The sequence below is a fragment of the Amblyraja radiata genome, chromosome 10 (genome assembly GCF_010909765.2).
Source record: "Amblyraja radiata isolate CabotCenter1 chromosome 10, sAmbRad1.1.pri, whole genome shotgun sequence".
NCBI lineage: Eukaryota > Metazoa > Chordata > Chondrichthyes > Rajiformes > Rajidae > Amblyraja > Amblyraja radiata.
Genome location: NC_045965.1, coordinates 63,134,438 through 63,278,616, shown reverse-complemented (window position 1 = coordinate 63,278,616; position 144,179 = coordinate 63,134,438). Strand labels below are relative to the sequence as shown.

General features: G+C 47.8%; 2 protein-coding genes across 15 annotated transcripts in view; both read left to right on the top strand.

Moving 5' to 3' along the window:
• Positions 1-45,756: 45,756 nt before the first annotated feature.
• On the top strand, positions 45,757-128,636 carry LOC116977414 (vitellogenin-like; the record flags this gene model as incomplete). The annotated part of the gene is made up of 33 exons (XM_033027842.1): positions 45,757-45,915; positions 48,251-48,502; positions 51,782-51,943; positions 52,832-52,980; positions 54,948-55,098; positions 55,928-56,085; positions 58,341-58,506; positions 60,605-60,730; positions 63,124-63,342; positions 67,757-67,974; positions 70,675-70,772; positions 72,396-72,520; positions 74,267-74,368; positions 75,538-75,657; positions 77,250-77,439; positions 79,031-79,121; positions 80,453-80,638; positions 81,305-81,449; positions 85,129-85,348; positions 88,428-88,615; positions 90,700-91,749; positions 92,536-92,583; positions 95,708-95,833; positions 99,059-99,271; positions 102,338-102,480; positions 103,869-104,007; positions 110,310-110,439; positions 113,090-113,267; positions 114,331-114,425; positions 119,437-119,531; positions 122,349-122,508; positions 123,423-123,584; positions 128,337-128,636. Coding segments are annotated over 33 exons (5,886 nt in total), but the record flags the coding sequence as incomplete, so codon positions are not given.
• Positions 128,637-136,914: 8,278 nt separating this feature from the next.
• Positions 136,915-144,179, top strand: part of LOC116978047 — a 91,603-nt gene continuing 84,338 nt past the window's right edge. For all 14 annotated transcript variants that reach the window (XM_033029057.1, XM_033029063.1, XM_033029059.1 and 11 more), the window contains exons 1-3: positions 136,915-137,038; positions 137,504-137,616; positions 137,982-138,092. In XM_033029057.1, coding sequence (XP_032884948.1) covers positions 136,954-137,038; positions 137,504-137,616; positions 137,982-138,092 — 309 coding nt within the window. In that variant the 5' untranslated portion in view covers positions 136,915-136,953. The remainder of the gene's footprint in view (positions 137,039-137,503; positions 137,617-137,981; positions 138,093-144,179) is intronic.

Below are 144,179 nucleotides of genomic sequence, written 5' to 3'. Positions count from 1 at the left end.
TTTCCTCCCACACTCCAAAGACGTACAGGTTTGTAGGCCAATTGGTATCAAGGCAAAATTGGCCCTAGCGTGTGTAGGGGGGTAGGGTTAGTGTGCGGGGGATCGCTGGTCAGTGCGGGCATGATGGGCCAAAGGGGCTGTATCTCTGAACTAAACCAAGCTAATAAAAACTAAACATCTAACCATGGTTAATAATTATTAATGACCATTAAACTATGCACTATTGAACAATAAATAAGGTATTTAAAAGTATTAGTATTTGTTGTCCCATGAAAATATCACAGCACAGCATATAATGATCTTCCTTTGGGCTAACACTTGGAACATCAAGTGCCACAGTCAGTAAACCACCACAGTTTTTTTTAAGTAATTGAGCCTTTTAGCTGGGGAAAAAGCTGTTAGCTGGGTTATCAGTAGAATTGCAGTAACAAGGAACTGCAGATAGAGTCATAGAGTGACACAGCGTGGAAACAGGCTCTTCGGTCCAACTTGCCCACACTGGACAACATGTCCCGTCTACACTAGTCCCACCTGCCCGCGCGCTTGGTCCATATCCCTCTAAACCTGTCCTACCCATGTACCTGTCTAACTGCTTCTTAAACGTTGCGATAGTCCCAGCCTCATCTACCTCCTCCGACAGCTCGCTCCATACACCCACCACCTTTGTGTAAAAAAGTTACCCCTCAGGTTCTTATTTAATCTTTTCCACCTCACTTTAAACCTATGCCCTCTGGTTTCCGATTCCCCTACTCTGGGCAAGAGACTCTGTGCGTTTACCCGATCTATACCTCTCATGGTTTTGTACACCCCTTTTAGGTCACCCCTCATCCTCAAGTGCTCTAAGGAATAGAGTCCTAGCCTGCTCAACCTCTCCCCATAGCTCAGGCCCTCGAGTCCTGACAACACCCTGGTAAATCTTCTCTGCACCCTTTCCAGCTTGACAACATGATGATGCTTGATGGTTTACATGGTTTACACAAAGGGACACAAAACACTGGAGTAACTCAGCGGGTCAAGCAGCATCTCTGTAGAACATGGATAGGTGATGTTCCGGACTGAAGAAGGGTCTCGACCCGAAACGTCACCCATTCCTTCTCTCCAGAGATGCTGCCTGTCCCGCTGAGTTACTCCACCGTTTTGTGTCTATCTGCACTCTGTTACTCATCAGTTCATCTTGCGATTAGTAGTATGAAGCAAGAGAAAACTAGGCCTCAAAGCCTTTAAGCAAAGTTCATATGGTCATAAGTGACAGTAGAATTAGGCCATTCGGCCCATCAAGTCTACTCTGCCATTCAATCATGGCTGATCTGTCTCTCCCTCCTAACCCTATTCCCCAGCCTTCTCCCCATAATCTTGGACCTGTACTAATCAAGAATCTATCTATCTCAGCCTTAAAAATATCCACTGACTTGGCCTCCACAGCCCTCTGTGGCAATGATTTCCACAGATTCACCACTCTCTGACTAAAGAAACTTCTCCTCATCTCCTTCCTAGAAGAGCATCCTTCAATTCTAATGTTATGACCTCTAGTCCTAGACTCTCCCATTAGTGGAAACATCCTCTCCACATCCTCTCTATCCAGGCCTTTCACTATTCTGTAAGTTTCAATGAGGTTCTCCCCCCCCCCCCCCGCCTCATCCTTCTAAACCCCAGCGAGTACAGGCCCAGAGCCGGCAAACGCTCATCATAGGTTAACCCACTTAGTTAGATGCATTGTTTAAGAAAGAACAGCAGCTGCTGGAAAAAATCGAAGGTAGACAAAAAATGCTGGAGTAACTCAGCGGGTGAGGCAGCATGGAGAGAAGGAATAGGCGACGTTTCGGGTCGAGACCCTTCTTCAGACTGATGTTCATGAACATTGACTTCCCTAATTTTAGAGAGCCTTTGCTTTCTCCCTCCTTCCCCTCCCCCTTCCCAGCTCTCCCACAAAGCCTAATGTCCTTTCTTTTTCCAGCCCCCCCCCCATCCCCCCGACATCAGTCTGAGGAAGGGTCGCGACCCGAAACGTCGCCTATTCCTTCTATCCATAGGTGCTGCATGTCCCGCTGTGTTTCTTCAGCATTTTTTGTCTCCCTTAGTTAGATGCATTTTTAGTTTTGTAACTGGATTTGTGCTTTCCCAAAGAAGCTCTCCCCTGAGTTCATCGCTGGCCGGCTTCGCTTGTCACTCCCAGTATGTGTCGGGTTGAAAATCTCATTAGTAGAAATGAAGAAAAGGACCCAATAAAGTCTCAGCCCAGGAGACTTTGCAGTCTGCAGCTTAGTTGCAAAGACGGGAGAAAGGCTCAAACTCTGACATATATTACAGGCAGTTTGCCCGCTGTGGAGAATCCCCTGAATCTTTTCACTTCATAAATCAGCGGTTTGGTTTAGTTTTCGAGATACAGCGCGGAAACAGTCCCTTCGGCCCACCGAGTCCGTGCCGGCCAGCGGTCACCGCGCACCAACACTAGGGACAATTTACATTTAGGCCCAGCCGATGAGCCTGCCAGCCTGCACGTCTTTGGAGTGTGGGAGGAAACCGGAAACCTCAGATAAAACCCGGGGGGAGAACGTACAAACTCCGTACTCGCTAGAATTTAGAAGATCGAGGGGGCATCTTATAGAAACTTACAAAATTCTCAAGGGGTTGGACAGGTTAGATGCAGGAAGATTGTTCCCGATGTTGGGGAAGTCCAGAACAAGGGGTCACAGTTTAAGGATAAGAGGGAAGTCTTTTAGGACGGAGATGAGAAAAACATTTCAGTGGTGAATCTGTGGAATTCTCTGCCACAGAAGGTAGTTGAGGCCAGTTCATTGGCTATATTTAAGAGGGAGTTAGATGTGGCTCTTGTGGCTAAAAGGTATCAGGAGGTATGGAGAGAAGGCAGGTACAGGATACTGAGTTGGATGATCAGCCATGATCATATTGAGTGGCGGTGCAGGCTCGAAGGGCTGAATGGCCTACTCCTGCACCTATTTTCTATGTTTCTATGTTTCTATGTTTCTATGTTTCTATGTACAGGCAGCTCCGTGTAGTCAGGATCAAATCCAGGCCTCTGGCGCAGTGAGGCAGAGATCTCCAGAGATGCTGCCTGTCCCGCTGAGTTACTCCAGCATTTTGTGTCTACCTTCGATTTAAACCAGCATCTGCAGTTCTTTCCCACACAAAAAAATGTTCCTCCTTTTTTTTAAATTTTTTATTAGAAGTACAATACAGTGGTACCTTTTTACAGGTTCCCAAAATTATGTTAACATAATACATTCTCTGTACAACTTCTTTTTTTTTTTTTTTTTTTTTTTTTTTTTTTTTTTTTTAATTTTATTAGAAGTTAATACAGTACAAAACAGTACAGTGGCACCTAATTTTAGGTGCCAACTATGTCATACCGTAATCTTTAATACAATAAGATACAATATGATAGAACATCAAAAAAAAAATTTTAAGAGAGAAATAAGAAAGAAAGTAAAGAATAGAGGAAAGTCTAGTGTGTGTGAATAAAAAGGAGGAAAAAGAGATAATGGGGAAAATAAATAAGCAAGAAAAGAATGCAGGAGGGAGTTTATCAAATCGCCGCAAGGGAGATGATATTTTATATTATTGATCATCTTTCACCCATACCTGAAACTTTTAATTTTTACGATACTGTTGCACCACATGAATCCAAGAAACCAATAAATGGAGACCAACTCGTTAAGAATTGGTCTTGTTTATCTATTAGGAGGAGTCTCATTTCTTCCAGGTGTGTTCCTACCTGTCCTGTCACCTTCAAAGAACAGAGGGATCTGGGAATAACTGTGCACAGTTCCCTGAAGGTGGAATCTCATGTAGATAGGGTGGTAAAGAAAGCTTTTGGTGTGCTGGCCTTTATAAATCAGAGCATTGAGTATAGAAGTTGGGATGTAATGTTAAAATTGTACAAGGCATTGGTGAGGCCAATTCTGGAGTATGGGGTACAATTTTGGTCGCCTGATTATAGGAAGGATGTCAACAAAATAGAGAGAGTACAGAGGAGATTTACTAGAATGTTGCCTGGGTTTCAGCAACTAAGTTACAGAGAAAGGTTGAACAAGTTAGGGCTTTATTCTTTGGAGCGCAGAAGGTTAAGGGGGGACTTGATAGAGGTCTTTAAAATGATGAGAGGGATAGACAGAGTTGACGTGGATAAGCTTTTCCCACTGAGAGTAGGGAAGATTCAAACAAGGGGACATGACTTGAGAATTAAGGGACAGAAGTTTAGGGGTAACATGAGGGGGAACTTCTTTACTCAGAGAGTGGTGGCTGTGTGGAATGAGCTTCCAGGGAAGGTGGTGGAGGCAGGTTCGTTTTTATCATTTAAAAATAAATTGGATAGTTATATGGACGGGAAAGGAATGAAGGGTTATGGTCTGAGCGCAGGTATATGGGACTAGGGGAGAATACGTGTTCGGCACGGACTAGAAGGGTCGAGATGGCCTGTTTCCGTGCTGTAATTGTTATATGTTATATGTTATATGAATGCATAGACTTGTTTCTGTACCTTCCGTAAAGCCATGTCATTTAATTTAGTCTGTCTCTTTATCTTCCCTTTCCTGCCAAAATGTAGCACTGAACATTCTGCCTCATTTCACTTCACCTTTTGTACATACATTTCAACAATCCGACAATTCTTTCCAACAGTTCATTCCTATCCACTTGAAATCTCTTCATGGTTCACCTTATCTCCAGTTTTTGCAGAATTTCCGATCTTTGGTCACAGCCTCAGAATTAAAGGGCGCTCTTTTGGAAAGGAGGCGAGGCGGAACTTCTTTAGTCAGGGGGTAACCAATCTGTGGAACTCATTGCCACAGAGGGCTGTGGAGGCCACGTCAGTGGATGTTTTTAACACAGAGACAGACAAATTCTCGATGGGAACGGTTGTCGAGGATTATGGGGAGAAGGCAGGAAAATGGGATTAGGAGGCAGAGATCTTGGAGGCTATTGAGGGAGTGCAGCGTAGGTTTACATGGTTAATTCCCGGGATGGCGGGACTGTCATATGCTGAGAGAATGGAGCAGCTGGGCTTGTACACTCTGGAGTTTAGAAGGATGAGAGGGAATCTCATTGAAACATATAAGATTATTAAGGGTTTAGACACGCTAGAGGCAGGAAACATGTTCCCGATGTTGGGGGAATCCAGAACCAGGGGCCACAGTTTAAGAATAAGGAGTAAAGCCATTTAGAACGGAGATGAGGAAACACTTTTTCTCGCAGAGAGTGGTGAGTCTGTGGAATTCTCTGCCTCAGAGGGCGGTGGAGGCAGGTTCTCTGGATGCTTTCAAGAGAGAGCTAGATAGGGCTCTTAAAAATAGCGGAGTCAGGGGATATTGGGAGAAGGCAGGAACGGGGTACTGATTGGGGATGATCAGCCTTGATCACATTGAATGGCGGTGCTGGCTCGAAGGGCCGAAGAGCCTACTCCTGCACCTATTGTCTATTGTCTATTGTCTATCAGCCATGATTGAATGGCGGAATAGACTCAATGGAACAAACGGCCTAATACTCCTATAACTTGTGAACTTGTGAACTTTGGAATGGTGCATCATATATACACAAGTCCATGTTACAAACAGAGTCCAGATAGACTTGTAATTCCTGAGCCAAGTATTTTATCCATGCTAACGGCAGCCCCTTTAATACAATACGATAGAACATTATTTATCCCAGGAGGGAAATTGATCTGCCAACAGTCAAACAATTTATTCCTTGTATTTACCAACATGTCCCCCCTGGTACCAGAGATCTGTTTTACTACAGGGCAAAGTTCTGAGCCAAATCCCAAGCTTTAGATGTTAGACTTTAGCGTGGAAACAGGCCCTTCGGCCCACCGAGTCCGTGCCGACCAGCGATCACCCTGTACACTAGCACCATCCTACACACTAGGGGCAATTTACAATTTTACCGAAGCCGATTAACCTACAAACACGTCCTGTACGACTTTGGAGTGTGTGAGGAAACCGGAGCACCCAGAGAAAACCCACGCAGGTCACGGGGAGAACGTGCAAACTCCATGCAGACAGCACCCGCAGCTCTTAAAGTCAATACACTTTTATATTGAATAACGCAGGTACAATAGACTTGCAGTTAAATTACTGTAGAGAGTAGTGTGTTTATTATTTCACAGTCCAAAGCAAAAGCCCTGAAGTTCATCACCTGCCATTGAAGCCACGGTTACGTTGGAGTAACCGCACATTGCGCTCTGCTCCTGAAAATTCTGTTCTCTCTGCAACCAACAGGTTGAATTTCAGTAGCTAATTGGGATGTGGCGCCACGGTGGAGCAGCGGTACAGTTGCTGCCTCACAGCTCCAGAGAACCGGGTTCCATCCTGACCTCGGGTGCTGTCTGTGCGGAGTTTGCACGTTCTCCCCGTGACCGCGTGGGTTTCCTCCGGGTGCTCTGGTTTCCTCCCACACTCCAAAGACGTGCGGGTTCATATGTTCATTGGCTCCGAGTCTGCAGGGAGTTGAGTTGAGTTGAGTTTATTGTCACGTGTACCGAGGTACCGTGGAAGGCTTTTGTTGCGTGCTAACCAGTCAGCGGAAAGACAGCACGCGATTCACATCAAGCGTACAAATTCACGATGAAAGGAATAACGTTTAGTGCAAGATAAAGTCCAGTAAAGTCCAGCTAAAGATATTCCAAAGGACTTCAATGTGGTAGATAGTAGCTCAGGAATGTTCTCTAGTTTGGGGAAGGATGGTTCAGTTGCCTGATTACAGCTGGGAAGAAACTATCTCCAGAGTGGATAGGAAAGTGGGAATGACATAGAACTACAGCGAACCAGTGATGGACGCTTGGCAAGGACACGGTGGGACGAAGGACCTATATCCATGCTGTATCTTTCAATTATATCACTCAATGTCAGGGGTGATGGGGAGAAGGCAGGAGAATGGGCTTAGGAGGGAGAGATAGATCAGCCATGATTGAATGGCGGAGTAGACTTGATGGGCCGAATGGCCCAATTCCTATCACTTATGAATTTATGAATTTCATGATGATTTAGATTATTTTTATTGTTATGGGTAAAATGAAATGTTTTGTTTTTGCTATCTATCCAGTCAGCAGAAAGACTATTCATGATTACAATCAGGCTGCCCGTCGCATACAGACACAGGATAAATATGGGATCCTGCTTGGCGAAGACTGTTTCCAACATTTCTAAAAGCAGAACCAGGGTGGCACGGTGGCGCAGTGGTAGAGTTACTGCCTTACAGCGTCAGAGTCCCAGATTCGATTCTGACTACGGGTGCTGTCTGAACGGAGTTTGTACGTTCCCCCCGTGACCTGCGTGGGTTTTCTCCGAGATCTTCGGTTTCCTCCCACACTCCAAAAACGTACAGGCTTGAAGGTCAATTGGCTTGGTGTAAATGTAAATTGTCACTAGCGTGTCTTCCTCTCCTTCTTGCACAGCCTAAAGTTGTAGAAACATAGAAACATAGAAAATAGGTGCAGGAGTAGGCCATTCGGCCCTTCGAGCCTGCACCGCCATTCAATATGATCATGGCTGATCATCCAACTCAGTATCCTGTACCTGCCTTCTCTCCATACCCCCTAATCCCTTTAGCCACAAGGGCCACATCTAACTCCCTCTTAAATATAGCCAATGAAATGGCCTCAACTACCTTCTGTGGCAGAGAATTCCACAGATTCACCACTCTCTGTGTGAAAAATGTTTTTCTCATCTCGGTCCTAAAGGGTTTCCCCCTTATCCTTAAACTGTGACCCCTTGTCCTGGACTTCCCCAACATTCGGAACAACCTTCCTGCATCTAGCCTGTCCAACCCCTTAAGAATTTTGTAAGTTTCTATAAGTTCCCCCCTCAATCTTCTAAATTCTAGCGAGTACAACGAGTACTTGTTCCATTTGATCTTATTTGTGCACGTCGGGTTGATTACATTAGTCAAAACAGGGTGGACCACGTGAAGGTTGCAATCTCCCACCCCACTAGTGTACGTAGGATAGTATTAACGTGCGAGGATCGTTGGTCGGCGCGGACTCGGTGGGCCGAAGGGCCTGTTTCCACACTGTATCTCTAAACTAAACTAAACTAAAACAGCAGTCACACTTTGCAAAGGACATCATTGACTGGATTACACGTTTGGGACTTTAAAAAGGTCGTAGAAGACGTTATTAAATGCATGTCTCTTTCTTTCGTGAAAGCAAAGCTTCATTTGGGCAGTAGACAATTGAAAATACATCTCTCTTGCTCTCAACATGTCCCAGAGTGACAGGGTAAACAATGAGTGGCTAGGAAGGAACTGCAGATGCTGGTTTATGCCGAAGGCAGACACAAAGTGCCGGAGTAATTCAGCGGGTCAGGAAGCATCTCTGGAGAAAATAGAAGGGGGATGTTTTGGGTCGGAATCAGAATGGAAGTCGAGTGAGGAGGGGGGGGGGGGGGGGGGAAGGAAAAGGCCAGAACAAGGCAGGACCTGCAACAGATGACCAAGGAAGGGTGGAGTCCACAATGGCCCATTGTTGGCTGGGGAAGAGGTGATAACAAAGAGATGCGAACAGTGGAACTAGTAGGATGACTAGTGTGTAGGAAGGAACTGCAGATGCCGGCTTACATCGAAAATGGACACAAAGTTCTGGAGTAACTCAGCGGGTCAGGCAGCATCTCTGGAGAGAAGGAACGGGTGACGTTTCGGGTCGAGACCCTTCTTCACACTTATATCTTTGATGTAAACTAGCATCTGCAGTTCCTTCCTACACACACGCCCTACCAGTTTCCACTGATTGCATCCCCTGTATCTCTTCATTATCACCGATGCCCCGAGATGGAAGCGTTGCAATGATGGTGGCAGCCCGGGGCAAATTGACACGCAGGAAGGACAACGGTCTGGTCGTGGAGCGGGGAGAGAACGAGAAAGTCCGCCCAACACCTCCGCTCAGTTCGCATTAACCAACCTCATCTCCCGGTGTTCCCAGCACTTCAACTCCCCCTCCCATTCCGAATCCGACCTTTCTGTCCTGGGCCTCCTCCATGGCCAGAGTGAGTCCCACCGCATATTGGAGGAGCAGCACCTCATATTTCGCTTGGGTAGTTTACACCCCAGCGGTATGAACATCGACTTCTCCAATTTCAGGTAGTCCCTGCTTTCTCCCTCCTTCCCCTCCCCTTCCCAGCTCTCCCACAGCCCACTGTCTCCGCCTCTTCCCCCCAAGCCCACATCAGTCTGAAGAAGGGTCTCGACCCGAAACGTCACCTATTCCTTCTCTCCATAGATGCTGCCTCGCCCGCTGAGTTTCTCCAGCATTTTTGTCTACCTTCGATTTTTCAAGCGTTTGCAGTTAGTTCCTTCTTAAACAAAAAAGTCCTCATTCTCTGTCACTGTCCTCCCCTGCCGGAGTTCGCTGATGTCGGTTTTTGAGGGGAAAGAAAGAGGAAAGATGAAAAATTTAATCTTCCCAGGACTTGGGGGGTGGAGGGGGGAGAGGGGAATGAAAATTATTATTTTTTAAAAAGAATGTATTCTAGCAGCAAAGCAGAAGGTTGCATGTGCCGCTGGATTTGTTTCTTGTTTAAAAGAATTACTGGGACAATTTATGCGATGGAGGCTTTTTCCTTTCCACACAGCTGTCAAATTGCCAGTGGCTAGGATTTGAATATTTGCTCCTGTCGGATGTGTTATTGGTAATAAGTAGGCGTTTAGGTAATTTTTCTTGACAGCCGACGGTGCGACTGATTGCCTCTTCCACATCAGCACAAGCGTACTTTTGCAGACAGGGATATTTCACAACTCCGAAGAGCAACTTTTTTTTTTTAAACAAAAATCAGCGCACCTCGACCGAAGGTGGCTGGGTTTGAGCCAAGTCGGTGGCTATCTGTGAGAACTAGGGCTAACGGAATCAAGGGATAAGGGAAATCGCTGCAGAGAGTGGTGAAGGCGGCACACAGCACATCACTGGCAACTGTCTCACACGGCCATTCAGGACATTTTCCACCGGAGGTGCCTGCAGAAGGCACACAGCATCATCAAGGACCACAGCCACCCAGCACGGAGACTGTTCTCCTTGTTACCGTCAGACAGACCATACAGAAGCAGGGCTACACGCACCACCAGACTTAAGAACAGTTTTTATCATCATGCCATCAGGCTTCTGAACTCATAAACACATCATATATGTTGATTATTTTATTTGTTATTGTCTTTTACCTACCAATGTCTGAAGAAGGGTTTCGGCCCGAAACTTTGCCTATTTCCTTCGCTCCATAGATGCTGCTGCACCCGCTGAGTTTCTCCAGCTTTTTTGTGTACCTTCACTTTATCTTATCTTTTTTTACCTTAATTTTATCCTTGTAATATCATTGCTAAGACAATAGACAATAGACAATAGACAATAGGTGCAGGAGGAGGCCATTCGGCCCCTCGAGCCAGCACCGCCATTCAATGTGATCATGGCTGATCATCCCCAATCAGTACCCCGTTCCTGCCTTCTCCCCATATCCCCCGACTCCGCTATTTTTAAGAGCCCTATCTAGCTCTCTCTTGAAAGCATCCAGAGAACCGGCCCCCACCGCCCTCTGAGGCAGAGAATTCCACAGACTCACCACTCTCTGTGAGAAAAAGTGTGAGACAAAACTGAGGTGAGCCGTTGTCTTGTCAAACACATTTCATTGTACCGTCGACCCTGTGTTAACCTACATAATACAAATAAAACCAAACTGAACTGAACTGGGGGAGAAAGTAGGCACGCCCAAGGTTTGGTGGGGGAGGGTCCTTCTGCTGCTGGACATGGGGGGGGGGGGCGGGTGTGGTGGAGACGCCCCTCAAAATAAGGGAAGGGATTCCACACCAGTGGGCCACACGAGTGGCAAGGGTGGGGGATAAATTGAGTAATGTATTTAAACAATATTGAATGTTTGGATAGCCTCCGAAAATGTCGGATTAATTTTTTTGCACAGTTCATATTTATTAGGCAAGGCAAGGCAAGGCAACTTTATTTATATAGCACATTTCATACACGAGGCAGACTCAAAGTGCTTCACATAAAAACATGTCATACAATAAATGAAATAATAAAATGAAATAAAATAGAAGAACTAAAAGAAAAGAAAAGCAAAATTAAAAATGCATTATAAAAAGTGCAAAAGTTAAAAGTGCAATGTAGTTAAGATTTAGCTGAAAGCTAAAGTAAACATAAAACATAAAAGTTTTCAGTATTACCTGAATAAAGTCTATTTAGAAAATTTAAAAAAACATTTTAGAAAAGGGGTACTGAATTTGGGTGATCGGCCATGGTCATATTTAATGGCAGTGCTGGCTCGAAGGGCCGAATGGCCTACTCCTGCATCTATTTTTCTATGTTTCTATTGTTAAGGATGGGATAGACAAATTCTTGATTAGAACGGGTGTTGAGTCTGCAGGTTAATTGGCTTGGTGTAAATGTAAATTGTCCCCAGTGTGTGTCGGACAGTGTTAATGTGCGGAGATCGATGGCCGGCACGGACTCGGTGGGCCGAAGGTCCTGTTTCCGCGCTGTACTCTAAACTAAACTAAACTAAATCGAGACAGATACTTAAATAGAGGAGGTACAGAAGGGCACAGTTCCCTCACAGGCAAATGGGATAGTATGGATGGGCAAAGAGGTCCCTGTAGCCATGATGGGCAGAAGGGTCTGAAAGTAAACATGCAGGTACAGCAGGCAGTGAAGAAAGCTAATGGCATGTTGGCCTTCATAACGAGAGGATATGAGAAAATGAGTAAAGTGGTCCTTCTGCAGTTGTAACAGGGCCCTGGTGAGACCACATCTGGAGTATTGCATGCAGTTTTGGTCTCCGAATTTGCGGAAGGACATCCTTGCTATTTAGGCAGTGCAGCTTAGGTTCATGAGGTTAATCCCCGGGATGGCGGGATTGTCATATGAGGAAAGATTGGAAAAACTGGGCTTGTATTCACTGGAATTTAGAAGAATGGGTGAGGGGGGATCTTATATAAACTTATAAAATTATAAAAGGACTGGACAAGCTAGATGCAGGAAAAAATGGTCCCAATGTTGGGGGAGTCCAGAACCAGGGGCCACAGTCTAAGAATAAAGGGGAGACCATTTAAAACTGAGATGGGAGAAAAAAAAACTCACCCAGAGAGTTGTGAATTTGTGGAATTCTCTGCCACAGAAGGCAGTGGAGGCCAATTCACTGGATGAATTATAAGGGAGTTAGATAGAGCTCGATGGACTAGCGGAATCAAGGGCTATGGGGGAGAAGGCAGGGGCGGGTGGGTTATTGATTGTGGATGATCAGCCGTGATCACAGTGAAATGGCGGTGCTGGCTCGAAGGGCCAAATGGTCTCCTCCTGCCCCTATTGTCTCTGTTTCTGTGCTGCTAAGGGCCTGGCCCTCCACTGTAAAGCCCCATGCCTCCACAACATGTGACGTCTTCACTGATCCAGTGTACCAGCATAGATGCAGCAATCAAAGTAGATGCTCTCTGGGTCAGTGAACCTCCAGGTAAGCCTGACAACGTAATATGTTATTCTAATAATCAAATAATGTGCCAGAATTTATACAATCTTTAATAAAGTCAGAGATATTAAAAATGGAACACATTTTACATCGCGGGGCATGTTATATTCCATCTAAAAGTGTTTGAATGGGCAATTTTAACAGCCACTTGAGATTAGGTAGTTATTAGTTCCAAATATAATGATTCATTTATCTGATCTCTACTTCTAACACATCCAGATAATTATGCCGACAATTTTCATCCGTCATTACCACTGGAAGAGAGTGCACAGAGTCTAATATTTTATATTGTAAATAGTTCTAAAAGCTTTTTTAATGGATCACTTGGCCAGTTTATATATTTGAACTTGGAACACACAATTCAATTCTTCAGATGAAAATTAATGTCAGTGCAATTATACAAAGAGCGTAGAGATTGCAGGAACAACAAACATACCCACGTACACGAGCACCCAACATTGAAAATAGATGATCTGATGAGTTATTTTATCGCTTTCTCTGGTGACTGGCTATGAATGAATGAATGAATGAATGAATGAATGGATATTTAACAATGCAGCAGTGACTACTCTTCGAAAGAATATCTGCACAAATCGAAACATGGGAAGCATCTCTGGATGCTTTCAAGAGAGAGCTAGATAGGGCTCTTAAAAATAGCGGAGCCAGGGGATATGGGGAGAAGGCAGGAACGGGGTACTGATAGGGGATCAGCCATGATCACGTTGAATGGCGTTGATGGCTCGAAGGGCCAAATGGCCTATTCCTGCATCTATTTTCTATTGTCTATTGTCAGATTAAGCTGGACAGAGTGAAGAGAAGGTACACAAAATTGCTGGGGAAACTCAGCGGGTGCAGCAGCATCTATGGAGCGAAGGAAATAGGCGACGTTTCGGGCCGAAACCCTTCTTCAGACTGATGGGGGGTGGGGGGGGGGGGAGAAGAAGGAAAAGGGGAGGAGGAGGAGGAGGAGCCCGAGGGCGGGCGGATGGGAGGGTGGGAGGAGACAGCTAGAGGGTTAAGGAAGGGGAGGAGACAGCAAGGGCTAGCAAAATTGGGGAGAATTCAATGTTAATGCCATACGGACTCAAGGTCCCCAGACGGAATATGAGGTGCTGTTCCTCCAATTTCCGCTGTTGCTCACTCTGGCAATGGAGGAGACCCAGGACAGAGAGGTCGGATTGGGAATGGGAGGGGGAGTTGAAGTGCTGAGCCACCGGGAGTTCAGGTAGGTTATTGGCGGACTGAGCGGAGGTGAGGAGAAGATTTAGTGGGAGTGGGAGAGTCTATAGACAATAGACAATAGACAATAGGTGTAGGAGTCAAGTTCTCAAAAACAAGCTGGCAGACAGTTCAGGATTATCCCGAGGGCATTTCAGTTTCTCCTCAACATTCAGATACATCCTTCTGTACCGACATGTTGCAAGAGGTTCCTTGGTTCGGGGATCTTCAAGACCGCTGTCCGAAGAAGGGTCCCGACCCGAAATGTCACCAGTCCTCCACAGACGCTGAATGTGATGGACACTGCCCAGTCCATCCGTGGGTACTGACCTCCCCACCATTCAAGGGATCTATCGGAGGCGCTGCCTCAAAATGGCAGCCAGCATCTTCAGAGACCCACACCACCCTGGCCACGCTCTCATTTCGCTCCTGCCATCGGGAAGGCAACTGTGACCTCCAAGTTCAAGAACAGCTTCTTCCCAACCACCGTCATGCTACGGAACACTATTGGGCGGCCCGGTAGCGCAGCGGTAGAGTTGCTGCCTTGCAGACAGCGCCAGGGACCGGGGTTCGTTCCTGACTCCGGGTGCTGTCTGTACGGTGACCTGCGTAGGTTTTCTCCAAGACCTCCGCTTTCCACCCACGCTCCAAAGGCGTGCAGGTTTGTAGGTTAATTGGCTTGGTATAATTATAAATTGTCCCTAGTGTGTGTGTAGGGTAGCGTTAATGCGTGGGGATCGCTGGTCGGCGCGGGCTCAGTGGGCCGAAGGGCCTGTTTCCACGCTGCATCTTTTAAAAAGGAAACAAAAAACTACGTACACCAAACCCATGAACTGCTTTGATTGCATCATGGACTTTGGACTTTGTTCTGGACTAATATTGGGGAATTTTCTAAGTTGAAGGAATTGTGTTTATTATGTAATCTGTGTTTACAGAGCTGTGATGCTGCAGCAAGGATGAATTTCATTGTTCCATTTTCGGTACCAATGACAATTAAATACTCTTGACCCTGCCAAGGTACCAAAGGAGAAACCGTCTCCCTGTCTCCTTTTAATCCCACTGTCCAAACCTCAAATCAATTAAATTGACGTGTCATTCACCAACGGAATACTTATTCATTCCCAGGACATGGGAGTCACTGACAAGGTCAGTGTTGATTGTCAATGCTTGACTTAGTTTGGAGATACAAACGCGGAAACAGGCCCTTCGGCCCAACTTGCCCATGCTGACCAAGTCCCCAAGGCTAATTTCCTTCCAAGCCTACCCTATCCATGTTTCTGACCAAATGCTTTTTTAATTATTCCACCGGGTGGCGCTGTGATGGCTGCCTCGCCTACAATCTGTCTGTCCTTGTTCTCTGATTTGTTTTATGTGGGTTCGGGGAAAACTTTTTCTCAATCTCCTACCTTGACGGAGATGCGATTGTTTTCCGGGTCGTATCTCCGGTCGCTCTGCGGCCTAACATCGTGGAGCTGGAGGCCTCGCTCAAGACTGACTTTGAGCGCGGACTTACCATCGGAGCCGATTCCTTGCCTGGGATCGACGCTCCAATTGGGTTTCACCATCGGGAGCTCGCAGTCTCGGGTTGAGACTGTCGTCGGGAAGCTCCAAAAGCCACACGAAGTTCGACTAGCCCCACCCGGGGTAGATCGCCCGGCGCTGGGAGCTGAGATCCCCCCCCCCCCCCACGATGCAGGAGCTTGATCGCCCCAACGAGGAGGCCCACCACCGGCTACGGGAGTCAAGATCGTCCCGTCAACGGAAGGTTAGAGGCCCACGACCGCGGGAGAACAAAGAAGTGAAGAGATTGAACTTTTTTCCGCCTTCCATCACAGTGGGGAATGTGGAGGAGTCACTGTGGTGGATGTTTATGTTAAAATGTATCTTGTGTGTTTTGTTGCTTTTTAATGGTATGACTGTGTGGCAAATCAAATTCCTCGAAACGTACTTGGCTAAAATAGTATGATTCTGGTTATAATTATGAAATGTTGTGATAGTACCTGCCTCAACTCCCTCCACAAGAATCTTGTTCCATACACCACGCTTTGTGTAAAAAAGTAACCCCACGGGTTCCTATTAAATCTTTCCTTCCTCACCATAAACCTGTGCCCTCTGGTTCTTGATTCCTACTCTGGGTAAAAGACTGTGTGCATTTACATTATCTATTCCTCTCATTATCTTATACACCTTTGTACGTTGTCTGCAGTTGTACAGGGCCCTAGTGAGACCACACCTGGAGTATTGTGTGCAGTTCTGGTACCCTAATTTGAGGAAGGACATTCTTGCTATTGAGGGAGTGCAGCGTAGGTTTACAAGGTTAATTCCCAGGATGGCGGGACTATCATATGCTGAGAGAATGGAGCGGCTGGGCTTGTACACTCTGGAGTTTAGAACTATGAGAGGGGATCTGATTGAAATATACAATGATTGTTAAGGGTTTGGACACGCTAGTGGCAGGAAACATGTTCCCGATGTTGGGGGAGTCCAGAACCAGGGGCCACAGTTTAAGAATAAGGGGTAAGCCATTTAGAACGGAGACGAGGAAACACTTTTTCTCACAGAGAGTTGTGAGTCTGTGGAATTCTCTGCCTCAGAGGGCGGTGGAGGCAGGTTCTCTGGATACTTTCAAGAGAGAGCTAGATAGGGCTCTTAAGGATAGCGGAGTCAGGGAATACGGGGAGAAGGCAGGAACGGGGAACTGATTGTGGACGATCAGCCATGATCACATTAAATGGCAGCTGGCTCGAAGGGCCGAATGGCCTACTCCTGCACCTATTGTCTAATGTCTATTGCCTCTATAAGATCCCCCCCTCATCCTCCTGCGCTCCGAGCAATAAAGTCCCAGCCTGTTTAGCCACTCTCTATAGTTCCGGCCCTCGAGTCCTGTCAACATCCTCTTAAACCTTCTCTGCTCCCTTTCCAGCTTAACAACGTCATTCCCACAACAGGGTGACCAAAGCTGAACATAATACTCTAACTGTAGGCTCGCCAATGTCTTGTACAACTGCTGTCTGACCTCCCAACATCTAAACTCAGAAGGTAGACACAAAATGCTGGAGTAACTCAGTGTGTGAGGCAGCGTCTCTGGAGAGAAGGAACGGGCGACGTTTCGGGTCGAGACCCTTCTTCAGACTGATGTCAGAGGAGGGGGCGGGACGAAGGTAGAATGTAGGCAGAGACAGGAAGACTGGTGGGAGAACTGGGAAGGGGGAAGGGGATGGAGAGGGAAAGCAAAGGGCTGTCTGATGTGAGAGAGGTCAATGTTCGTACCGCTGGGGTGTAAACTACCCAAGCGAAACTCAGTACTCTGACAGATGAAGGCCAATGTGCCAAAAGCCTTCTTGATCACCTTGTCCACCTGTGACTCCACTTTCAAGGAACCATGCACCTGCACTCCTTGTCCTGTTAGTTTATAACCATATAACCATATAACAATTACAGCACGGAAACAGGCCATCTCGGCCCTTCAAGTCCGCGCCGAACACTGATTTTCCCCTAGTCCCATCTACCTGCACTCAGACCATAACCCTCCATTCCTTTCCCGTCCATATACCTATCCAATTTATTTTTAAATGATAAAATCGAACCTGCCTCCACCACTTCCACTGGAAGCTCATTCCACACCGCTACCACTCTCTGAGTAAAGAAGTTCCCCCTCATGTTACCCCTAAACTTCTGTCCCTTAATTCTCAAGTCATGTCCTCTTGTTTGAATCTTCCCTACTCTCAATGGGAAGATTATTCCCGATGTTGGGGAAGTCCAGAACTAGGGGTCACAGTTTAAGGATATGAGGGAAGTCTTTTAGGACTGAGATGAGAAAATCAGTTTTTACACAGAGAGTGGTGAATCTGTGGAATTCTCTGCCACAGAAGGTAGTTGAGGCCAGTTCATTGGCTATATTTAAGGGGGAGTTAGATGTGGCCGTTGTGGCTAAAGGGATCAGGGGGTATGGAGAGAAGACAGGGATGGGATACTGAGCTCGAAGGGCCGAATGGCCTACTCCTGCACCTATTTTCTATTTCTATGTTTCTAAAAGCTTATTCACGTCAACTCTGTCATCCCTCTCATCCCTCTCTAGTACTACAGTACCCTCTCATAACGTGGCAGCTATTCAGCGAACGCTCTCGTTCGCCTGACTCCACTTTTGTACCTGGTAGATTATTCCGAATGGTTATTACACTTTAAGCAGTGAATATATTTTTTTAAGATCCCATTTTGGATTTACTTTTCATCATATTGAATTGATGGCCCACGGTAATGTTCTGGGCTCACTTTATCTCCGCTGTTTAATACGTTTTAATGCCTTCCCTAACCTTGCTGCATTCACTCTAAAAATATTTTATTCATGCCCAACCTAGCCGGTGCCCATTAGTTCCAACTGATAACATTACAGGGCGATGAGTCTGGATTGTGATATGTATTGCAACCCGATGCAGATTGACGCACTTCATTTTGCAAGGGTGTTTAACTGATTCTTCATCATTCAACGGAGGAGGAATGCACCATTCTTGCATTTACAACAGCTTGAAGCATTCGCGGTGGCGCAGCGGTAGATTTGCTGCCTTGCAGCGCCGGAGACCCAGGTTCGATCCCGACTACGGGTGCTGCCCGTACGTAGTATAGTACGTTCACCCCGTGACCTGCGTGGGTTTTCTCCGAGATCTTCCGTTTCCTCCCGCACTCCAAAGACGTGCAGGTTTGTAGGTAAATTAGCTCGGTAAATATGAAAATTGACCAAAAAGTGACGTAAGGTTATGAGGTCATGAGGTCATAAGAGCTAGGAGCAGAATTATAATAATAATAAAAAATAATATAATAATAATAATATAATAATAATAATATAATAATATAATAATATTAATAATAATATAATAATAATTATTATTATAATTATTATTATTATCTATATGACTAAATCTCTGTTCTTGACCGCTTTTGGCCTTCTGTGCTGCGATTTCCGAGAGAACCTACGGCCATCATTTTTGGCCACCTCGCTCAGAGCCCCCCTCCGCCGCATGTGTGCCGAGGATTTTTCCCGTCGATGAAAAATGACAGAGATATTAATGTTTTTACACAATTCCCCATTCTCTCTGCTGCCCCTGCTGGAGGGAGGGGGAGGGACCAGGAAGTGGTGTGCCTCAATCAGTCTCTGCAAGTGGTGTGCCTCAATCACTCTGCAACATGGAGGGCACTCTGAGCTCTGAATGACACTGAACAAATTTCTTCACACCTGTGAGTAAGTACCCTTAATGTGGTTTGAAAATAAAATATGGTTAGTTTGAAATAAAAAAGCATTGCCTGCAAATGGTTGTTGGGGGGGTTTGGGTTCCTCTCTCTCCCCACCTCTCTCCCTATCCCTCTGTCTTTCTCTCTCTCTCTCCCCCTGTCTCTTTCCCTTTCTCTCTTTCTCTCCCCCCTCCTCTCTCCCCACCCCCCCTCTCCTCTCCCCCCCTCTCCTCTTCCCCCCCTCTCCTCTCCCCCCCCTCCTCTCCTCTCCCCCCTCTCCTCCCCTCTCCCCCCCTCTCCCCCCCTCTCCTCTCCACTTCCCCCCTCTCCTCTGCCCCCCACTCCCCCTCTCTCCTCCCTCTCCCCCCCTCTTCTCTCCTCTCCTCCCCTCTCCTCACCTCTCCCCCCTCTCCCCCCCTCTCCTCCCCTCTCCTCACCACTCCCCCCCTTCTCCTCACCTCGCCCCCCTCTCCCCCCCTCTCCTCACCTCTCCCCCCTCCTCCCCCTCTCCTCCCCCCTCCTCCCCCCCTCTTCTCTCCTCTCCCCCCCTCTCCTCTCCCCCCCCTCTCCCCCCTCCTCCCCCCTCTCCTCTCCTCCCCCTCTCCTCGCCTCCCCCCTTCTCCTCCCCTCTCCCCCCTCCTCCCCCCCTCTCCTCTCCTCCCCCTCTCCTCGCCTCCCCCCTTCTCCTCCCCTCTCCCCCCCCTCCTCCCCCCTCTCCTCTCCTCCCCCTCATCCTCGCCTCTCTCGCCTCTCCTGCCCCTCTCCTCACCTCTCACCCCCTTCTCCTCACCTCGCCCCCCCTCTCCCCCCCTCTCCCCCTCTCTCCTCCCCTCTCCCCCCTCCTCCCCTCCATCCCCTCCCCCACCGTCCCTCCCCTAAACCCCCCTCCCCTCCACGCACCCCTACCCCCTTCCCTCCACCCTCCCTCCCCCTCCCTGCTCCCCACCTCTCCCCCTCCCCTCACCCCCCTCTCAGCACACCCTCATCTCTCCCCCTCCCCCCTCTCTCCTCACCCCCTCATCTCCCCCTCCCCCCTCTCTCTCTCTCTCCCCTCATCCCCTCCATCCCCTCCCTCCCTCCCTCCCTCCCCTAAACCCCCTCCCCTCCACACCCCCTACTCTCTTCCCTCCACCCTCCCCCCTCCCTCCCCACCTCACCACCCTCTCAGCACCCCCTCTCTCTCCCCCTCACTCTCACCCTCTCTCTCTCCTCCTCTCCACCCCCCTATCCCTCTTGCCCTCTCTCTGTGTCTCTGCCCCATCTCTCTCTGCCCTCACTCTCTACCCCCCCCCCCCCCCCGCCTCTCTAGATGTGACTGCAAGTTGGGGGCTATGTCAAATTAATAATATTAATATAATATCAAGGGGGTAATTGGCGTGAGTGCGGGGGGGGGGGGGATAGTTAGTGTGTGTGACGCTGCATGCCGCCTCCTCCCCCACAACCGCACGTTGGGGGAACAGACCCAACGGGTCTGCACTTGGTCTAGTTATTATTATATCTTTTATCGTCATTGCACAGAGGTACAATGAGATTTGGTATGCAGCTTCCATCCGATGTAATAACTTAATTAGCTAAAAACGTAGACAATTAGGCCATTCGGCCCATCAAGTCTACTCCGCCATTCATTCATGGCTGATCTATCTCTCCCTCCTAACCCCATTCTCCTGCCTTCTCCCCATAACCTCTGACACCCGTCCTAATCAAGAATCTATCTATCTCTGCCTTAAATATATCCACTGACTTGGCCTCCGCAGCCTTCTGTGGCAAAGAATTCCACAGATTCACAACCCTCTGGCTAAAGAAATGTCTCCTCATCTCCTTCCTAAAAGAACGTCCTTTATTTCTGAGGCTGTGACCTCTAGTCCTGGACTCTCCCGCTGTGCGTAGGATAGTGTTAGTGCGCGGGGATCGCTGGTTGGCGCCGACTCGGTGGGCCGAAAGGCCTGTTTCCGCGCTGCATCTCTAAACTAAACTAAACTAAACAAACACTATCCTACACACACCCGGGACAATTTACAATCATGCCAAGCCAATTAGCCTTCAAACCTGTACGTCTTTGGGATGTGGGAGGAAACCGGAGCGCCCGGCGAAGACCCACACAGGTCACGGGGAGAACGTGCAAACTCCGTACAGACAGCGCCCGTAGTCAGGATGGAACCCGGGTCTCTGGCGCTGTGAGGCAGCAACTCTACCGCTGCGCCATCTAAAGATAAAAAGTAGATTACTTTTCTTCATGGACATCAATAAACCAGATGGGGTTTTATGAGGGGCTTTTAATGGGCTTTATTGCCACTAAAAGATTTTTAATACCACATTTATTTAATTAACTAAATTAAATTGCTCAGCTCCCAAGATGGGAGTTCTGTTCTCATCTCCAAATCTCGGGTCCGCGATCCTGGATTGCCAGCCAGTAAATTAACCTCCAGAGGCCCTCAGCTCCTCCTGTCTTCTGTTGCTGAACTATCTTATTGCTAAATGGAAATATGAACCACGAGGGGAGGAACTCAGTGTATAAAATCACGAGAAGAATACAAACATAGAAACATAGACAATAGGTGCAGGAGGAGGCCATTCGGCCCTTTGAGCCAGCACCGCCATTCATTGTGATCATGGCTGATCGTCCCCAATCAATAACCCGTGCCTGCCTTCTCCCCATATCCCTTGACTCCACTAGCCCTGAGAGCTCGGGTAGACGCACAGGGTCCCATGCCCAGAGTATGGGAATCGTGGACCAGAGGACATAGGTTTAAGGTGAAGGGTAAAAGATTTAATAGGAATCTGAGGGGTAACTTTGTCACACGAGGGGTGGTGGGTGTGTGGAACAAGCTGCCGGGGGAGGTAGTTGAGGCTGGGACCATCCCAACGTTTAAGAAACAGTTAGACAGGTACATGGATAGGACAGGTTTGGAGGGGATATGGACCAAATGCGGGCAGGTGGGACCGGTGCAGCTGGGACATGTTGGCCCGTGTGGGCAAGTTGGGCCGAAGGGCCTGTTTTCACACTGTATCACTCTATGACACTAACTGCAGATGCTGGTTTACACCGAAGATAGATGCAAAAAGCGGGTCAGGCAACATCTCTGGCGAAAAGGATTAGGTGACGTTTCGGACCGAGACCCTTCTTCAGACCGAGTCTTTGTTCCGTGAGTCTGAAGATGAGTCTTGACCCAAAACATCGCCTGTCCATTTTCTCCAGAGATGCTGCCTGACCCGCTGAGATACTCCAGCATTTTGTGTCTATGCAGGAGGCGTTTTCCCCCGGGACACGCGGGCGGGGAGAGGGACGTGGGTCGCTGTGCCGGGCAGGTCGAGGGCGACAGTGGAGGCCCCGTAGCAGCCTGGGGCTCGCCTGGATCGGGAGCCGCTCCAGCACATCCAGCGCACGGATGGGACTTTGGACATTTTGTAAACGCCGCCAAAAATGGCGACAGTCGCGCACATGTGATCTATGCTAAAAATAATTTCACCGTGTCGTTCACACATGATAATGAAGAACCGTTGAATTTTGACGTTTGTGTGTTTACCAATTCTCTGCGTCTGCGATTCTACTGCAAGAAAGTAGATGAGGAGGAATATGTGTCTACCTTTGGTATAAACCAGCATCTGCAGTTCCTTCCTACACTTGAATACGCATGTCACAGCCTCAGAATTAAAGGACGTTCGTTTGGGAAGGAGATGAGGAGGAATCTCTTTAGTCAGAGGGTGGTGAATCTATGGAATTATAGACTGCTGTGGAGGCCAAGTCAATGGATATTTTTTAGGGTAGAGGTGGATAGATTCTTGATTAGTGCGGGTGTCAGGGGTTATAGGGAGAAGGCAGGAGCATGGGGTTAAGAGGGAAAGATAGATCAGCCATGATTGAATGGTGGAGTAGACTTGATGGGCCGAATGGCCTCATTCTGTTCCTAAACATAAATTTAATAAAGCAAGATTTTTGTTATACTTGAACCTCACCAAATATTATGTGTATATGATAATAAACCCAATGTGAAACTCAAGCTGAACTTTGTTTTGGGAGGCTGCACGGTGGCGCAGCGGTAGAGTTGCTGCCTCGCAGCGCCAGAGACCCGGGTTCGATCCCGGCTACGGGTGCTGTCTGCACGGAGCCCGTGCGTTCTCCCTGAGACATACGTGGGGCTTTCTCCGAGATCTTCGGTTTCCTCCCACACTCCACAGACGTGCAGGTTTGTAGGTTAATTGGCTTGGTGCAAATGTAAATTGTCCCGAGTGTGTGTAGGATAGTGTTAGTGTGCGGGGGATCGCCGGTTGGTGCAGACTCGGTGGGCCGAAGAGCCTGTTTCCGCACTTTTTCTCGAAACAAAACTAAACTAAACTAACTTAGCCCGGGCATCAGAGACCTCAGATTGTTCGAACGCTGCCAAGGTTTGTGCAGCTGAATTACATGGTGTTGATATTCCTCCTATTTATAACATTTTTCAAATTGTCACTAATAATGTTAATGTCCTATTAACCTGTTCTCAAACGAAGCTGGCTTTGTGAAACGTGCCATTATAGTTCTGGGGAGCATCTATTTCTTCATTCAAGCCATGTTCTCCGACTATTATCAATTGTGTTGTCACCATCTAGTGGACAGCCACTTGTTTAACAGCCGCTTCAACCTGCACAGTGGGAGACACAGTGGTGCAGCGGTAGAGTTTACGCCTTTCAGCGCCAGAGACACGGGTTCGATCCCGACTGCGGGTGCTGTCTGTGCAGAGTTTGTACCTTTCCCCCCGTGGCCTGTGTGGGTTTTCTCCGGGTGCTCCGGATTCCCCCCCCCCCCACACTCCAAAGACGTACATTTGCTTCAGTAAGATTGTAAATTGTCCCCAGTGTGTGTAGGATAGTGTTAGCGTGTGGGAATCGCCAGTCGGCACGGTCTCGGTGGGCCGAAGGGCCTGTTTCCGTGCTGCATCTCCAAACTAAACTTGCCGTGTACAGTGAATAGACTTGGACACGCTAGAGGCAGGAAACATGTTCCCGATGTTGGGGGAGTCCAGAACCAGGGGCCACACAGTTTAAGAACAAGGGGTAAGCCATTTAGAACTGAGATGAGGAAACACTTTTTCACACAGAGTGGTGAGTCTGTGGAATTCTCTGCCTCAGAGGGCGGTGGAGGCCGGTTCTCTGGATACTCTCAAGAGAGAGCTAGACAGGGCTCTTGAAGACAGCGGAGTCAGGGGATATGGGGGAGAAGGCAGGAACGGGGTACTGATTGGGGATGATCAGCCATGATCACATTGAATGGCGGTGCTGGCTCGAAGGGCCGAATGGCCTACTCCTGCACCTGTTGTCTATTGTCTATGGACGTGAGTAGTCCCCTCAGTCACTCAAGGAGTCGTAGCGTCTATCTGGTCGCCGCTGGATTTTCCACATGTTGAAAAATTGGGGGGTGTGGGGGGGGGGGTGAGAATCCGACCCATGTTCTCGTGAGAGATCACGCACACACACACACACACACACACACACACACACACACACACACACACACACACACACACACACACACACACACACACACACACACACCCTATTGTCCTTGAGTACCGCAATATGCAACAGAAAAGCTGTCGCCACACAAGCAGCAAACCCTAGGAGAGCTGCGCTAATAACCTACATAATGGAGTTAATTAAAGAGTGTTATTGAATTGAATTAACTTAGTTCACTCCTGTAACACCAGTAACACAAGACCTTTGCGGAGATTCCACAATCCCATAACAACTCCCAGTAAAGTTTAGATCGGACTTTGCTGGCTTTAACAGCCTGTCCCACATTCACGACCTAATTCACGACCTCTGCTGAGTTTGCCCTTGACTCATACTCGCAGCATGGATGTCACGAGGTCGTTGGTAGGTCGTAGATAGGTCGTAGGTAGGTCGTAGGTAGGTCGTAGGAGGTCGTAGGTAGGTCGTAGGAGGTCATGATTCTAGTCAGGGGCGGAAAACCCGGGGACCAGAGGGGACACGTCCCCCCCATGTTTTGAGTGGTGGGGGACATTCCCCCCCCATGTTTTGAGAGGCCCGATTGAGCCTCCGAAGCCTCACGCATGTGTGTGAGTGTGCGCATGCGCGCGTGGCCGCCAAAAAATTGTGTCCCCCCTTCCCCTCCATGTTTTGATAGCGAGTTCCGCTCTTGATTCCAGTCGTAGGTACTCGGGGCATCAAGTAGGTCGGGGCGTTCTTTCTAGCCTGATGAAAAATGTCCACGAGTAAAAAAGGTCGTGAATTAGGTCGTGAAAGTGGGACAGGCCCTTTACCTTGCACTAAACGTTATTCCCTTATCATGTATCTGTACACTGTAAATGGATCGATTGTAATCATGTATCGTCTTTCCGCTGACTGGATAGCACGCAACAAAAGCTTTTCACTGCCACAGAAGGCAGTGGAGGCCAATTCACTGGATGTGTTCAAGAGAGAGTTAGATTTAGCTCTGTGGGCTAACAGTATTAAGGGATATGGGGAGAGAGCAGGAACGGGATACTGATTCTGGATGATCTGCCATGATCATATTGATTATAGGGTGATGGGTTGTATATATGACTAAGAGATACTGTATAGTACAGGAGGGTTTTTTCTTTTTCTTTTTCTTTCTGTTTCTCTCTTTTTTTGAATGGCTTTGTAAATATTTGATTAGTGTATAAATGTAAATAATTTGTTGTACATATGGAAATAGGTGATTATAGATGCTAAATTTGTATAAGATAATTATATGCAGTTGAATAAGGGGTGGGAATTAATAAGCTTTGGGTTCTTCCTGCTCCTTTTCGGACACATACGATTTCACTTATTTACAAAAATATAGTTTATGACACTATATAAATATTCTTGTTTCTATTTTGTTTTTTGTATGCTGCTTCACACTTGCTTTATATTCTTTTAATCTATTCGGAATAAAGTTCGAAATAATTTTAAAAATAAATAAATATTAATAATAAAAATGGCGGTGCTGGCTCGAAGGGCCGAATGGCCTACTCCTGCACCTATTGTCTATGTTTCTATTTTTCTATGGTACACTGTACCCAAGGGTTTCGGCCCGAAACGTTACCTATTTCCTTCGCTCCATAGATGCTGCTGCACCCACTGAGTTTCTCCAGCATTTTTGTGTACCTTCGACTGCCCAGCATCTGCAGTTCCTTCTTAAAATTCTAAACTGCAGTTTATCATTGTCACATGTGCCAAGGGAGAGGAGAAAGCTCTTGTTTCGGTGCTATGCAGTCTTGGAAAAGACTGTATGTTCAACTTCTACTGAAGTGTGGATGGCCGTTGGCTCGCTAGAAGCTCATTTGCGATCACTGTCGTACACAGCACTGTAAGGAACGATGATCAAGCACACACACACACCAAGATCCTATACTTCCAGTGGCGGAAGTCCGCAGGAACTGGAGGACGGAGATGTGTGGTGCGTCCGTCACCGTTCCCGTCGGAAACCAGCGCCACAGCGTCGCTAATGTGTTCAACGGTGATGATGATGTATATTCAAACTGCCTACAGAGGACAGATAATGGATGAAGGGCACAACATTTAGCGCAAAGATACAACATTGAAGCCCGATGAAGTCCAAAGTTTGTCAACATGGGGACATGTCGAATATTTCTTAATTAGGGGAACATGACGTGATCAGTATGGGAGCCTGAGGGTTATGGGGAGAAGGCAGGAGAATGGGATTAGGAGGGAGAGATAGATCAGCCATGAATGAATGGTGGACTAGACTTAATGGACTGAATGGCCCAATTCTGCACCTATCATGGAAACATATAAGATTCTTAAGGGTTTGGACACTCTAGAGGCAGGAAACATGTTCCCGATGTTGGGGGAGTCCAGAACCAGGGGCAACAGTTTAAGAATAAGGAGAATAAGGGGTAAGGCATTTAGAACGGAGACAAGGAAACACTTTTTCTCACATAGAGTGGTGAGTCTGTAGAATTCTCCGCCTCAGAGGGCGGTGGAGGCGGGTTCTCTGGATGCTTTCAAGAGAGAGCTAGATAGGGCTCTTAAAAATAGCGGAGTCAGGGGATATGGGGAGAAGGCAGGAATGGGGTACTGATTGGGGATGATCAGCCATGATCACATTGAATGGCGGTGCTGGCTCGAAGGGCTGAATGGCCGACTCCTGCACCTATTGTCTATTGTTTATTGTCTACTACTTATGAACGTATGACACAGATTTGCTGGTACTTGAAAGAAGCATATACACTGAACATCTAACATCAAATAATGGATTTACAAACTTGTTCATCAAGAATACAAATGGATCCACCTTGTACATAAAGCCGCTTTCATGATCTTATCTCCTGAAGTGCCTTAAAACCAGCGGAGTGTGGTCAGTGCAGTGATGTAGGGTATACAGCAGGCAACTTAGTTTTAGAGATACAGTGCTGAAACAGGCCCTTCGGCCCACCGTGCAGTCCAGCGATCCACGCACACTAACACTACCCTACACACACTAGGAACATTTTTCGCATTTATACCAAGCCAATTTACCCACAAACGTGTACGTCTTTGGGGTGCGGGAGGAAACTGAAGATCTCGGAGAAAACCCACGCGGGTCACGGGGAGAACGTACAAACTCCGTACAGACAGCGCCCGTAGTCGGGGTCGAACCTGGGTCTCCGTCGCTGCAAGCGTTGTAATGAAGCGACTCTACCGCTGCGCCACCGTGATCGCCCCACGCCTTAAACCAGGCAAGCCCCCCACAAAGTGACAAATCACCAGATACTAAGCAAAGTGGCAAACAAATAGCACGCTTCCACAGGTAGGGATGGATACTGTGTCAGAGAGCGAGACTGGGGATTTTATAACATGTTATCCAGTGCACAAGTAAGGCCGGCACGGTGGTGCAGCCGTAGAGTTGCTGCCTCACAGCGCCGGAGACCCGGGTTCGATTTTGACCACGGGTGCTGTCTGCACGCTGTTTGCACGTTCTCCCCGTGACCTGCGTGGGTTTTCTCCGGGTGCTCCGGTTTCCTCCCACACTCCAAAGACGTGCAGATCTGTAGGTAAATTTGCTTGGTATAAATGTAAAAATTGTCCCTAGTGTGTGTGGGGTAGTGTTAATATGCGGGGATCGCTGGTCGGCGCGGACCCGGTGGGCCGAAGGGCCTGTTTCCGCGCTGTATCTCTAAACTAAACTAAACTGAACTAAATTCCAAAGACGTACAGGTTGGTAGGTTGATTGGCTTCAGTAAGAATTGTGAAATTGTCCCTAGTGTGTAGGATAGTGCTAGTGTACAGGGTGATCGATCACTGGTCGGCGCGGGCTCGGTGGGCCGAAGGGCCTGTTTCCATGCTGTATCTCTAAAGTCTGAAGAACCTTGGAGACACAGATGACTGCAGATGTGAGCACATCACTAGTGTAGTGTTGTGCACACTCTGTGCTCACTAAACAACAGAAGCCGAGGCCAGACTAGTCTGAAGAAAAGTCTCCACTGGGGACATCATCTGTCCAGTCTTAGTTTCATTTAACTATTTGCCACAGTGAAAGGTTTTTTGTTGCATGTAATCCAGTCAGCAAAAAGACTACACATGATTACAATCAGGCCGTTCACAGTGTACAGGTACAGGATAAAAGGAATAACGTTTAGTGCAAGACAAAGTCCAGTAAAGTCCGATTAAAGATAGTCCGAGGGTCTCCAATGAGGTAGATGGGAGGTCAGGACCACTCTCTAGTTGGTGAGAGGATGGTTCAGTTGTCTGATAACAGATGGGAAGAAACTGTCCCTGAATCTGGAGGTGTGCGTTTTCACACTTCTGTACCTCTTGAATGAATGAATGAATGAATGAATGAATGAATGAATGAATGAATGAATGAATGAATGAATGAATGAATGAATGATGAATGAATGAATGAATGAATGAATGAATGAATGAATGACGAATGAATGAATGAATGAATGAATGAATGAATGAATGAATGAATGAATGAAAGAATGAAAGAATGAAAGAATGAAAGAATGAATGAATGAATGAATGAATGAATGAAAGAATGAATGAATGAATGAATGAATGAAAGAATGAATGAATGAATGAATGAGTGAATGAATGAATGAATGAATGAATGAATGAATGAATGAATGAAAGAATGAATGAATGAATGAATGAATGAATGAATGAATGAATGAATGAATGAATGAATGAATGAATGATATTCTGTTGTCAAATCCTCTTGCCCGATGGGAGAAGGGAGAAGAGGGAGTGACCTGGGTAAGACTGGTCCTTGATTGTGCTTGGTCCTTGCCGAGGCAGCGTGAGGTGTAGGTGGAGTCGATGGAAGGGAGGTTGGTTTGTGCGATGGTCTGGGCTGCGTCCACAATTCGCTGCAATTTCCTGTGGTCTTGGACGGAGCTGTTCCCAAACCGTGCTGCGATGCATCCCGATAAAATGCTTTCCACGTTGCCTCTGTGGAAGAGCGTCTCCACCAGTCTACCCTCCCCCAATCCAAAGTGTTGTCAGGCCTACGGATGTCGACAAGCTTCAGAATAACCCTCACAGTACGTTTAAATAATGGCGGCAGAGCAGAATAACCGGTGCGGCGCGGTGGCGCAGCGGTAGAACCGCTGCCTCACAGGGCCAGAGACCCGGGTTCCATCCCGACAACGTACAGGTGTTGGCTGTACGGAGTTTGTACGTTCTCCCCGTTAACTGCGTGGGCTTTCTCTGTGATCTTCCAGAGTGTGCCAGGTCCCCCTTCCTTCCCCTTCCCCCCCACCCCTTGTTCTTCCCCCCTCCCTCCTCTACACCCTCCATTCCCTCCCCCCCCCCCCCCCACCCCTTGTTCTTCCCCCTTCCCTCCCCTTCCCCCCCTCGTTCTTCTTTATCCTCATCTACACATTGTTGACGGCTTGACTGTAATCATGTATAGTCTTTACACTGACTGGATAGCACTCAGAAACATCGTTTTTCATTGTACCTCAGTATACCTCCCACACTCTAAAGACGCACAGGTTTGTAGGTTAATTGGCTTGGTGTAAATGGAACATCGTCCCTAGTGTGTGTGTGTGTGTGGTGTGTGTGTGGGTCAGGTAGTGTCAGTGTGCGGGGATCGCTGATCGGCGCGGACTCGGTGAGCCGAAGGGGCCCTTTTCCGCGCTGTATCTCTAAACTGAACGAAACTAAACCCTTGCAGTAAGCGTATAATCACAAGCTCTATAGCCCCCCGTTATAATAAGCTTATCTGTGAGCCGTAACAAAATTAGTTGCCGATTTGAGCTAAGGGATTTGAAAATGAAATTCTTAGTGGTTGTCTGCCTCAGGCATGGGGGATTGCAGAGACATTTCATTTGTGACCATGGAATGTAGACCCTGTATGAAATTCATCACAGCTGGCCCGAGGAAAGCATTTAAATCCATCGGACTCAACAAATCCGTAGAATCCTACAATTTACCAAAGCATTAACGGCCTCCTTAAATTGTATAAGGATACGTTTGCTTCAGCTGCCCTATCCACAAGGCATAACCACTTAACGATCGACAAGCTACAAACCAGGAGATGAGGAAATCTGGAGCCAAAACATCTTTGAATAGTCACAGTATAGTCGTGTTAGACGGCACTGGGCCTGTGCTCGCTGGAGTTTAGAAGGATGAGGGGTCCCCTCATTGAAATGTACCGAATAGTGAAAGTCTTGGATAGAGTGGATGTGGAGAGGATGTTTCCACTAGTGGGAGAGTCTAGGACCAGAGGTCACAGCCTCAGAATTAAAGAACGTTCTTCAGGAAGGAGATGAGGAGGAATTTCTTTAGTCAGAGAAACATAGAAACATAGAAAATAGGTGCAGGAGTTGGCCATTCGGCCCTTCGAGCCTGCACCGCCATTCAATATGATCATGGCTGATCATCCATGGTGGTGGTGAATCTGTGGAATTCTTTGCCACAGAAGGCTGTGGAGGTCAAGTCAGTGGATATTTTTGAGGCAGAGATAGATAGATTCTTGATTAGTGCGGGTGTCAGGGGTTATGGGGAGAAGTCAGGAGAATGGGGTTCGGAGGGAGAGATAGATCAGCCATGATTGAATGGCGGAGTAGACTACATGGCCCGAATGGCCTAACTCTGCCCCTATCACTAATGACCTTGTGACCTTATAGAAAGAGGCCATTCAGCCCATTACATCTGCGCCTCTCTATCAGAGTTTAAAGATACATTGTGGAAACAGGACGTACGGCCCACCGAGACCGCACCAACCATGAACACTATCCTACACACACTAGGGACATGTTTTACATTTATACCAAGCCAATTAACCTACAAACCAGAGCAACTCACTAGTTCCGCACCAAGGCCCCTTCTCTATGAAGGAATCTTTCAAAAATATATTTTAGCTTTAGTTTAGGTTACTATTGGCACGTATACCGAGGTACAATGAAAAACTGTTTTTATGAGTGCTATCCAGTCTATAAGACTATACATGATTACAGTCAAGCTGTCCGCAATGTACAGATACAGGATAAAGAAGAACGGGGTTTGGGGGGGGGGGGGAGGGGGGAGAACAAGGGTGGGCCTGGCTCGGGGAGGGGGGGTCGTACTTTGTAACTTTTTAAGCATCCTTTAGGTGGTGACTCTTGGCATACCATGGGTTTGCAAGCTAAGAATTCCACTGTGACTTGTCACAATGAAGTATTCAATCCAATTCAATTCACTGAGCGGACTGCCACGGGGAACTTAGCAAATTTTGAATCTGATCGTCTATATAAATCAAGTTCAAGTTCAAGAGAGTTTATTGTCATGTGTCCCTGATAGGACAATGACATTCTTGCTTTGCTTCAGCACAACCGAACATAGTAGGCATTTACTACAAAACAGATCAGTGTGTCCATATAGTCCAATCTCAAATGCACTCCATTTAATCTCAGAAGTAATGTAGTCAAGTTAACACAACCTGCTTAGATTAGTTTAGTTGGGAGATACACAGCGCGGAAACAGGCCCTTCGCCCCACCGCGTCCGCGCCGACCAGCGATGCCCGCACACTAACCCCATCCCACACACACTAGGAACAATTTACAATTTTACCGAAGCCAATTAACCTACAAGCCTGCCCGCCTTTGGACTGTGGGAGGAAACCGAAGATCTCGGAGAAAACCCACGCAGGTCACGGGGAGAACGTACAAACTCCATACAGACAAGCACCCGTGGTCAGGATTGAACCCGGGTCTCTGGTGCTGCAAGGCAGCAACTCTACCGCTGCGCCACCGTGCCGCCTTCCAGCAGGTCACCCCCCTCACCCCTCCATAGCTCCAGGCTATTCCGAAATAGGCAAGCCATATCTTTTAAGTTGTTAGCATTAAATAGCTCAAACATACATATCAGCAAGATATTCAACTCTACAGCTGGGAACATTGATTGTAATTCATTTTGCACGAGTGCCTGGAACGCGCTGCTGGGGGTGGTGCTGGAGGCAGATATAATAGTGACATTTCAGAGGCTTTTACATAGGCACATGGATATGTAGAGAATGGAGAGATATGGATTACATTCCGGAAGTGGCGGCGCTGTGAAACGGCTGTGGCTCGCCTGCAGTCTGTCTGTTTTTACTTTTTTTGTGTTGTTTTTTTTGTCTAGTTCAGTTAAACTTTTGGTTATTAGGTGGTGTTATGTGTGTGGGGGGGAGGTGAAACAGGGCTTTCTGTCTCTCCCTTCGGGGGAATGCGACTTTCTTGTCGTATCCCCCTTTTCTTCCCCCGTCTGCGCTGAGGCCTAATGGCGGAGCTGGCAGCCTCCAACCTGCGACCGACCTCGAGGGTCCGGAGGTAGAGCCAGCCAGGACTTACCAACGCGAGGCTGGCCGTCTTCGAGTTGCGGCAACGTTCGGGCAGCGGCACGACTCGGCGCTCCGGCGCGGGGCTGAGACACTCCTGTGTGGGCGGCCCGGCTACCGGCTGGAAGGCGCTCCCGTGTGGGCGGCCTGGGTCCAGGCTTGAAGGCGCTCCCGTGTGGGCGGCTCGGCTCTCGGCTGGAATGCGCTCCTGTGTGGGCGGCGTGGTGCGGGGCTGAGAAGCTCTCGTGTGGGCGGCCCGGTGCGGGGCGGAGACGGTGCTCCGGTGGCTGAGGCGGCGTTATGGCGGCGGCGACCTGAATCCGTGGCTCGGCCGCGGGCTAGTGGACGACATCGTCGGGAGCTCGCGGGTCACAGGTTGATGCCTGTTTTCCGGAGCTCCCGTGGCAACAGCTGCGTCCGCTGGACTGGAGGGCGGCAGCTTCGACCACCCCCGGGCCGCGGAGCTTGAACCGCGGGACTGACTTACCATCGCCCGGTGGGGTATCGCCTCGGCGCAGAGGGAGAAGAGGAGGGAAGAGACAGTAACTCTAAGACTTTTTCCTCCATCACAGTGAGGAGGTGTTTGGTGAACTCACTGTGGTGGATGTTAATTTGTGTTTATTGTGTGTTGTTATTATTACATGTATGGCTGCAGGCAACGACATTTTGTTCAGACCGAAAGGTCTGAATGACAAATAAAGGATTCAATTCAATTCAATTCAATACATGCAGGTATCAAGGGCTGGTTTTGGCATCATGTTCGGCCCAGACTGTGACATTTTGGGTGTAGTTCCATGTTCTATTTTTATGTTCTTGTAATTATTGCCTCCACCACAGGGTGGTGCTACAGGCTCTCCTTTACAAGGCAACCTTCAACGTGCAGAAGGGTCTCATATTCCTTTTCTTAGTTTAGAGATACAGTGCGGAAACAGGCCCTTCGGCCCACCTGGTCCGCGCCGACCAGCGATCCCCGCACACTAACGCCACCCTACACCTACTAGGGACAATTCTTACATTTACCAAGCCAATTAACCTACAAACCTGCACGTCTTTGGAGCGTGGGAGGAAACCGAAGATCTCGGAGAAAAGCCACGCAGATCACGGGGAGAGCGTGCAAACTCAGTACAGACGGCGGCCGCAGTCGGGATCGAACCCGGGTCTCCGGCGCTCCAGATATGCTGTTTGACCCGCTGAATTACTCCAGCATTTTGTGTCAAACTTCATCCCATCTCTGCTTGTTCCCTTTATCCACGATCCTTCCGATGTTTAGATCTGACCTCAGCTGCATTAGGCAGACTACCTGTGGATAATACATGCGTAGGAAAGAACTGCAGAGGCTGGTTTAAACCGAGGATAGACACAAAATGCTGGAGTAACTCAGCGGGACAGGCAGCATCTCTGGAGAGAAGGAATGGGTGATGTTTTGGATCGAGCAAGCAAGAATTTAATTGTCTTATCTGGGACACATGACAATAAACTCTCTTGTCTCTTGACAATGTCCCAGCTACACCAGTCCCACTTGCCTGCACTTGGTCCATATCCCTCCAAACCTGTCCTATCCATGTACCTGTCTAACTGTTTCTTAAACGATGGGATAGTCCCAGCCTAAACTGCCTCCTCTGGCAGCTTGTTCCATACACCCACCACCCTTTGTGTGAAAAGGTTACCCCTCGGATTCCTAATAAATCTTTTCCCCTTCACCTTGAACCTATGTCCTCTGGTCCTCGATTCTCCTACTCTGGGAAAAAGACTCTGTTCATCTACTCGATCTATTCCTCTCATGATTTTGTACATCTCCATAAGATACCTCTCATCCCCCTGCGCTCCATGGAATAGAGACCCAGCCTACTCAACCTGGCTGCTGTATGGCTCACACCCTCTAGTCCTGGCAACATCCTCGTAAATTTTTTCTGAACCTTTTCAAGCTTGACAATATCTTTCCTATAACATGGTGCCCAGAACTGAACACAATATTCTAAATGCAGTCTCACCAACGTCTTATACTGAAACATGACCTCCCGACTTCTACACTCAATACTCTGACTGATGAAGGCCAAAGTGCCAAAAGCCTTTTTGACCACCATATCTACCTGCGACTCGACCTTCAAGGAACCATGCACTTGTATTGTATTGTATTGTATTCAAATTTATTGTCATTGTCTCAGTTAGAGACAACGAAATGAATTTCCCTTACAGGCAGTATCATAAAAATAAAAATAAATAAATAATAATAATAATAATAAATAATAAAACATATTAAAAATAAAATAGAATAAAAAAAAAAATTAAAAAAAGCACAAACAGTGAAAGTCCACGACACAACATAACACAGTGGCACCAAGGTGAGGAAGGCACCATAGTCCAGCCAGCCTCCTAGATCCCTCTGCTCTAAAACTTCCTAGAGATTTACCATTTACTATATATGTCCTACCCTTGTTCGACACCCCAAAATGCAACATCTCACACTTCTCTGTATTAAATTCCATCAACCATTCCTCCGCCCACCTGGCCAATCGATCCAGATCCTGCTGCAATCGTTCACAACCATCTTCACTATCTGCAAAACCACTCACTTTTGTATCATCTGCAAACTTGCTCATTTTGCCCTGTATGTTCTCATCCAAATCTTGATGTAGATGACAAACCGAACCCTGAGGCACACCACTAGTCACAGGCATCCAGTCTGAGAAGCAACCTTCAATCATCACCCTCTGCTTCCTTCCATGGAGCCAATTTGCTATCCATTCAGCTATCTCCCCTTGGATCCCATGCGATCTAACCTTCCAGAGCAGCCTACCATGTGGAGCCTTGTCGAACGCCTTACTGAAGTCCATGTACACAACATCTACAGCTCTGCCCTCATCGATCTTTATGGTCACGTCTTCAAAAACATCTTTCAGAGTTATGAGACACGACCTCCCATGTATAAAACCACGCTGAATATCCCTAATCAGCCCTTGCCCATCCAAATGCCTGTATATCCTATCCCTCAGAATACTCTCCAGTAACTTACCAACTACAGATGTTAAACTCACCGGCCTATAGTTCCCAGCATTTTCCCTGCAGCCCTACTTGAAAAGAGGCACAACATTTGTCACCCTCCAGTCTTCCGGCACCTCTCCTGTATTAAGGGCGACTCGTAAATTTCAACCAGGGCTCCTGCATTGTGTAGGTGTATGAAGGAACTGCGGATGCTGGTTTAAACTGAAGATAGACTCAAAATCCTGGAGTAACTCAGCGGGTCAGGCAGCATCTCTGGAGAGAAGCAATGGGTGACCTTTCGGATCGAGGCCCTTCTTCAGACTCTGGACGTTGGATGTACTGTGGGCGTTCAGTCCAGGACAAGAAGGCTCTGCAGAGAGTAGTGCATTCGGCCGAACACATTATGGGAACTTCACTCACCCCCCTGCAGGAACTATACATCAGGAGGTGGAACTCCAGAGCCAACAAGATCATGGGAGACCCTTTCCACCCCAGCAACGGACTATTCCAGCTGCTATGGTCAGGCAAACTGGATTAACTCAGCGGGACAGGCAGCATCTCTGGAGAGAAAGAATAGGCGGCGTTTCGGGTCGAGACCCTTCTTCAGACTGGAGAGTCATGGGAGAGGGAAACAAGTGACAAAGACGGTGACGTGGAGAATGAAATATATGCAATGATAAAGGAAACAGGATATTGTTAGCTGCAGGCGAGGTGAAAACCAGTTACAGACAATCAGACTCAACAAGACGACTTTGAAGCTGGTACGGCTTGGGTGGGGGAGGGATGGAGAGAGAGCGGATGCAAGGGTTACTTGAAGTTAGGAGTAATCAATGTTCATACAACTGGGGTGTAAGCTGCCGAAGCGAAAAATATGAGTTGCTGTTCCTCCAATTTGCGTTTGGCCTCACTCTGACTGAGGAGGAGGCCCAGGACAGAAAGGTCTGTTTTGAGTTACACAATAGTTTCGACAGCCAGTAATTTCAGCCAACTGCATGGTTTTAATCTCCACCCTTCTCCCCCCCCCCCCCTCCATATCGATATGAAGAACAAACACAGTGCACAGGTCTTCCTGACCTGAAGTTTTCAATGATAAGATAGCACGACAAAAATCACTGAGTCCACAGAGCAGATACCAGAGCTAAAAAACCAAAAGCAAAGTGCTGGAGGAACTCAGCAGGTCAGGCAGCATCTGTGGAGGGAAATGGACAGTCGACGTTTTGGGTCAAGACCCTTTTTTGTCTGAAGAAGACAATAGACAATAGGTGCAGGAGTAGGCCATTTGGCCCTTCGAGCCAGCACCGTCATTCAATGTGATCATGGCTGATCATCCCCAATCAGTACCCCGTTCCTGCCTTCTCCCCATATCACCTGGCTCCACTATTTTTAAGAGCCCTATCTAGCTCTCTCTTGAAAGCATCCAGAGAACCTGCCTCCACCGCCCTCTGAGGCAGAGAATTCCACAGACTCACAACTCTCTGTGAGAAAAAGAGTTTCCTCGTCTCCGTTCTAAATGGCTTACTCCTTATTCTTAAACTGTGGCCCCTGGTTCTGGACTCCCCCAACATCGGGAACATGTTTCCTGCCTCTAGCGTGTCCAAGCCCAAGTTCCGACCCGAAACGTCGTCTTCGGTTTCCTTCCCGCAGCGGCAGAACTGCTGCCTCACAGCGCCAGTGACCCGGGTTCGAACCTGACCACGGGTGCTGTCTCTACGGAGTTTGCACGTTCTCCCCGTGAACCGGTAGGCTTTTCTCCGGGTGCTCCAGTTTCCTCCCACGCTCCAAAGACCTGTGGATTTGTTTGGTCTCAACCCGAAACATCACCTCTCTATGTTTTCCAGAGGTGGCTAACTGTCCTGTTGAGGTACTCCACCACTTGGTATCTTTTTTTTTGCATTTAACCAGCATCTGCAGTTCCTTGTTTCTGGGTTTGTAGGTTAATTGGCCTTTGTAAATTTGCCCCAAATGGGTAGGGAGAAAGTGAGATAGTATAGAACTAGTGTGAATGGGTGATCGATGGCCAGCACGGACTCGATGGGCCGAAGGGCCTGTTTTCATTCTGTATCTCTAAATCAAAAGCTCCTCTCTTCAACATTTAATCTTATTTCTGTTTCATTTTGTGCAGAAGCTGAGTATTTTCATTATTTTCTAGTTTTGGCCTTTTGGCCTTAATGCATCTCCACCTTATGCGCCCAACACCTCCGCTCAGTTCGCAATAACCAACCTGATCTCCCGGTGGCCCAGACTTCAACTCCCCCTCCCATTCCCAATCCGACCTTTCTGTCCTGGGCCTCCTCCATGGCCAGAGTGAATCCCACTGCAAATTGGAGGAGCATCACCTCATATTTCGCTTGGGTAGTTTACGCCCCAGCGGTATGAACATTGACTTCTCCAATTTCAGGTACTCCTTGCTTTCTCCCTCCTTCCCCTCCCCTTCCCAGTTCTCCCACAGCCCACTGTCTCCGCCTCTTCCGTTGTTTCTCCCAAGTCAGTAAAACTGATCATGTTCTCACTCTGGCGATCTGAGATTCAGTTCAAAAGCATTTCTTCGTGGTGTGGAGTCAAAAGATTCCAGTCCCATTCCAGGGAGTTGACAGAGTCCTGGATTTGACCTCCTGGTCTAAAACTGAAGGAGTGTTCCCTTTGTTGGACGTTTCAGGTCAGGAAGTGAAGTGGTTCGCACACCTTGGTCTGCATTGACGGTACCTAAATAGAGATGGTTGAAAGCTTCCAGTTGCCGGGAGTAAATATCACCAGCAACTTGTCCTGGACCAACTACCTTAGAAGGCTTAGCAAGTTCGGCCTGTCGCCAACAACTCTCACCAATTTCTACAGATGCGCTGTAGAAAGCATTTCATCGGTTTGCATCACAGCATTGTTTGGGGACAGGCTAGAAATTGTAGAGAATTGTGGACGCAGCCCAGACCATCACACAAACCAACCTAATCAAGGACCAGTCTCACCCCGGACACTCCCTCTTCTCCTCTCTTCCATCGGGTAAGGGGTAGAGAAGAGTGAAAACACACACCTCCAGATTCAGGGACAGTTTTCTCCAGCAGTTAGCAGACAACTATCAACTGGAGAGCGGTCTTGACCTGCCATCTACCTCATTGGGGATCCTCCGATTATCTTTCATCGGACTTTGCTGGTCTTTGCAGGCACCGCATCCTCAACACCAATTTCCTGAAGACCGGCCCGGCGCTTCAAGTCGCGGGCGCGCGGACTTTAACACCGCGGAGCTTGCGATTCTTTGCTGAGGATCGACTGTGCAAAAGCTCCAACCGCGGGGCCTGTGGACATTAACACCGCGAAGCCCGAGGTCTCCGGTAAAATGTGGCCAAATCGGGTTCCAATCCATCCCGACGATAGTTCCAATCTGTCCCGACGCCGGAGTTTCCATCATCCCCAGGTGAGGGCTTCAGACATCGGACCGTCGACAGTGGCGACTGCGGAGGGTTCAACGGCCCCGACTACGGGTGAACAAAGAGGAAGATGACTGAACTTTATTGCCTTCCATCACAGTGAGGAATGTAGACTCTGCTGTGGTGGATGTTTATGTTAAATTTTATTTGATGTGGCCGTGTGTCTGTTGCTTTTTACTTAGGATGGCTGTACGGTAACTCAAATGTCATTGTACTTTAATTGGTGCATGTGACAATAAAAATTAATCTTGAATCTTGAATCTCAAACTCAATGTAAAATTAGAGTCATAGGTTGATACAGTGTGGAAACAGGCCCTTCGGCCCAACCTGCCCACACCAGCCAACATCTCCCATCCACACTAGCCCACCACCATTAAACCCCTGTCCCACAGTACGAGTTCATTCCAAGAGCTCTCCCGAGTTTGCCCTGATTCGAACACGGAGATTTACGGTAATGGCCGCTCGTCGGTACTCGGGGCTCTCGTGGACATTTTTCATCATGTTGAAAAATCCTCACGAGTCTTCCCGTGCTTACCTGCTGTTAGCGAGTCTTCCCGAGTACCCGCTGTTAGCGCTAAGAGACGTCCCCGAGCTCCGACGTACCCACCACGTTCATTCTCCGTGCTTACCACGAGTTTGATTTTTTTTAAACTCGGGAGAGCTCTTGGAATGAACTCGTACCGTGGGACAGGGCTTTAAGTGTGAAAGGGCGGCACGTTGGCGCAGCGGTAGAGTTGCTGCCCCACAGCGCTTGCAGCACCAGGTTCAATCCTGACTACAGGTGCTGTCTGTACGGAGTTTGCTCGTTCTTCCCATGACCTGCGTGGGTTTTCTTCGAGATCTCCGGTTCCCTCTCACACTCCAAAGACGTACAGACAGGTTTGTAGGTTAATTAGCTTGGTATAAATGTAAATTGTACCTACTGTGTGTGAATGATAGTGCTATCGTGCGGGGATCGCTAGTCTGCGCGGACTCGGTGGGCCGAAGGGCTTGTTTCCGCGCTGTATCTCTAAACTAAACTAAACTAAACCAAACCAAAAAATTGGTACCTCCGAACAAGACCGTAAACCACTTGTCCAGCACGCAGCCGGTAGAACTGTTATCTCTCAGCTCCAGAGACCCGGGTTGAATCCTGATCTCAGGTGCTGTAAACTAAACTAAACTAAACTAAACTGAACTAAATGATTGATTCCTTCGCCCTCCCCCATCCAGGCTACAGCCCACTGTGATTGTTTGCTCGATTGCGTAAACCTCTCCACGGTTGGCATCCAGCTATGTCAGGTTTCCGTGACCTGAAGCTGCAGGGTTGCATAACACCAACCCCAAGTCAAATTGCACAGAGGTCACTTTGGCTCAGTTAGTGGCACCCTCAGTGTCACGTTCAAATGTACACGTAGGCCGTACGGTATTTAAGACAGGCGGCAGTGTTAGGGTCTCATTGGAGATCCTCGCTCTTTCAGTTGACAATAGACAATAGACAATAGGTGCAGGAGTAGGCCATTCGGCCCTTCGAGCCAGCACCGCCACTCAATGTGATCATGGCTGATCATCCACAATCAGTACCCTATTCCTGCCTTTAACCCTGACTCCGCTATCTTTAAGAGCCCTATCCATCTCTCTCTTCAAAGTATCCAGAGAACCGGCCTCCACCGCCCTCTGAGGCAGAGAATTCCACAGACTCACAACTCTCTGTGTGAAAAAGTGTTTCCTCATCTCCATTCTAAATGGCTTACCACTTATTCTTAAACTGTGGCCTCTGGTTCTGGACTTCCCCAACATCGGCAACATGTTTCCTGCCTCTAGCTTGTCCAAACCCTTAATAATCTTATATGTTTCAATAAGATACCATCTCATCCTTCTAAACTCCAGAGCTACCTCTGACTTGATTACTAAAGGGCCTGTCCCACTTACGCGATTTATTTTCGGCCACTTGCTGGCACCCGCCATGGTTGCAGCCGGTCGCCAAAAATTGTCAACATGTTGAATATCCAGCGGCGACCAGAAAAAGGTACAACTCTTTGGGCGACTACTCACGACCAAACTTAAGGGGTTGGACAGGCTAGATGCAGGAAGATTGTTCCCAATGTTGGGGAAGTCCAGGACAAGGGGTCACAGTTTAAGGATAAGGGGATAAAAATCTTTTAGGACCGAGATGAGGAAAACATTTTTCACACAGAGAGTGGTGAATCTCTGGAATTCTCTGCCACAGAAGGTAGTTGGGGCCAGTTCATTGGCTATATTTAAGAGGGAGTTAGATGTGGCCCTTGTGGCTAAAGGGATCAGGGGGTATGGAGAGAAGTCAGGTACAGGATACTGAGTTGGATGATCAGCCATGATCACATTGAATGGCGGTGCAGGCTCGAAGGGCCGAATGGCCTACTCCTGCACCTATTTTCTATGTTTCTATGTTTCTATGACATATCGCCTGGATGGTCGTGAGTAGTCTCCCAAAGAGTCGTACCTTTTTCTGGTCACCGCTGGATTTTCAACACCTTCTGGAATTATTTGAGGATGTGACAAGTAAAATGGATGAAGGGGTGCCAGTGGATGTAGTGTATCTAGACTTTCAGAAAGCCTTTGATAAGGTCCCGCACAGGAGACTGGTGACTAAAATTAGAGTACATGGTATTGGGGGTAGGGTGTTGACATGGATAGAAAATTGGTTGGCAGATCGGAAGCAAAGAGTAGGAGTGAACGGGTCCTTTTCAGAATGGCAGGCAGTGGCGAGTGGAGTGCCGCAAGGCTCGGTGTTGGGGCCGCAACTGTTTACCATATATATTAATGATTTGGAAGAGGGAATTAGGAGCAACACTAGCAAGTTTGCAGATGACACAAAGCTGGGTGGCAGTGTGAACTGTGAAGAGGATGTTAGAAGGTTGCAGGGTGACCTGAACAGGTGGAGTGAGTGGGCAGATGCGTGGCAGATGCAGTATAATATAGATAAATGTGAGATTATCCACTTTGGTGGCAAAAACAAGGGGGCAGATTATTATCTCAATGGGGTTAGGTTAGGTAAGGGGGAGGTGCAGCGAGACCTGGGCGTCCTTGTACACCGGTCACTGAGAGTTGGCTTACAGGTACAGCAGGCAGTGGAGAAAGCTATTGGAATGTTGGCCTTCATAACAAGAGGATTTCAGTATAGGAGTAAAGAGGTTCTTCTGCAGTTGTATAGGGCTGGATGAGTAGATGGAGAGGATTCAGCAGGGAGTCCTGGACAACAGGCAGGTGGAACCAATGTAGCAGGGACATGTTGGCCAGTGTGGTCAAGTTGGGCCGAACGGCCTGTTTCCACGCAGTGTGACTATGACTGTGAACGAGTGATCAAGAAAAGACACAAAGTGCTGGAGTAACTCAGCGGGTTAGGCAGCATCTCCGGAGAACATGGATAGGGACCCTTCTTCAGGAGGAGTGATCGATGGTCAGCGTGGACTCTGTGGAGCGAAAGGCCTGTTTCCATCTTTAAAATTCAACTTAAGGAGATTAAATTATGCAACCCTCTTTGAAATGCACCAATGACAATATTTATAACTTGAAAGAGGCCAATTATATTTCGGAATTATAAGTAGAGCACAAAACCATGTAAAAAACACACTCAGCAAATGCATAATATGATATTTGAACATTAAAAGAATATTAAAAGTAAACAGCACACGAGTATTTTGAGGTGGCAAGTTTACTAAAGCCAGGTCACCCTAACCCACATGTGCCCACGTTGCCAAGTGTGGCAGGGAGAGATTGCAAATAAACTTTCATCAACAGAGGGGCCAAAGTCCCCTCGACATCACGGCAGCGCCAGGCAACAAAGACCTTGGTGACTGGTGGTCTTCCGCCAACTCTGCAAAGAAAAGTTTAAATCTCTCTCCTCCTCTCACTGACGCAGAAGGATCCAAGGGACAGGGGATTGGTGGCAAAGGAGACTGGTCGTGGCGGAGGGAGGCCGAGCACTTGGTATAAAGGGGCAGGGAGCGCTGGTCACCTTGCTCTCCGCGACCATGAGGTGGATTACTCTCGCGCTCCTCCTTGGGTTTGTGGGTAAGTCTTACCACCTCCAGGTGTTAGAGACAAGAGATGAAGAGATTGACCCCCATGCTGGAGATGAGCGGTCTACTTTAAGCGGAGAGACAAGGATGATTTAATCGATGTACAGGATATTCTGAAGGGCTTCGATAGAGGAGACTGGGGAAAGGTTTACTGACTGGAAGGATGGTCAGTAGACCAACAATGTTGGATAACTAGCAGAAAGGCAGAAAGTAGATGAGACTTTTATTTAACACTGTAATTTTTGTTTTAGTTTAGCTTATTAATTTAAGTTTATTGTATTACTGCCACCTATACCACGGTACAAGGTACATGCAGTGAAAAGCTTTTTTGTTGCATGCTATCAAGCACGTAGATACATCTTATATACGGGCTCGATGGGCTGAAAGGCCTACGTGATACTTCTCTATGGCACGGTGGCGCAGTGGTAAAGTTGCTGACTTACAGCGCTTACAGCACCAGAGACCTGGGTTCGATCCCGACTACGGGCGCTGTCTGTGTGGAGTTTGTACGTTGTCCCCGTGACCTGCGTGGGTTTTCTCCGAGAACTTCGGTTTCCTCCCACACTCCAAAGACGTACAGGTTTGTAGGTTAATTGGCTTGATAAAATGTTGGCTATATGCAGAGTACTGCCCTGCCGACTACAAAATTCAGAAGGTTCAGAACGTATTAAGGGTTTGGACACGCTAGAGGCAGGAAACATGCTCCCGATGTTGGGGGAGTCCAGAACCAGGGGCCACAGTTTAAGAATAAGGGGTAAGCCATTTAGAACGGAGCTGAGGAAACACTTTTTCTCACAGAGAGTGGTGAGTCTGTGGAATTCTCTGCCTCAGACGGCGGTGGAGGCTGGTTCTCTGGATACCTTCAAGAGAGAGCTAGATAGGGCTCTTAAAGATAGCAGAGTCAGGGGAGAAGGCAGGAACGGGGTACTGATTGGGGATGATCAGCCACGATCACATTGAACCGAACGGCCTACTCCTGCACCTATTGTCTATCATAGTCATTAGTTTATTGTCACGTGTACCGAGGTACAGTGTATTTGTTGCATGCTATCCAGTCAGCGGAAAGACTATATATGTGATTACAATTAAGCCGTCCACAGTGTACAGATACAGGATAAAGGGAATAACGTTTAGTGCAAGATGAAGTCCAGTAGAGTCCGATTAAAGATATTTAACTAAACATTGAGCCAGGAGGACTGCTCAACCCACCTACACAAGAAAGACTGATGACACAGCAATGTAGCTGGTACTTCACAGAGCTGGAGACCCTGGTTCAATCCTAACCTTGGCCGTTGTCTGTGTGGAGTTGGCAAGTTCTCCCTGTGACCGTATGGGTTCCCTTCGGACCTTCTGATTTCCTCCCACATCTCAAAGACATGCACAGTAGAGCCAGCAACACCATTCAATGTGACCATGGCTGATCATCCCCAATCAGTAACCTGTTCCTGCCTTCTCCCCATATCCCCTGACTCCGCTATCTTTAAGAGTTCTAGTATAGTATGTGACCAGTATAGATGGGGCCTTGTGATTGAGGCAGTGCAGCGTAGGTTCACGAGATTGATCCCTGGGATGGCGGGACTGTTATATGAGGAAAGATTGAAAAGACTAGGCTTGTATTCACTGGAGTTTAGAAGGATGAGGGGGTTCTTATAGAAACATATCAAATTATAAAAGGACTGGACAAGCTAGATGCAGGAAAAATGTTCCCAATGTTGGGCGAGTCCAGAACCAGGGGCCACAGTCTTAGAAAAAAGGGGAGGCCATTTAAGATTGAGGTGAGAAAAAACGTTTTCACCCAGAGAGTTGTGAATTTATGGAATTCCCTGCCACAGAGGGCAGTGGAGGCCAAATCCCTGGATGGATTTAAGAGAGAGTTAGATAGAGCTCTAGGGGCTAGTGGAGTCAAGGGATATGGGGAGAAGTCAGGCACGGGTTATTGATAGGGGACAATCAGCCACGATCACAATAATAATAATAATAATGGATGGGATTTATATAGCGCCTTTCTAATACTCAAGGCGCTTTACATCGCATTATTCATTCACTCCTCAGTCACACTCGGTGGTGGTAAGCCACAGCTGCCCTGGGGCAGACTGACGGAAGCGTGGCTGCCAATCTGCGCCTACGGCCCCTCCGACCACCACCAATCACTCACACACATTCACACACAGGCAAAGGTGGGTGAAGTGTCTTGCCCAAGGACACAATGACAGTATGCACTCCAAGCGGGATTCGAACCGGCTACCTTCCGGTTGCCAGCCGAACACTTAGCCCATTGTGCCATCTGTCGTCCCAATGAATGGCGGTGCTGGCTCGAAGGGCCGAATGGCCTCCTCCTGCACCTATTTTCTATGTTTCTATGTTTCTATGTTGGTCAACGTGGGCACGTTGGGACGAAGGGTCTGTTTCCAAGCTGTGCGACTCTATGATGCCAACTTCTCAAGTTAAATATGTTTTAAGCAAAAAAAAAACAAACAATAATGTTTGAAGATCATTTCATGAACCTTCCATTAATTTTAATGATTATTCTTATTTTTTTGAACCGCCCACAGGAAGCCAGCAAGCCCATTATGGTGAGTATTTCTCCTCTTAAGAATAACACTTTTTTAATCAAAACATTGGACTCCTTCGATGGTTAAGTGAACACTGACTGCTTTCACTTGCAGAACCCATTTTCAGTCAAAAGAAAACTTACCTCTACCATTACGAGGGGGTGGTTCTGACAGGCCTCCCAGAAGATGGTTTGGCTAAGGGAGGCCTTAAGATCACCAGCAAAGTGCAGATTAGCTCAATGGGCGAAAAGAAGCATCTCCTCAAGGTAAGGAACCTTTATCTTCCAGAGCTAGATTTAGCTCTTAGGGCTAACGGAATCAAGGTATATGCGGGAAAACGCAGGAATGGGATACTAATTTTGGATGATCAGCCATGATCATATTTAATGGCGGTGCTGGCTCGAAGGGCCGAATGGCCTCCACCTGCACCTATTTTCTATGTTTCTATGGTTCTATGTTTCGATGTTTCCAGGAGGGCCACCATCTAATGTGATTTAAGTTACCCCGGCATTGGAAAGTATACTTTCTGTTCGTTTAATTTAGTTTAGAGATACTGCGCAAACAGGCCCTTTGGCCCACCGAGTCCGCGCCGACCAGCGATCATCCCGTACACTAACGGTATCACATCGGGTCACGTAATTAGGCAGCCGCGACTTGGTTTCCAATGGGATTTTGGGAAGGCGGCACGGTGGCGCAGCGGTAGATTTGCTGCCTCACAGCGTCAGATACCCAGGTTCGATCCCGACTACGGAGTTTGCACGTTCTCCCCGTGACCTGCGTGGGTTTTCTCTGGGCGCTCAGGTTTCCTCCCGCACTCCAAATACATCCAGGTTTGTAGGATAATTGGCTTCGATAAAAATTGTAAATTGTCCCTAGTGTGTAGGATAGAGCTAGCGTATGGGGATCGCTGGTCGGCACGGACTCGGTGGGCCGAAGGGCCTGTTTCCGCTCCATATCTCTAAAGTAAATTAAACTAAATCAGGTGCTGTTCCTCCAATTTGCATTTGGCCTCACTCTGACAGTGGAGGAGGCCCAGGACAGAAAGGTCAGTGTGGGGATGGGAGGGGGAGTTGAAGTGTTTGGCAACCGGGAGATCGCGTAGGCCTAGGCGGTCTGAGCGTGGGTGTTCAGCGGAACGATATGTTTCCAAGCCAAGGTGGGGCGGGACTACCGTCCTAATTTAATCAAAGACCTGTTGAAAAGAGGTAACTCAAAACTCTTTTTCTAATTAAACGGTGGCGCAGCGGTAGAGTTGCTGCCTCACAGCGCCAGAGACCCAGGTTCAATCCCGACTACGGGTGCTGTCTGTCCGGAGTTTGTGCGTTCTCCACGTGACCTGCGCGGGTTCACTCCAGGATCTCCGGTTTTCTCCCAAACTCCAAAGACGTACAAGTTTGTAGGTTAAGTGGTTTGATATAAATGTTAAATTGTCCCCAGTGTGTGTAGTGTTTGTGTGCGGAGATCGCTGGTCGGTGCGGACTCGGTGGGCCGAAGGGACAGTTTCTGCGCCGTATCTCTTAACTAAACTAAATCATGCGCTGCTCCTCCAATTTGCATGTGGCCTCACTCTGACAGCGGAGGAGGCCCAGGACAGAAAGGTCAGTGTGAGCGGACACAAAATGCTGGAGCAACTCAGCGGGACAGGCAGCATCGCTGGTGAGAAGGAATGGGTGACGTTTCGGGTCGGGAATGGGATGGGGAGTTAAAATGTATGGAAACTGGCAGATCGTGTAGGCCAAGGCGGACTGAGCGTAGGTGTTCAGCGAAATGATATGATTCCAAGTCTGAAGAAGGGTCTCAACCCGAAACGTCACCCATTCCTTCTCTCCCGAGATGCTGCCTGTCCCGCTGAGTTAATCCAGCATTTTGTGTCTATCTTCTGTTTCCGAGTCGAGATGGGGCAGGACCAACATCTTAATGCAATAGACAATAGACAATAGGTGCATGAGTAGGCTATTCGGCCCTTCAAGCCAACACCGCCCTTCAATGCGCGATCATGGCTGATCATCCCCAATCAGTACCCCGTTCCTGCCTTCTCCCCATATCTCCTGACTCCGCTATCTTTAAGAGCACTATCTTGCTCTCTCTTTAAAGTATCCAGAGAACCTGCCTCCCCCACCCTCTGAGGCAGAGAATTCCACAGACTCACAACTCTCTGTGAGAAAAAGTGTTTCCTCATCTCTGTTCTAAATGGCTTACTCCTTATTCTTAAACTGTGGCCCCTGGTTCTGGACTCCCCCAACATCGGGAACATGTTTCCTGCCTCTAGCGTGTCCAAACCCTTAATAATCTTATATGTTTCAATAAGATCCCCTCTCATCCTTCTATATTCCAGAGTATACAAGCCCAGCCTTTCAGCATATGACAGTCCCGCCATCCCGGGAATTAACCTTGTAAACCTACGCTGCACTCCCTCAATAGCAAGAATGTCCTTCCGCAAATTAGGGGACCAAAACTGTACACAATACTCCAGGTGTGGTCTCACTAAGGCTCTGTACAACTGAAGAAGGTACTCTTTGACCTGTTGAAAAGAGTATGTTCGATATTCACCGAATGTATATTTAAAAATATATATATATATTATTCATTTCTATCTTCCAGGTCATCTCACCTCAAATCCTTGAGTACAGTGGGATCTGGCCGTCGGAGGAGTTTATTCCGGCTCGAAAGCTGACCCGGAGTTTGAGCGCGCAGTTGAGCCAGCCCGTGGTCTTCGAGTACACGCGGGGGCGAGTCGGGAACCTGTTCGCCCCTCCGGACATTCCCGAAAACGTCCTCAACATCCACCGAGCCATCCTGAACATCTTGCAGATCAGCATCAAGAAGAACCAGAATATCTACGAGTTGCAAGAGGTACCTCCGTCGTAAACACTCGCAGGGTTTGTGCATGCAGTTCTGGGCGCCCCCATGACCGGAGAGAATGTGCAGGCTTTGGAGAGGGTGCGGAGGTGGTTGAACCAGAATATAGACGCAAAGTGCTGGAGTTGATCAATATTCATGCCCATGATACAAATCTAGATTTCTCTCAAGTAACCCCTGCATTCCCCCTCTCTTTCTCTCCATCTGTGGAATTCTTTGCCACAGAAGGCTGCGGAGGCCAAGTCAACGGATTCATTTAAAGCAGAGGTAGATAGATTCTTGATTTGTACGGGTGTCAGGGGTTATGGGGGGAATGGGATTAGGAGGGAGAGATAGATCAGGCATAATTGAATGGTGGAGTAGATTTGATGGGCCAAATGGCCAAATTCTGCTCAATAGACAATAGACAATAGGTGCAGCAGTAGGCCATTCGGCCCTTCGAGCCAGCACCGCCATTCAATGTGATCATGGCTGATCATCCCCAATCAGTACCTCGTTCCTACCTTCTCCCCATATCCCCTGACTCCGCTATCTTTAAGAGCCCTATCTAGCTCTCTCTTGAAAGCATCCAGAGAACCTGCCTCCACCGCCCTCTGAGGCAGAGAATTCCACAGACTATATATATATATATATACGACAGATGGCACAATGGGCTAAGTGTTCGGCTGGCGACCGGAAGGTAGCCGGTTCGAATCCCGCTTGGAGTGCATACTGTCGTTGTGTCCTTGGGCAAGACACTTCACCCACCTTTGCCTGTGTGTGAATGTGTGTGAGTGATTGGTGGTGGTCGGAGGGGCCGTAGGCGCAGATTGACAGCCACGCTTCCATCAGTCTGCCCCAGGGCAGCTGTGGCTACAGAAGTAGCTCACCACACTCACTCCGAGTGTGACTGAGGAGTGAATGAATAATGCGATGTAAAGCGCCTTGAGTATTAGAAAGGCGCTATATAAATCCCATCCATTATTATTATTATTATAAGTGCTCCCATCACTTATGACCTTATGACCATATCACTCCCCCAGATCATACCAGGTCATATCCCTCCCCCCCCCCAAGTCACACCAGCTTCTCGTTCTCACCTAGCAAACAGCTAACAATGGCCCGTTTCCTATATCATCGTTACATTTTCGCGTAATTTCCCATCATGTTGTTCCATATCTCTCCACATCACCTTCTATATATCTCTCTTGTTGCCCTTTGCCCCCGACTCTCAGTCTGAAGAAGGGTCTCGACCTGAAATGTCTCCCATTCCTTCTCTCCTGATTTGCTGCCTGTCCTCCTTTGTTCCCCCCCCCCCCCCACACACACACACACACACACCTGTCCCACACGGCGATCCCTCCTCGCTGGGTCCTCCGATGTACCCAGTGTCGAGACCTCCAACTCCCACATGGCCCATCATTCATAAAAAACATTGAAAGAAAAATAGGTGCAGGAGTAGGCCATTCGGCAGCACTGCCATTCAATATCTATCTATCTATCTATCTATCTATCTATCTATCTATCTATCTATCTATCTATCTATCTATCTATCTATCTATCTATCTATCTATCTATCTATCTATCTTTCTATAAAACTCTCGCCCCATCCGTCCGACATCCGTCCGTCCGGCTGCCTGTCTGCCTTTTGATTCGTTGACTTTCTGCCTTTTGATTTGTTGACGGCTGCTCCTTCCTATCAGCTTCCAACACACTTCGAAACAAACTTGCAAGACAGGAACACTCTGAACCTTTCACTGCTGCAGCAGGCAGGGGAGGTGCAATTGGATTTTTTTAAATCCACTGCTGAGGGAGGCAGGGGAGTGCTGGAATCTTACATTTGGGGACGGCTTCAGTTCCATTGGAGGAGACAGGTGCATGGTGGAATATTGGGTTGGGGTATCACACCATTGGGGGAGCAGACCCAACGGGTCTGCACTCCACCATTGGGGGAGCAAACCCAACGGTACACAAAATACTAGACCAAGTGCACTATTAAAACTCTGTGCCTGCCGCCTGCCGTCCGGCTGCCTTTCTGCCTTTTGATTCGTTCCATCGTGTGATGCCACAATGCCCAATACTCGCAGATGTCCAATCGGAATGGCCGATGCTCGCAGATGTCCAATCGGAATGGAGCCATTTACATGTACGGCTGCCGGCTGCATTTCTTCCTTTGATTCATTGCCACGCCGAATCCAGACGCTCAATCTCCGAGATCATTTCCATTTCGGTAGAGATTTCGCTTTTCTTTCTACACGTTTTTAATCAAATCCTTCTCCCCCCCCCCCCCCCCCCCCCCCCCCCCCAATATTTCAAAAATAAACTGGCTTCTCACCCATAGAAGCAGCCATTTCGGTAGACATTTCACTTTCCATTCCAACTATCCACTCCTCATTAGATTTCGTTATGTTTATGTCCACATTTTTCATTATACCCTTCTTCCCCCACTCACTCATTTTGTCGCCTCCTGCTAGCCAGCGACCATAACGGCTGCTGGCGCCCGCATCTCGCCTCAAAGACGCCATTTAAAACCAGCCGCACGGCTCATTCCTGGGCCGCTTGAGTTGGAGGACCACGTCTCCCGGGGGGCTACGGGTAGGGAACGGCTGCGTTGGGGGAGCAGACCCAACGGGTCTGCCCTTGGTCTAGTGATCATCTAAAATCAGTACCCCATCATTTATTCATTCATCGTGAGGCTCTTTCACCATTAACTGTAGCTATGGAGTTATGCCTTAGAGTTTGAGGGGTTACACATACACAAGTTATACGAGTAGAATTAGGCCATTTGGGCCATCGAGTCCACTCCGCTGATCTCTGCCTCCTAACCCCATTCTCCTGCCTTCTCCCCATAACCCTTGATACCCGTTCTAATCAAGAATCTATCTATCTCTGCCTTAAAAATGTCCACTGACTTGGCCTCCACAGCCCTCTGTGGCAATGAGTTCCACAGATTAACTGCCCTCTGATTAAAGAAATTCCTCCTTATCTCCTTTCTAAAAGAGCGCCTTTTAATTCTGAGGCTGTGACCTCTGGTCCTAGACTCTCCCATCAGTGGAAACATCCTCTCCACATCCACTCTACCCGGGCCTTTCATTATGCTGTCAGTTTCAATGAGGTCCCCCCTTCAACCTTCTAAACTCCAGCGAGTACAGTCCCAGTGACGTCAAGCGCTCATCATATGCTCACCCACTCATTCCCGGGATCATTCTTGCAAACATTATTCAATACGCTGGTTTCATGATTTTTCACTCGTTGAATTGGGCATGCAATTGACTGACTGTTTGTGACACCTAGAATGGGTTGGAAGGTGTCTGTCACTCCAGCTACACCATCCAGGAGAACAAGAAGGCCAGACAAATCGCCGTCACGAAGGCCAAGGATCTGGACAACTGCCAGGAAAAGGTCTCGGAGACAAAAGGCAACGAACTCTCCCAGCAGTGTGACACCTGCCAACAGGTGAGTGCATAGGTTGCATCGTGCTGGAGAATTTGGGGGCGGAACGGTGGCGCAGCGGTAGAGTTGCTGCCTTACAGCCAATGCAGCGCCGGAGACCCGGGTTCGATCCCGACTATGGCTGGGCGCTGTCTGTACGGAGTTTGTACGTTCTCAACCCCCGTGACCTGCGTGGGTTTTCTCCGAGATCTTCAGTTCCCCTCCCACATTCCAAAGACGTGCAGGTGTGTAGGTTATTTGGCTTGGTAAATGTAAACATAGTCATAGAAACATAGAAAATAGGTGCAGGAGTAGGCCATTCGGCCCTTCGAGCCTGCACCGTCATTCAATATGATCATGGCTGATCATCCAACTCAGTATCCTGTACCTGCCTTCTCTCCATACCCCCTGATCCCTTTAGCCACAAGGGCCACTTCTAACTCCCTCTTAAATATAGCCAATGAACTGGCCTCAACTACCTTCTGTGGCAGAGAATTCCACAGATTCACCACTCTCTGTGTGAAAAATGTTTTCCTCATCTCGGTCCTAAAAGATTTCCCCCTTATCCTTAAACTGTGACCCCTTGTTCTGGACTTCCCCAACATCGGGAACAATCTTCCTGCATCCATAGTCCATAGTGTGTGTAGGATAGTGTTAACGTGCGGGGATCGCTGGTCACTCTGATCTCGGTGGGCCGAAGATCAGAGTGACCTCTGGTCCTAGGTTCTCCCACCGGTGGAAAACATCCTCTCCACATCCGCTCTATCCAGGCACACTCTGGTCTCGGTGGGTCGAAGGGCCTGTTTCCGCGCTGTATCTCTAAACTAGACTAAACCAAAGACCATGGGCGGAGAGCGAGAGAGAAATCTAAGAGAGGTTAAAGTCGATCACCACCTGTCTCTTTTCATGCAGAGAGGCAAGAATCTTCGGAGCGTTTCCACGTACACCTACGCTTTGAAAGGTGTGGACGGGGGAGCAGAGATAACTGAGGTCGTCAGCCAGGAGACCCATCAGTTCACACCGTTTAATGAATTGGATGGTGCAGCCAGCACTGAATCAAGGTAAACACAAAGAGGGGATTCTCCTGGTGTAGTCTTTTACCCAGTGTGGGGGAATCGAGAACCAGAAGACGTAGGTTTAATACAATACAATACAATACAATACAATACAATACAATACAATACAATACAATACAATACAATTTATTTGTCATTTGGATCCCTTGAGGTCCAAACGAAATGTCGTTTCTGCAGCCATACATTACAAAACAAAAGACCCGAGACACAACACAATTTACACAAACATCCATCACATCGCTGTGATGGAAGGCAAAAAAACTTCTCTCTCCACTGCACTCCCCCCCCCCCGATGTCAGAGTCAAAGTCAAAGCCCCCGGCTGGCGATGGTGATTGTCCCGCGGCCATTAAAGCCACGCCGGGTGATGCAAGGTCGCGCACCGGGTCTTGTTGTTGGAGCCCCCGGCGTGCTCTCGCAAAGTCCCGCGGCCATTCCAAGCCGCGCGGGGCGATGGTAAGTGTCTCCGCTCCAGGTAATCTTCAACCCCGCAACTCGGGCGGGAGAAGTGGCCGCTGCGGAAGCCCCGAAAAGCGGTCTCCCCACCAGGGACCCGCGGGCTCCCGGTGTTGCCGTCCGCCAGACCCGCAGTTGCAGCCTCCGAAGCTCCGGGGGTCGGGTCGCAGCAGCGCTCAACCACCGCTCCACCCGCTCCGGACTCGGCCAGCTCCGCGACGGTGAGTAGTCCGCAGCTCCACAACTGGAACCCCAGGTCATTCCTGTTGGAGGCCGCTCCACGTTGCAGCCCCAACGACAACGGAGACCCGACAAAGAAAAGGTCAGGTCTCCCGTGCAGGGGAAAGATTTTAAAGTTACCCCCTCCCCCCCACCTCACCCCCACCCCCCCACACACATACCCCAACAAAAAAAATAACAAAAACTACATAAAAACGAGACAAAAAAACACAGACGGGGGGGGAAGATTTAATAGGAACCTTTTTACACAAAAGGGCAGTGTCACAATGGACTGGTTTTCAGCGGACACCCCTAAAGGGCCTGTCCCACTTAGGCGACTATTTAGGCGAGCGCAGGAGACTCTGCGCTCGCCACATGTTCGCTGGTGGTCTCTGGCAAGTCTCCTTCATGGTCGCGAGGAGTTCCCACATTCTGGGAACTAGTATGGTCTCCACAAATTTTTCAACATGTTGAAAATCTTTCTGCGACCAAAAATTGGTCACCATGGAGAAAATCGATACTTTTGTAGTCGTAGGTGCTGTGGTAGTGGGGTCGCCGTGTAGTTATAGGTCGTCGAGGTAGTCATAGGTAGTTTTAGTTCATCCCTTTTGCTGACTGGTCATTTTCATTGGCTCATTGGGGGGAAAAACGTAAACACGAGTTTTCAGAACCAAGGAGAACCGACCGGTGATGTTAAATGTCCGCTAAACTTCACAGCTGTGTAACTCTGGCTTATTAAAAGTTGTCTGGCTTCTTAAAAGTGTCTCCGCTCCTTCTCCCCCCTTCTCCCCATTCTTGCCCCTTCTCCCCCCTACTAACCCCCCCCCTCTTTTAAAGGACTTTCGTGGTGTGTGTCTGTATCACCTTGGCTTTGCACCGTGTGAATTTCAGACAGCGCTCCCCCACCTTTGCGATGTGTGTGTGAGTGTGTGTGTGTGTGTGTGTGTGTGTGTGTGTGTGTGTGTGTGTGTGTGTGTGTGTGTGTGTGTGTGTGTGTGTGTGTGTGTGTGTGTGTGTGTGTGCGCGTGTGTGTTCCACTCTGACAGTCGCCGTTCCAGTTCCCGGTTTTTCAGGCGACTGACACTCGCCGGCAGTCTGCTGAAAAATCTCCTAAGTGGGACAGGCCCTTAACGCCTACATTTGCAGCAGGTTTATCCGGTGACTGGATAACCCAGGGAGTTGCAATCTGTAGAATGTACCCTGTTACCTCATCGATTTATTTCTCTCGGAAACACGTCATGTTCTCACTTCGATGGTTGTCTTTGGTTTTGGGAAACAGGCAGCATCTGTACTTGTTGGAACGTAAAGACCAGGCCCAACACATGCCCAGCAACCCCATGGAGAAGCGGGTGGGTCTGAGATATCAGTTCTCCAACGAGCTGTCGCAAGTACCAATGCAGTTGGTCAAGACCTCGGCTAACGATACCAAGGTAGGTGGGATTGCAGCAGAGATATAAGGGACATCTATCTCTACTTTCTTCACCAAAATGATTTGGCTTTGCTCAAACCCTCTTCCGTTGACTCCATTACACCTCACACTGCCTCGGCAAGGCCAGCAGCATAATCAAGGACCAGTCGCACCCCGGTCACTCCCACTTCCCCCCTTCTCCCATCAGGTAAGGGGTACAGAAGTGTGAAAACGCACACCTCCAGATCCAGGCACAGTTTCGTCCCAGCTGTTATCAGACAACTGAACCATCCTACCACAACCAGAGAGCAGTTCCAGACCTATCATCTACCTCATTGGAGATCCTCAGATTATCTTTATCAGACTTTACTGGACTTTATCTTGCACTAAACATTATTAAGGGCCTGTCCCACTTGGCAATTTTTTCGGCGACTGCCGGCGTCATATCAGTGTCGCCAAAAGATTTTGAACATTTCAAAATCCAGCGGCAACAAATAAATGTTGCGATGCTTGAAAAAAAAAACGCGCGTCATTATATCGTTGACCTGATACGTCAGTCAATGATGCCGGCAGTAGCTGAAAAAATCGCCAAGTTGGACAGGCCCTTTAGTCATTCCCTCTTCTCCCATTCCCATCCGGTATGAGATATAGATGTGTGAAAACGCACACCTCATGTAGCTCTACGCTGTAAATGGATCTTTCTGCTGGCTGCTTAGCACGCAACAAAAGCTTTTCACTGTACCTCGGTACACGTGACAATAAACGAAACTGATAACCAGTGATGGCCGATCCCGGTCTCTCGTACATTTGCAGCATGGAACTCACTCAGGCTCTCACCGTTTGTTTAACAGGTTGCCAAAGTGCTGGAAGAGTTGGTGCACCTCAACCAAGAGAAGGCTCATCCAGATGCTCCCCAGATGTTCCTGCAGCTGATCCAGCTGTTGCGTTCGGCCGACACGCACGGCCTTCAAAGCATTTGGAAAAAGAACGCCAACAAACAGAGCCACAGGTGACACAGGAGGGCAGAGCGGGCGGGAGGTTGGACGGCAACCGAACGACAAAGGCCAGGAGTTGACACAAAGGGAGTAGGAAGGAACTGCGGATGCTGGTTGACACCGAATGTAGACACAAAAAGTTGCAGTAACTCGGCGGGACAGGGAGCATCTCTGGAGACCCTTCTTCAGACTGAGAGTCGGGTGAAAGGGAAATGAGGGATATAGACCTTTCTGTCCTGGGCCTCCTCCATGGCCAGATTGAGCCCCACCGCAAATTGGAGGAGCAGCACCTCATATTTCGCTTGGGTAGTTTACACCCCAGCGGTATGAACATTGACTTCTCCAATTTCAGGTAGTCCCTGCTTTCTCCCTCCTTCCCCTCCCCTTCCCAGCTCTCCCACAGCCCACTGTCTCCGCCTCTTCCTTTCTTCCCGCCCCCCCACCCCCCACATCAGTCTGAAGAAGGGTCTCGACCCGAAACGTCACCTGTTCCTTCGCTCCATAGATGCTGCCTCACCCGCTGAGTTTCTCCAGCATTTTTGTCTACCTGGGGGCTATAGACGGTGATGTAGAGCGATAGACTGTAGAAGAAACGAAAGAAAGATAGGCAAATGAGGTACGGCAGTAAAGGAGGCAGGCCATTGTTAGCTGTGGTCTAGGTGAAAACGAGTTTCAGACAATGAGACTCAACAGGACGACTTTGAAACTGGTACGACTTGGGGTGGGGGAGGGGCGGAGAGCGAGGGGATGCAAGTGTCACGAGGTTAGAGAAATCAATATTTATCCCGCAGAAACACTATGTCCTTGATTATCAAGGGTGTCAAATGGTTTCGGGGAGAAGGCAAGGGAATGGGGTTGAGAGGGAAAGATAGATCTGACAGGTTTGAATGGTGGAGTAGACTCAATGGGCCAAATGGCCTCATTTTGCTCCTGTGACTTCTGCCTTGAGAAAGGAGACGAGGAAGATTATTCTTTAGTCAGAAGGTGGTGAATCTGTGGAATTCTACCACAGAAGGCTGTGGAGGCCAAGTCATTGGATATTTCTAAGGCGGAGATTGACATATTCTTGGTTAGTACGGGTGTCAGGAGTTACGGGGTGAAGGCAGGAGACGGGTTGAGAGAGAAAGATAGATCAGCCATGATTGAATGGCATAGTAAACTTGAAGGGCTGAATGGCCTGATTTTGCTCCAATGTGAATGAGAATAAAATGGGTTGGTGTTGGATTGGTGCAAATGGATGGTTGGAGTGGGCTCGATGGGCTGAAAGGCCTGCATGATACTTCTCTATGACACGGTGGCACAGCGGTAGAGTTGCTGCCTTACAGCGCTTACAGCACCAGAGACCCGGGTTCGAACTCGACTAGGGGCGCTGTCTGTGTGGAGTTTGTACGTTCTCCCCGTGACCTGCGTGGGATTTCTCCAAGATCTTCGGTTTCCTCCCACAATTCCAAAGACGTACAGGTTTGTAGGTCAATAGGCTTGGTGTAAATGTAAATTGTCCCTAGTGTGTGTAGGGGAGTGGTAATTTGCGGGGATCGCTGGTCGGCGCAAACTCAGTGGGCCGAAGGGCCTGTTTCCGCGATTTATCTCTACACTAAACCAAACTATTTTAAACCATGGATATTTTTGGAGATTGACTGAGTCTTGATTAGTACGGGTGTCTGGGGTTTTGGAGAGTAAGGCAGGAGAATGGGATTGAGAGAAAGATAGACCAGCCATGATTGAATGGCAGAGTAATCTTGAAGGCCTAATTCTGCTCCTATGTCTTAAGGGCCTGTCCCACTTGCGCGACCTTTACAGGCGACTGCCGGCACCCTCGTGATAGGTCGACGAAATTTTTAACGTTGAAAACTCAGCGGCGACCAGAAAGACGCTACGACTCTTTGGAGACCTCCCACGACAGGCTGTACAGTCGTGAGAAGTCTTCTATGGTTGTGAGAGGTCACCCGCGACATGTCGCCAGGGTCCGCCTGTATGATCGTGAGAGGTCTCCTATGGTCGTGAGAGGGTCTGCAAAGAGTCATAGCGTCTTTCTGGTCGCCGCTGAATTTTCGACACGTTGAAAATTTCGGCAGCCTGTCACGGGTGCCGGCAGTCGCCTGTAAAGGCCACGTAAGTGGGACAGGCCCCTTTATGGACATGAACAAAATGGTTTGGTGTCGGATTAGTGCAAGTGGATGGTCGATGGTTGGCGTGGACCCGATGGGCTTCAGGGACCACGCCACGATCTCTCTATGACTCTCTGATGTCTGTTTTGTCCTGATTCCAGGCAGTGGATTCTGGATGCCATCCCCACCGCAGCAACGCATGAAGCCGTGCAGTTCATCCAGGCCAAGATTGAGCAGGGGGAGTTCTCCCAGTTTGAAGCTGCCCAGGCTGTTGTCTTTGTCCTGCACTCCATCAAACCCGATTGCCACGGTGTGGACAATGCCACGGTGAGCCTTCACTTCCCTCTCAGTTTGTTTACTTAGAAACATAGAAACATAGAAATTAGGTGCAGGAGTAGGCCATTCGGCCCTTCGAGCCTGCACCGCCATTCAATATGATCATGGCTGATCATCCAATTCAGTATCCCGTACCTGCCTTCTCTCCATACCCTCTGATCCCCTTAGCCACAAGGGCCACATCTAACTTCCTCTTAAATATAGCCAATGAACTGGCCTCGACTACCCTCTGTGGCAGAGAGTTCCAGAGATTCACCACTCTCTGTGTGAAAAAAGTTCTTCTCATCTCGGTTTTAAAGGATTTCCCCCTTATCCTTAAGCTGTGACCCCTTGTCCTGGACTTCCCCAACATCGGGAGCAATCTTCCTGCATCTAGCCTGTCCAACCCCTTAAGAATTTTGTAAGTTTCTATAAGATCCCCTCTCAATCTCCTAAATTCTAGAGAGTATAAACCAAGTCTATCCAGTCTTTCTTCATAAGACAGTCCTGACATCCCAGGAATCAGTCTGGTGAACCTTCTCTGCACTCCCTCTATGGCAATAATGTCCTTCCTCAGATTTGGAGACCAAAACTGTACGCAATACTCCAGGTGTGGTCTCACCAAGACCCTGTACAACTGCAGTAGAACCTCCCTGCTCCTATACTCAAATCCTTTTGCTATGAAAGCTAACATACCATTCGCTTTCTTCACTGCCTGCTGCACCTGCATGCCCACTTTCAATGACTAGTGTACCATGACACCCAGGTCTCGCTGCATCTCCCCTTTTCCTAGTCGGCCAGTTTGCACGTTCTCCCAGTAACCGCGTGGCTTTCCTCTGGGTGTCCCAGCCCCATCAATGGAAATATATCTAAGGCTGAGATTGAAAGATTCTTGATTAGTACGGGCGTCAGGGGTTATGGGGAGAAGGCAGGAGAATGCTAGTCAGAGGTTCAGCGCAGCGGTAGAGTGGCTGCCTCACAGCGCCGGAGACCCGGGTTCGATCCTGACCACGGGTGCTGTCTGTACGCAGGCCTCGCCGGTCAGAAGAGTACAACTTGCCGCAGATAGACACAAGATGCTGGAGTAACTCGGCGGGACGGGCAGCATCTCTGGAGAGAAGGAATGGGTGACGTTTCGAATAGGTGACGTTCAGAAGAGTATAACATGCCAAAGAAAGAAAGAAAACGCTGGAGTAACACAGCGGGACAGGCAGCATCTCTGGAGAGAAGGAATGGGTGACGTTTTGGGTCGAGACCCTTCTTCAGACTGAGAGTCAGGGGAGAGGGAGACTAGAGATATGGAAGGGTATGGTGTGAAAACGACAGATCAAGGGAGAGGATAATAATAATAATAATGGATGGGATTTATATAGCGCCTTTCTAATACTCAAGGCGCTTTACATCACATTATTCATTCACTCCTCAGTCACACTCGGTGGTGGTAAGCTACTTCTGTAGCCACAGCTGCCCTGGGGCAGACTGACGGAAGCGTGGCTGCCAATCTGCGCCTACGGCCCCTCCGACCACCACCAATCACTCACACACATTCACACACATTCACACACAGGCAAAGGTGGGTGAAGTGCCTTGCCCAAGGACACAACGACAGTATGCACTCCAAGCGGGATTCGAACCGGCTACCTTCCGGTTGCCAGCCGAACACTTAGCCCATTGTGCCATCTGTCGTCCCGATGATCAAGGATGATCAAGGAAGTGTCGAAGGGCTCATCATTAGCCGAGATGAAGGTGACAACAAGGCTTGCAAGCAGGGATAACTTGCCTCCATGTTATTTTGTCGAGAATGACGGCGGCACGGTGGCGCAGCGGTAGATTTGCTGCCTTAGAACCAGTTTCGATCCTGACCGCTGGTTCTGTCTGTACGGAGTTTGTGCCTTCTCCCCGTGACCTGCGTGTTTTTACTCCCAGATCTACGGTTTCCTCCCACACCCCAAAAGACGTACAGGTCGGATGTAGGTTAATTGGCTTGGTACAAATGTAGCGTTAGTGTGCGGGGATCGCTGGTCGGCACGGACTCAGTGCGCGGCTGGGCCTGTTTCCGTGCTGTATCTTTTAACTAAACTGAAATACATTTCTCCTTTTTGTTCCCTAGATGCTGTTGTCCAGCCCCTACATGCAGAGGAACCCTCTCCTACGTAAAATCACCTTGCTGGCATATGGATCATTGGTGCAAAGGTACTGCACCACCATCCGGATCTGTCCTGATGAAGCTCTCCAGGTTTGTGAGTAAGGTTGCTAACTGTTCCGCATTAGCCGGGACATCCTGTATATTGGGCTAAATTGGTTTATCCAAGGACCGCCCTTGTCCCGTATTTGACCACTACTACTCGGGTCGAGGGGACTGTCGGGTCGGAGCGCCGCGTCCGGCCCCGCCTCACTCCCGTCCCGACGTAGTGCAGCCCATGGAGTGCAGCAGCAGCAGCAGCAGCTCCTCGCCCGTGGCCCCGTCGGTCGGCAGCCCGGCCAGCTGTCCGACTTTCGGACCTTCGCTTACCGCCGACACCACCACCACCCCTCGTCCTTCTCACGGCCGATCATCGGTTCACGAGTTGGATGGGGTGCCGGACTTTGCGCGGGACCCCGGGCCAAAACTCCTCAGCTGGCCCGCCGGCTGGGCTTTGTGTGCAGTCCAGCACCCGGGCCAACTCATCATTCACCCAGCCACGGCCGAGTCGGTCAACGAATTGCTGTCGGGAATTTGTCCCGTATTTTGACCTTTTCTCCCTTATTTGGGAGTGAGAACGTTGGCAACCCTCTACGTGAGTGGATGTGGAGAGGATGTTTCCACCAGTGGGAAAGTCTAGGACCAGAGGCCGCAGCCTCAGAATAAAAGGACCTACCTTTAGAGAGGAGATGAGGAGGAATCTCTTTAGTCAGAGGGTGTTGAATCTGTGGAATTCATTGCCACAGAGGGCTGTGGAGGCCAAGCTGCTATAGCAATATGAATAGTAGACCGGCACCTCGAAAACGTTAAAAACTAGATCTTCACATTTATTAAACTTTTAAAATTCCAAACAAATTTGTAAAAGTTATAAAAATAAATATTATTAATTAAAATAGGCTGTTAGCTTAAGCATCTTACACGACAAAGATGTGCCATAAACACCAAGAGCAAGATGATAGATTAGTTCAGTTTAGCATTGTCACGAGGTACAGCGAAAAGCTATTTGTTGCGTGCTATGCAGTCAGCGAAAAGACTATCCGTGATTATAATCAAACCATCCACAGTGTACAGATACAGGATAAAGGGATTAACATTTAGTGCAAGGTAAACTCCGATAAAAGATAGTTTGAACGTCTCCAATGAGGCTGATGGGAGGTCAGGACAGCTCTCTAGTTAGATAGATTGATAAACACTTTATTAATCCCCTTATTCAGGGGAAATTCTGATGTCCATGCAGCACACTAATAAAATACAACACAGTATTCATAAAGAAATTCAACACCAAAACATCCCCCCACAGTGATTCCCACTGTGGGGGAAGGCACAAAGTCCAGTCCCCATCCTCTTGTCCACCCATAGTCGGGCCTATTGAGGCCTCCACAGTCGCCGCCACGGCGCCCGATGTTCTCGCCGGGTGATGGTACTCCGGCGTCGGGAGAACCCCCAACAGCTTGGGGTGCTGGTTAGCTGGTGGTAGGATGGTTCAGTTGCCTGATAACAGCTGGGAAGAAACATGTCCCTGAATCTGGAGGTGTGCGTTTTCACACTTCTGTACCTCTTGAATGAATGAATGAATGAATGAATGAATGAATGAATGAATGAACGAACGAACGAACGAACGAACGAATGAATGAATGAATGAAGGAATGAATGATGAATGAATGAATGAATGAATGATGAATGAAGGAATGAATGAATGAATGAATGCCGGAATGAATGAATGAATGACTGAATGACGGCCTGAATGCCTGAATGAATGCCTGAATGACGGAAGGATGAATGCCTGCCTGCCTGAATGAATGCCTGCCTGAATGAATGCCCCTGAAGGCCTGAAGGAATGTCCTGAAGGCCTCCTGCCTGAATGCCTGAATGCCTGCCCTGAAGCCATGAAGGAATGACGCCTGATGCCTGCCTGAAGGCCTGAAGGCTGCCGGAATGAAGGAATGCCGGCCTGAAGGAATGAAGGAATGAATGAATGAAGGAATGAAGGAATGAAGGAATGAATGAATGAATGAATGAATGAATGAATGAATGAATGATATTCTATTGTCAAATCTTAGCTGATGGGAGAGGGGAGAAGAGGGAGTGACTGGGGTGAGAGTTGTCCTTGATTATGCTGGTGGCCTTGCTGAGGTGTTACTTGCCGTTACTGAGATATCTTTTCATAAATTCTAGGTGCAGAATTAGGCCATTCGGTCCATCAAGTCTACTCTATCTCTCCCTCCCAACCCCATTCTCCTGCCTTCTCCCCATAACCCCAGACGCCCGTACTAATCAAGAATCTTTCAATCTCGGCCTTAGATATATTTCCATTGATGGGGCTGGGACACCCAGAGGAAACCCACGCGGTCACTGGGAGAACGTGCAAACTGGCTGGTCTATCTTTCCCTCTCCACCCCATCCTCCTGCCCCCTCCCCGTAACCTTTGAGTCTTTGTTTCCCTGCAGCCGCTCCACGAGCTGGTGGTGGAAGCCGGGAGCCGGGGTCACGAAGAGGAGACGGTCCTCGGCCTGAAGGCCATCGGCAACGCGGGCCAAGCGGCCAGCCTGAAGCGCATCCAGAAACTGCTGCCCGGCTTCAGCAGCGGGGCCAGCGGCGTCTCCAACAACATCCATGCCGCCGCCGTGATGGCCCTGCGCAACATCGGCAAGAAGGAGCCGCGCAAGGTGAGGCCCAGGGGGCACGCTGGCACCCGAGGAATGTCCACATTGATCCCCTGCCACCCTGCCCATGTCCTCACTGAGGATGAGGATGAATCATGATATACATAGAGTCTAATTTAATCCAGTTTAGTCTGGTTTAGTCGGGTTTAGTCTAGTCTGGTCTGGTCTGGTCTGGTCTGGTTTGGTTTGGTTTGGTTTGGTCTGGTCTGGTTTGGTCTAGTCTAGTCTAGTCTGGTCTGGTCTGGTCTGGTCTAGTCTGGTCTAGTCTAGTCTAGTCTAGTCTAGTCTAGTCTAGTCTGGTCTGGTCTGGTCTGGTCTGGTCTAGTTTAGTTTGGTTTGGTTTGGTTTGGTTTGGTTTGGTCTAGTTTGGTCTGGTCTGGTCTGGTCTGGTCTAGTTTAGTTTAGTTTAGTTTGGTTTGGTTTGGTTTGGTTTGGTTTAGATTAGATTGGTTTGGTTTGGTTTGGTTTGGTTTGGTTTAGTCTAGTCTACTTTAGTCTAGTCTACTTTAGTCTAGTTTACTTTAGTTTAGTTTAGTTTACTGCTGCGCCACCGTGCTGCCATGTTCTTACAAGAGATGGATTATTCAGGTCAGAGTTAGTCCTGGCATTGCGTTCAGCACAGACATTGTGGGCCGAAGGGCCTGTTTTCCTGTGCTCTACTGCACTATGTTGTAATTCAGTTTCATGGAAGCAGTCAAGACGGTGGAAGTGGAAGGTTGCTTTTCAGATTGCAGGCCTGTGACCTGTGACCTGTGACCTGTGACCTGTGACCTGTGGTGTGCCAAGTCTGTCTAAGAATAATGGACTCGGAAAATATGCCAAAAAGGTTGGGTAACCATGGAGCACGAGGATAGGTGCCAAACGCGGGCAGGTGGGACTGGCGTAGTTGTGGCATCTTGGTCTGCATGGGCAAGTTGGGCCGAAGGGTCCGTTTCCATGTTGCATGACTATGACTGTGGTTGGGTCAAATGGCTTCATTCTGCACCAACAGAATGGAGGCCTCGAGCTGGTACCATTACAATATTGAAAAGACATTTGGACAGGCACATGGATAGAAGAATAGAATAGAATAGAATAGAATAGAATAGAATAGAATAGAATAGAAGAATAGAATAGTTTCTTTATTGTCATTGTAACATGAACCATGTACAACGAAATTGTAAAATGTCATCCAGTCAGTGCACCATTCAAACATTTCTAAAAGCTAACGATACATACAAGGTAAAATATTTAAAAAGATAAACAACTAAAATAAATATCATAAAAATAGCACGCATAAACACCCAGCCCTACATCCTTCTGTCGATTTCATGTATGTATGTATCGCCCCTGCGTTCCTTGGCGGCTACATTTAGTGCCTTTATAGCAGTGGGGTAAAAACTGTTTTTAAGTCTGTTTGTCCTTGTCCTTGTAGATCTGTACCGTCTGCCTGACGGTAACAGTTCAAACAGGGAGTGTCCGGGGTGGGAAATGTCCTTTATAATACTCTGGGATTTTTTGATGCAGCGGGAACTGTGTAAGTCCTCCAAGGTAAGGAGAGGGCATCCGACAATCCTCTGGGCGTTGTCAATGGCCCTCTGGAGCGCTTTCCTCTGAGCCGCTGTGCAGCTGGTGTACCATACGCATACACAGTATGTTAGGAGGCTCTCAATGGAGCACCGATAAAAGGACAGCAGCAGTCTCTGAGTGATGTTATTCTTCCTGAGCACCCTCAGGAAGTGCAGTCTCTGCTGGACCTTTTTCAGCAGCGCAGAGGTGTTCACGCTCCACGTCAGGTCCTCCTCAATATGGATTCCCAGGAAGCGGAAATCCGCCACCCTCTCCACACAGTCCCCTCTGATAATTAATGGTACCATGTCCGTTTTATTCTTCCTGAAGTCTATTATTATCTCCTTGGTCTTTAAGGTGTTAAGGAGCAGGTTATTTTCTCCACACCACACTTTCAGCTGCTCCACCTCATCCCGGTAGGCGTACTCGTCCCCCCCGGAGATGAGTCCCACCACCGTAGTGTCATCCGCAAATTTGACAATGGTGTTGCTGTGGTGGGCGGGGATGCAGTCATGTGTGTAGATGGTGTAGAGCAGGGGGCTCAGCACGGAGCCCTGTGGAGAGCCGGTACTGAGGCTGAGGGCCGTGGATGTGTGATGGCCCACTCTGACTCTCTGGCTGCGACCCGACAGGAAGCTATTTATCCACATGCAGGTGGAGTGTGGAAGTCCCAAGTCCCCCAGTTTGTCCACCAGTTTGTGGGGAAGGATGGTATTAAAGGCAGAGCTGTAGTCCACAAAGAGCATCCGCACGTAGCTCCCCGGCTGCTCCAGGTGGGACAGTGCAGCATGGAGAGCTGTGGCTACAGCGTCCTCTGTAGATCTATTCGCTCTGTACGCAAACTGGTGGGGGTCAAAGCTTCGGGGCAGGAGTGATGTGATGTGACCCCGGACCAGTTTTTCAAAACACTTCATCACCACTGGTGTGAGTGCGACTGGCCGGTAGTCGTTGAGGCTGGAAATGTGGGGTTTTTTGGGCAAGGGGACTATGGTTGCGGACTTCAGACAGGGTGGAACAGTGGACTGGGCCAGAGACTGGTTGAAAATCCTCGTACAGACTCCAGCCAGCTGGTCAGCGCAGTCCTTCAGCACGCGTCCAGAGACGCCGTCGGGTCCAGTAGCCTTCCTTGGATTGATGGCCCGCAGCGTGCGCCTCACCTCATGCTCCTCTATCTTGAGGGTTAGGCTGCTGTGGACCATGTGGTGTGATGTGGCTGTCTCTGGTGGCTCCACTTCAAAGCGAGCAAAGAAATGTTTAGTGGGATACGGGCCAAACAAGGGCAGATGGGGCATCTTGCTTGGCATGGGCAAGTTGGGCCGAAGGGCCTGTTTTAATTATGAATGACTCTGTGAATTTGGGGAGACACGGTGGCACAGCGGTAGAGCTGCTGCCTCACAGCGCCAGAGACCTGGGATCGATCCTGACTACGGGTGCTGTCTGCACCAAGTTTGTACTTTCTCTCCATGACCTGCGTGGGTTTTCTCCGAGATCTCCAAGAGAGAGTTAGAATTAGCTCTTAGGGCTAAAGGAATCAAGGGATATGTGGAAAAAGCCGGAACAGGGCACTGATTTTGGATGATCAGCCATGATCATATTGAATGGCGGAGCTGGCTCGAAGGGCCGAATGGCCTACTGCACCTATTTTCGATGTTTCTACGTTTCAGTTTCCTCCCACACTCTAAAGACGTACAGGTTTGTAAGTTAATTGGCTTGGTATGAATGTAAAATGGTCCCTAGTGTGTGTAGGGTAGTGTTAAGGGGCTGTCCCACTGTACGAGCTAATTCAAGAGCTCTCCCGAGTTTAAAAAAGATCAAACTCGTGGTAAGCACGTAGAATGTACGTAGCGGGTATGTCGGAGCTCGGGACGTCTCTTAGCGGCACGTAACTCTAACGGCAGGTACTCGGGAAATGCGGTAAGCTCGTGAAGACGCGTGACGATTTTTCAACATGTTGATAAATGTCCACGAGAGCCCCGAGTACCTACGGGCGGCCATTACCGTAATTCTCCGAGTTCCAATCAAGGGAAACTCAGGAGAACCCTTGAATTAACTCGTACATTGGGACAGGCCCTTTAGTGTGCGGGGACTCGGTGGGCCGAAGGGCCTGTTCCCATTCTGTATCAAACTAAACTCATCTAAATCAGATACCATTCCTCCAATTATGCGTGTGGCCTCACTCTGTCACTGGAGGAGGGCCAGGCCAGAAAGGTCGGTGTGGGAATGGGAAGGGGAGTTGAAGTGTTTGGCAGATGGGTAGATCGGGAGATCGCCAAATTAGGCCAAGGCAGATGTTAGACCAAGGACGATATGTTTCCAAGTCAAGATGGGGCAGGACTATCATCTTAATTTAATCAAAGTCCTGTTGAGGTACCTGTATCTGTAAGGTAAAGAAGATTGAGGGGGGTTCTAATAGAAACTTACAAAATTCTTAAGGGGTTGGACAGGCTAGATGCAGGAAGATTGTTCCCGATGTTGGGGAAGTCCAGAACAAGGGGTCACAGTTTAAGGATAAGAGGGAAGTATTTTAGGACCGAGTTGAGAAGAAAAAAAATTTACACAGAGAGTGGTGAATCTGTGGAATTCTCTGCCACAGAAGGTAGTTGAGGCCAGTTCATTGACTATATTTAAGAGGGAGTTAGATGTGGCCCTTGTGGCTAAAGGGATCAGAGGTGTATGGAGAGAAGGCAGGTATGGGATACTGAGTTGGATGATCAGCCATGAATGAATGGCGGTGCAGGCTCGAAGGGCCGAATGGCCTACTCCTGCACCTATTTTCTATGTTTCTATGTAATTGTATCTGTATCTCTAAAGTGAACTAAATTTATGAGCCCTGTATCTGCGACTGACCAGGCTGTGCTCTCCAATGCAGGTGCAGAACATCGCCATGCAGTTGGTGATGAACACTAGGAACCGTGCTGAAATGCGTATGAGGGCCTTCATTGTGCTGATGGAGACCAAACCATCCCTGGCCTTGATCACAACCGTGACGGACTCGATGAGCAGAGAGACCAATGTCCACCTGACCAGCTTTATATATTCCTACATGAAATCACTGGGGGGCTCCTCAGTGCCAGAGCTCCAGTCACTGTGAGTATAAGACATAATTGTGGATGATCGGCCATGATCACATTGAATGGCGGTGCTGGCTCGAGGGGCCGAATGGCCTACTCCTACACCTATTGTCTATTGTCTGAGACATATCTCCTGTATCTCAATGGATATTTTTAAGACGAAGCTGGTTAGATTCTTGATTAGTGCTGGTGTCAGGGGTTATGGGGAGAAGGCAGGAGTATTGCGTACAGTTTTGGTCTCCTAATCTGAGGAAAGACATTCTTGCCAGAGAGGGAGTACAGAGAAGGTTCACCAGACTGATTCCTGGGATGTCAGGACTTTCATATGAAGAAAGGCTGGATAGACTCGGCTTGTACTCGCTAGAATTTAGAATTCAGGCTAGATGCAGGAAGATTGTTCCCGATGTTGGGGAATTCCAGAACAAGGGGTCACAGTTTAAGGATAAGGGGGAAATCTTTTAGGACTGAGATGAGAAAAACATTTTTCACACAGAGAGCGGTGAATCTCTGGAATTCTCTGCCACAGAAGGTAGTTGAGGCCACAGTTCAATGTCTATATTTAAGAGGGAGTTAGATGTGGCCCTTGTGGCTAAAGGGATCAGGGGGTATGGAGAGAAGGCAGGTACAGGATACTGAGTTGGATGATCAGCCATGATCATATTGAATGGCGGTGCTGGCTCGAAGGGCCGAATGGCCTACTCCTGCACCTATTTTCTATGTGTCTATGTTTTCTATAAACCTTCCGAGTCGTCCACTTCTTACCGGAGACCGCGGAGACTGGAAATCCATATAAAATTCACAGATTCACTGGCACTTCTCCAATCACACCTGTTGCATTTCCACCATCTCCACTGTTTTTCCAACCTTTGTGGCCATCTCCTCCCTTCTCTCCCCCCACTTCACCCATCTGCTAATTAATCCCTTCACTTGTCAGCTCCTGCCTCATCCCTACCTACCAGCTATTGTCCCTCTATTCCAGTCTTGACAAAGATCCAGGCCCGAAGCCTCATCTGTCCATTCCCTCCACTGTTCATGCCATTGGAGTGCAAGTAGACCATTCGGCACATCGAGTCTACTCCGCCGTCCAATCGTGGCTGATCTATCTTCCCCTCTCGACCCCATTCTCTTGCCTTCTCCCCTCATTAATCAAGACACCCATCGATGCCCTCGCGAATCAAGAAAGTCGATCTTCACTTTAAACATGGCCTCCACGGCAATGGATTCCACAGATTCACCACCCTCTGCCCAAAGAAATTCCTCCTCATCGCCCTTCGAAAGGTACATCCTTTAATTCTGAGGCTGTGCCCTCTGTTCCCAGACTCTCCCACTAGTGGAAGCATCCTCTCCGCGTCCACTCTATCCAGGCCTTTAACTATTTGGTAAGTTTCAGTGAGTCCCCCCCCCCCCCCCACCCCTCACGCACAGGGTGGATGGTGTATAGAAGAAGCTGCCAGAGGAGGTAGTTGAGGCAGGTATAACAACCGCTTGAAAGGGTTCAGAAAAGATTTACGAGGATGTCGCCCGGACTAGAGGGTGTGAGCTGCAGGGAGAGGTTGAGTAGGCTGGGTCTCTATTCCATGGAGCGTAGGAGGATGAGGGGAGATCTTATAGAGGTGTACAAAATCATGAGAGGAATAGAGTCTCTTGCCCAGAGTAGGGGAATCGAGGACCAGAGGACATAGGTTCAAGGTGAAGGGGAAAAGATTTAATAGGAATCCAAGGGGTAACATTTTCACACAGAGGGTGGTGGGTGTATGGAACGAGCTGCCAGAGGAGGTGGTTGAGGCTGGGAGAATCCCTACGTTTAAGAAACAGTTGGACAGGTAATAATAATAATAATAATAATGGATGGGATTTATATAGCGCCTTTCTAATACTCAAGGCGCTTTACATCGCATTATTCATTCACTCCTCAGTCACACTCGGTGGTGGTAAGCTACTTCTGTAGCCACAGATGCCCTGGGGCAGACTGACGGAAGCGTGGCTGCCAATCTGCGCCTATGGCCCCTCCGACCACCACCAATCACTCACACACATTCACACACAGGCAAAGGTGGGTGAAGTGTCTTGCCCAAGGACACAACGACAGTATGCACTCCAAGCGGGATTCGAACCGGCTACCTTCCGGTTGCCAGCCGAACACTTAGCCCATTGTGCCATATGTCGTCCCGCGCCATCTGTCGTCCCTGGTACATGGATAGGAGGACATGTTTGGAGGGATATGGACCAAGCGCTGGCAAGTGGGACTAGTGTAGCTGGGACTGTGTGGGCAAGTTGGGCCGAAGGGCATGTTAACACGTTGTATCACTCCATGACGAATTTAATCACTCTATGACGCAATCTAAGCGCATTTAAAAGACCTTGGAAACTTTATTGTCATTCAGACCTTTCGGTCGGAATGAAATGTTGTTGCCTTGCAGTCATACATATAATAAAATAATAAAACACACAATAAACACAAATTTAACATCCACCACAGTGAGTCCACCAGACACCTCCTCACTGTGATGGAAGGCAAAAATCTTAAGGCATGGACAGTTACATGGAAAGGAAAGGTTTGGAGGGATGTGGGCCAAATGTGGGACTAGTGTAGATGGGGTATCTTGGTCAGCAAGGACGTGTTGGGCTGAGGGGCTGTTTCCGTGCTGGGTGACTATTTGACTCACTCATGACTTGCAACTGAATTAATGACTTCCTAACTCATTCATTCTCCCAGAGCCGCCATTTGCAACATCGCAGTCAAAAGGCTGAGCCAAAGGTGCGACAGACTCAGCTACAGGTACAGCAAAGGATTTCACTTTGGACTGTTTAGAGGTAAGTGGGACTGGGAATCTGTTGCCTCAATCTCATTTCTTTAATAATGTCGTAAAAGAAAGCACAAGAAAACGCACCAACAAATCTACTTCCTTTGAAGTCTTAGAACGTTCGACATGTCCCCTACAACTCTCACCAACTTCTACAGATGCGCCATAGTATAGTTTAGTTTCGTTTAGAGATAGAGTGCGGAAACAGGCCCTTTCGGCCCACCGGGTCCGCGCCGACCAGCGATCCGTGCACACCCACACTATCCTACACCCACTAGGGACAATTTTTACATTTACCAAGCCAATTAACCTACAAACCTGTACGTCTTTGGAGTGTGGGAGGAAACTGAAGATCTCGGAGAAAACCCACACAGGTCACGGGGAGAACGTACAAACTCCGTACGGACAGCGCCCGTAGTCGGGATCGATCCCGGGTCTGCGTTCGCTGTAAGGCAGCAACTCTACCGCTGCGCCACCGTGCACCACAAGCATTTTATCGGGATGCATCACAGCACGGTTTGGGAACAGCTCCATCCAAGACCGCAAGAAATTGCAGGGAATTGTGGACGCAGCCCAGACCGTCACACAAACCAACACGTGACAATAAACTAAACTAACCAATTGGCTTGGTAAACATTATAACAGAAATTGTCCCTAGTGTGTGTAGGATAGTGTTAGTATGTTGGTCGGCACGGGCTCGTAAAAAGCAATCAAGTTAACCTCAAGTACAATAGATAGAGCAAAGAGGAAGATACTGAGTACAGAATATAGAATGAATGAATACGTTTATGAATGAATAAATAAGTCTATTGGCCAAGTATTCACATACAAGGAATTTGTCTTGGTGCTCCGCCCGCAAGTGACAACATGACATACAGTGACAGTTAGGAATAACACATAAAACATTAAACATTAATAATAAAACATTATCGATTCATATAATATAGTTCTCATGTATATCGATTAATATAGTTCTCAGAAGATAGACACAAAAAGCTGAACTCAGCAGGTCAGGCAGCTTCTCTGGAGAAAAAACAGGTGATGTTTCGGGTCAAGACCCTTCTTCAAACTGAGAGCCAAGGGAAAGGGAAATGAGAAATACAGAAGGTACTTAGAACAACTGAATGAAAGATAAGCAAAAAGGGCATGGTGGTGTATCAGTTCCATAGACAAAGTCCAATGTCCGCAATGGGGTAGAGGTGAATCGGACAGTGCGTTAGCTAATGGAAGGACCGTTCAGAAGCCTGATAACAGGGGGGAGGAAGCTGTTCCTGGGTCTGGTGGTGCTCGCTTTCAAGCTTCTGTATCTTCTGCCGGACGGGAGCGGGGAGAAGAAGGAATGACCGGGGTGGGACAAGTCGTTGATTACGTTGGCTGCTTTTCCAAAGGCAGCGCTGAGTGCAGACGGAGTCGATGGTGGGGGAGACTGGTCTGTGTGATGGACTGGGCAACATCCGCGACCCACTGCAATTTCTAGCAGTCTTGGGCAGAGCCGTTCCAAAACCCAGCTGTAATGCAACCAAGTAGCCTCGCAAAATAGGTCTCTTGCAAAGATAGAAAAAGTTCACTTACAAGAGCTGTGATTGTGACGTTGTTAACAGAAGCATTTGAATGTCGAGAACTATTCCTGCAGATAAGTTTTTGGCTGGAATCGAGGGCAACCTTTACCAAATCAAGAAGTCGGAAGGGATTCTCCCGACGACCTTGATCGCCAACTTCAAGTCCTATGGCCTCGGCGTCTCCAGCGACTTTTTGGAGGTAATTCTACCACAAAGTATCCGTTGTGGCTCTGCTGTCATTGACCGGGGGACTGGTGATGGGATCTAGGGAGTAGGCCAGGGCTGAGGATGTCCTGGTTGGGTTGCTCTTAGGCCTGGCCAAGCCGGCCATCCCGCGAGTCACGGCACCAGGCGGAAGAGGGCTTTACTGGGGTTGTACAGTGGTTATTAGAATATTTGTAACATGGATGTCTGATGATTTTGTAACATGGTGGTGGGTGTTGTCACCGCAGTTTTGGTTTCTTTGGTTTTTGTATCGTATTGAAATTAAATAAATTATTTTTTGGTACAAGTATCCGTCAGAATAAGCATCACCCGCTTTGTTCTGTCCGGCTGCTGACGTTACTGATGATAACCCCGTGATAGTGAATGGTGAACCATATGTACAATGTTACAAAGTGTTCAATGTTGTCCCAATGGTCCCGTCTTCATTCTCTACACCTCACGCTGCCTCGGCAAGGCCAGCAGCACAATCAAGGACCAGTCGCACCCTGGCCACTCCCGCTTTTTCCCCCTCTCTCCCATTGGGCAAGAGGTACAGAAGTGTGAAAACGCACACCTCCAGATTCAGGGACAGTTTCTTCGCGGCTGTTATCAGGCAACTGAACCATCCTACCACAACCAGAGGGCAGTCCTGTACTACTATCTACCTCATTGGTGGCCCTCGGACTATCTTTGGGACGACAGATGGCACAATGGGCTAAGTGTTCGGCTGGCGACCGGAAGGTAGCTGGTTCGAATCCCGCTTGGAGTGCATACTGTCGTTGTGTCCTTGGGCAAGACACTTCACCCACCTTTGCCTGTGTGTGAATGTGTGTGAGTGATTGGTGGTGGTCGGAGGGGCCGTAGGCGCAGATTGGCAGCCACGCTTCCGTCAGTCTGCCCCAGGGCAGCTGTGGCTACAGAAGTAGCTTACCACCACCGAGTGTGACTGAGGAGTGAATGAATAATGCGATGTAAAGCGCCTTGAGTATTAGAAAGGCGCTATATAAATCCCATCCATTATTATTATTATTATTATTATCTTTGATCGGACTTTGTTGGCTTTACATGGCATTAAACATTATTCCCTTATCTCTATACACTGTCTCTATACACATGTCTCTATACACTGTAAATGGATCGATTGTAATCATGTATTGTCTTTCTGCTGACTGGTTATAAGACCATAAGGTCACAAGTGATAGGAGTAGAATTAGGCCATTCGGCCCATCAAGTCTACTCCACCATTCAATCACGGCTGATCCTTCGCTCCCTCCTAACCCCATTCTCCTCATAATCTCTAACACCCGTAGCAATCGAGAATCTATCTATCTCTACCTTAAATATATCCACTGACTTGGCCTCCACAGCTTTCTGTGGCAAAGAATTCCGCAAATTCACCACCCTCTGACTAAAGACATCTCTCCTCATCTCCTTCCTAAGGGAACGTCCTTTAATTCTGATGCTGTGACCTCTGGTCCTCGATTCTCCCATGGGTGCAAACATCCTCTCCACATCCACTCTATCCAGGCCTGATATGTAACGTTTCGCGTCTGGACTACAAGGTCATCTTGAAGTTATTTTGTGTTCCACGCATGAGAAAACTGGGAAGATGCTACAAAAACCTTTCACCGTACCTCGGTACACATGACAGTAAACCAAACGGAACAGAAAGGAACTCTCGATCCTTAACCAACCTCCGGCATCTGCCGCAATATTGATATTTATGTTTGTGTTTATGAAGGTTGGTATCCAGATGGAAGGAATACACCATGCCTTGTCCAAAGGCAGCCAATCTTACGGGAGAGGACTGAGGAACAATGACACCGAACACATTGTGGGAAAGGTAAGGAGGGTTGCTTGTTCATTCAATGGATCAATGTTCCTCTTGTGTCCCATGTACAGGAGTACTGTCAAATTCATTGTTGGCACGCGGTTCAGTAAAGTGCTGCCCCAATCCCCAGTTAAGGGCCTGTCCCATTTACGAGACCTTTACTGCCGGCACCTGAGATAGGTCGCCGAAATTTTCACCATGTTGGAAACTCAGTGGCGACCAGAAAGATGCTACAACTCTTTGGAGACCTCTCACGACCATACAGGCGACCCCTGGCGACATGTCGCGGGAGACCTCTCACAACCATAGGAGACCTCTCACAACCATACAGCCTGTCGTGAGAGGTCTCCAAAGAGTCGTAGCGTCTTTCTGGTCGCCGCTGAGTTTCCAACACGTTGAAAATTTCGGTGACCTATCACGGGTGCCGGCAGCCGCCTGTAAAGGTCGCGTAAGCGGGACAGGCCCTTTAGTGTACAAATGATGCACAGGTCTGAGTGCGTCGGCAGGAATTGTGTGCACAGGGTAAGTTTGGAATGGTTCACACACACGAGGTGCAGCCGTGTGTGTTTTAGACCGTTCCAAAGTTACCGCGCGCGCACACAATTCCACCGAAGCACGAAATAGACCTGTGCATCATCTGTTTTATAGAATGGGGGGAAAAAAGCAAAATTAAAATTAAAATCTGCTATTTACCAAATCATGCATCCGCTAATTACTTCCCCCCCCACAATTATTAAAACAGGCTCAGGTTCATTATGTTTCGTCACTTGAAATGTCTACCAAATCGACGTTTTCGAGCTATGCGTAACTTTCCAACTTAGAGAATCCATTCTAGCCCTATCAACATATGACAGTCCCCTGAACAAATCCTCCCTTCATTCTCAGCGGCCCACCCCACTGGATCCCCTTTGTTCTCTGTGGCCCTTGCCGAGTCCCCTCTTTGTTCTCCGCTCCCCACACAGGCTCCCCCCATCATTCTCAGTGCCCGAGCTTCCTCCCCTTTGTTCTCAGCGCCCCCCCCCACTGGGTTCCCCCCTTGTTCTGAGCTCCCCTCCCCACCGGGTCCCACTTAGTTCTCCACAGTCTCCCCCCGCTTGGCTAGCTGTCAGCAGTGCGGGTCTCTCTGCTGATGTCCTGTCATCTCATGTTGCTTCACCCCCCGATCTTTGTTCCCCCTGCAGGTGTCCGACTGGAAACCGATGCCCCCAATTAAAACCATGGCCAGCGCCTACATCAAGTTGTTCGGCCAAGAGATCGCTTTTGTCGAACTTAACCAGAATGGCATCCAAGAGCTCATGAAGGTATGTGGATGGCTGGTGCGTAAGTCTTAAAACATTGAACATAGAACGCGGAACATAGAACAAAACGTCACCCATTCCTTCTCTCCAGAGATGCTGCTTGTCCCGCTGAGTCACTCCAGCATTTTGAGTCTATCTTCAATGTAAACCAATGTCTGAGTTCCTTCCAACACATAGAACATAGATGTTTTCAAGAGAGAGTTAGATTTAGACCTTGGGGGTGCAGGAATCAAAGAATATGGGGAGAAAGCAGGAACGGGGTACCGATTTTAGATGATCCGCCATGATCATATTGAATGGCGGTGCTGGCTCAAAGGGCCGTATGGCCTACTCCTGCACCTATTTTTCCATGTTTCTTTGTTTCTACACATCTTTCGAGAACATAGAACATAGAACGTTGAACATTGAACATGTACAGCACGAGGACAGGATCTTTCTCCCACGCGGTCCCGTGGAGAACGTGCAAACTCCGTACAGACAGCACCTTTGGTCGGGATTGAACCTGGGTCCACTGCACTTAAATGAATGATGCCCCCACCAACTTCACTATCAATCACCAGCATTGAGAGATGCAAGGCAGTAAAGGCCATGCGGCCCATTGTGCCTGTGGCAATGCTTCCTTGAGAAACAGTTAGACAGGTGCATGGATAGGACAGGTTTAGAGGCATATTTGCCAAACACGGGCAGGTGGGATCAGTCTGAAGAAGGGTTTCGGCCCGAAACGAAGCCTATTTCCTTCGCTCCATAGATGCTGCCGCACCCGCTGAGTTCCTCCAGCAAGTTTGTCTACATTCCAGAACTCCAGAACAAGGGGTCACAGTTTAAGGATAAGGGGGAAATCTTTTAGGACCGAGATGAGGAAAACATTTTTCACACAGAGAGTGGTGAATCTCTGGAATTCTCTGCCACAGAAGGTAGTTGAGGCAGTTCATTGGCTATATTTAAGAGGGAGTTAGATGGGGCCCTTGTGGCTAAAGGGATCAGGGGGTATGGAGAGAAGGCAGGTACAGGATACTGAGTTGGATGATCAGCCATGATCATATTGAATGGCGGTGCAGGCTTGAAGGGCCGAATGGCCTACTCCTGCACCTATTTTCTATGTTTCTATGTTTCTATTCGATTTTCCAGCATCTGCAGTTCCGTCTTGAACAGGTGGGACCAGTGGCGGACTGGCCAGGGTGTCAGCTTGCCCTATGGCAAGTGGCTCCCTATATCAAGTAGGCCCCATATATCAAGTTGCCCTATATCAAGTGGGCCCCCTATATCAAGTGGGCCCCCTATATCAAGTGGGCCCCTGATGAAGTGGGCCCCTGATGAAGTGGGCCCCCTTTGTCTCCTGGCAACCAATATTTTTAGACCCAGTACGCCGAAGGGCCTGCTTCCACCACTCTATGACTCTAAAGTGCTGGAGGAACTCAATGGGTCAGGCCACATCTATGGAGGGGAAATGGACAGTTGGCGTTTCGGGTTGGAGTCCAAAGGTTCTACGTAATTTGCAAAATGAATTGGAAATGTATCTGTTTCTACACTGTGTGACTTTATGACACTATGACTCCAGACGATGCTCACTGCCGTCCTGTCTCCTTGTTGAACAGGCAATGAATAACCGAGCAAGAAGGGACGGGGTTATCACAAGATACATTAACCAGCTCCAGCGGGGAATTTCAACAAAATGGACCAAATCCTTGTTGGTCTCGGAGGTCCGGCACATGGTGCCGACATCAGTGGGTCTGCCCTTGGAACTTGCATTCTATTACACTGTGGTCTCAGCCATCACGGCACAGGGTAAGTATTAGGTAGAAACAAGGACATTAGAAGGTGCAAATCCAGAGCCAACAAGATCATGGGAGACCCCTTCCGCCCCAGCAACAGACTGTTCCAGCTGCTACGGTCAGGCAAACGCCTCTGTTGCCATGCTTTGAAAACAGAGAGGATGAGAAGGAGTTTCTTCCCAGAGGCCATTAGAACTGTAAACTCCTATCTCACCAGGGACTAACTTAATGTACCAATTTACTGTTGGGTGGTGTCTTTTTAAAATTGCTGTTTTTTCTTCTTTTTTTTTCTCTTCCCACAAATATGTAATTACTGATTCTGTTCAATTCTGTTTTGTAGTTTTTTTGCACAATCCGCAAGCATTGCCACTGTTCATTTCACTGCACATCTCGTATGCGTATGTGATGAATAAACTTGACTTGACTTGACTTGGAGAAACTCAGCGGGTGAGGCAGCATCTATGGAGCGAAGGAAATAGGCGACGTTTCGGGTCGAAACCCTTGGTTTCGACCCGAAACATCGCCTATTTCCTTTGCTCCATAGATGCTGCCTCACCCGCTGAGTTTCTCCAGCATTTTTGTCTACCTTCCATTTTTCAGCATCTGCAGTTCCTTCTTATACAACTGCAGATTTTGTTTTTAGTTTAGAGATACAGCACGGAAACGGGCCCTTCGGCCCACCGGGTCCGCTCCGACCAGCGATCCCCGCACATTAACGCAGCCCTACACTCACGAGGGATAGTTTTTCTACCTTTTACACCAGGCCAATTAACCTACAAACCTGCACGTCTTGTGGAGTGTGGGAGGAAACCGAAGCTCTCGGAGAAAACCCACGCAGGTCACGGGGAGAATGTACAAACTCCGTACAAACGGCACCCGTAGTCAGAATCGAACCCGGAGCATTTCGGGTCAGGACCCTTCTTCAGACTGATTGTCCCGACCCAAATCATCACCTGATCATGGCTGATCATCCCCAATCGGTACCCCGTTCCTGCCTTCTCCCCATATCCCCCGACTCTGCTATTTTTAAGAGCCCTATCTAGCTCTCTCTTGAAAGCATCCAGAGAACCCGCCTCCACCGCCCTCTGAGGCAGAGAATTCCACAGACTCACCACTCTCTGTGAGAAAAAGTGTTTCCTCGTCTCCATTCTAAATGGCCTATTCCTTATTCTTGAACTGTGGCCCCTAGTTCTGGACTCCCCCAACATCGGGAACATGTTTCCTGCCTCTAGCATGTCCAAACACTTAACAATCTTATATGTTTCAATGAGATTACCTCTCATCCTTCTAAACTCCAGAGTGTACAAGCCCAGCTGCTCCATTCTCTCAGCATATGACAGTCCCGCCATCCCGGGAATTAACCATGTAAACCTACGCTGCACTCCGTCAATAGCAAGAATGTCCTTCCTCAAATTAGGGGACCAAAACTGCACACAATACTCCAGGTGTGGTCTCACTAGGGCCCTGTACAACATTGTAATCATGTATTGTCTTTCCGCTGACTGGTTAGCACGCAACAAAAGCTTTTCACTGTACCTCGGTACACGTGACAATGAGCTAATCTAAACTAAACTAAACTGACCATTGCCTCATTTCTCCAACAGCCAAAGTGAAGTTCGATCCAACCCCATCCAATTTAACGATGCCTCAGTTCCTGAACAGTAGTATTCAGATTGAATCTCAGCTGGTTGCAAGGTAATTACTTCACAGGACAGATGGGACAAGTACAATGAACCCATTCGGGCACAGCGGAGAAGCACAGATGGGGACACTGTAGATGCTGGAATCTTGGGTCGACTGGGCTTGTATTCGCTGGAATTTAGAAGGATGAGAGGATATCTTATAGAAACAGTATAACATTCTTAGGGGATTGGGCAGGCTAGATGCAGGAAAAATGCTTTTGATGTTGGGGGAGTCCAGAACCAGGGGTCACAGTTTAAGAATAAGGGGTAGGCCCATTTAGGACTGAGATGAGGAAAAACTTTTTCACCCAGAGAGTTGTGGATCTGTGGAATTCTCTGCCGCAGAAGGCAATGGAGGCCAATTCACTGGATGTTTTCAAGAGAGAGTTAGATTTAGCTCTTAGGGCTAAAGGAATCTGGGGATATGGGGGTAAAACAGGAATGGGCTACTGATTTCGGATGAACAGCCATCATCATATTGAATGGCGGTGCAGGGTCGAAGGGCACCTATTTTCCTGCACCTATTTTCTATGTCTCTATGTTTCTATGTAGACCACAAAATGAACAGTACGCCACAAGAACAAACCTTGTGACACACAATTTTTGTGCTGAACATGATGCCAAGATCAACTCTTATCTGCCTACACACAATCCATAATCCCTCCATTCCCTGCATATCCAGAATGCCTATCCTAAAGTATCTTATATGACTCTGCCTCCACCACCACCCCTGGCAATGTGTTCCAGGCACCCATTACCATGACGAGAGATGGATCAGCCATGACTGAATGGCGGAGTAGACTTGATGGGCCAAACGGCCTAATTCGGCTCCTATCACTTATGACCCTCTGTGTAAAAATGTTGCCCCCAACACATCTCCTTTAAACTTTGCTTTTCTCACCTTAAAGCCAGGCCTTGTAGTCTTTCATTTTACCATCTTGGGGAAAAAAAGTTTTTTGTCCATCTCTGCCTCTCATAGTTGTATAAAACGTCTATCAAATCTCCCCTCAACCTTCAGAGCCCAAGAGAAAATAATCCAAGTGCTGGAGTGGTCCAGCAAGTCAGGTCACTCAGGGCTGGTGGGCTGGCAGCTCAGTCACTCAGGGCTGGTGGGCTGGCAGCTCAGTCACTCAGGGCTGGAGGTCTGAAGAAGGTTCTCAACCCAAAACACCACTTATGGGTCTTCTCCAGAGATGCTGCCTGACCCGCTGAGGTACTCCAGCATTTTGTGTTTGTATCTGGAGGACATGGAGAGGAGCCGAGGAGAAGCATTGATTCTAATCTTGTTCGCACTGCTTGCTTGTAACGGCCGGGGGCTCACAATCTCTCTGTCTCTCTCCCCAGTTCTGTGAAGGACGTGATAGGCATCATGGGGATAAACAGCCCTCTGATCCAGGCTGGAGTGGAAGTACAACTGAAAACCAGCACTCTCGTCCCCCTGAACGTCACTGGCAAAGTAAACTACAAGAAGAAGAACGTTCAAATAGAGACACCCCCTCTGCAACGGGAAAGGCAACTGCTCTCCGTCAGGTAACAGCAGAGCAACCTGTTGCACTCTGCAACGGTGGGAAAGCGGTTAGAGAGTATCGCAGGCAGTCTTGGTCAATGTGGGCAAGTTGGGATATTGGGCCAAGCATCGGTAAATGGGACGAGATCAGATGGGCATCTTGCTCAACATGAGCGGGTTGGGATATGGGCCAAAGGTCCACATACGCAATCTGTGATTTGGGACAAATGTGGGGAAATAGGACGAGCTTAGATGGTGCATCTTAGTCAGCATAGGTAAGTTGAGATATGGGACAAACTTGGGTAAATGGGGCTAACATACCTTGGTCGGAGTGGGCAAGTTGGGATATGGGTCAAACACAGCTAAATGGAACTAGCTCAAGTTGGAACATCTTGGTTGCTGTGGGCAAGGTATTATACAGGCCAAACACAGGTAAATGGGATTAGCTCAGTTGGGACATCTTGGTTGCAGTGGGCAAGATGTTATACGGGCCAAACATAGGTCAATGGGATTAGCTTAGATGGTCAGCATCTTGATCAACATGGGTGAGTTGGGATATGGTATAAATGTAAATTGTCCCCTAGTGTGTGTAGGATAGTGTTCGTGTGCGGGGATTGCTGGCCAGCGGGGACCCGGTGGGCTGAAGGGCCTGTTTCCGCGCTGTATCTCTAAATGGTGTCCTCCTGCAGAACACGGTCTTTTGCATTCTCGAGAAACATCGAGGACTTGGCCGCAGCGAGAATCACACCACTGGTTCCAAGTGGCGAGTCTGGAGTGAGGATCAGGATGTGGAAACTGGCAAAGAATTCAACCGGAGATGACCAAGACATGATGGTAAGTGCATGTTCTTGGTGCTTGGAGATGGAAGGAACTGCAGATGCTGGTTTACAAAAAAAAAGACACAAAGTACCGGAATCGACAATAGACAATAGACAATAGGTGCAGGAGTAGGCCATTCGGCCCTTCGAGCCAGCACCGCCATTCAATGTGATCATGGCTGATCATCCCCAATCAGTACCCCCGTTCCTGATTTCTCACTTTCCCCTTCCGCCCGCCCCCTTCCATCTATATTCTTGATTGTATGAGCGGTCCGAAGGTCATAAGGGATAGTTGCAGAATTAGGCCATTCGGCCCATCAAGTCTACTCAGCCATTCAACCATGGCTGATCTATCTCTCCCTCCAAACCCCATTCTCCTGCCTTCAGACCCCACAACCCCTGACACCCGCACTAATCAAGAATGTATCTATCTCCGCCTTAAAAATATCCATTGACTTGGCCTCCACAGCCTTCTGTGGCAAAGAATTCCACAGATTCACCACCCTGTGTCCTGACCTACCATCTACCTCATCGGAGACCCTCAGACTATCTTTAATCAGTCTTTACTGGACTTTATCTTGCAGTAAACGTCATTCCCTTTATCCTATATCTGTACACTGTGGGCAGCTTGATTGGAATCCTGCATAGTCTTTCCGTTGAATGGATAGCACACAACAGTTTAGTTCAGTTCAGTTTAGTTTAGTTAAGATTATTGTCACATGTACCAAGTCACAGTGAAAAGCTTTTTTGTCCCGTGCTATCCAGTCAGCGGAAAGACTATACATGATGACAATCGAGCCGTCCACACTGTACAGATACAGGATAAAGGGAATAACGTTTAGTACAAGATAAAGTCCATAAAATTCTGACTAAAGATAGCCGAGGGGCAAAAAAGCTTTTTACTGTACCTCGGTACACGTGACAATAAACTGTATTCCTTCCTCTGGCTTCACATTTCATGCTTCTTCTAATCTCATCTCCTCATCTCACACTTTTTGTCATTTCATCACCGGCCTTTGTCCAACCATCTGACAATCAAAAGACCCCCTGACCTGTATCCACCTATCACTTACAGTAAGATGGACACAAAAAGCTGGAGTAGCTCAGCGGGGCATTTGCCACGATTTGGCTTGCCCTAATTTCTCTTCCAGTCCTCTCGCACCCCCCCACCCCTCACCCCCCCCCCCCCCCCACCCCCACACCCCCTCCCTACAACAATCAGTCTGAAGAAGGGTGTCGACACAAAATATCGCCCATCCATGTTCTCTAGAGATACTGCCTGGCCCGTTGAGTTACTCCAGCACTTTGTATCTGTTCCTGTTGCTTGCTCCTTGAGCTATGTTCTGGGATTTGGAGCAGAGCAGTGGCGCAGCGGGTGGAACTGCTGCCTTTAGTCGGAGGGGAGTTAATCCGTGGAACTCATTGCCACAGAGGGCCGTGGAGGACAAGGCAGTGGATATTTGTAAGGCAGAGAAAGACAAATTCTTGATTAGAATGGGTGTCAAGGGTCATGGGGAGAAGGCAGGAAAATGGGATTAGGAGGCAGAGATAGATCAGCCATGATTGAATGACGGAGTAGACTCGATGGGCCGAATGGCCTAATCCCACTCCTATAACTGTTCAAGAAGGAACTGCAGATGCCGGAAAATCGAAGGTACACAAAAATGCTGGAGAAACTCAGCGGGTGCAGCAGCATCATATAGCACTCCTATAACTTGTGGACTTGTGAACGCACGGCTCCAAAGATGCCAACTTTGACCCTGACCACAGATGATGTCTGTGCGGAGTTTGCAAGTTCTACCTGTGAGTGCGTGGGTTTCCTGTGCTTCATTCTAACATCCCAGAGACAAGCGAGTTTGTACGTTAATTTGCCCTCTGCAAATTGTCCCTGGTATGTAGCGAATGCAAAGTGGGAATACATAGAAATACTGTGAGAGGGTGATTGATGGTTGACATGGACGCAGTGGGCCGGAAGGTCTGTTTCCATGCTGTATCCCAAAACTAAACTAAACTAAACTAAAATAAACTAAACTAAACTAAACTAAACTAAACTAAACTAAACTAAACTAAACTAAACTAAACTAAACTAAAAGAAGGTCCCGACCCGAAAAGTCATCCATGTTTTCCCTCCAGAGACACTGCCTGACCCATTGAGCTACTCCAGCACTTTGTGTCTATCTTTGGCATAAACCAGCACCTACAGTCCTGAAACAGGCCCTTCAGCCCAGCGAGTCCGTGCCGGCCATCGATATTGAAACATGTAAGATTATTAAGGGATTGGACTCGCTAGAGGCAGGAAACATGTTCCCAATGATGGGGGGAGTCCAGAACCAAGGGCCACAGTTTAAGAATAAGGATTTAGAACGGAGCTGAGGAAAAGAAATTTCACTCAGAGTTGTGAATCTGTGGAATTCTCTGCCTCAGAACGCAGTGGAGGCCAATTCTCTGGATGCTTTCAAGAGAGAGTTACAGCGCTCGCAGCGCCAGAGACCTGGGTTTGATCCCGACCACAGAGTGTATACATTCCCCACGTGACCACATGGGGTTTCTCCGGGTGCTCCAGTTTCCTCTCACACTCCAAATACACATGTGCCTGTAGGTTAATTGGCTTTGGTCAAAATTGTAAATTGTCCCTAGTGTGTGTAGGATAGTGTTAGTATGTGGTGTAATAGACAATAGATAATAGGTGCAGGAATAGGCCATTCGGCCATTCAAGCCAGCACCGCCATTCAATGTGATCATGGCTGATCATCCACACTCAGTACCTCGTTCCTGCCTTCTCCCCATATCCCCTGACTTTGCGATCTTTAAGAGCTCTATATTAACCTTCAACTTTGTACACAGTATTAGTGAGACCACATTTGGAACACTGTGTACAGTTCTGGGGTCCATACTTAAGAAAGGATGTACTAGCCCTGGAGGCAGTGCAGCGAAGGTTTACAAGATTAATTCCTGCAATGAGGGGATTGACATATGAGGAAAGGTTAAGTAGGCTGGAACTCTACTCTTTGGAGTTTAGAAGAATGAGAGGCGATCTCATTGAAACGTATAAGATCGTGAGGGGCCTTGATCGGGTGGATGCACCGAGGATGTTCCCAATGATCGGGGAAACTAGAACTAGGGGACATAGTTGCAGAATAAGGGGGGGCTCTTTTAAAACTGAGATGAGGAAGAACTTCTTCACCCAGAGGGTGGTTAATTTATGGAATTCACTGCCCCAGGGAGCAGTGGAAGCAGAAACATTAAATATATTTAAATCTAAAATAGATGGTTTTTTAGCTGCCAAGGGGATAAGGGGCTACGGGGAGAGGGCAGGGATATGGACCTAGGTATGGTTAGTATAGTAAGACCTGAGTGATCTCCTGGACAAGTGTCGATCGCCTGGATTGGGGTCGGAGAGGAATTTCCCGGATTTTTTTCCCGAATTGGACCTGGGTTTTTATCCGGTTTTTTGCCTCCCCCAGGAGATCACGCGGTTCTTGGGGTGGAGAGGGGAGATAGAGGTATAAAGGGGAGGGTAGTGTCTTGTGTTCTGTGTCTTGTGTCTACTGTTTGTGGGTAAGGGTGTCTGTTTAGTGTTCAGCCATGAGCGAATGGCGGTGCGGGCTCGACGGACCTGGTGGTCTACTCTCGCACCTACTTTCTATGATTCTATGATTCTATGATAACTGGTTTTGATTGTGACTGTCTTTCAGGGGAGAGTGTTGCCTCTTGCCATTCCCAAAGGGTCTGTCTGCTCTGCTGAAGACCCTCCAGTCATCCCAAGCCCAACAGTCCAGAAGAGCTGTGTGAAGGCCAACACCTTTGGATTTCAAATGTGTTACGAGACCAGCGTGGAAGAGACTGGCCTCACCACCAACTCCCCCTTGTACAAAATGGTCGGAGATAAATCGATGGACATCGCAATCAAACCAGGTGAAGGCAACGTGAAAGTAAACATTTTCGTCGCCTATTTCCTTCGCTCCATAGATGCTGCTGCACCCGCTGAGTTTCTCCAGCATTTTTGTGTACCTTTGAAAGTAAACATTGCTTTGCCAAAGCATCCTTCACAACCTTTGGATTTTACACGTCGATTTTTACACCCAGGTGCAGGACAGGTTTAAGGGCATGGCCCACTTAGGCGACTTTTTAGGCGAGCGCAGGAGACTCTGCCTTCGCCACATGTTCGCTGGTGGTCTCTGGTGAGTCTCCTTAATGGTCGCGAGGCGTTCCCGCATTCTGGGAACTAGTCGCGGCCTCAGTGTGGTCGCGGCAAATTTTTCAACGTGTTTTCAGCAAAAAATTTCTGCAACCAAAAATTGGTCACCATGGAGAAAATCGATACTTTTGTAGTCGTAGGTGCAGTTGTAGTGAGGTCGCCGCGTAGTTATAGGTCGTCGAGCTAGTCGTAGGTAGTTTTAGTCAATCGCTTTTGTTGACCGGGTATTTTCATTGGCTCATTGGGGGGAAAAAAACCGTAAGCATGAGTTTTCAGAACCAAGGAGAAACGACCGTCTATTTTAAATGTCCGCCGAATGTCACAGCTGTGTATCTCTGGCTTATTAAAAGTTGTCTGGCTTCTTAAAAGTGTCTCCACTCCTTCTCTCCCCCCCCCCCCTTCTCCCCCCCCTCTTCTCAGCCCTTCTCTCCCACCCCCTTCTCCCCCTCCTTCCCCCCCTCCTTCTCCCCCCCTTCTACCCCCTCCCTTCTTCCTCCCCTTCCCCCCTTCTCCCTCCCCCTTCCCCCCCTTCTACCCCCTCCCTTCTTCCTCCCCTTCCCCCCTTCTCCCTCCCCCTTCCCCCCCTTCTACCCCCCCTTCTGCCATCCCTTCTCCCCCCCCCTTCACCCGCCCCCCCTCTTTTAAAGGACTTACCGTACACTGTGCCAGCCATCTTAACCTTCCTGTTCATCGCGGTGTGTGTCAGTATCACCTTGGCTTTGCACTGCGTGAATTTCAGACAGCGCTTCCCCGCTTTCCCTGTCCCCCGCCTTTGTGATGTGTTTGTGTGTGTGTGTGTGTGTGTGTGTGTGTGTGTGTGTGTGTGTGTGTGTGTGTGTGTGTGTGTGTGTGTGTGTGTGTGTGTGTGTGTGTGTGCGCGCGCGTGTGTGTGTGTGTGTGCGTGTGCGCGCGTGCGTTCCGCTCTGACGGTCGCCATTCCAGTTCGCGGTTTTTCAGGCGAGTGCCGCGAGCTTGAAGGCCGCAGGCAGTCCGCTGAAAAGTCGCCTAAGTGGGACAGGCCCTTTAGTTTAGATTAGTTTAGATTTACGCTCGGAAACAGGGTTTTTCGGCCCACCGAGACCGCGCCGGCCAGCGATCCCCGCACACTAACACTATCCTGCACGCACACCAAGGACAATTTACATTTATACCAAGTTCATTAACCTACAAACCTGTATGTCTTTGGAGTGTGGGAGGGAATCGCTGATCCCGGGGAAAAACCCACGCAGGTCACGGGGAGAACGTACAAACTCCATACAGACAGCACCCCTGGTCAGGATCGAACCCGGGTCTCTGATGCTGTGAGGCAGCAACTCTACCGCTGCGCCACAGTGCCACACCAGGTGTAGAGGGATAGGGGTACATGGATAGGTGCATGGATAGGTAGATTGACAAGTACATGGATAGGACAGGTTTAGAGGCATAAGGACCAAACGCAGGCAGGTGGGACTCGTGTAGATGGGACATGTTGGTTGGCGTGGCCAAGTTGGGCCAAAGGGCCTGATTCCATGCTGCATATGACTCTCTACGATTCTATTTGGTTTGGAATTGCATAGTCCACTGTTAATTTCCAAGTCTATAAGAAAGAACTGCAAATGCTGGAAAAATCGAAGGTAGACTAAAACGCTGGTGGAACTCAGCGGGTGAGGCAGCATCTATGGAGAGAAGGAATTGGTGACATTTCGGGTCGAGACCCTTCTTTATGAAATGTTCAAATTGGAGGAGCAGCACCTCATATTTCGCTTGGGTAGCCTGCACCCCAGCAGTATGTACATTGACTTCTCTAATTTCAGATAGTCCTTTGCTTTCTCCCCCCTTCCCAGCTCTCCCACAAGCCCACTGTCTACGCCTCTTCCTTTCTCTTTCCCGCCCCTCCCGCCCCGACATCAGTCCGAAGAAGGGTCTCGACCCGAAACGTCACCCATTCCTTCTCTCCATAGATGCTGCCTCACCCGCTGAGTTCCTCCAGCATTTTTTGTCTACCTTCCTGTTAATTTCCATTTGGTTTTCAAAATAGTATTTCAAGTAAGCCTCTTTTCAAACTAAGTGGAAGAAATTGGCTTTCTCGATACTTGGGGTTAGGAATTATCCTGCTCGGATGAAACTGGGAGTTTTCAGCCTCAAGTCCTATCTTTAGAACCATCCAAAACCATTCGCAAACCATGTTCCTTTATACCACTGTTGTCCCCCCATCAAAAGTATATATAATTGCAAGACTGGGTGACACAGTGGTGAAGCACCAGAGACCCGGGTTCGATCCCGACCATGGGTGCTGTCTGTACGGAGTTTGCACGTTCTCCCCGTGACTGAGTGGGTTTTCTCCGGGTGCTTCGGTTTTGCTCCCACATTCCAAAGACGTGTAGGTTAATTGACTTCTGTAAGTGTTAAAATTTCCCTAGTGTGTGTGTGTGTGTAGGATAGTGCTAGTGTGCGGGGATCGCTGGTTGGTGCAGACGCGGTGGGCCGAAGGGCCTGTTTCCACGCTGTATCTCTGAAGCAAACTAAAGTTTGGCCTTTAAACCATCTGATTGTGACACAAGTAATCGAGATTTTTTCTTATTCGTAAGATAGACACAAGATGCTGGAGTAACTCAGCGGGACAGGCAGCATCTCTGGAGAGAAGGAATGTGCGATGTTTCGAGTCAATGCCCTTCTTCAGGCTGAACCCATTCCTTCTCTCCAGAGATGCTGCCTGTCCCGCTGAGTTACTCCAGCATTTTGTGTCTATCTTCAGTGTAAACCAGCGTCTGCAGTTCCTTCCAACACACCGAGATTTAAACATGTTTTGTTTTCCAGTTATTACCTCATCTCCAATCAAAAAGTTACAAATCGAATTGCAGATGCAAACAGGAGACAAACCTTTAGCAAAAGTCAATCGTCTGATGAAGATGAACGACACAGATTCCTCCGAAACCATGCAAGCCGAGGGCAAGATGGTCCTTCTCCGACTGAAGAAAATCTTCCATGCTAAAGATAAGCTTCAGGTAAATATCTTGTTCCATCTGGAAGAAAACTCCTCTTCTGTTTCCACGTCTGTTGTTCCACATCCCATTTTGCCAATGAAAGCTACATCCCAGCATCAACAAGCTTGCTCTCCACTACTTTAATGGTTCACTGGTTCAATGCCCCGATGGGACAAAATTCCCGGGATGTCGGGACAGTCATATGCTGAGAGAATGGAGCAGCTGGGCTTGTACACTCTAGAAGTCTAGAAGGATGAGAGGGAATCTTATTGAAACATGTAAGATTATTAAAGGTTTGAACACGCTAGAGGCAGGAAACATGTCCCCGATGTTGTGGGAGTCCAGAACCAGGGGCCACACACAGTTTAAGAATAAGGGGAAAGCCATTTAGAACGGAGATGAGGAAACACTTTTTCACACAGAGAGTTGTGAGTGTGGAATTCGCTGCCTCAGAGGGCGGTGGAGGCCGGTTCCCTGGATGCTTTCAAGAGAGAGCTAGATAGGGCTCTTAAAGATAGCGGAGTCAGGGGATATGAGGAGAAGGCAGGAACAGGGTACTGATTGGGGATGGTACACAAAAATGCTGGAGAAACTCAGCGGGTGCAGCAGCATCTATGGAGCGAAGGAAATAGGCGACGTTTCGGGCCGAAACGTCGCCTATTTCCTTCGCTCCATAGATGCTGCTGCACCCGCTGAGTTTCTCCAGCATTTTTGTGTACCTTCGATCTTCCAGCATCTGCAGTTCCTTCTTGAACATACTGATTGGGGATGATCAGCCATGATCACACAGTATGGCGGTGCTGGCTTGAGGGGCCGAATGGCCTACTCCTGCACCAATTGTCTATTGTCTATTGTCTATCAATGGTCTATGGTTCTAGCAGTGCTCAATCAGTCAATGGTTCTATCAGTCTACAGAAGGGTCCCAACCCAAAATATCCCTGTCCATTTCGGTCCACCGCTACCTAATCCACTGAGTTTCTCCATCAGTTTGGGTAGCTTATACCTAACGGTGTGAACATTAAATTATTTTATTTAGCCAACTAACTTACAAACAAGCACCCCCTTCGTTTATTTTCTTCCGTCTTTGTTTTACCTGCTATCCAGGCAGCTGAAAGACTACACATGACTACCACCAAGCTGCCCACAGCATACATAGAGATGGTAAAGTAAGGTTTATGCAAGCTAAAGTCTGATTGAAGATAGTCCACAGGTCTCCAATGAGGTAGATGATAGCTCAGGGCCTCTCACTAGTAGGACTTCTTCTTCTTGCGTGTGGCGTGCACAGCCTAAAGTTGTAGGACAACTTGTTCCATTTGATCTTATTTGATTGTGCACGCCGGGTTGGTTGCATTCGTCGAAACAGGGCGGACCACGTGAAGGTTGCAATCTCCCACCCCTCACCAGTTGGTAATAGGATGGTTCAGTTGCCTGATAAAAGCCGGGAAGAATCTGTCCCTGAATCGGGAGGTGTGCGTTTCCAAACTTCTGTACCTCAAGATTCAAGATTCAAGATTCAAGATTGTCATGTGTCCCTGATAGGACAATGAAATTCTTGCTTTGCTTCAGCACAACAGAACATAGTCGGCATTGACTACAAAACAGATCAGTGTGTCCATATACCATAATATAAATATATACACACATGAATAAATAAACTGATAAAGTGCAAATAAACAGATAATGAGCTATTAATGTTCAAAGTTTTGTCTGAGCCAAGTTTAATAGCCTGATGGCTGTGGGGAAGTAGCCATTCCTGAACCTGGTCTTTGCAGTCTTCAGGCTCCTGTACCTTCTACCTGAAGGTAGCGGGGGGATGAGTGTGTGGCCAGGATGGTGTGGGTCCTTGATGATGCTGCCAGCCTTTTTTGAGGCAGCGACTGCGATAGATCCCCTCGATGGTAGGGAGGTCAGGGCCTCATGCTTGATGGGAGAGAGGAGAAGAGGCAGTGAGCGGGGTGAGACGGGGTCCTTGATTATGCTGGTGGTCTTGCCGAGGCAGCGTGAGGTGTAGACGGAGTTCCATGGAAGGGAGGTTGGTTTCGGCTGGGCTGCGTCCACAATTCCCCACGAAAATGACCAGCTCAATGGTGTCATTTTGCCAGCAGGAGGGACGCTTGCACAGATACACCACGAGCAGCTCAATGTCAAGTTCGAGCAGAAGATCAACGAGAAGATCGGCAGGGCGTAAGGAAGAGCGCCCAAGACCTCACGGTAGCCACACACCGACGGCAAGGGACAAGGAGTTGGAACACAGCAGCAGGCATGGCAAGCTCCACGTGGAAGGTCGCACCAAGCACGGCAGAAGTTCTACGTCAAGTTCCCAATCGTCAAGCAGAAGGTCAATGAGAAGATCATTGGCCAACTCGAGATCCCGTGATGGCCACGCATTATCAGCAGAGCTCAGACGTGGCAAGCACCTGGAACGCAAGCAGAAGGGACAACGTGGACAGTCTGGTATACACACGTCTGAGAACGAGCGAGGTGCGTCTGCTCAGCAAGAGTCGTCCATCCAGACGACAGGCTGGTCCCTCTCTTCCTCATCCTCATCCTCGGCCGTGACCAGGGGTGAGCGCCGAGCGCCCACCCACCGCGGCTCCTCGAGGAGGTCCAGGAGACGTCAAGCCCCCAGTTCGTCCTCGTCGCAGTCCAGTTGCCGCAGTTCCAGCTGCAGGAGGAGAGCGTTCGGCCGACGGCCTGCCGGGGTCCCCGTGAGGAACAGCACCTTGCCTTCGTCTGCCTCCCTCAGCCGCTCGAGTTCCCTTTCTCCCTCCTCCTCCTCCTCCTCCTCCTCCTCCTCCTCCTCGTCCTCCTCATCGTCACGGAGGGCGCCGCGGAACAGCGAGCAGACCAGGCGCTCCCCCTCACGCCGGTCATCCTCCAGCCAGTCCAGCTCGCGCCGCTCTCCGCCCGCGGAGTCGAGACGCCGCAGACAATCCGGCTCCTCACAGAGGCAGGAGGACACCTCCAGCAGTTCGCTCTCCCCGCACCGCAAGACGACGGAGGTATGGCCAACGGCGGCAAGTCACGCCGGCACCGGCAAGCCGTGTAAAAGTGGCAGATGCATCAAAACCCAAACCAAGACCTACACAACCACCATCCACCGAGTCAAGAAGCATCGTCAGACCTGGGTGTCTCATCCCGAATCACCAAAATCGGTAAAATCCCTCAGTCATCTCATTCAGAGTCTCGTTTACTTATTAGAGATATGGACATGGAAACAGGCCCTTCGGCCCACCCAGTCCATGCCGACCAGCAATGACCCATGATTCAATCCATGATTGAATGGCAGAGTAGACTTGATGGGCTGAAAGGCTTAGTTTAGAGATACAGCGCGGAAACAGGCCCTTCGGCCCACCAAGCCCACACCAACCATCGGTCATCCATAATTCAATACATGATTGAATGGCAGAGTAGACTTAATGGGCCGAATGGCTTAGTTGAGAGATACAACATGGAAACAGGCCCTTCAGCCCACCGGGTCCACGCCGACGAGCGATCACCGCACACTAACACTATCCTACACACACGAGGGGGACAATTTTTACATTTACCAGGCCAATTAACCTCCAAACCTGTACGTCTTTGGAGTGTGGAAGGAAACCGAAGGTGCCTGTGAAAACCCACGCAGGTCACAGGGAGAACGTACAAACTCCGTACCGACAGTGCCCATAGTCGGGATCGAACCCGGGTCTCCGGCGCTGCATTCGCTGTAAGGCAGCAACTCTACCGCTGCGCCACCGTGACCGGCTTGGCTTGGTATAAATGTAAATTGTCCCTAGTGTGTGCAGGGTAGCGCTTGTGTGCGGGGATCGCTGGTCGGTGTGGACTCGGTAGGCCGAAGAGCCTGTTTCCGCGCTGTATCTCTAAACTAAACTAAACTAAACTAAACCAAATGTGTCTCCAGTTTATTTACCAACGTTTTGTTTCCATCAATATTACAGGGAGGAAATGTCTTCCAACTTCACTTCAAGCCGACTTCTATCAACACGGTATGGTATACATTGGGAGATACCAAAGTCCTAGCAATCCTACTGCCTGGGTACCTAGTGTGGTTTATTGTGAAGAAACCCATCATTGAAATAGAGCGGTTACTTTATAATTAGGGATGGTTGGCTGAAGGGTCTCTTTCATCTTCTGGTGAAATTTCAGACAGACAGACGGAGGGAATGAGGATTAGGGGTCTGCAGATACTCTGCATCAATGCCTTCAATTCAGTTTCAGTTATGGCCCTGTCCCACGGTACGAGTTCATTCCAAGAGCTCTCCCGAGTTTAAAAAAAAATCAAACTCGTGGTAAGCACGGAGAATGAACGTAGCGGGTACGTCGGAGCTCGGGGACGTCCCTTAGCGGCTCGTAACGCTAACGGCAGGTACTCGGGGTGACTCGCTAACGGCAGGTAAGCTCGGGAAGACTCGTGAAGATTTTTCAACATGTTGAAAAATGTCCACGAGAGCCCCGAGTACCGACGAGCGGCCATTACCGTAAATCTCCGAGTTCGAATCAGGGCAAACTCGGGAGAGCTCTTGGAATGAACTCGTACCGTGGGACAGGGCCATGACAGTTTCAGTTCAGTTTTACTTCATAGCCGTGTGTACCGAGGTACAGTGAAAAGCTTTTGTTGCGTGCTAACCAGCCAGCAGAAAAACAATACATGATTACAATCGAACAATCATTACAGTGTGTAGATACATGATAAGGGAATAACGTTTAGTGCAAGGTAAAGCCAGCAAAGTTTGATCACAGATAGTTCAAAAGTCCCCGATGAGGTAGGTAAAACATTACAACCTCATATAGGCTCTGAACTACAATAGACTCTTATTCTTATTGTTGCACTGTTTTGTTTGTTTTTTAATGTATGTGTGTATGTGTCCAGAACCAGGGGCCACAGTTTAAGAATAAGGGGTAAGCCATTTAGAACGGAGATGAGCAAACACTTTTTTACGCAGAGAGTTGTGAGTCTGTGGAAATCTCTGCCTCAGAGGGCGGTGGAGGCCGGTTCTCTGGTAACTTTCAAGAGAGAGTTAGATAGGGCTCTTAAAGATAGCGGAGTCAGGGGATATGGGGAGAAGGCAGGAATGGGGTACTGATTGTGGATGATCAGCCATGATCACATTGAATGGCGGTGCTGGCTTGAAGGGCCACTTTGTTTTTATCCACTTTGGTGACAAAAACAGGGAAGTAGACTGTTATCTGAATGGTGGCCGATTAGGAAAAGGGGAGATGCAACGAGACCTGGGTGTCATGGTACACCAGTCATTGAAAGTAAGCATGCAGGTGCAGCAGGCAGTGAAGAAACCGAATGGTATGTTAGCATTCACAGCAAAAGGATTTGAGTATAGGAGCAGGGAGGTTCTACTGCAGTTGTACAGGGTCTTGGTGGGACCACACCTGGAATATTGCGTACAGTTTAGGTCTCCTAATCTGAGGAAAGACATTCTTGCCATAGAGGGAGTACAGAGAAGGTTCACCAGACTGATTCCTGGGCTGGCAGGACTTTCATATGAAGAAAGACTGGATAGACTCGGCTTGTACTCGCTAGAATTTAGAAGATTGAGGGGGGATCTTATAGAAACTTACAAAATTCTTAAGGAGTTAGACAGGCTAGATGCAGGAAGATTATTCCCGATGTTGGGGAAGTTCAGAACAAGGGGTCACAGTTTAAGGATAAGAGGGAAGTCTTTTAGGACCGAGATGAGAAAATCATTTTTTTACACAGAGAGTGGTGAATCTGTGGAATTCTCTGCCACAGAAGGTGGTTGAGGCCAGTTCATTGGCTATATTTAAGAGGGAGTTAGATGTGGCCCTTGTGGCTAAAGGGATCAGGGGGTATGGAGAGAAGGCAGGTATGGGATACTGAGTTGGATGATCAGCCATGATCATATTGAATGGTGTTGCATGCTCGAAGGGCCGAATGGCCTACTCCTGCACCTATTTTCTGTGTTTCTTTGTTTCCACAAACTCTTTATTTTAAGTATTTTTTGCTGAGATCTGGGCATTATCAGCCAGGCTACTGCTTATTACTGACGATAGACATAAAAAGCTGGAGTAACTCAGCGGGTCAGGCAGCATCTCTGGAGAGAAGAAATCGGTGACGTTTCTTTAGAAAGGGTCTTGACGCGAAAACGTCACCTGTTCCTTTTCTCCAGAGATGCTGCCTGGCCCGCTGAGTTACTCCAGCTTTTTTTGTGTCTGTCTTCAGTTTAAACCGGCATCTGCCGTTCCTTCCTACACATTCCGTAATGCTGATTGCTCTTGAGAAGAGAGGTTGGTGAGCTACCTTCTGGAATCACTGTAGTCCCCCTCCTCATCACCAGAGGGCGCGTGGAAGTTTTCTTTCGTTACTGAGAAAGGGCATGGTATAAGTTGGCGGCCCACCGAGCCACCGACGACCATCGATCACTCGTTCACACACCATGTCTCCGTCATTCAACTTTCTCACCCCCGGTCAAGGGCAATTTACAGAGGGCCCATCAACCTACAACCCCCCCCCCTCCGCACGTCTTTGGGATGTGGGAAGAAACCGGAGCACGCATGTGGTCACATGGAGAACGTGCAAACTCCACACAGACAGAATCTAACCCAAGTCTCAAGCACTGTGAGGCAGTGGCTCTACCAGCTGCGCCACCGTGCTGCCCTTATTAAAAAATATATACTAATACTCTTATTCAGGAAATAAAACAAACATACAGAGCATTAACACGATCAAAGGCTGCCTTTATTGCGTTTACGAACAAACGATCATCAAATTAATATATCGCCAACTTTATCAACGAAACACTCGATCTCCCGCGGCGACCAGCGTTCACGGAAGGCCTGTTAAGTCCCCGTGTACACCGCGTGTTCCCTCTCCAGGGACACGCGGGCACGGACGTAGGGGCAGGCAGCCGACCCTTGCGTGGCCGTTGACTACCCGATGCCTGGGCCCGCGAATGGCCATCTTGGCCAGGCCCAGGAGCAGACCGACAGGGAGATCCCTCCCCTCCCCCTCCACACCCTCCTCCCCCCTCTGTACCGGGTGCCCGAATATCAGGAGCGTGGAGCCCCTTGGGAGTATTATTTTCTTAATGGGTCCGGTTATATTTTTTGTTAATATGAAAACATTTATCATTTCAGTCACAAAACAGAGGGCAGTTGAGTTTCGGGTCATCGTTGGAAACCAGTTCAGAATCCAGAACGAGTTACTCAAAATCATTCTCATCATCTTCATCTTCAACCTCGTCTTCATCTTCATCGCAGCAGGTAAATAATCCAAGCTAGATAGAGTCATAGAGTGATACAGTGTGGAAACAGGCCCTTCGGCCCAACTTGCCCACACCGGTCAACATGTCCCAGCCACACTAGTCCCACCTGCCTGCACTTGGTCCATATCCCTCCAAACCCTCAAAGGCTGCCTTTATTGCGTTTACGAACAAACGATCATCAAATTAATATATCGCCAACTTTATCAACGAAACACTCGATCTCCTATCCATGTACCTGTCCAACTGTTTCTTAAACGATGGGATAGTCCCAGCCTCAACTACTTGCTCCATACACCCACCTCCCCTCCAGTGTGTCAAGTTGTGTTTATAGACATACAGTGGGCGGTCCCATCCCCTCCCCCCACTCCCCTTCCCCCCCCCCACTCCCCTTCCCCCCCCCCACCCCCCTTCCCCCCCCCCCCCTCCCCCCCACCCCCCCCCCCCCAACCCCCTCCCCCCACTCACCATCAACAACACTGCAATCACATCTGTGGAGTCTTCAGTCCCAGGGAACCATCATCTCCAAGGGCCTTAAATGGGAGGCCACCATCGACTCCACAGTCAAAAAGGCCCAACAGAGGATGTACTTCCTGCAGCAGCTGAGGAAACACAATCCGCCCCAGGCAATGATGGTCCAATTCTACACGGCCATCGTAGAGTCTGTCCTCACCTTCTCCATCATGGTCTGGTTCGGCTCGGCCACCAAGCACGACATCCGGAGGCTGCAGCTAATCGTCCGATCAGCTGAGAAGGTTATTGGTTGCAAACCTCCCCCCCCCCCCCCCCCCCCCCCCATTGACGAACTGTACACTGCAAGGGCCAGGAAGCGAGCGGGTAAGATCATCTCTGACCCCTCTCACCCTGGCCACAAACTCTTTGAATCACTTCCCTCTGGAAGGCGACTCCGGACTGTCAAAGCTGCCACAGCCAGACGTAAAAACAGCTTTTTATCCACGAGCAGTAGCTCGACTCAATAACCAAAAGTCTGTAGCCTCCTTTTGCTCTGGTATTTTATTTCATTCACATGTTTAAACTATAATGTTGTATTCTTAATGTTTAATGTTTTATTATTATTGTTTACTGTATATCGTGTTGTTACTAGCGAGCGGAGCACCAAGGCAAATTCCTTGTATGTGAACATGCTTGGCCTATAAACTTCTTCATTCATTCATACACACAAATAGAGAGAGGTACAGTGTAGTGAAGATCTTGTTTGCAACAACATTACTCAAAGACACATTGAGCAGGCTGGGACTTGGTTCCATGAAGAGGGAGAGGTTGAGTGGCGATCTTATAGAGATGTAAAACATAATGAAGAGAATAGATCGGGTGAATGAATGGAGTCTTTTACCCAGACTACGGGGATCATAGACCAGAGGACTTAGGTTCAAGGTGAGAGGGGGAAAGATTTAATAGGTACCTGAGGGGCAACTTTTTACACTCAGAGGGTGGTGGGTACATGGAATGAGCTGCCAGAGGAGGTAGTTGAAGCAGGTACTACAGTATAATAACATTTCAAAGGCATTTGGACAGGTGCATAGATAGGAAAACGGTTTGAGGGATATGGGCCAAACACGGGCAGGTGAGAATAGCATAGATGGGCCGGCATGGACAAGTTGGGCCGAAGGGCCTGATCCATGCTGTATGACTCTATGATTCGATGGACACTAAAACATTAACTATACAGAATTAGAAACATAGACATAGAAACATAGATAATAGGTGCAGGAATAGGCCATTCGATCCATCAAACCAGTACTGCCATTCAATGTGATCATGGCTGATTATCCAAAATCAGTAACCTGTTCCTGCTTTCTCCCCATATACCTTGATTCCTTTAGCCCTAAGGGCTATATCTAACTCATTCCGTTAGCCCTAAGAGCTACACCTAACTTATTCTGTTAGCCCTAAGAGCTACATCTAACTCATCACGTTAGCCCTAAGAGCTGTATCAAACACATTCCATTAGCCCGCCTGTCCCACTGTACGAGGTAATTCAAGAGCTCTCCTGAGTTAAAAAAAAATCAAACTCGTGGTAAGTATGTAGAATTTACGTAGCGGCTACGTTGGAGCTCGGGGACGGCTCGTAACGCTAACGGTAGGTACTCGGGGAAACGCGGAATCTCGTGAAATATTTCCAGCACTGTGAAAAATGTCCACGAGACCCCCCCCCCCCGAGTACCTACGAACGGCTATTACCGTAATTCTCCTAGTTCGAATCAGGGGAAACTCGGGAGAACTTTTGAATTATCTCGTACAGTGGGACAGGCCCTTAACTCATTCCGTTAGCCCTGAGCTATATAGAACTCTCCCGTTAGTCCTAAGAGCTACATCTAACTCATTCCGTTAGCCCTAAGAGCTACATCTAGCTCTAATCGCACGTACCTGTACATTCTACAAGACAGTGAAAAGAAAAAGACAGGGAAAAAAAATGTTCGTGCGAAACATTTGTGCACAGTAGTGTAAATGATGGTCTGCAGGATTAAGATTGTGCAACTTCACTACTTTGCCACCACGCTCCACTTTGACCAAATTTGCGGAGACCTGTCCCAACAATTCCCTTCATTTCTCAGTGACAAATGTAGCTTGCAAAAGGCCTTAAAACCATTTTACTGAGGCACAAATCGTGATGACTAAACAAGTCAGAAATTATGACGGTGTAAACATAGAAACATAGAAACATAGAAAATAGGTGCAGGAGTAGGCCATTCGGCCCTTCGAGCCAGCACCGCCATTCAATATAATCATGGCTGATCATCCAACTCAGTATCCCATCCCTGCCTTCTCTCCATACCCCCTGATCCCTTTAGCCACAAGGGCCACATCTAACTCCCTCTTAAATATAGCCAATGAACTGTGGCCTCAACTACCTTCTGTGGCAGAGAATTCCAGAGATTCACCACTCTCTGTGTGAATAATGTTTTCCTCATCTCGGTCCTAAAAGATTTCCCCCTCATCCTTAAACTGTGACCCCTTGTTCTGGACTTCCCCAACATCGGGAACAATCTTCCTGCATCTAGCCTGTCCAACCCCTTAAGAATTTTGTAATTTCTATAAGATCCCCCCTCAATCTTCTAAATTCTATCGAGTACAAGCCGAGTCTATCCAGTCTTTCTTCATATGAAAGTCCTGACATCCCAGGATGTCAAACTAGATCGATGGACCGTGAGCGATTTTGAATAATAATGCGAACTTCCTTGGTCTATTTTGTTTCTCTCCGCAGTCCACGTCCCTTGGAGATTCGGCGTCACCAATATTCTCCATGTTCACTCGAGCCATCGCCACCGATAACAATGAGAGAGGCTACCAGACCAAGGCCTACCTGGACAGTTCAATGGAGCAGCGATCTTTACACGTTTTAGTGGATGAGCTACAAGGAGGTGGGAAGTGGAGAGCTTGCCTCGATGCCGAGATGCCCAATCCTCATCGAGCAGTGGTAATATGTAGTTAAATACATATCCGCTTGTCAAAGACTCCACTCGTCCACTTTAGAATCAACCTTGGGGAACAACGCAGCATCTGCAGTTCCTTCCGTAGTTTAGTTTAGTTTGTTGTCATGGGCACAACTCCATTGACTCCATTTACACGTCACGCTGCCTTGGCAAGGCCACCAGCACAATCAAGGATGAGTCTCCCCCCAGTCACTCCCTCTTCTCCTCTCTCCCATTGGGCAAAGGCTTAAGGGCCTGACCCACTTGCCGATTTTTTCGGCAATTGCCGGGGTCACATCAGGGTCGCCAAAAGAATTTGAACGTTTCGAAATCCAGCAGCGACAAAGGAAATGTTGCGTCACTTGAAAAAACACCGCGCGGCAAACACGGTATCACGCCGCGTCACGCCTGATACGTCAGTCAAAGATGCCGGCAGTCGCTGAAATAAATCGGCAAGTGGGACAGGCCCTTTAGACATTGGGACGACAGATGGCACAATGGGCTAAGTGTTCGGCTGGCAACCGGAAGGTAGCCGGTTCGAATCCCGCTTGGAGCGCATACTGTCGTTGTGTCCTTGGGCAAGACACTTCACCCACCTTTGCCTGTGTGTGAATGTGTGTGAATGTGTGTGAGTGATTGGTGGTGGTCGGAGGGGCCGTAGGCGCAGATTGGCAGCCACGCTTCCGTCAGTCTGCCCCAGGGCAGCTGTGGCTACAGAAGTAGCTTACCACCACCGAGTGTGACTGAGGAGTGAATGAATAATGCGATGTAAAGCGCCTTGAGTATTAGAAAGGCGCTATATAAATCCCATCCATTATTATTATTATTATCCATTGACTCCATCTATACCTCACGCTGCCTCGGCAAGGCCAGCAGCATAATGAAGGATCGGTCTCGCCCCGGCCACTCCCTCTTCTCCCCTCTCCCATTGGACAAGAGGTACAGAAGTATGAAAACGCACACCTCCAGATTCAGGGACAGTTTCTTCCCAGCTGTTATCAGGCAACTGAACATCTTCTCAACAACTAGAGAGGGGTCCTGAGATGCTATCTACCTCATTGGAGAAGAGAACAGTAGCAGACTCACTCCCTCCTCTTTCCCACAAACCTGTCCATTCATTTCCCCTTCAAGTTTCCTTCAGCAAGCTATGAACTTGGACCTCAAAATCCCTCTGTACAATACACACCCACTCGGCCCCGCAATTTACTTAGAATAGAAAATAGGTGCAGGAGTAGGCCATTCGGCCCTTCGAGCCAGCACCGCCCTTCAATATGATCATGGCTGATCATCCAAAATCAGTTCCCCATTCCAGCTTTCTCCCCATGAGCCCTAAGAGCTATATCTAACTCTCTATATCTAACTCTCCCTTGAAAACATCCAGTGAATCGGCCTCCTCATCTTAGTCCCAAATGGCCTACCCCTTATTCTAAAACTGTGACCCCGGGTTCTGGACTCTAGCATGTCCAATCCCTGAGCGAATGTTTATATGTTTCTCCAAGATCCCTTCTCATGCTTTGAACTTCCAGTGAATTTGCTGTATACTTTTTGCTTGCATTAATCTCCCAAAAATGCAACACTTCAAATGTGTCCACTCTCTTTCTCTCTCCATGTTTAACCTTTGTTTCAGTCTTGTGTGTATTTAATGCCATTTATCACAATACCAAGGAGATTTAGTTTCCATATCAAGTGGTTGTTATGTATTTTCCCACGTATGAACAACACTAACTTCCGTAAAGGTTCCGTAAAAATGGAACTCATTCTTTACCGGACCAGCCTGTAAATTATTGCAGAAGAAATTTCCGGCACGGTGGCGCAGCAGTAGAGCTGCTGCCTCAGAGCGTCAGAGACCCAGGTTCGATCCTGACCTTGGGCGCTGAATATGTGGAGTTTGTACGTTCTCCCTGTGGCCACGTGGGTTCTCTCCGGGTGCTCCGGGTTCGTCCCACACTCCAAAGACGTGCGGGTTTGTAGGTTAATTGGCTTCTGTAAATTGTCCCGAGCGTGTCGGATGGAACGGATGTGCGGGGATCGCTGGTCGGCATGGACTCGGTGGGCCGAAGGGCCAGTTTCCACGCTGTACCTGGGTGAGTGGGCAAATGCATGGCAGATGCAGTATAATGTGGATAAATGTGAGGTTATCCACTTTGGTGGCAAAAATAGGAAAGTAGACTGTTATCTGAATGGTGGCTGATTAGGAAAAGGGGAGATGCAACGAGACCTGGGTGTCATGGTACACCAGTCATTACAAGTAGGCATGCAGGCGCAGCAGGCAGTGAAGAAAGCGAATGGTATGTTAGCTTTCATAGCAAAAGGGTTTGAGTATAGGAGCAGGGAGGTTCTACTGCTGTTGTACAGGGCCTTGGTGAGACCACACCTGGAGTATTGCATACAGTTTTGGTCTCCTAATCTGAGGAAAGACATTCTTGCCATAGAGGGAGTACAGAGAAGGTTCACCAGACTGATTCCTGGGATGTCAGGACTTTCATATGAAGAAAGACTGGATAGACTCGGCTTGTACTTGCTAGAATTTAGAAGATTGAGGGGGGATCTTAGAGAAATTACAAAATTCTTAAGGGGTTGGACAGGCTAGATGCAGGAAGATTGTTCCCGATGTTGGGGAAGTCCAGAACAAGGGGTCACAGTTTAAGGATAAGGGGGAAATCTTTTAGGACCAAGATGAGAAAAACATTTTTCACACAGAAAGTGGTGAATCTCTGGAATTCTCTGCCACAGAAGGTAGTTGAGGCCAGTTCATTGGCTATATTTAAGAGGAAGTTAGATGTGGCCCTTGTGGCTAAAGGGATCAGGGGGTATGGAGAGAAGGCAGGTACAGGATACTGAGTTGGATGATCAGCCATGATCATATTGAATGGCGGTGCAGGCTCGAAGGGCCGAACGGCCTACTCCTGCACCTATTTTCTATGTTTCTATGTTTCTATATTTACCTCTCAGCTGAACTATGTATGCCACGAAGGAAATGCTTCTGAGGAAGGTGATGGAAGTTCTTTATAATGAATCATCTGTGCTAAGAATTGAATTAATATTCTTGATTTTCCTCTGTGAAATTTCAGGGTGTGATGAAATGGGGCATAAACTGCCAGGATTACAAGATTGCAGCCAAAGCTACGACTGGTCACTTTAAACGTCACCCAGCCATGCAGCTCAAAGCAAAATGGGAGAAAATACCTCAGTCCATAAAAGATGCCGCAGAAATGTACGCACCATTCTCAATAACTCACGTCTTTCATTAGGACACTAAGTGCTGGAGTTACTCATTGGGGCAGGCAGCATCTCTGGAGGACACGCATAGGTGACTTTTCGGGTCAGGACCTTCCTTCAGACTGGGCAGCTAACAACCCAGCGGTACGAATATTGATTTCTCTAAAGGGCCGGTCCCACTTGGCGATTTTTTTCGGCACCATTGACTGACGCATCAGGGTCACCGAACGATTTTGAACATTTCAAAATCCAGCGGAGATAAAAAAAAAATGTGGCGACACTTGAGGAAACACCAGGCGTCAATACGTTGCCCGCCGCGTCACGCCGTGACTTTTTCGGTGACCTGATACGTCAGTCAATGATGCCGGCAGTCGCCAAAAAAATCGCCAAGTGGGACAGGGCCTTGACTTCAAGTAACCCCTGCATCCCCTCTCTCTCCATCTCTCCCCACCACTGAGACTAAGGGGGGCCTAATCACCAGAGAGCAGTGCTGAACTACCATCCACCTCTTTGGTGACCCTCAGCCTATCCTTGATCGGACTTTGCTGGCTTTGCCTTGCACTAAACGCTATTCCCATGTTGAAAAATCTTCACGAGTCTTCTCGAGCTTAACCGCGTTTCCCGAGCTTACCTGCCGTTAGCGTTACGAGCCGCTATGTGACGTCCCCGAGCTCCGACGTACCTGCTACGTACATTCTACGTGCTTACCACGAGTTTGATTTTTTTTTAAACTCGGGAGAGCTCTTGAATGAACTCGTACAGTGGGGCAGGGCTTTTAAGAATCAAGAATCCCCCAGACAGAACAATGACATTCTCACTTGCGGCAGCACAACAGGAAATGTAAACATAGTACACTGTAAACTATATAATAAACGAGAGGGAAAACAAGTTCTGTGCGTGTATAGGGCAGACAAATATTTTGAGTATTTGGAATATTTGTAGTATTGTGAGCAGGTTTGGGCCTCATATCTGAGGAAGCATGTGTGCGCTGGGTGTAGGTGTAAGGGGGGTTGGGGTGGGGGAGGGAGAAGGGGTAGTGGGAGCATGCGTGCGCTGGGGTGTTGGGGGAGGGGTGTAGGTGTAAGGGTGTTGGGGTGGGGGAGGGGTGGTGGGGTAGTGGGAGCATGTGTGCGCTGGGGTGTTGGGGGAGGGGTGTAGGTGTAAGGGTGTTGGGGTGGGGGAGGGGTGGTGGGGTAGTGGGAGCATGCGTGCGCTGGGGTGTTGGGAAGGGGTGTAGGTGTAAAGGGGTGGGGGAGGGGGAGGGAGAAGGGGTAGTGGGACATGGGTGTGCTGGGGAGTTGGGGGAGGGGCGTTGCTCGCCACATCTACGTCTTGTATTGAACACGTCAAGAGGACAACTAATTCCCACCCGTTCCATTGCAGGATTTCTGACAACCTGGCGGGTTTAGCCTTCATGCTGGGATTCTCTGAGAGACACGTCAAGAGTCCGTCTCACCAACTGTCCGTGGTGGCCGCAGCCACTTCTCAGCGAACCCTTGACATTCTGGTGAAAACGCCAAAGGTACTTCTCGCGCCCTCTCCTCGAACCCGATTGCAAGTCGAACCGGTAGTCAGGAAGCCAAACGCAATGCTGCCATTGATTGCGAGGGGGCTGGAATACCTCTAGAATACTTTAATGCTGGGGCTCTATAAGGCACGGGTCGGACTGCATTTGGAGTATTGTGAGCAGATTTGGGCCCCGTATCAGAGGAAGGAAATGCTGGTCAATTCAAGAACCTGGTGGTGTGGGACTTATCCGTGCCTACCTCTTACGCTCCTTCAAGCCCCCTGTCCCACTCTCACGACCTAATTGGCAACCTCTGCCGAGTTTGCCCTTGACTCATACTTGCAGCATGAGGTCGTAGGAGGTCTTCATAACTCTTCCTCATGCTCGTGAGTGGTCTCCGCGTACTCGTGGTCTCAAGTAGGTCGCAGCGTTTTTTCCAGCCTGATATAAAATCTCCACGAGAAAAAATAAAGTCGGCATGGAAAAAATTGTTTTTTTTAATTCATAGGTAGGTCGTAGGTAGGTCGTAGGTAGTCGTAGGTCGGTAATTGGCCCGAGAAAAAAATGCAAACATGACATAATTTTATCATGTGATCATTTTCCTCTCGTAGCTAGTCATAGTTGGTCTTAGGTGTGGAAGACTGCAGTCGAGGGGGGTCGTAGGAGGTCGTAGACATAGTCGTAGGAGGTCGTAGACATAGTCGTTGGAGGTCATAGACATAGCCGTAGGAGGTTGTAGACATAGTCATAGGAGGTGTAGACATAGTCTAGAAGGTCGTAGGCATAGTCTAGAAGGTCGTAGACAGTCATAGGAGGTTGTAGACATAGTCGTAGGAGGTCTTTTACTTCGGCGAGTCAACACGACCTTGACATTTTTTTCAACTCGTCTGAGGTCTTCTAAACTCGTGGATTAGTTCGTCCAAGTGGGACAGGCCCTTAAGATTGTTTATGGAATATGACACAATTGCCAAAACCAGTATTTGTTATGGCCTCTCCCAACTGTGAGTAATTTGGGGGCCCCCTACCTGAGGAAGGGTGTGCTGGCGCTGGAGAGGGTTCAGAGGAGGTTTTACGAGAATGATCCCAAGAATAAGTGGGTTAACATACGATGACCATCTGATGGCACTGGGCCTGTTGTACTCGCTGGACTTTAGAAGGATGAGGGGTTGGAACCACATTGAAACTTACCGAATAGTGAAAGGCCTGAACAGAGTGGATGTGGAGAGGATATTTCCACTTGTGGGAGAGTCCAGGGCCAGAGGTCACAGCCTCAGAACTAAAGGACGTTCCTTTAACAAGGAGATGAGGAGGAATTTCTTACGTCAGAGGGTGGTGAATCTGTGGAAGGCCGTCAATGGATATTTTTTTTTTTTTTTCTTTTTTTTTTTTTTTTTAATTTATTTATTTATTAGAAGTAGACATATTATAAAATGTAGTTACATATTATAGTAAAAAAAAAAACTTTTCATATACATCAGTCATACATTATTAAAATTTTCCATTATCAATTACTTCTGCTTCTAGTATTTTTATTTTTTATAGAAAGCGAGAAAAAGAGAGGGTAGAAAGTTACAAATAAAAAAGAAAGCAAAAAAAAAAACAAAAAAAAACAACACAACAGAAAAACAAGGGAGGTGGAATGGGTTACCTGTAATACATCAATGGAGATAGGTTCGTAGGTTATAAAGTATAGAGTATAGTTTTTCATCTGTTCCTGAGTTCAAGTTTCAGCTGGGTCCTCGTGCTGTGCCAATCTATCCCTTCAGATAGTTAATGAATGGAGCCCAAATTTTATGGAAAAGATCTTGTTTGTCCATTAAGACAAGTCTAATTCTTTCTAAGTATAGGGTCTCTGACATTTCCGTAATCCACATTTTAATTGTGGGGGTTGTAGGGCCTTTCCAAAATTTTAATATTAATTTTTTTCCGGTTATTATACTGTAATTGAGGAAGTTTCTTTGGTTTGTTGTGAGTGTTAAGCTTTGTTCTGATATTCCAAGTATTATTAATTTTATGTCTGGGTCCAGTTTTGTATTAATAACTTCTGAAGTTATTTCAAAAATATCTGTCCAGAAATGTTTAAGTTTTATACAGTTTGCAAACGTATGTGTTAAATTAGCCTCTAAATGTAGACATTTATCACAAATAGGAGAGATTTGTGGGAAGATTCTATTTAGTTTTATTTTAGAGAAGTGTAGTCTATGTAAGACCTTGAATTGTATTAAAGTATGTCTGGCATTTAATGAACATTGATGTATTTGTTGTAAACTTTCGTCCCACATATCTTTCGTGATAGGATGACCTATTTCATTTTCCCATTTGTATCTATATGGTTCGGTCGGTGGTACCTCGTTATTTAGTAGGGTGTTATAAATATAAGCTATTAGTTTTTCAGTATTAGGATGCTTGTTCAAACATTCATCAAGAATTTCTGATTCCCTATTCCTGTAAACTTGTGTATTAGATTTAACATAATCTCTAATTTGTAGATATCTGAAGAAATTATTTGAGTGCAGTCCATAATTCAGTTGTAACTCTTGAAATGAAAGAAAAGTACCTTTTCCATAAAGATGTCCTATATTTTTGATTCCATGATTTTTCCATTGTGTGAAACCTTTGTCCATAAAGGATGATTTGAATAAAGGATTATTTACAATGGGAAGGCAGAGTGGTATATTATTCAATTTTAAATCTTTTTTATTTGTTTCCAAATTCGTATTCCACTATGTATTATGGGGTTTTCTTTATAGGTTTTTTTGTGCAGTTTTGTGGGGGCAAATATGATCGGTCCAATTTCAAAAGGTAGACAGTCTTCCTTTTCCATCATTAGCCAATCTGGTTGTTGGTCCATTTCTTCCAGCCAAAAATTCATGTTTTTAATATGGACTGCCCAAAAATAAAATAAGAAATTTGGCAAAGCCAGACCTCCATTTATCTTTGATTTACATAAATGTTTTTTACTTATTCTATGATTCTTATAATCCCAGACAAAACTTGTAACAATGGAGTCGACTTTTTTGAAAAAGTTTTTGGGATATATATCGGAATTAATTGAAGTAGGTACAGCAGTTGCGGTAAAAAAATCATTTTTATAGCATTAATTCTCCCAAGCATTGAAATGGGGAGTGTTTTCCAGTATTGAATATTCTTATGTAGTTTATTCAGTAAGGGTGGGAAATTTAGTTTAAATAAAGAGGTATATGTCTTAGTTACATAGATTCCTAAGTATTTAAATTTATCTTTAACTATTTTAAAAGGGGATTGTTGTATTGTATGTAAATTAAATTTTGTTATTGGCATGATTTCGCTTTTATTCCAATTGATTCTATATCCCGAAAACTGACCAAATTAAGTTATTAGATTTAATAGGTTTGGAATACTAGTTTCTAATCTTGTAATATATATTAGTATATCGTCTGCATATAAGGAGATTTTATTCCTTGTGTCTCTAGTATTGTATCCAAATATTCCTGGATGGTTTCTAACGCTTTCTGCTAGGGGTTCGATTGCAAGAGCAAATAATAGTGGGGAAAGTGAGCATCCTTGTCTACAGCCTCTAGAGAGATTAAATTTAGTTGATAACATTTTGTTTGTTAATATTCTAGCTGTTGGGTTAGAATATAACAATTTAACCCATGTACAGTACTTCTCTCCTAGTTGAAATTTTTCCATCACCGAAAATAAATATGGCCATTCTACCTGGTCAAATGCTTTTTCAGCATCTAACGAGATAATTGCTAGCTCTGCGTTAGGGATTCTATTGGAGTATATAATATTAAATAATCTTCTCAGATTAAAAAATGAATACCGTTTGGGGATAAACCCTGTTTGGTCAGGAAACATTAAAATGTTTTTTGAGGCTAACGATAGCCCTGAAATCTCTGCCTCCCTTCTTTGGGAGACATTTACAGCATTTGTACGAGGAGCATTAATTTCTTCCCAATCATTTTTTAATAAAGAGAATAGGGCCAAACAACAGAAACTGGAAATGGAAATAAAGCAATTAGACACAGAAAATGCAGCAGCACCATCCACGATAAAACACAATAAAATTGCAGTATTGAAATATAAATTAAACAAGATTTATTCAGACCAAGTTATAAAACTTTATCAACATACAAAACAATTAAATTTTGAATTTGGTGACAAACCACAAAAACTATTAGCGCGTCAACTTCGCAAATTGGACGGGGAAAAAACAATATACAAAATTAGAACAGATAAGGGAGAAACATTAACACTGCCTAAAGATATTAATGATAGATTTCTACAATACTACCAAAAATTGTATTCATCTAAAATAACAGAACAATCAACGGGAATGGAAACATTTTTACAGAATTGTAAGTTTGCGGGTCTAGATCAGAAAGAGAGAGAATTGCTAGGGGCTGAAATTACGATAAAAGACATTGAAGAATCAATAAAGTCCTTAAAAAACAGAAAGGCGGCAGGACCCGATGGTCTAAATTCGGAATTTTATTAAAAAATTTATGACTTGCTTTCCCCACGCCTACAGACAATGTACAAATACGCTTATACTCAACAGAAACTCCCAGAAACTCTAAATGAATCAACAATCATACTTATACCAAAAACGGACAAGGATCTTGAAGACCCAGGTTCATACAGAGCTATAGCCCTCTTAAATACTGATCAGAAAATATTAACTAAGATTCTATCTAATAGATTGAGCTTAGTGATCAGTAAATTAATACATCCTGACCAAACAGGGTTTATCCCCAAACGGTCAATGGATATTTTTAAGGCAGAGGTAGATAGATTCTTGATTAGTACGGGTGTCAAGGGTTATGGGGAGAAGGCAGGAGAATGGGGTTAAGAGGGAAAAATATGTCAGCCATGGGGGAGTAGATGGACCAAATGGCCTAATTCTGCTCCGATCACTTATGTAAGGGAATCTAGAACCATTTAATTACTTAGTGGCGATCGTGACTGGGGAGCTGTGCCTAGTACTACCTGTCCTTGGTTTAAGGTGAGGGGAGGTAAGATTTAATAGGAACCTGAGGGGTAACATTCTCACACAAAGGGTGGTGGATGTATGGAGCAAGCTGCCTGAGGAGGTAGTTGTGGCAGGTACTTCTTCTTGCATATGGCGTATAAACAATAGTCAATAAACAATAGGTGCAGGAGTAGGCCATTCGGCCCTTCGAGCCAGCACCGCCATTCAATGTGATCATGGCTGATCATCCTCAATCAGTACCCCGTTCCTGCCTTCTCCCCATATCCCCTGACACCGCTATCTTTAAGAGCCCTATCTAGCTCTCTCTTGAAAGTGTCCAGAGAACCGGCCTCCACCGCCCTCTGAGGTAGAGAATGTTCTATTTGATCTTGTTTGTGCACGTCGGGTTGATTGCATTACTCGAAACAGGGTGGACCACGTGAAGGTTGCAATCTTCCACCCCTTGGCTGGTACTATCACAACATTTAAGAGACATTAGGACAGGTACATGGATAGGACAGGTATGGAGGTATATGGGCCAAACGCGGGCAGGTGGGACTAGTGTACATGGGACATGTCCACTGGAGAACTGAACACAGTACTCTAAATACGGCCTCACCAACGTCTTATATAACTGCAACATGACCTCGCAACTTTGATAATCAATGAGTGATGAAGGCCAATGTGCCGGAAGCCTCTTTGACCACCCTGTCCAGTTGTGACGCCACTTTCAAGGAACTATGTACCTGCACTCCTAGATCCCCCTCGATTACTGGAGAAGGGCAGCACGGTGGCGCAGCGGTAGAGTTGCTGCCTCACAGCGCTTGCAGCGCCAGAGACCCGGGTTCGATCCCGACTACGGGCGCTGTCTGTACGGAGTTTGTACGTTCTCCCCGTGACCTGCGTGGGTTTTCTCCGAGATCTTACGTTTCCTCCCGCGCTCCAAAGCCGAACAGGTTTGTAGGTTAATGGGCTTGGGTTTGTATACTTGGGATGAGTGTAAATTGTCCCCAGATTGTGTGCGTTTCGGGTAGTGTTAATGTGCGGGGATCGCCGGTCGGCGCGGACTGGGTGGGCCGAAGGGCCTGTTTCCGCGCTGTACCTCTTAACTAAACTAAACTAAAGTAAGTGGGTCACTCTAAGGACCAGCACAGATTCCTCCTGCGATGTCTGAATGAAGGTACACAACTGGAGATTGGAGATTAAAGTTATCTTTATTAAGTCTGTGCTGTCACATGCTGTATTTATCACTTGTCAGTATCTCATTTTCTTAATACTGAACCTTTGAATGTTATGTATTTTTTAAAAGCTCACTGCTCGATAATGTGGTCGATAATGCTGCTCTTTCATTTCCATTCAGCATATATTCAGCCGACAAGCTCTCCTCATTCCTGCGCCCCTCCCCTTTGATGTCACCTCCCCATCGGTCCAAAAAAGAGGACTGCAAGTCCTTGCTGATTTACCTGCCATGGTCTCAACAGCATTCACAGGTACGTCACTCTCGTTTGTCCCGCTTCTAAACTCAACATCTCTTTGTCCAAGGGCCCTCGGACTATCTTTAATCGGACTCCATTTTTTTAATTAAATCAAAATATTTATTCAATTATTAAAAAATAATATTTACACTACAATAAAACAAGCCAGAACCCACCACCATAATACAATACAAACATATATCCATAATAAACCACTATACAACTATGTTACAATCCTTATTAATAATAATAATAATAATAATAATAATAATAATAATGATAATAATAATAATAATAATAATAATAATAATAATAATAATAATAATAATAAAATTATTAATAATAATAATAATAATAATATTATTAATAATATTTATAATAATAATAATAATAATAATAATAATAATAATAATAATAATAATATATTTTATTGTCATTGCACATAAGCGCAACGAGATTTGGTATGCAGCTTCCTTCCGATGTCATATTGAGGATACATTCAACACCCTGCGGAGCCCAGCGGTCCCGGAACTCCTTCAGGGTGCCCGTGGACAGGGCGTATTCCCTTTCTAACCCCACCCGGGCACGGCGTAACCCCGAAAAAGGGGCAGGCAGCCGGTTCGGGTAGAGCCCTCCACCGCCTGGCGCCGTGACTAGCGGATGGCCAGCTTGGAATCGGACTGCACTGGACTCTATCTTGCACTAAACGTTATCCCCTTTATCCTGTATCTGTACACTGTGGACGGCTTAATTGTCACCGCGTATATAGTCTTTCCGCCGACTGGATAGCACGCGACAAAAAGGTTTTCACTATACCTCGTACACGTGACAAAATACACTCAACTAAACTCTGAAGAGAGACACAAAATACTGGAGTAACTCAGCGGGACGGGCAGCATCTCCAGAGAGAAGGAGTGGGTGGCGTTTCGGGTCGAGACCCTTCTTCAGACTGAGAGTCAGGGGAGAGGGAGATAGGAGACATGGAAGGGTACAACGAGAATGCAAGGTGTGAAAATGACAGATCAAAGCATTCCTGGCCTACCATCCACCTCATTGGAGAATCTCGGACTATCTTTAATCAGACTTTACTGGACTTTTTATCTTGCACTAAACTTTGTTCCCTTTATCATAGAAACATAGAAACATAGAAAATAGGTGCAGGAGTAGGCCATTCGGCCCTTCGAGCCTGCACCGCCATTCAATATGATCATGGCTGATCATCCAACTCAGTATCCTGTACCTGCCTTCACTCCATACCCCCTGATCCCTTTAGCCACAAGGGCCACATCTAACTCCTTCTTAAATATAGCCAATGAACTGGCCTCAACTACCTTCTGTGGCAGAGAATTCCACAGATTCACCACTCTCTGTGTGAAAAATGTTTTCCTCATCTCGGTCCTAAAAGATTTCCCCCTTATCCTTAAACTGTGACCCCTTGTTCTGGACTTCCTGTGTCTGTACACTGTGGACGGCTCGATTGTAATCATGTATTGTCTTTCCGCTGACTGGTTAGCGCACAACAAAAGCTTTTCACTGTACCTCGGTACACGTGACAATAACAAATTAAATCACTGCGGCACAGTGGCAAGGCGGGAAAGTTGCTGTCTTACAGCGCCAGAGACCCGGGTTTGATCGAAGTTTGTCCGGAGTTTGCACGTTCTCCCCGTGACCTGCGTGGGTTTTCTCCGGGTGCTCCGGTTTCCTCCCACACTCCAAAGACGTCTAGGCTTGTAGTTTAATTGGCTTTGTTAAAAATTGTAAATTGTCCCCAGTGTGTGTAGGATGGAGTTAGTGTGCGGGGATCACCGGTCGGTGCGGACTCGATGGGCCGAAGGGCCTGTGTCCGTGCTGTATCTCTAAAATAAACTAAATTAAGCAAAAACTAAAACAGTGGCAGAAATAGTGGGGAGTGAATCAAGTGACAGCAGGACACGCGATCCTTCACGCATGCAGATACATGGGCGCCACGGTGAGGCAGCGGTAGAGTTGCTGCCTTAACGGCCTGTCCCACTTGCCGATTTTTTTCGCCGATCGCCGGCATCATATCAGTGTTGCCACAAGATATCGAACATTACAAATTCCAGCTGCGACAAAAAAAATGTTGCGACACTTGAGGAAACACCGCGCGTCCATACGCCGTCACGCCGCGTCACGCCGCTAATTTGTTGGTGACCTGATACGTCAGTCAATGATGCCGGCAGTCGCTGAAAAAAATGGCCAAGTGGAGCAGGCCCTTTACAGTGCTTGCAGCAATGGAAACCCGGGTACGATTCCGACTACGGCGCCGCCTGTACGGAGTTTTTACGTTCTTCCTGTGACCGTGTGGGTTTTCTCTGAGATCTTCGGTTTCCTCCCACGCTCCTATACAATTGGCTTGGTGTGTGTGTGTGTGTGTGTGTGTGTGTGTGTGTGTGTGTGTGTGTGTGTGTGTGTGTGTGTGTGTGTGTGTGTGTGTGTGTGTGTGTGTGTGTGTGTGTGTGTGTGTGTGTATATATAGGGTGGTGTTAATGTGCGGGGATCGCTGGTCGGCGCGGGCTCGGTGGGCCAGAGGGCCTATTTCCCTGCTGTACCTCTAAGCTATGCCTTATCTTCAACCCAGGGCCATTTAACTAACTAATTCGTAATTGTTTTCTCTCTGGCTAACTGTTGTCGTCTCTTTGCGCAGCTGAGTGCACGGTCGTTCAGGACATGTTCAGTCCGTTTAGCCAGAACAGCTTTAAGTATCAAATGCCTGAGAACTGTGGCCACGTTTTGGTCCAAGACTGCACCTCGGACCAGAAGTTCCTGGCGCTGATAAAACGTAACGGAGAATCGCTGACTGTGCAACTAACTCTCCCCCACAAGTAAGTCTTCAGCGCGTGAGAGGCATTCGGCCGTGGTATAAAATCACGAGAGGAATAGATCGGGTAGATGCACAGAGTCTCTTGCCCAGAGTACGGGGAATCGAGGACCAGAGGACATGGGTGTAAGGTGAAGGGGGAAAGATTTCTTGATTAGTATGGGAGTCAGGGATTACGAGGAGAACGGGATTGCGGGGGGGGGGGGGGGGGGGGGGGGGGGAGAGATAGATTAACCATGGCGGAGTACACTTGATGGGCCGAACAGCCTAATTCTGCTCCTATCACTTATGATCTTATGAAGATTTAATAGGAATCTGAGCTATTTCACACTGGTGGGTGTATGGAATGAGCTGCCTGAGGAGGTAGTTGAGGCTGGGACTATCCCAACATTTAGAAACATAGAAAATAGGTGCAGGAGTAGGTCATTCGGCCCTTCAAGCCTGCACCGCCATTCGATATGATCATGGCTGATCATCCAACTCAGTATCCCATCCCTGCCTTCTCTCCATACCCCCTGATCACTTTAGCCACAAGGGCCACATCTAACTCCCTCTTAAATATAGCCAATGAACTGGCCTCAACTACCTTCAGTGGCAGAGAATTCCACAGATTCACTGTGTAAAAAATGATTTTCTCATCTCGGTACTAAAAGACTTCCTTTTTATCTTTAAACTGTGGCCCCTTGTCCTGGACTTCCCCAACATCGGGAACAATCTTCCTGCATCTAGCCTGTCCAACCCCTTAAGAATTTTGTAAGTTTCTATAAGATCAATCTTCTGAATTCTAGCGAGTACAAGCCGAGTCTATCCAATCTTTCTTCATATGAAAGTCCTGCCATCCCAGGAATCAGTCTGGTGAACCTTCTCTGTACTCTGTACTTTAAGAAACAATTGGACAGGTGCATGGATAGGACGCATATGGCAGGTGGGGCTAGTGCAGCTGGGACATTGGTGGCTGGAGTGAGCAAGTTGGGCCGAAGGGCCTGTTTCCACACTGTATCGCTCTATGACTCTATCAATCTATGACTGGATTTGATAACCCGTTGTTTTATTCTTGTTTGGTGAAGTGAGATAATGATGGAGTCGACATCCAGAGGGCGTCCCCAACTGACAGTCAATGGGAAAAATGTGTCAATGGAAAACCTTCCATTCGCAGGCTTACGTGAGTACCTCAATTATACTTTCTTTGTATCAAAAATAATTTATTTGATTACGAACACGATATAAAAACCTGCCTCAATGACTATCGACCAGTGGCACTAACGTCGGTGGCGATGAAGTGCTTTGAGAGGTTGATCGTGGCACAAATCAACTCCTACCTCAGCAAAGACCTGGACACGTTGCTGGATTCAAGATTCAAGAGAGTTTATTGTCATGTACCCCTGAAAGGACAATGCTTTGCTTTTATATATGGTCGCATTTGCCGAAGTGAGGGCGAGGGATAGAACGATAGGCATTCTTGATGGTGGTGTAGCAGTGGTCGAGGGTGTTTGGTCCTCTGGTGCAGCAGGAGACATGTTGGTGGAAGTTAGGCAGCAATTTCTTGAGGTTTGCTTTATTGAAGTCCCCAGCAATGGTGGTAAACGCCTCGGGGTAAGACGTCCGGTGTTTGTTGACCACGGCGTGCAGCTCCTCCAGTGCCAGACGGACGTCTGCCTGGGGTGGGATGTAGACCGCGGTCAGGGTGGAGGTGAATCCCCTTGGAAGGTAGAAGGGACGGCACTTCACCGCCAGATGTTCGAGGTGTGGAGAGCAGTAGTTGGAGAGGACTGCCACGTCTGAGCACCACGCAGAGTTGACCATGAGGCAGACGCCCCCTCCTTTCCCTTTCCCAGATGCCAGTGTACGGTCCATACGGTGGATGGAGAACCCTTCAGACTGGACCGCTGAGTCTGGGTAGCTGGGGGTGAGCCATGTCTCTGTGAAACAGAACACAGAGCATTCCCTCAGCTCTCGTTGATAAAGCAGCCTTGCCCTTAAGTCCTCCACTTTATTTTCAAGGGACTGTACATTAGCCAGTAGGATAGTAGGGAGAGGGGTCCGAAGTCCCCTGCACTTCAGTCTGACCTGAAGTCCTGCCCGTCTGCATGTTTCCAGACACAATGGAGGCCTCCCCTTTGTTTCCAGGTACTGTGTTTACTGTACATGGTGGTCCTTGTTCATCAGTCTATGAAAGTAAGCATGCAGGTACAGCAGGCAGTGAAGAAAGCGAATGGCATGTTGTCCTTTATAACAAGAGGAATCGAATATAGGAACAAAGAGGTCCTTCGGCAGTTCTACAGAGCCCTAGTGAGACCACACCTGGAATATTGTGTGCAGTTTTGTTCCCCTAATTTGAGGAAGGACATTCTTGCTATTGAGGGAGTGCAGCGTAGGTTTACAAGGTTAATTCCCGGGATGGCGGGACTGTCATATGCTGAGAGAATGGAGCAAATGGGCTTGTACACTCTGAAGTTTAGAAGGATGAGAGGTGATCTCATTGAAACATATAAGATTGTTAAGGGTTTGGACACGCTAGAGGCAGGAAACATGTTCCCGATGTTGGGGGAGTCCAAAACCAGGGGCCATAGTTTAAGAATAAGGAGTAAGCCATTTAGAATGGAGAAGAGGAAATACTTTTTCTCACAGAGAGTGGTGAGTCTGTGGAATTCTCTGCCGCAAAGAGCGGTGGAGGCAGGTTCTCTGGATACTTTCAAAAGAGAGCTAGATAGGGCTCTTAAAAATAACGGAGTCAGGGGATATGGGGAGAAGGCAGGAGCGGGGTACTGATTGGGGATGATCAGCCATGATCATATTGAATGGCGGTGCTGGCTCGAAGGGCCGAATGGCCTACTCCTGCACCTATTGTCTATTGTCTATTGCTGTTTCTACGAACCTGCGCTGGAATGGGGATTCCTTCACAGACGGCAGCTCCAGCTCCGTAGTTCCTGGAAGATCCAGCTCGTCGGCTCAGGAGGTCATGCCGGAGTTCCTCCGTCGGGTCGGGTGTTTTCCCGCGAGCGAGGGAAAGTTTAAAGTCCGGGGCAGCTGCGGGAGATCGCGAAATCGCAAGAGCCTTCAGGTGCCCAAGCAGCTTGTCCGAGACGGCAGCGAATTCTGCTGCCTCCCTGATGCGGGTGAGTTGTTGGAAGTTGTAGGTGAACCTTTTCTGTTCTGGTGCTTTGCAAAAGTCGCCGCAGGCAGGCGCCATCTTTGTCATGGATAGAAAAGTGTCATCTAGTGTCAACATGGATAGAAAAGTGTCAACTAGTGAGGGGTGGGAGATTGCAACCTTCACGTGCTCCGCCCTCTTCGACGAATGCAATTAACCTGGCGTGCACAATCAAATAAGATCAAATAATAATAATAATAATAAATTTTATTTAATGGGCGCCTTTCAGACATCTCAAGGACACCTTACATAGTAATCGGAATAAAAACATATAATCGGAATAAAACAAGTAATTAAAGACATCACAGTGACACAAATTAAAAACAGAATTCAATCCAAAAACAGAAAATCAAAAACACAGTGTGAAAAGAGAGCAGCGGCAGCCAAAGCGCGCCAGCGTCCACTCTCTCTTCACGGCAGCCATCTTGGACACAGACCTACAGGACTACAATTAGACAAAAAAAAATCATCCCCCCACAGTGGATAGCACTGTGGGGGAAGGCACAATGTCCAGTCCCCACCCCATGATCACCCAAAAGTCAGGCCTATTGAGGCCACCGCAATTGCCTGTACGGAGGCCCGATGTCCCTGGCCGTTCTCACCGGGTGGTCTTGCCCCGGCGTCGGGAGAGTCCTTTCGGCGGCTGGGCCACCTGGAACGGCCGCTTCTTGGTTGGAGCCCGCGGCTGCCGAAGCCGACAAGGCCGCGCCGGTTTGGAGCTCCCAGGCTCCAGATGAAAAAGTCGGCGCCCGCTCTCCGCACTGCCGCCTTGCCGCCTCTACGCACGCCGTCTCTCCGCACGCCGCCTCTCCGCTCCGCAAACCCGCAGCCCGGAGATGTTGCTCACGGCGGTCCAGCTCGTCAGAGCTCCAGCGCGGCGACCCAGGCAAGGCATCGCCCGCTCCGCTCCGCTCCAGCGCTCCAATGCTGTGCCGCCACCCAGGCCGAGGTGCTGGGTGGTTCCCGCCAAGAAACGGCGCTCCAAGCCCGCTGGTAGGCCACGAGGACGGGTCGACGGGCAGCCCGAAAAAAAGGCTGCCACACCGACCAGGTAGGGACCTATAAATAAGGTAACACCTACCCCCCCACATTAAAAGACCATATCCCCTACAAACAAAAAAACAGGACTCACTAAAAACTAAAAAAAAAACGAATTTAAGACGGACGGCTGCTGGCTAGCAGCCGTTCACCAAGATGGCTCCTCCTCCTCACGTTGTTGGGATAGAACACGTTGCCCTACAATATTAGGTCGTGCACGGCCCGCAAGAAGAAGGTAGCATCCATATCCCTCCATACCCTGCACTTCCATGTGTCTAACCTAGCGCCTCTTAAATACCACAATCATATCTGTCTCCACCACCACCACCCCTGTCAGCTAATTCCAGGCACTCACCGCACCTCTGTGTGTAAAACAAAACTTGCCCCGCACATACCCTTTAAGCTTTGCTTCTCTTAGCTTAAAGTTCTAGTATTTGAGAGTTCCATCCTGGTTAAACGCTAGAGGCAGGAAACATGTTCCCGATGTTGGGGGAGTCAAGAACCAGCGGCCACAGTTTAAGAATAAGGGGTAAGCCGTTTAGAACGGAGACGAGGAAACACTTTTTCACGCAGAGCGTTGTGCGTCTGTGGAATTCTCTGCCTCGGAGGGCGGTGGAGGCGGGTTCTCTGGATACTTTCAAGAGAGAGCTAGATAGGGCTCTTAAAAGATAGCGGAGTCAGGGGATATGGGGAGAAGGCAGGAGCGGGGTACTGATTGGGGATGATCAGCCATGATCATATTGAATGGCGGTGCTGGCTCGAAGGGCCGAATGGCCTACTCCTGCACCTATTGTCTATTGTCTATTGCTGTTTCTACGAACCTGCGCTGGAACGGGGATTCCTTCACAGACGGCAGCTCCAGCTCCGTAGTTCCTGGAAGATCCAGCTCGTCGGCTCAGGAGGTCATGCCGGAGTTCCTCCGTCGGGTCGGGTGTTTTCCCGCGAGCGAGGGAAAGTTTAAAGTCCGGGGCAGCTGCGGGAGATCGCGAAATCGCAAGAGCCTTCAGGTGCCCAAGCAGCTTGTCCGAGACGGCAGCGAATTCTGCTGCTTCCCTGATGCGGGTGAGTTGTTGGAAGTTGTAGGTGAATCTTTTCTGTTCTGGTGCTTTGCAAAAGTCGCCGCAGGCAGGCGCCATCTTTGTCATGGATAGAAAAGTTTCAACTAGTGTCAACATGGATAGAAAAGTGTCATCTAGTGAGGGGTGGGAGATTGCAACCTTCACGTGCTCCGCCCTCTTCGACGAATGCAATTAACCTGGCGTGCACAATCGAATAAGATCAAATAGAATACGTTGTCCTACAATATTAGGTCGTGCACGGCCCGCAAGAAGAAGGTAGCATCCATATCCCTCCATACCCTGCACTTCCATGTGTCTAACCTAACGCCTCTTAAATACCACAATCATATCTGTCTCCACCACCACCACCCCTGTCAGCTAATTCCAGGCACTCACCGCACCTCTGTGTGTAAAACAAAACTTGCCCCGCACATACCCTTTAAGCTTTGCTTCTCTTATCTTAAAGTTCTAGTATTTGAGAGTTCCATCCTGGTTAAACGCTAGAGGCAGGAAACATGTTCCCGATGTTGGGGGAGTCCAGAACCAGCGGCCACAGTTTAAGAATAAGGGATAAGCCGTTTAGAACGGAGATGAGGAAACACTTTTTCACGCAGAGCGTTGTGCGTCTGTGGAATTCTCTGCCTCGGAGGGCGGTGGAGGCCTGTTCTCTGGATACTTTCAAGAGAGAGCTCGATAGGGCTCTTAAAAGATAGCGGAGTCAGGGGATATGGGGAGAAGGCAGGAACGGAGGTACTGTTTGGGGATGATCAGCCATGATCACATTGAATGGCGGTGCTGGCTCGAAGGGCCGAATGGCCTACTCCTGCACCTATTGCCTATTGTAAAAGGCTCTGACTGTCTACCCTATCTATGCCTCTCATCATTTTGTATACTTTCATTAGATGTGTTGATCTCATTATTTCCAGGGTCGGTTTCCATCGAGTGGATTGATGGTGGGTTGAAGATAACAGCTCCAGAACTTGGTCTTCAAACCCTCTTCTTTGATGGCAAAATGATTAAGGTGCTAAATATCTCCTGGTCTCACCGCGTTTATAGATAAGCACAAATGGGACGATTTAAATATAATTAATTAAACCATTTTAGTTTAGTTTAGAGACACAGCGCGGAAACAGGCCCTTCGTCTCACCGAGTCCGCGCCGACCATCGATCCCCGCACATTCACTCTATCCTACACGCTAAGGACAATTTACACTTACACCAAGCCAATTAACCTACAAACCTGTACGTCTTTGGAGTGTGGGAGCAAACCGAAGATTTCGGAGAAAACCCACTCAGGTCACGAAAAGAACGTAAAACTCTGTACACACAGCACCCGTAGTCGGGATCGAACCCACGTCACTGGCGCTGTAAGCGCTGTGAGGTAGCAACTCTACCGCCGCGCCACGGTGTTAAAAGGCTAATATCATCAGCCATCTACACCACACTGTCTCAGCAAGGCCGCCAGCATGATCAGGGGCCCGGCCACTCCCTCTTCCCCACTCTCCCATCAGACAAGAGACATTTGAAAATGCACGCCTCTAGATTCAGAGACAGCTTCTTCCCAGCTATAATCAGGCAACTGAATCATCCTCTCATGAGCTAAAAGTGTAGTCCTGACCTCCCACCTACCTCTCTGCCTTAAATATACCCATTGACTTGGCCTCCACAGCCTACAGCGGCCAAGAATTCCACAGATTCACCACCCTCTGACTAAAGAATAGACAATAGACAATAGGTGCATGAGTAGGCCATTCGGCCCCTCGAGCCAGCACTGCCATTCACTGTGATCATGGCTGATCATCCCCAATCAGTACCCCGTTCCTGCCTTCTCCCCATATCCCTTGACTCCACTATCTTTAAGAGCTCTATATAACTAACTCTTGAAAGCATCCAGAGAATCAGCCTCCACTGCCTTCTGAGGCAGCGAATTCCACAGATTCACAACTCTCTGGGTGAAAAAGTTTCCTCATCTCCGTTCTAAATGGCTTACTCCTTATTCTTAAACTGTGGCCCTTGGTTCTGAACTCCCCCAACATCGGGAACATGTTTCCTGCCTCTAGCGTGTCCAAACCCTTAATAATCTTATATGTTTCAATAAGAACCTCTCATCCTAAATTCCAGAGTGTACAAGCCCAGCTGCTCCATTCTCTCAGCATATGACAGTCCCACCATCCCGGGAATTAACCTTGTAAACCTACGCTGCACTCGCTCAATAGCAAGAATGTCCTTCCTCAAATTAGGGGACCAAAACTGCACACAATACTCCAGGTGCAGTCTCACTAGGGTCCTGTACAACTGCAGAAGGACCTCTTTGCTCCGATACTCATAAGGAGGATATATGAGGATATAAAGGAGAGGAAAGATTTAGACGGGAAACAAAGACACGGGGCCAACAGGAGAATCAAGAACCAGGGGATTTACAGTATGTTTTAGGTGAGAGGGGAATGATTTAATAGGGACCTCTGCAGGCAACTATTTCACACAGAGGGTGGTGGGCATATGGGCGAACTGTCAGAGGAGGTAGTTGGGGCAGGGAGTTAATAACATTTAATAGACACCTGGATAGGTACATAGACAGGAAAGGTTTAGAGGGAAGTTTAGACACAAAAAGCTGGAGTAACTCAGTGGGTCAGAGACAACATTTCTGGAGAAAAGGGGCGAGTCGAGTCGGGAGTTCTGAAGAAGGGTCTTGACCCGAAACGTCACCTATTCCTTTTCTCCAGAGATGCTGTCTGTGCCGCAGAGTTACTCCAGATTTTTGTGTCTATCTTTGGATTAAACCAGCATCTGCAGTTCCTTCCCGAACAAGGTTAAGAGGGATATGGACCAAATGCAGGCAAATGGGACTCGCCTAGCGCATAGACTAGTTGGGCCGAAGGGCCTGTTTCTCTGCTGTATGACCTTATGACCGCAAGCATTTAGACAAGCCCTTGAATCACCAGTACATGAAGGATATGGACCATGTACTGGTAAATGAGACCAATATAGATAGGTCCGCATGGATAGGCACAAAATGCTGGAGTAACTCGGCGGGACAGGCAGCATCTCTGGAGAGAAGGAACGGGTGACGTTTCGAGCTGAGATCCTGATGTCAGGGGAGAGAGAGAGATACATAGATAAGGAAGTGTAAGGTGTGAAAACAGGACTAGGGGAATGGAGATCGAGGAGAATGTAGAATAGATCATTGTTGGCTGGGAGAAGGTGACAACAAAGCAAACAGAGATAGAACGTGGTCGGAGCCAGTCAGACTGGTCGGAGAACAGGGAAGGGGAGGGGGATGGAGAGAGAGGGAAAGCAAGGGCTACTTGAAGTTAGAGAAGTCAATGTTCATCCCGCTGGGGTGTAATCTGCCCAAGCAAAATATGAGATGCTGTTCCAACAATTAGTGCTGGGCCTCACTCTGACAGTGGAGGAGGCCCAGGACAGAAAGGTCAGTGTGGGAATAGACAATAGACAATAGACAATAGGTGCAGGAGGAGGCCATTCGGCCCTTTGAGCCAGCACCGCCATTCACTGTGATCATGGCTGATCATCCCCAATCAGTACCCCGTTCCTAATAGACAATAGGTGCAGGAGAATGGGAGGGGGAGTTGAAGTGCTGAGCAACCCCGGAGATCAGGTAGGTTTAAGGCGGACTGAGCGGAGGTGTTCAGCGATACGATCGCCGAGCCTGCGCTTGGTCTCGCCGATGTATAGGAGCATGGACATGGTGGGACGGAAGGGCTGTATCCGCGCTGTGTAAACTACAGGGCTACGAGAAGGCAGCCACTGTGCTAGGACGGAGCGCGGTGCAACATCTTGACTGAGTTGCTCTTGTCGTTCTCTCGGCTTGACCCAGGTCACCCAGATGCCGTGGACGGTTGGGACGACGTGCGGACTGTGCGGCCAAGGCAACGCCCAACAGAGCGACGAATATCAGCTACCAAACCGCCACCGGACCAAGGAGGTTCTCAGATTCGCACACTCGTGGTTGATGACGGGAGAAAGCTGCAAAGACGGTAAGAAGCTCACTTGCGTCGCGTCCAGTTCTGGCGCTGGATTGTGCAGGAAGGACCGAGTCCACGCCGACCATCGATCGCCCGTTCACACTACTTCCCTGTTCTCCCACTCTCTCGTCCACTCCCCACACACCGGGGACATTTTACAGTGGGCCAATTAAGTCAAGACTCAAGTCAAGAGAGTTTATTGTCATGTGTCCCAGATAGGACAATGAAATTCTTGCTTTGCTTCAGCACAACAGAACATAGAAGGCATGAATACAGAACAGATCAGTGTGTCCATATACCATTATATAAGGTTTGTGGGTTAATTGGCTTGGTGTAAGTGTAAATTGTCCCGAGTGCGTGTAGGATAGTGTTAGTGAGCGGGGATCGTAGGTCTTTGCGGACTCGGTGGGCCGAAGGGCCTGTTTCCGCGCTGTATCTCGAAGCTAAACTGAACTAGTCAAGTAAAAGCCCTGCCCCACGGTACGAGTTCATTCCAAGAGCTCTCCCGAGTTTAAAAAAAAATCAAACTCGTGGTAAGCACGGAGAATGAACGTAGCGGGTACGTCGGAGCTCGGGGACGTCTCTTAGCGGCTCGTAACGCTAACGGCAGGTACTCGGGAAGACTCGCTAACGGCAGGTAAGCACGGGAAGACTCGTGAAGATTTTTCAACATGTTGAAAAATGTCCACGAGAGCCCCGAGTACCGACGAGCGGCCATTACCGTAAATCTCCGAGTTCGAATCAGGGCAAACTCGGGAGAGTTCTTGGAATGAACTCGTACCGTGGGACAGGGGTTTAACAGAGTGGCTTCTTGATCAAACTCCTGCCCATGTTCTGACTTCAGACGAAGTCTAAAACCTCGTGTATCTAACAGACGTTAAGCTGCCTTACGTCTTTACCTAACTCTCGCCTTACCGTCCTTGCAGGCTGCAAACTGACGAGGAGTACCGTGAAACTGGATTATCCGGTCACAGTGCACGGGCAGGAGTCCAAGTGCTACTCCATCGAGAAGGTTCTACGTTGCCAAAGTGGATGTTCACCGGTGAAAACTGTCTCTGTGGCTTACAGCTTCCACTGCCTGCCAGCGGGTACGTTACCGAGATTAGGCCATAAGGAATAAGAGCAGAATCAGGCCATTCGGCCCATCAAGTCTACTCTACCATTCAATCATGGCTGGTCTATCTCTCCCTCCTAACCCCATTCTCCTGCCTTCTCCCCATAACCTCTGACACCCGTACTAATCAAAAATCTATCCATCTCTGCCTTAAAAATATCCACTGACTTAGCCTCCACAGCCCTCCGCGGCAAAGAATGCCACATATTCACCACCCTCTGACTAAAGAAATTCCTCGTCATCTCCTTCCTAAAAGAACGTCCATTAATTCTGAGGCTGTGACCTCTGGTTCTAGACTCTCCCACCAGTGGAAACATCCTCTCCACATCCAATCTATCCAAGCCTTTTGCTGTTCTGTACGTTTCAATGAGGTCCCTCCCTCATTCTTCTAAACTCCAGCGAGTACAGGCCCAGCGCCGTCAAAGGCTCATCATAGAAACATAGAAACATAGAAACATAGAAATTAGGTGCAGGAGTAGGCCATTCGGCCCTTCGAGCCTGCACCGCCATTCAATATGATCATGGCTGATCATCCAACTCAGTATCCCGTACCTGCCTTCTCTCCATACCCTCTGATCCCCTTAGCCACAAGGGCCACATCTAACTCCCTCTTAAATATAGCCAATGAACTGGCCTCGACTACCCTCTGTGGCAGGGAGTTCCAGAGATTCACCACTCTCTGTGTGAAAAAAGTTCTTCTCATCTCGGTTTTAAAGGATTTCCCCCTTATCCTTAAGCTGTGACCCCTTGTCCTGGACTTCCCCAACATCGGGAGCAATCTTCCTGCATCTAGCCTGTCCAACCCCTTAAGAATTTTGTAAGTTTCTATAAGATCCCCTCTCAATCTCCTAAATTCTAGAGAGTATAAACCAAGTCTATCCAGTCTTTCTTCATAAGACAGTCCTGACATCCCAGGAATCAGTCTGGTGAACCTTCTCTGCACTCCCTCTATGGCAATAATGTCCTTCCTCAGATTTGGAGACCAAAACTGTACGCAATACTCCAGGTGTGGTCTCACCAAGACCCTGTACAACTGCAGTAGAACCTCCCTGCTCCTATACTCAAATCCTTTTGCTATGAATGCTAACATACCATTCGCTTTCTTCACTGCCTGCTGCACCTGCATGCCCACTTTCAATGACTGGTGTACCATGACACCCAGGTCTCGCTGCATCTCCCCTTTTCCTAGTCGGCCACCATTTAGATAATAGTCTGCTTTCCTGTTTTTGCCACCAAAATGGATAACCTCACATTTATCCACATTATACTGCATCTGCCAAACATTTGCCCACTCACCCAGCCTATCCAAGTCACCTTGCAGTCTCCTAGCATCCTAGAGATATTGCCTTCAATTCCCTCATCCAGATCATTAATATATATTGTAAATAGCTGGGGTCCCAGCACTGAGCCTTGCGGTACCCCACTAGTCACTGCCTGCCATTGTGAAAAGGACCCGTTTACTCCTACTCTTTGCTTCCTGTTTGCCAGCCAGTTCTCTATCCACATCAATACTGAACCCCCAATGCCGTGTGCTTTAAGTTTGTCTCTTATGTGGGACCTTGTCGAAAGCCTTCTGGAAGTCCAGATACACCACATCCACTGGTTCTCCCCTATCCACGCTACTAGTTACATCCTCGAAAAATTCTATAAGATTCGTCAGACATGATTTACCTTTTGTAAATCCATGCTGACTTTGTCCAATGATTTCACCACTTTCCAAATGTGCTGCTATCCCATCTTTAATAACTGACTCTAGCAGTTTCCCCACTACCGATGTTAGACTAACTGGTCTGTAATTCCCCGTTTTCTCTCTCCCTCCCTTCTTAAAAAGTGGGGTTACGTTTGCTACCCGCCAATCCTCAGGAACTCTTATGTGGGACCTTGTCGAAAGCCTTCTGGAAGTCCAGATACACCACATCCACTGGTTCTCCCCTATCCACGCTACTAGTTACATCCTCGAAAAATTCTATAAGATTCGTCAGACATGATTTACCTTTTGTAAATCCATGCTGACTTTGTCCAATGATTTCACCACTTTCCAAATGTGCTGCTATCCCATCTTTAATAACTGACTCTAGCAGTTTCCCCACTACCGATGTTAGACTAACTGGTCTGTAATTCCCCGTTTTCTCTCTTCCTCCCTTCTTAAAAAGTGGGGTTACGTTTGCTAGCCTTCTGGAAGTCCAGATACACCACATCCACTGGTTCTCCCCTATCCACGCTACTAGTTACATCCTCGAAAAATTCTATAAGATTCGTCAGACATGATTTACCTTTTGTAAATCCATGCTGACTTTGTCCAATGATTTCACCACTTTCCAAATGTGCTGCTATCCCATCTTTAATAACTGACTCTAGCAGTTTCCCCACTACCGATGTTAGACTAACTGGTCTGTAATTCCCCGTTTTCTCTCTCCCTCCCTTCTTAAAAAGTGGGGTTACGTTTGCTACCCGCCAATCCTCAGGAACTCTTATGTGGGACCTTGTCGAAAGCCTTCTGGAAGTCCAGATACACCACATCCACTGGTTCTCCCCTATCCACGCTACTAGTTACATCCTCGAAAAATTCTATAAGATTCGTCAGACATGATTTACCTTTTGTAAATCCATGCTGACTTTGTCCAATGATTTCACCACTTTCCAAATGTGCTGCTATCCCATCTTTAATAACTGACTCTAGCAGTTTCCCCACTACCGATGTTAGACTAACTGGTCTGTAATTCCCCGTTTTCTCTCTCCCTCCCTTCTTAAAAAGTGGGGTTACGTTTGCTACCCGCCAATCCTCAGGAACTACTCCAGAATCTAAAGAGTTTTGAAAGATTATTACTAATGCATCCACTATTTCTGGAGCTACTTCCTTAAGTACTCTGGGATGCAGCCTATCTGGCCCTGGGGATTTATCGGCCTTTAATCCATTTAATTTACCCAACACCACTTCCCGGTTAACCTGGATTTCACTCAATTCCTCCAACTCCTTTGACCCGCGGTCCCCTGCTATTTCCGGCAGATTATTTATGTCTTCCTTAGTGAAGACGGAACCAAAGTAGTTATTCAATTGGTCCGCCATATCCTTGTTCCCCATGATCAACTCACCCGTTTCTGACTGCAAGGGACCTACATTTGTTTTAACTAATCTCTTTCTTTTCACATATCTATAAAAACTTTTGCAGTCAGTTTTTATGTTCCCTGCCAGTTTTCTTTCATAATCTATTTTTCCTTTCCTAATTAAGCCCTTTGTCCTCCTCTGCTGGTCTCTGAATTTCTCCCAGTCCTCCAGTATGCTGCTTTTTCTGGCTAATTTGTACGCATCATCCTTCGCTTTGATACTATCCCTGATTTCCCTTGTTATCCACGGATGCACTACCTTCCCTGATTTATTCTTTTGCCAAACTGGGATGAACAATTTTTGTAGTTCATCCATGCAGTCTTTAAATGTCTTCCATTGCATATCCACCGTCAACCCTTTTAGAATTAATTGCCAGTCAATCTTGGCCAATTCACGTCTCATACCCTCAAAGTTACCTTTCTTTAAGTTCAGAACCATTGTTTCTGAATTAACAATGTCACTCTCCATCCTAATGAAGAACTCAACCATATTATGGTCACTCTTGCCCAAGGGGGCACGTACAACAAGACTGCTAACTAACCCTTCCTCATTACTCAATACCCAGTCTAAAATAGCCTGCTCTCTCGTTGGTTCCTCTACATGTTGATTTAGATAACTATCCCGCATACATTCCAAAAAATCCTCTTCCTCAGCACCCCTGCCAATTTGATTCACCCAATCTATATGTAGATTGAAGTCACCCATTATAACGGTTTTGCCTTTGTCGCACGCATTTCTAATTTCCTGTTTGATACCATCTCCAACTTCACTACTACTGTTAGGTGGCCTGTACACAACACCCACCAGCGTTTTCTGCCCCTTAGTGTTTCGCAGCTCTACCCATACCGATTCCACATCCTGCAAACTAATGTCCTTCCTTTCCATTGCGTTAATCTCCTCTCTAATCAGCAACGCTACCCCACCTCCTTTTCCTTTCTCTCTATCCCTCCTGAATATTGAATATCCCTGGATGTTCAGCTCCCAGCCTTGGTCACCCTGGAGCCATGTCTCCGTGATCCCAACTATATCATAGTCATTAATAGCTATCTGCACATTCAACTCATCCACCTTATTACGAATGCTCCTTGCATTGAGACACAAAGCCTTCAGGTTAACCCGCTCATTCCTGGGATTCCTAAAGGATTTCCCCTCTATCCTTAAACTGTGGCCCCTTGTCCTGGACTTCCCCAACATCGGGAACAATCTTCCTGCATCTAGCCTGTCCAACCCCTTAAGAATTTTGTAAGTTTCTATAAGATCCCCCCTCGATCTCCTAAATTCTAGCGAGTACAAGCCGAGTCTATCCAGTCTTTCTTCATATGAAAGTCCTGACATCCCAGGAATCAGTTGGTGGACCTTCTCTGTACTCCCTCTATGGCAATAATGTCCTTCCTCAGATTTGGAGACCAAAACTGTACGCAATACTCCAGGTGTGGTCTCACCAAGACCCTGTACAACTGCAGTAGAACCTCCCTGCTCCTATACTCAAATCCTTTTGCTATGAATGCTAACATACCTATTGTCTTATACAGGCTGACAACACACGCCCGCTCATTTTGGGTCTCAATGGCGTGTTCACACAGTCAAGGTAAATTAAACACGGCTTAATATTTCTTTCAGATTCGAACATGAACCCGACTGATGAGCAGCTGAAGTCCATCAGCTTTGCGCAGAAGACTGAAGACCTGGAGAGCAGAATTGAGGCCCATGTCTCATGCTCCTGTCCTCCCGACTGCAAATGAGCAATGTTTGAGGAATATCTGCCCCCATCGTAACAAAGCCCTTGACTAGGCGAATGCCATCGATGCAATTAAAGAGGTGAAACGCTATAGTGAAACAAAAACACACCCAATCATTCAAAATGACTTAGTTTTAGATGAACTGTCAACTGTCAAATTCAATAAATCAGCATTTAGCAAGCAATATGATGTAGTCATTACCACCAAGTCATCACAACGAACACCCCCGCTCAGTCCGCCTGGGCCTACCTGATCTCCACGTTGCCAAACATTTTAACTCCCCCTCATCGTTGTCGGAGATCAGGCCCACCACCACTGTGTCATCATCAGCAAACTTAATGATGGAGTTGGATGTTGCCTGTCCCACTGAGTTACTCCAGCATTTTGTGTCTATCTTCAGTTTAAACCAGCATCTGCAGTTCCTTCCTACACATTTCCAACAAAGTATCTCGATACACATGACAACAATAACACATCAGCCGACAGATACAAAGGTGCATTAGAGTAGCATAAAAACAAACTGCTGGAGGAACACTGGGTCGAGCAGCATCTGTAGTGGGAGGAGTAAAGGAAGTGTTGATGTTTCAAGTCAAGACCCTGCATCGGTCTCTCCTGCAAATTCATTTTTACTTCAATATTTAGTCTCTGTCGTCTTCTCCAAGTTGAGGTAACGTTTAACAAATCCCACATCCTCCCCCTTCCTTCTCCCTCCTCCCCATTCCCCAAACCATAAAGGGCCTGTCCCACTAACGCAACTTTTCAGCGACTGTCTCCGACCTTCAGGCTCGAGGAGGGCACTCGCCTGGAAAACCTCGAGCTGGATCGACCGTCAGCGATGAAACTGCGAGCTGGATCGCCCGTCTGCACACACACACGCACAGACACACCCATGCATGCACACACACGCACACACACGCACACACACGCACACACACGCACACACACACGTGCACGCTCACACAAACGCGCACACACACACACACACCAACAATGAAGAGGAAGGTAAAAGACGGCTGCACAGTGTACAGTAAGTCCTTTAGAGAGTGCGGAGGTGGTGGGGAGAAGGAGTGGAGACACTGTTAAGAAGCCAGACAACGTTTAATAAAGTTTAGTGCACATTTAACATTACCGGTCAGTTTTCCTTGGTTCTGAAAACTCCAATGAGCCAATTAAAATGCCCGGTCAGTGAAGGAGATTGCCTACGGCTGCCCTCGACTGCCTGTAACTACATAGTGACCCCACTCCACTGCACTACGAGTTCGAAACATTTTCCGCAACCTAGCTGAGGCAGCGAGTATGCGGGAACTTCCCTCGAGCAAGAAGGGGAGTTCCAGTGACCTCCTAGGACCACGTGTCGACCATGCTGCGGGTTTGAGTCGAGGGCAAACTCTTCTAAACTCGCAGATTAGGTCGCCCAAGTGGGACAGCCCCTTAACATTCAGGATATCCAGCCAGTCCTGCTGTAATTCCACCCAACAACCAGCAGATGGCGGAAGCTGCTCTGATAATGAAGCAGAGACACAGGGACCTGCATCTGTGCACAGTCAGAAGGAACTGCAGACGGACACAAAGTGCTGGAGTAACTCAGCGGGACAGGCAGCCTCACTGGAGAGAAGGAATTGGTGACGTTTCGGGTCCCTAACGGGTCCCTTTCAGAATGGCAGGCAGTGACTAGTGGGGTACCGCAAAGCTCGGAGCTGGGACCGCAGCTATTTACAATATACATCAATGATTTGGATGAAGAGATTCAAAGTAACATTAGCAAATTTGCAGATGACACAAAGCTGGGTGACAGTGTGAACTGTGAGGAGGATGCTATGAGAATGCAGGGTGACTTAGACAGGTTGGGTGAGTGGACAGATGCATGGCAGATGCAGTAAAATGTGGATAAATGTGAGGTTATCCAGTTTGGGAGCAAAAACAGGAAGGCAGATTACTATCTAAATGGTGTCAAGTTGGGAAAAGGGGAAGTACAACGGGATCTGGGGGGTCCTTGTTCATCAGTCAATGAAAGTCAGCATGCAGGTACAGCAGGCAGTGAAGAAAGCGAATGGCATGTTGGCCTTTATAACAAGATGAGTCGAGTGTAGGAGCAAAGAGGTCCTTCTGCAGTTGTACAGGCCCCTAGTGAGACCACACCTGGAGTATTGTGTGCAGTTTTGGTCCACTAATTTGAGGAAGGACATTCGTGCTATTGAGGGAGTGCAGCGTAGGTTTACAAGGTTAATTCCCGGGATGGCGGGACTGTGATATCCTGAGAGAATGGAGCGGCTGGGCTTGTACACTCTGGAGTTTAGAAGTATGAGAGGGGATCTATAAGATTATTAAGGGTTTGGACACGATCGAAACGTCCGTTAATCGGGGCGATCGAAGCTCCCGCGATCGGGGCGGTCGAGGCACCTGCGGTTGGAGCTCCCACAGCCGATCCCTAACAACGGGACCGCCAGCTCCACGATGTTTAGGCCGCAGTGCGGACGGCGATATGACACGGAAAGAGTCGCATCTCCGTCGAGGGAAGAGATACAAAAGGTTTCCCCCACCCCCACATGACACAAAAACTAAAAGTAAACTAAGAAACATTCAAGTAAACACAGAGCAAAACAGCAAAAGATGAAAGAGACGATACAAGCTGCTGGTGAGGCTGCCATAGACGGCGCCACCTAGTGGTATTATAGCGGTATGCTATATGTTACACAGATCAGTGGAGAAGGTGACATCAAAGCTACCAGAGATAAAATATAATCGGGGACAGTCAGACTGGTTGGAGAACTGGGCCGTGGTCACTAGGACTAGGGTCAGAAGAAGGGCCTCGATCCAAAACGTCACCTATTCCTTCTCTCCAGAGATGCTGCCTGTCCCGCTGAGTTACTCCAGCATTTTGTGTCTATCTTCAGTGTAAACCAGCTCCTGCAGTTCCTTCCTACACAGGACTATTACACAAATGCATTGAATTTATTATCTGGTAGACCACAAAATGCTGGAGCAACTCAGCGGGACAGGCAGCATCTCTGGAGAGAAGGAATGGGTGACGTTTCGGGTCGAGACCCTTCCTCAGACTGATGTCAGGGGAGTGGGCGGGACAAAGATAGAATGTAGTCAGAGACAGTGAGACTGGTGGGAGAACTGGGAAGGGGGAGGGGGATGGAGAGAGAGAGAGGGAAAGCAAGGGTTACTTGAAGATGGAGAAGTCAATGTTCATACTGCTGGGGTGTAAGCTGCCCAAGTGAAATATGAGGTGCTGCTCCTCCAATTAGCGCTGGGCCTCACTCTGACAGTGGAGGAGGCCCAGGACAGAAAGGTCAGTGTGGGAATGGGAGGGGGAGTTGAAGTGTTGAGCAACCGGGAGATCAGGTAGGTTTGGACGGGCTGAGCGGAGGTGTTCAACGAAACGATGGCCGAGCCTGCGCTTGGTCTCGCCGATATATAGGAGTCTGCACCTGGAACAGCGGATACAGTAGATGAGGTTGGAGGAGGTGCAGGTGAACCTCTGCCTCACCTGAAATGACTGTCAGGGTCCTTGGACGGAGTCGAAGGGGGGAGGTATAGGGACAGGTGTTGCATCTCCTGCGGTTGCCTGGGGAAAATACCTGGGGAGGGGCTGGTTTGGGTGGGAATGGACGAGTTGACCAGGGAGTTGTGGAGGGAACGGTCGCTGTGGAAAGCGGAAAAGGGGTGGAGATGGGGAGGTGTGGCTCGTGGTGGGGTCATGTTGGAGGTGGGATTATGTGTTGTATCCGATGGCTGACAAGGAAGTGCAGGTGCTGGAATCTTGTGTAGAACGCCAATGGCTGGAGTAACTCAGCGGATCAGTCAGCATCTGTGGAGGACATGGACAGGCGACATTCTGAGTCTTCAGCCTGATTGAAATAGCGGGGAGAAAGCTGGAAGAGAGGGAGGTGGTGGGCTGGACAAAGCCTGGCAAGTGATCATGTAAAGCAAAGACAATAGACCATCGGTGTAGGAGTAGGCCATTCGGCCCTTCGAGCCAGCACCGCCATTTAACGTGATCATGGCTGATCATCCCCAATCAGTACCCCGTTCCTGCCTTCTCCCCATATCCCCTGACTCCGCTATTTTTAAGAGCCCTATCTAGCTCTCTCTTGAAAGCATCCAGAGAACCTGCCTCCATCGCCCTCTGAGGCAGAGAATTCCACAGACTCACCACTCTCTGTGAGAAAAAGTGTTTCCTCGTCTCCATTCTAAAAGGCTTACTCCTTATTCTTAAACTGTGGCCCCTGGTTCTGGACTCCCCCAACATTGGGAACATGTTTCCTGCCTCTAGCGTGTCCAAGCCCTTAACTAGCTTATATGTTTCAATGAAATACTCTCTCATCCTTCTAAACTCCAGAGTGTACTCCAGAACATCCAGCTGCTCCATTCTCTCAGCAAATGACAGTCCCGCCATCCCGGGAATTAACCTTGTAAACCTACGCTGCACTCCCTCAATAGCAAGAATGTCCTTCCTCAATCAAAGAACTGCAGATGCTGGGTAATACACAAAAGGACACAACATGCTGGAGTAGGTCAGGCAGCAACCCTGGAGGTGAAGATAGGTCTCGACCCGAAACGTCACCCAATCCTTTTCTCCAGCGATGCTGCCTGACCCGCTGAGTTACTCCAGCTTTTTTGTGCCTATCTTAGGTGATTAGTTTAGTTTAGTTTAGTTTAGTTTAGAGATACAGGCTCATTGGTGTACTGAGTCCGCAACGACCAGCGATCCCCGCACACTAACGCCAACCTACACACTACCGAAGCCAATCAACCTACAAACCTGCACGGCTTTGGAGTGTGGGAGGAAACCGGAGCACCCGGAAGTAAACCCAAGCAGGTCGCGGTGAGAACGTGCAAACTCCGCACAGACAGCACCCGCAGTCAGGATTAAACCCGGGTCCCTGGCGCAGGGAGGCAGCAACTCCACCGCTGGATACAGGCGAGAGAGGTTTGATTAGCAGACGGGTGGACAAAGGCTAGAGGTGACTTGGAGACAAATGGAGACAAAAAGTCACCTTCCACCTCTTTCCCAACTTTCTCCGCTCTGCCTCAATTGGACTGAAGAAGGTCCCCGACCCGACACGCCACCTATCCATGTTCTACAGGGGATGTTGTCTGACCATAAAGTCAAAAGAAGTGCAATGTTGTGATGGAACCGGGGAGGCGTTCGGGACGGGGGAATTTTTGGAAATTGTTAATAAATTGTTGGATAATTGTATAAACAGGGGGAAAATAATATAAAAATTCATTCCTATAGTTATCGGGGACTGTACCTTTAAGAATAATAACCATATAACCCTATATACCCATATAACAATTACAGCACGGAAACAGGCCATCTCAGCCCTACAAGTCCGTGCCGAACACTTATTCTCCCCCTAGTCCCATCTACCTGCACTCAGACCATAACCCTCCATTCCTTTCCCATCCATATACCTATCCAATTTATTTTTAAATGATAAAATCGAACCTGCCTCCACCACTTCCACTGGAAGCTCATTCCACACAGCTACCACTCTCTGAGTAAAGAAGTTCCCCCTCATGTTACCCCTAAACTTCTGTCCCTTAATTCTCAAGTCATGTCCTCTTGTTTGAATCTTCCCTACTCTCAGTGGGAAAAGCTTATCCACGTCAACTCTGTCTATCCCTCTCATCATTTTAAAGACCTCTATCAAGTCCCCCCTTAACCTTCTGCGCTCCAAAGAATAAAGACCTAACTTATTCAACCTTTCTCTGTAACTTAGTTGCTGAAACCCAGGCAACATTCTGGTAAATCTCCTCTGTACTCTCTCTATTTTGTTGACATCCTTAATGTATGGGCGTGATGAGATTAAGTTGTGGTCGATACATCCTTGTTTACTCCATTGTATAAAGGAATGAGTTTGGGCGCTGCTTCAGCAGAGAGACTCGCTCAGACGCCAGTACTCTGTATGAACGTCTCTCATGAAACATTCAGTTGGATCTAAATTGCTGTGACTGTCGTTTGTTGGGAAAATATTTCTAACAGTCCCCGACCCGAAACGCCACCTATCCATGTTCTCCAGGGATGATGTCTGACCGGCCGAGTTACGCCACCACTTTGTGTTGATATTGAAGCATTATTTTCTGTTGGATATTTACTCTTGCCAATGTTGCTCCATTGCAACCAACCAAACTTCACATCACCGGGAGGTGAGATCGGGTGGAATAAATCTTTGACGGCTTGCACGGACACAACGGGCTGAATAGACACAGGCAGCCATACAGTCGTACAGCACAGAAACAGGCCCTTCAGCCCATCATGTCCATACTGACTCTCTGATATTCATTTAGACCAACCTAATTTTCATGGCCAATTATGCCTTGGTGGGTTAAATGTTCATCTTGATCTTTTTTAAACTGGTGAGTGTCCGCCTCCACCATCCTCTCAGCCAATGTGTTCATAGATTCAATAGGCAATAGACAATAGGTGCAGGAGTAGTCCATTCGGCCCTTCGAGCCAGCACCGCCATTCAATGTGATCATGGCTCTATCTAGCTCTCTCTTGAAAGTATCCAGAGAACCGGCCTCCACCGCCCTCTGAGGCAGAGAATCCCACAGATTCACAACTCTCTGGGTGGAAAAGTTTCTCTTCATCTCCGTTCTAAATGGCTTACCCCTTATTCTTAAACTGTGTGTGGCCCCTGGTTCTGGACTCCCCCAACATCGGAAACATGTTTCCTGCCTCTAGCGTGTCCAAACCCGTAATAATCTTATATGTTTCAATGAGATACTCTCTCATCCTTCTAAATTCAAGAATGCACAAGCCCAGCCGCTCCATTCTCTTAGCATATGACAGTCCCGCCATCCTGGGAATTAATGTGCAGTGGGGGACGTTTACATGTGTGTACGTGCGTGAGTTTAGGACTACGCGCTCTAACATGCTTCGCCCTCTCCCCATGCAGAGAGAGGGAGAGAGAGAGAGAGACACTTTGTAAGAGCTAGATAGGGCTCATAAAGATAGCGGAGTCAGGGGATATGGGGAGAAGGCAGGAACGGGGTACTGATTGGGGATGATCAGCCATGATCACATTGAGTGGCGGTGCTGGATCGAAGGGCCGAATGGCCTACTCCTGCACCTATTGTCTATTGACACCTGCCACAAAATACTAAACATGACTACTTTCATTGACATGACATTGCTGTTCCCCAAACATCACGGTGCCCTGAAATTGGGGGACTATGTATAAACACAGCTGTAATTTCTACACGGTGAAATCAAAATGCATAAAAATTGCCTTCATTTAAATCTGACAATGTGCACTTTAATCACATGTGATTTATTTAATTACAAATCTCATATTGTGGATTACAGAGGCAAATAACTAAATAAATGATGGGTCTTTGTCCCAAACATTATGGAGGGCATTACAGGTGTTGTTTGTTTGCCTGCATGTATGTACGTGCGTGAGTTTAGGACTACATCCCCCAACACGCAGACCAAAGATCTTAGAGCAGAGCAAGATGGGCTACTCCTGCGAAATACAATGGGCTGACGTGTAGTAGCTACGGAGGGGAAGGTACACAAAATGCTGGAGAAACTCAGCGGGTGCAGCAGCATCTATGGAGCGAAGGAAATAGGCGACGTTTCGGGCCGAAACCCTTCTTCAGACCTGGGCTCCTGGGCATTTTTCCCCGCCCATTTTAGTAACCGGAGCCTACCTGACCCGACCCGACTCGCAGGGTAATTGACATTGTGGGGGAACAGTTTGTGTTTGTGATATAGGGTTAGATTCATAATTCTGTCAGTTCATACTTCTTGTCAAGAATAAAATTTGACTCTGGTAATTGTCTTTTTTAATGTTTTTTAAATCATTTATTTTTAAATGGCTCACAAGCAGTGTTTGAGTTGATGTTGTAGTAACCGGAACCTACCCGACTCAACCCGACTCGCAGGGTAATTGACATTGCGGGGGAACAGTTTTTGTGTGTGATATAGGGTTAGATTCATAATTCTGTTAATTCTTGTTAAAGAATAAAATGTTTATAAACACACATACATGAATGTGATATAAATGTATATAATCATATAACACACACAATTATATTTCTTCTGATCCAATGATGAACTTTATTTCAGACTAGACAAGGGACATTAAATAAGAAACATTGTAAACCTCCCCGCAACTTCACACACACTAGGCCTTATCCCCCCCCTCCCCACCCCCCCCCCCCCTCTCACACTACAGTGTCTCCCCCCACCCCCCCCCCCCCAACCCCACCCCCACACTACAGTGTCTCCCCCCCCTCCTATGCCCCTCTCCCCGCTGCCCCGGGCCCCACACTCCCTCTCCCCGGGCCCCACACCCCATCTCCCCGGGCCCCACATGACCATACTACACGTTTGCGTGAGAATAACCCATCTTGCTCTGCTCTAATATCTTTGACACAGACAAACAGAGAGAGAAAGTGGGAGGGAGGGAGAGAGGCCAAAAAGGAAGGTTCCAGAATATTTCCAGCCCTCCCCCTGCGTTGCCATTTTGCACTGCATGAAGATGTCTGGAAATATCTCCCGGAAGAATTTCATCTCAAGGATTGTCTTCGTTTCCCTCATTAGCACCGTCTACACTCCAGGTGAAAGGGGAGGGAGGTTGAGGGAGGGGGAAAGTTTTGAGAAAGTTTTGGCAAAGTTTGAGAGAGGAGAGGGAGGGGGGAGTGTGTGTGTGTGTGTGTGAGAGAGGGAGATACTCTCTCTATTTCCCACTTTAAGTTTGTGTGAGTGTTTACAAGATTTCTCCAAGTCATTTCTGGAAAAGACTTTGTTTCGAAGTATTCCTATTTCCTTGTGGAGGGAGGGAGGGAGAGAGAGAGAGACTTTGTAATGTAGATTTACAAGATGGTTGTAGCTCAACAGGAAACCTTGCAGTAAACCTTGGTATTCCCCCTATCATGTAACTGTACACTGTGGACAGACAGCTCGACTGTGATCATGTATTGTCTTCCCGCGGACTGGATTGCCGCAACAAGAACACTTTTCACTGAACCTCGTTCCACGGGACAATAAACTAGACTCATTTCAAATCCACTATTTTTATTTAGGAAATGCCCAGCCGGATAGGAATCAAAATTACGCCTGTAGAGATTCAGAAAATCAAACTATAGCACTAAACGTGACTTTAAAAACTTGCTATCCAGCTGATATGACTATTAATGTAAGTATGTTTTATCTCTGCTTAACTTTGATGGAGGGGAGAGGGAGAGGGAGCGGGAGAGAAAGGGGGGAGAGTGAGAGGGAGAGAAACGGGGGAAGAGGGAGAGAAAGGGGGGAGAGAGGAGAGAGAGATAGTGTGGGGGGGAGAGTGAGGGGGGAAAAGGGGAGAGAGGGGGGAAATGAGTGGGGAAGAGAGATAGTATGGGGAGAGTGAGGGGGAGAGAGAGAGTGAGGAGAGAGAGGGAGACAGAGGGGGAGAGAGGGGGGAGAGAGAGAGGGGGGGGAGCAATTTTGGGAGTATGAGAAACTGATACTAATGCCTCTCTCCCTCCCCCCCTCTCTCCCTCCCCCCCTCTCTCTCTCCAGGGAACAGTAGTCGCCAATGAAGAAGGTTGTCAACCACCGATAATAAATGTAATATTTGGAATATCTGCAGTGATTACTGGTTGCCATATTATTCTATATCGTTGTTTTTATGTAAGTAATAACTAAATACCATTAAATCTCTCTCTCTCTCACTCTCTTCCTTCCCCTCTCTCCTCTCTTTCTCTCTCTCTATCTCTCCCTCCCCTCTCCCTCTCTCCCCCCCCCCCTCTCCTTCTCTGGCTCCCCCTTCTATCTCTCCCTCTTCCACCCCCTCGCTCTCTCTCGCTCCCACCCATTCTCTCTCCCCCCCCCTCTCTCCAGGGAAAAGTAGATTGCGATCTAACAGGTTAACCCACTGATAATTCATGTAATATTTGGGAAATGGTTAATGATTAACATAGAAACATAGAAAACAGGTGCTGGAATAGGCCATTCGTCCCTACGAGCCTGCACCGCCATTCAATATGATCATGGCTGATCATCCAACTCAGTATCCCGTACCTGCCTTCTCTCCATACCCCCTGATCCCTTTAGCCACAAGGGCCACATCTAACTCCCTCTTAAATATAGCCAATGAACTGGCCTCAACTACCTTCTGTGGCAGAGAATTCTATAGATTCGCCACTCTCTGTGTGAAAAATGTTTTTCTCATCTCAGTCGTAGAAGATTTCCCCCTTATCCTTAAACTGTGACCCCTTGTTCTGGACTTCCCCAACATCGGGAACAATCTTCCTGCATCTAGCCTGTCCAACCCCTTAAGAATTTTGTAAGTTTCTATAAGATCCCCCCCAGGGCCGGTGCTAGGAATTGCGGGGCCCAATTAGAAAACTGATGGCGGGGCCCCTACTCTACAAAAGTAAAAATTTATGTATGTTTATATTTCGTGTAGTATGCTCGTCTTTAACCAAAAAAAACATTAAATGCTTGATATACTAAAATTTTGAAAAACTATATGAAAGTTTTATTTTTTTTAATACAAAGTAAGGCAATTACAGACATACTGCTTATACACAGGTCTTTAAAAAAAGACTTTTCTGGCTTTTTTATTTGCAAAGTTTCTCAAAATATTTTCAAGGTCAATGGTTTTAGCAATGTCATTTTCTATAGATATCATTGCCAAATTGTTTAGTCTCTCTTGTGAAATTGTTGACCGTAAGTATGTTTTAATCAGTTTTAGTTTTGAAAAACTTCTTTCACCTGATGCGACTGTTACAGGCATTGTTAAGTAAATCCTCAAAGCAATAAAAACATTAGGAAATGCTGTAAATCGATTGTTTACTATCAGGTATTCAAACAGAGCATGAGGCTTAATGATACTGGAGGGAAGAAAAGGTTTCAGAGCTTCAAGTTCTTCAGCCAATAGGCTATGTTTACATTCATTACAAATATTCATTACAAACAGGTGATTCCTAGCCAAACCTACCGCTAGATAAATTTTGAGTCATCTAACGAAACCAAACCAAACCAAACCTAACCTGCGATTGAACTTTTCATAATATAACATTAATTTAGGCCACATGTCACGGATCTACTTAATCGGGCGGAATGATTTGGCGGCGCCGGGCTGAAGGATTTGCCGACGGTAATGCGGTGCGTTCCCCAAAAGTAAAAACTACCCTATATAAGTATCCATGGAACACGAAAAATAATCATTATATTCAGAATCAGCTATTCCACCCACGCCATTTTTGATGCATTGTTTACATTCATGACAGCTGATCGTAGGCTAGACATATTTCCATTTCCATGGCTAATTTCGTACTGTTCTTATGTAGTCTTTCTCTATGATATCCCAAACACTCTCTAACACTGTCATATCATTATCATGCACTAAATATATATAAATATCCATGGAACACGATAAATAATCGGTATATTCTGAACCAGCTGATCACTCACCAACCATTATTTCGTCTTCAGAGACGCACAATATTCACACTGTCATATGTCATTTATATGGCTAATTAGCCCACACTTTCTGTTTCGTTTTTTTCTATACACTAATGTTTTGTAAAATTATGTTGTTACAGCACAATATATCCTTAAATACGTGACAAAACACGATATATCCAAAGAGCAATGATACTCACTTGAAGAAAACAGTCTTTACACAATATACAAGGAACTTAAAGTACGACACATAAAAAATGTCACCATTCAGATAATAGTCTACTTTCCTGTTTTTGCCACCAAAGTGGGTAACCTCACATTTATCCACATTATACTGTATCTGCCATGCATTTGCCCACTCACCCAGCCTATACAAGTCACCTTGTAGCCTCCTAGTTTAGAGGGGTTTAAACGGTTTTAGAGATGTTTAGAGGGCTTCAGATAGGTTTAGAAGTGTTCAGAACTGTTGCAGAGGGAAATAGGGGGGGGGAAATAGACGGGGTTTAGAGGTATTCAGAGGGTCCCAGAGGGGTTTAGAGACGTTATAAGCCCCACGTAAGAAATTGTATTTCTCTGAAATTGAAGATAGACATAAAGCTGGAGTAACTCAACAGGACAGGCAGCACAGCGACTCTGGAGAGAAGACCCTTCTTCAGACTGAATTGAACTCTCGTCGGTGAGAGTACTTGTGATTGTCTGAAGAAGGGTCTCGACCAGAAACGCAACCCTCTCCCCAGAGCCGCTACCCGTCCCGCTGAGCCACCTTCAACTTCAGAGCCAAACAAAAAACACAGAGTGCTGGAGGAACTCAGCGGTCAAGGCGGCTGCCTCACCCGCTGGGTTTCTCCAGCATTTTTGTCTACCACTAAACGTCAATGATTCCGGGAATGCTGAGGCAACAGGGTGAGAGAGAAAGAGAGAGACGAGATGGGGAGCGGGAGAGAGAGCGTGAGAGGGAGAGAGAGAGCAAAACACAGCGAGACACAACGTGGGTCGGTAGGTGAATGACCAACCTGTACACCAGGAAGAAGCCCCTTCTCGCGGTCCGGGACCCTCACTCATGATGGTGAGTTTAAAGAAATTCTCAACGTGTCATCGATCTACATTCCTCAGTAAATGTAATTGTGTTTTAAACAAGTATTATTGACGCCGCGTGAATTTTATACAAAGGAACACGGCGTCATTAATACTCATTCAAAACACAATAACATTCACTGAGGAATGTGGATGGATGCAGATTGATATAACAACTTGTTAACAACTTCATGTTAAGAAGTGCTAACAGTACTCGTTAACAAATCGTTTGTGTCTGATGGCCGTGCAGCGGTTGTTATACATGGTCGTTTTTTTTTTTTTAATCCGCATGGCGAATTAAAAAATATAATCTTTATTTAACAAAGAGAATTCGTATTTCCGTACGAAATACGGAACATTAGTGCGGGGCCCCCATTAGGCGCGGGGCCCAATTGGGGGCAATCGGTCAAATCGGCTTAAAGCCGGCCCTGATCCCCCCTCAATCTTCTAAATTCTAGCGAGTACAAGCCGAGTCTATCCAGTCTTTCTTCATATGAAAGTCCTGACATCCCAGGAATCAGTCTGGTGAACATTCTCTGTACTCCCTCTATGGCAAGAATGTCCTTCCTCAGATTAGGAGACCAAAACTGTACGCAATACACCAGGTGTGGTCTCACCAAGACCCTGTACAACTGCAGTAGAACCTGCTCCTATACTCAAATACTTTTGCTATGAATGCTAACATACCATTCGCTTTCTTCACTGCCTGCTGCACCTGCATGCCCACTTTCAATGACTGGTGTACCATGACACCCAGGTCTCGTTGCATCTCCCCTTTTCCTAATCGGCCACCATTCAGGTAATAGTCTACTTTCCTGTTTTTGCCACCAAAGTGGATAACCTCACATTTATCCACATTATACTGCATCTGCCATGCATTTGCCCACTCACCCAGCCTAACCAAGTCACCTTGCAGCCTCCTAGCATCCTCCTCACACCTAACACTGCCCCCCCGCTTTGTGTCATCCGCAAACTTGGAGATGTTGCATTCAATTCCCTCATCCAAATCATTAATATATATTGTAAATAGCTGGGGTCCCAGCACTGAGCCTTGCGGTACCCCACTAGTCACTGCCTGCCATTGTGAAAAGGACCCGTTTACTCCTACTCTTTGCTTCCTGTCTGCCAGCCAGTTCTCTATCCACATCAATACTGAACCCCCAATACCGTGTGATTTAAGTTTGTATACTAATCTCTTATGTGGGACCTTGTCGAAAGCCTTCTGAAAGTGCAGATATAACACATCCACTGATTCTCCCTTATCCACTCTACTAGTTACATCCTCGAAAAATTCTATAAGATTCGTCAGACATGATTTACCTTTCATAAATCCAGGCTGACTTTGTCCAATGATTTCACCACTTTCCAAATGTGTTGCTATCCCATCTTTAATAACCGATTCTAGCAGTTTCCCCACTACCGATGTTAGGCTAACTGGTCTGTAATTCCCCGTTTTCTCTCTCCCTCCCTTTTTAAAAAGTGGGGTTACATTAGCTACCCTCCAATCCTCAGGAACTACTCCAGAATCTAAAGAGTTTTGAAAAATTATCACTAATGCATCCACTATTTCTGGGGCTACTTCCTTAAGTACTCTGGGATGGAGCTTATTTGGCCCTGGGGATTTATCGGCCTTTAATCTATTCAATTTACCTAACACCACATCCCGGCTAACCTGGATTTCACTCAGTTCCTCCATCTCATTTGACCCCCGGTCCCCTGCTATTTCCGGCAGATTAATTAAATCTTCCTTAGTGAAGACAGAACCAAAGTAGTTATTCAATTGGTCTGCCACGTCCTTGTTCCCCATGATCAATTCACCTGTTTCTGACTGCAAGGGACCTACATTTGTTTTAACTAATCTTTTTCTCTTCACATATCTATAAAAACTTTTGCAGTCAGTTTTTATGTTCCCTGCCAGTTTTCTTTCATAATCTATTTTTCCTTTCCTAATTAAGCCCTTTGTCCTCCCAGGGCCAGTGCTAGGAATTGCGGGGCCCAATTAGAAAATTGATGGCGGGGCCCCTACTCTAGAAAAGTAAAAATTTATGTATGTTTATATTTCGTGTAGTATGCTCGTCTTTAACCAAAAAAAACATTAAATGCTTGATATACTAAAATTTTGAAAAACTATATGAAAGTGTCACACATCTAATAAAATGAGCGGCACTTTGAAAGATTGAATGTGTGTGTGTGTGTGTGTGTGTGTGTTTATGAGTGTATGCGATTGTGTCTCTGTGTCTGTGTGACTGAGTGTGTGTGTTTGTGTGTATGCGTCTGTGTGTGTGCGTGCATGGCCGGCCTTAGGGGGTTTAATCGGTTTAGAGATGTTTAGAGGGCTTCAGATGGGTTCAGGTGTGTTTACAATTGTTTAGAGGGGAATAGAGGGAAATAGGGGGGGGCTAGAGGGGGTTTAGAGGTGTTCAGAGGGTCCCAGAGGGGTTTAGAGATGTTATAAGCCCCCCGTGAGAAATTGTATTTCTCTGAAATTGAAGATAGACGTAAAGCTGGAGTAACTCAGCAGACAGGCAGCGCAGCGACTCTGGAGAGAAGACCCTTCTTCAGACCGAACTGAACTCGCGTCGGTGAGAGTACTTGTGATTGTCTGAAGAAGGGTCTCGACCAGAAACACAACCCTCTCCCCAGAGCCGCTGCCCGTCCCGCTGAGCCACCTTCAACTTCAGAGCCAAACAAAAAACACAGAGTGCTGGAGGAACTCAGCGGGCCAGGCGGCTGCCTCACCAGCTGAGTTTCTCCAGCATTTTTGTCTACCGCAAAACATCAATGATTCCGGGAATGCTGAGGGGACAGGGTGATAGAGAGGGAGTGGGAGAGCTAGAGAGAGACGAGACGGGGAGCGGGAGAGAGAGCGCGAGAGAAAGAGGGAGGGAGGGAGTGAGCAAAAGACAGAGAGACACAACGTGGGTCGGTAGGTGAATGACTAACCTGCACACCAGGAAGAAGCCCCTTCTCGCGGTCCGGGGCCCTCACTCATGATGGTGAGTTAAATGAAATTCTCAACGTGTCATCGATCTACATTCCTCAGTAATGTAATTGTGTTTTAAACAAGTATTAATGACGCCGCGTGAATTTTATTCAAAGGAACACGGCGTCATTAAATGAGTCTGAAGAAGGGTTTCGGCCCGAAACGTCGCCTATTTCCTTCGTTCCATAGATGCTGCTGCACCCGCTGAGTTTCCCCAGCAATTTTGTGTACCTTCGATATTCCAGCATCTG